The 116,356-nt window shown below is 41.3% G+C and overlaps 3 protein-coding genes and 1 long non-coding RNA gene across 5 annotated transcripts; 1 reads left to right on the top strand and 3 right to left on the bottom strand.

The window, feature by feature from the left end:
• The first annotated feature begins 8,299 nt into the window (after positions 1 to 8,299).
• LOC121141370 lies at positions 8,300 to 14,397 on the top strand. The gene is made up of 3 exons (XR_005878266.1): positions 8,300 to 8,377; positions 11,737 to 11,899; positions 13,747 to 14,397. It is a non-coding gene; the product is annotated as an uncharacterized LOC121141370 (long non-coding RNA).
• Myh4 (myosin heavy chain 4) lies at positions 14,147 to 38,815 on the bottom strand. Its single transcript, XM_040748896.1, has 40 exons — positions 38,796 to 38,815; positions 38,546 to 38,594; positions 35,387 to 35,629; positions 35,151 to 35,294; positions 34,690 to 34,846; positions 34,038 to 34,065; positions 33,829 to 33,943; positions 33,331 to 33,423; positions 33,121 to 33,184; positions 32,868 to 32,966; positions 32,650 to 32,753; positions 30,959 to 31,097; positions 30,098 to 30,216; positions 29,847 to 29,996; positions 29,131 to 29,301; positions 26,761 to 27,070; positions 25,664 to 25,737; positions 25,061 to 25,148; positions 24,861 to 24,978; positions 24,568 to 24,691; positions 24,341 to 24,477; positions 23,970 to 24,225; positions 22,481 to 22,723; positions 22,029 to 22,205; positions 21,708 to 21,853; positions 21,354 to 21,444; positions 20,877 to 21,266; positions 20,287 to 20,413; positions 19,838 to 19,956; positions 19,517 to 19,713; positions 18,872 to 19,055; positions 18,619 to 18,784; positions 18,307 to 18,431; positions 17,758 to 18,066; positions 16,961 to 17,164; positions 15,828 to 15,953; positions 15,565 to 15,735; positions 15,375 to 15,479; positions 15,179 to 15,274; positions 14,147 to 14,401 (listed from the first exon to the last, which is right to left on the bottom strand). Exons 3-40 carry the CDS (start codon positions 35,588 to 35,590, stop codon positions 14,249 to 14,251), a joined length of 5,823 nt encoding a protein of 1,940 aa, XP_040604830.1. The 5' UTR covers positions 35,591 to 35,629; positions 38,546 to 38,594; positions 38,796 to 38,815; the 3' UTR covers positions 14,147 to 14,248.
• A 13,286-nt stretch (positions 38,816 to 52,101) lies between these two features.
• Myh1 (myosin heavy chain 1) lies at positions 52,102 to 76,649 on the bottom strand. Of its 2 annotated transcripts, XM_040748893.1 has the most exons (39): positions 76,631 to 76,649; positions 76,345 to 76,377; positions 74,686 to 74,929; positions 74,449 to 74,592; positions 74,183 to 74,339; positions 72,982 to 73,009; positions 72,089 to 72,203; positions 71,897 to 71,989; positions 71,721 to 71,784; positions 70,968 to 71,066; positions 70,775 to 70,878; positions 70,525 to 70,663; positions 70,187 to 70,305; positions 69,949 to 70,098; positions 68,990 to 69,160; positions 67,496 to 67,808; positions 67,324 to 67,400; positions 66,150 to 66,237; positions 65,946 to 66,063; positions 65,474 to 65,734; positions 65,121 to 65,376; positions 63,416 to 63,658; positions 63,129 to 63,305; positions 62,059 to 62,204; positions 61,885 to 61,975; positions 61,411 to 61,800; positions 60,726 to 60,852; positions 58,981 to 59,099; positions 58,600 to 58,796; positions 57,284 to 57,467; positions 56,857 to 57,022; positions 56,645 to 56,769; positions 55,928 to 56,236; positions 55,641 to 55,844; positions 55,192 to 55,317; positions 54,933 to 55,103; positions 54,358 to 54,462; positions 54,143 to 54,238; positions 52,102 to 52,363 (listed from the first exon to the last, which is right to left on the bottom strand). In XM_040748893.1, the coding sequence occupies exons 3-39, from the start codon at positions 74,887 to 74,889 to the stop codon at positions 52,211 to 52,213; spliced, it is 5,829 nt and encodes a 1,942-aa protein (XP_040604827.1). In that variant the 5' UTR covers positions 74,890 to 74,929; positions 76,345 to 76,377; positions 76,631 to 76,649; the 3' UTR covers positions 52,102 to 52,210. The 2 variants fall into 2 exon arrangements, with proteins under 2 accessions (XP_040604827.1, XP_040604828.1); XM_040748894.1 differs by lacking the exon at positions 76,631 to 76,649 and having other exon boundaries at positions 74,686 to 74,925; positions 76,345 to 76,360.
• Positions 76,650 to 79,124: 2,475 nt separating this feature from the next.
• Positions 79,125 to 103,804, bottom strand: Myh2 (myosin heavy chain 2). Its single transcript, XM_040748895.1, has 38 exons — positions 103,653 to 103,804; positions 102,009 to 102,232; positions 101,768 to 101,911; positions 100,337 to 100,493; positions 99,247 to 99,274; positions 99,051 to 99,165; positions 98,859 to 98,951; positions 98,300 to 98,363; positions 98,085 to 98,183; positions 97,170 to 97,273; positions 96,592 to 96,730; positions 96,177 to 96,295; positions 95,939 to 96,088; positions 94,710 to 94,880; positions 94,311 to 94,620; positions 93,634 to 93,713; positions 92,310 to 92,397; positions 92,106 to 92,223; positions 90,346 to 90,606; positions 89,743 to 89,998; positions 88,021 to 88,263; positions 87,734 to 87,910; positions 87,507 to 87,652; positions 87,335 to 87,425; positions 86,858 to 87,247; positions 86,202 to 86,328; positions 85,116 to 85,234; positions 84,788 to 84,984; positions 84,014 to 84,197; positions 83,768 to 83,933; positions 83,541 to 83,665; positions 83,101 to 83,409; positions 82,814 to 83,017; positions 82,143 to 82,268; positions 81,881 to 82,051; positions 81,695 to 81,799; positions 81,494 to 81,589; positions 79,125 to 79,405 (listed from the first exon to the last, which is right to left on the bottom strand). Exons 2-38 carry the CDS (start codon positions 102,210 to 102,212, stop codon positions 79,253 to 79,255), a joined length of 5,829 nt encoding a protein of 1,942 aa, XP_040604829.1. The 5' UTR covers positions 102,213 to 102,232; positions 103,653 to 103,804; the 3' UTR covers positions 79,125 to 79,252.
• Positions 103,805 to 116,356: the final 12,552 nt, after the last annotated feature.

Genomic DNA, 116,356 nt, shown 5'->3' with positions numbered 1-116,356 from the left:
AATTCTGTAGCCTTATGTATTTTAATGCTGTAAAAATCAACATCTTAGCGACTAGGCTAAATTTCCCTTTTGGTAATTCCCTTCTCTCAATTCTAGTTTGGTTTGTAATAGCCAGACTTTTGGGGGGTACATTTTCTTACATATTTCCTGGGAATAAATTAATTAATAAAATTGATCTAAGAAAATAGGTTCATAGAAAATGGACACTATAATTGTTTAAAATGAACTTTAGTTAACATCATAGCTTATATATTTGCCAACTTACTTTTTTCTGATCTTGGTTCATTTCTCTCACTAGTACATAAATAATACAGAAACATTTCCTAATATAAAAAGTATGTTAGTCTAATGAACCCATTGTATTTCTGGTTAGTAGTTCATGGTCCACCCTATTTCATTTGTAGCATCATCCAACCCCTGATTACTAGATTATTTTGATGCTACTTACTATAAAATCTAGGTAGGATTCCATATGCTTAAGATACAGTTTGCTTTTTCAAGGTATGGACAACTTATTTTTGTCTAATACTGGTCTTAACTCTGCTCTAGCAGCTCCTACTTCTTGAACTTTGATCTTCTAGAAGACATAATTTTTTAGGCAAAGTCATGAAAAGATTTCCTTTATGCCTTTGCTTTTCTGTGTGTATTGTAAAAGAATTTTTAAAACTCAGGGACTCAGGGTAATATGTATTTTATATTTCAAACTAATGATATTAAGAAATCTTAATTATGTAGCTTGTGTGTGTGTGTGTGTGTGTGAGAGAGAGAGAGAGAGAGAGAGAGAGAGAGAGAGAGAGAGAGAAGGAGAGAGAGATTCCATACTTTCTCCTATATTCCCATGCAAGTAGCACAGTTTTTAATGTCTATTGAGACAATTTTTTCTTCTTATTTATTTCAATGTCATTTTGGTGACTTTTAAATTCTATATATGAGCTTTAAAATAAGTTTTTCAGATATGAAAAAAATTCTGTTGGATTTTGATTTGGATTAAGTTGTTTTAGTAGGTTCATTGAGCAAGTACTGATAGAGTAGTGAGCTGTTCCTTCCCCAAGTGTGATATATTTTCTGTTGACTCCAAGTCTATATATCTGTCCTCTAGTTCTTTTCCAGGTCCTAGACATTTTTGCTGATTTTTGTTGCTGTTGAATAGGTCTACTTTTCTGAGTATACTTTTTGCTTGTTGATTACTAACATGTGTCAGATATGTTTGCATACTCAGAACTAGAGTTTCATTTGTGGCAGCAGTTTGCCCAACTAAAGTATGTGTTTCAGACTCCTTTGCACACATGGTAAGAAGGTGACACTGTTTGGGGTAACAAGATGTCAACACAAGTTGCGTGTTGGGCTTCTGGAATGGCTTTTTATAAAAAGAGCGCAGACTCCATGCAGTACTGTTTCCTTACCTGTCCTCCATTTCCTGCATAAAGCACAGGTGAACGACTGGAGATAGTACTAAAAGAAGAATCAAGAGAATCTCAGAAGCGTGCCTTTGATGTTCCTGAGCTGGAGCATTCCAGAACGTCATTAATTTCTTCTGTTATCCTTTCCTATCTTTTACACCCCTTGCCCAATTCTCTTATGGCTTCTTTGATTGGTTGGTTTATGATAGGATCTCTTGTAGATCAGGCTGTCCTCAGACATGATTGTAGCCAAGGCGGTTCTTGAACTCCTAATCCTCCTTCCTCCACCTCCCGAGTGCTGGGATTATGGGCACATACTTTGCTTTGCTCCTTAATCAGTTACAATATTTTTTAAACTATTCTTTTGTACTTTCAATGCATCCTATACAAATAGCACAATCTTGTGTTTTCTTCCCCTCTTAATTTATGTTATTTCCCCCTTCTCTTATTGCATTCATTGTGTCATTAAGAAAAATCTTGAGTAGTATTAATGCATATTGTTATAGTAATATGATACTGCTGTGTTGTCTATTCTTCAAACTTGTGCCATATACTATAAAAGAATATCTTTACCTTGGTCTTGTCTTCACTTTTTTTTGTTTGTTTTTTGAGACAGGGTTTCTCTGTGGCTTTGGAGGCTGTTCTGGAACTAGCTCTTGTAGATCAGGCTGGCCTTGAAATCACAGGGATTTGCCTGCCGCTAACTCCTAAATGCTGGGATTAAAGGTGTGTGCCACCAATGCCCGGCTTGTTTTCACATTTATAAAATACTTCATCTTACAAGTTTTATTTTGATTGACATAATAACAATAGTTGTAAATTTTCATGTGAAATAATATATCTTGATACATATATATTTTATTTATTGCATTTTGATCTTATTTGTTGTATCTTTTATATTTAGTTTGATAACAATTTTAATAACAAAATGAATGAAAAACTCAACTTCCAGGTATTCACCCAAGAAAATTGATGTATGTTTTTAAATATGTATTTTATTTTGAAGTGTGTGTGTGTGTATCTGTGTCTGTATCTCTGTATGTGCATGTGAGTACAGGGTTCCCAAGGAAGTCAGAACCAAACCCAGGTTTTCTTCAAGAGAAGCACACACTCTTAACTTCTGATCCACCTCTCCTGCCCTTGAATACAAGCTTATATAAAAGTTTGAGATTGAAGATCACAGAAACACTATCCATCTTGGCCCACAGTGGAATTGATCAAATGCCCATCACCTAGCAGGTGCATAAGCAAACTCTGGTATGTGTGTTTGATGGGATATGAGTTTTGTAGAAAGGGATGGAGTAATGGTAAGTGCTGCAATGCTGCAATGAACCTCAAGGATCTACAATAAGTGAACAGAGTTAGGCACAGAGGTCTCATACTTAATGGTTCTATTCACACAAAATGTAGCACAGGAATACTACTGTCTTTATATTTTAGAAGGTATTTTTATTTATATGTATCATCAATGTGTGTCCGTGTGGATGTGCACCATGGGAGTGCAATGCCTGTGGAGACTAGAAGGTGTTGACCACCTGGATTCAGGGTTACAGGCAGTGGTGAGCCTGCCAGTGTGAATTCTAAGAACAAAACCTGGATCCTCTGGAAAGGCATGAAGTGCTCTTAGCTGCTGAGCCATCTCTCCATCCCCTCTTTATTATTTTGCCTCAAATAATTATTGTAACACATACACACACAATTCAAAATAAAATAAATATTTAAAAACATACATCTAATTTTCTTGGGTGAATACCTAGAAGTTGAGGTTTTTCATTCATTTTGTTATTAAAATTGTTATCAAACTAAATATAAAAGATACAACAAATAAGATAAAAATGCAATAAATAATATTTTATTTCCCATAAAGTTAAATGTAATTATATTTTGTTTTCATTATTATAGGATAAGTATGATTATTTATTCATTCAACTGTGGATAGATTTTTGGCTATTCAGACTTTTTTGCTAGAACTTCAATTTTATTTAATTTATTTCCATTTATTTTTATGTGACAAATAGTTATTGCTATTTGTGTGGTGTTTAGAACTAGTTGAGATCTACCCCCTTAATATCCTTAATAAACTTTTGTAAGCATTTAACGCGATCCATTGTAAGAATACACAGAATTTGTTATACTTACACAACTGTATACCCTCTCCAATCGTAAAGCACTGTCCTTTAGAATTTCTTATTGCTAATTTGAGATCTTCAACACTTAGTTAATTCTTTGTACAGATCTGCCTTTTCTGGAAATTTCACGTAAATGGGATCCTGCAACGAAGCTGTTTGTGCCTGCCTCTTCTGTCCATAGCATCTCTCTCTGTTGCCACTGTGCAGAAGAGCCACTGGCCCTGTGCGTATTCTTCACCGCTATGAATACACTACAGGTTGCTGGATAGATACTTGTTTACATTTCTCTCGGGTAGCTACCTAGGAGCTGAATTTTTGTGTGTTTAACATTTTAGGAAACTGCCAAATTCTTTCCCATAGTGGCAGCACAGTTGTCATTTCCACCAGTAGTAACGAGCGTTCTGATTTCATTCTCTGTCGCTTGTCCTTGTGCTTCCTTTGATTGTGTTCAATTTAGTGGGCGTAAAGTAGTCTCTCACTGTGGATCAGGTCTGCATTTCTTTAGTGGACAGTGATGTGAATGTTTTTATTGTGTGCCTATTTACCTGTTATACATATATATTTGCAATCTCTAAATGCTTAGCCTGCCTGTCATTTTCTTATTATATCAGTTGCTAGTTCTTTATATGTGCTTTATCTATGAGTCATTTATCAGGCATATGATTAATGGATATCCTCTTCTTATATATGGAAATCTTTTAATTGTTAAATTGATGATCACAGTTTTTCAATGAAGCTCAACTTGTCAATATTTTGTTTTGTATACCATATTTTTGGAGTGAGATCTTCCAAATTCATGTAATGCAAAGTCATAAGGGTCTTTCTTCCATTTTCTTTCCTTCTAGCTATTTTATACTTAAGTTCTTTCATTTGTGACTGCATCCTCTTTCAAGTTAATTTCTGCTTGTGGGCTAACACTTAGTTTATTTCACCAGTGATGTCTAAGGGTTGGTGCTGTCTGTTGAAATGGCCATCCTCCCTCAGCGCTGATGTGCCTTGGTAACTGCTGAAGTGTTTGGATGTTTTATTAGTTCAAGATAGAAATGATCTGCTTCTTTAATTTTTTTAGATTTATTTATTTTATTTTGTGCATTTGATTTGCCTGATGTATGTCTGTGCAACATGTGCCTGGTACCCTGGAACTGGAGTTTCTGGTGGTTCTTAGCTACTCCCATCGGTGCTAGGAATTGAACAAGGCCCTCCAATAGAGCAGTCAGTCCTTATGATCTGCTTAAGTGAGCACATGCATATGTTTTAAAATTCGAGAAGCACAAAATACAGAGTGGACATTAGACTTGTGCTTTCCTGGCATACGGTCCTCAGAAGCATGGGATAGGTATCAGATTCTGTGTCTTTCAAGAAGTGTTGTAGGTAAATAAACAACACATATCCTCCCCCCACACTGCATGCGTATGAATAATATTTTTGTGGGAGCTTTAGATGGTACTTTACTTTTTAATTATTATGCACTGAGGAGGAAAAAGACCTAATTAAATTAACAAAAAATAATTAAAATCTAATTAGCTTTAATTAAGTTTAATTTCTGTCTCCAAAAAGAAATGAAATACTAAGGGTTAAGACTTAATTATATTCATTTAAATTTAAATTATCTTTGTAGAGAGAAATTAAATGCTAACTAATAAAAATTTCCAGATAGTTGAGGGTTGGGTGTAGGGCAGAAAATCAACTGTTTTAATATGTGAGATTATTTTTATTCTTGCAAGAACTAATTTTCACATCCTTTCATAGGGTCAACATCATTCCCAGTGAAATTATGTATATGTGGAGAACATTTAATTTCCCTTATTAGTGCTATGAAGCATTATATGTACCTTTTGAAAGAGTTAATATATGTGTGTGAGTTTCTGCACAAGTGTGTGGGGTTACCTCTGGGGTTCAGCAGAGGGCTTTGGTGCCCCTAAAGCTGCAGTCACAGGCTGACGAGAGCCAGCTGCCTGACATGAGTTCTGGGGAACTGAACTCTAGCCCTCTGGAAGAGCAAAAAGTACACGGAACAGCTGAACCACCTCCCCAAGCCCCAGAATTTACTTTTAAAATCGTTTGTTACCGCATTATACATGTTTTAATTTGGAGGTAACGGGTCTGTTATTTTCTAGTAGGTTTTAAATCCTCTATTTGTTACTGATAGCTGTGTTAGATTAGTTTGTTTATCTCCAAGATAATGTTAACATTATAGAAATTTCTGCTTGTTATCTCTTCCTGGTGGTAGATGGATCATTTAAAATTCAAGTATGGGACTGTGCTTGATTTGTACTGTTTTGCCTTGAATTCTATTTCCTCTGATGTCAATAGTGCTTTCTTTGCCTTTACACTTTGGTAGCACATGTACAAACTGTTTTTTCTCCTACCCGTATTTTCAACCTTCCTGGGTTACTTTATCTTGCATCTAACTTTGAAGAATCCAACTAGCTGGTATGTTTGGATCATAATAACATGCCTAACTTTGTATAATTAATATATGCTGATAAAATTAAAACTGCTAGTGTGGTGACACTCCTCTTCAATCCCAGAACTTGGGAGGCAGAGTCAGGTGTATGTCAGTGAGTTTGAGGGCAGCCTGGTCTGCATGGGGAGTTCCAAGTCACTCAGGGCTACAAAATGAGACCTTGTCTCAAAATAAATAAATGAGATAACCAAGTAGTGACTTGGAAAGTCCATTGGTAAGTTTTAGAAATCGAGCTGGCTTATGTGCGTTTTACAATGTGTCCAGTGGTTGCTTAAAATCAGTGTAACGGAACAGTTGTCATTTCCTATGATTTTATTCAGGCCACCAAACTTCTCTAAACCTGAGCCTGTTTATCCTTTAAAGAAAGAATTGTTTTGCTCTTCCATCCCGTTTCAATATTAATTTATTTAGAAACAACATGTAAAGTATTTTGAATAGTACTTGGCAGTGTTGAATGTACTTAACTGTAGAGCGTGTTTAGAATCATGCAAAGGAGGGGTTGTAACCTGTGGGCGATGGATTATTGCTGCCATGGTTTAAATAAGGAACTGACTTAAGATTTGTTTTAGGCACGGTCATGCTAGTAGCACGGAAGATGGATCAGTGGACTGAAACAGAGATGGAGGACCCACTTAAGCAGCTGTGCTATTTCAGGAAGGGTTGAGGACTCAAACTGAGCCATCAGACTTTTTGGGTAAGAAGAGAGAGATGCAAAATTTAGGTTGTAGACTTGACTGGCCTCTCTGCTGGAGAAATAAAAATATTTCTAGATGTTCAGGAACCATTTGAATTGCATCTGCTTGAAGATAAGTAGAAATAAATGGGATTTCCTTGGGCCAAAAGAAATACTTCCCTTAGAAAGAGAACAGACATGGAAGTAATAGACAAACGTAGAGAATTTTCTGGATGGAAAATTGCAATAATGAACAAAAAAGGGCATGTTTTCAGGAATAAGATTTTGGCATGTCAAAATGGATTTTTTTAAAAAAAATATGGGATTTAAACAGTATGAAGTTACTGTGAAGACAGGTTGATCATTAGAACACGGTTTCTTGTATATATGATAAGTTAGTATGCGACAAAAGCAGCAATTTGTGTCCCCTGGGGAAAGAAAGGACAATTTAGTAAGTGGGCTTGAGATTTACCACTTAAAGGAGAATAGTTTCTTCCTTGCTGGTTATAAAGGGTTTGACCTTTTAGACCTGAAAAACAAAGAGAAAAGTGATCTTTTCACATGGTAGGCAAGCTGTCACCACTACACTACATACTCACCTCAGGAAGGTCTTTATTAGGGCAAATGAACCTTCTATTTAAGAAATTGACACTCTCAGAAGCTAAAACTTTTCATTGAGTAAAACAAGATTCATCAACAAATTGAAAGATAAATGGCAGCCAATTGGGGAAACTATTGGCAATGTTTATCAAACAGAAGTTGTGTGCACTCATATTCAGAAACAAATCAAGGAGAAATGGAGACCCATATAAACAGGAAACAGAGTTGTAGGATAGAAAAGATGGTTCTCTGAACAGGAAACACTAATGACTGGTAAATTAAAAACACACTTAACCTCAAGAGATGAAAATACAATGAATGCTAGAGCAGAAGTGTATTTTACCAATCAGAGTGACAAAAAAGCAATCCAAAGGAGCAAATGGTGGCATGTTGAGGGGTGGAAGGTCTCCTCTATTGGAAATAAAGGTGGAATAAGACTTCCAGGGTACTTGGTTGCATGTTTGAAATCTAAAGTTCCTTCATTTTTCTTCGCATTCTCTCCCGTGAGAGGACATAGTGACTAAGGCTGTGCACTTAGCATTTCTTCTAAACAGCAAACTTTGGGAAACAAATATCTAAATATCTCTTCAGTGACTTTGTAAGTTTAATTAGGTGACCACCTGTTAAGTGATGGCGCTGATGATGTGGTCAGTGGTTGGAACTTGACACTCATTTTAATCTGAGATTTGGACTGCCACAGCACATTTTCCACTTGTTCTCTGAGCTACAATACTGAAAACTAAAAGCCTTGTAAATAGTCATAAACCATGAAGGAGTTCTAATGGACCTCTACAAGAAAACTACATCCTGAGATATGTTTTGTTACTGAATAATTGTTGTGTATTTCCAGCCCTTCTCCAACACACAAATAACTTCTACATGGGTCTTGTGTGGCAGCTCTTTTATTTTAAGTTAGAAACTCTTCCAAGGTCTGGCACACATCCCTGTCCTTGCTATTCTTGCTCATGTCCACTTACAATTAAGCCCAGGGTAAGCGTCAAGTTACTGTCTCTAATGATCCTGATGTTCTGCGAGGCAATACCAGACATCAGCTTGCAATTCCTAAGATTCCCTCTGCCCCAAGGGTTCCTCTGTTTTTCTCCATCCAGTGAGTAAAAGTGGAGGGATTACAACAATTTCAGACAACTGTACGTGTTCTGAGGTGGAAAAGGAAAGTTAGCTTGTCTTTCACTAAAGGAAACAACTCGCTTCTCAAATGCCCTGTTGGCACAGACATGTTGCTTAGATTCATTTGTGTTCTTGAAGGTAGCATTAGTTTGTGTTTTGGTTGGTGAGTAGCATTCCATTGTGAGGGTATATGATATCTTGTCATCTCTTCTGTTTGTTGTTTGTTTTGTTTTAGCTATAGATAGTCTTACTGTGTTGCCCAGGATAGACATGAATTTAAAACTTGTGGACTTAAGTGATCTTAACCTTCCCAGTAATTGGGACTATACGCATGTATACCATGGTCAGCTTGTTCATGTATCCCTTTGCTGATGAATATTTTTATAACCTCTCTGTGAACATATCTTTCATTTCTGTTGCTTAAATATCTAGAAGTGGAATTTCCAGATAAAAAGTTAGGGGTGTATTTGTCCTTTTTTTCATTTTTTAATTTAAATTAGAAATGAGCTTGCTTCACCTGTCAACCCCAGCTCCCTCTCCCTCCCTTCCTCCCCTGCCCCCTGAGCAAGCCCCCCAGCCCCCCTCCCAATCCCCACTCTGATCCCCAGGGAGGGTGAGGCCCTCTAAGGGTGTGTTTTAAGAAATAAGCAAACATTCTTTTTTTGTTTTGTTTTTAAATAAAGTTTTCCGCTCTCCTAGCAAGCAGTGTCAGTAGGGTATAAAAGCTCAGAAATCAGTTCAGCATCTGCCAGGGTTAGTCCTTGCAAATTAGTCATTCCTGCAGGTTTGTGATATAGTCTCCTAAGGATTTTGTTTCCTTGAACCAATGATGCTGAATGCCTTTTAATACAGTTATTAGACCTTACAATATCTTCTTCAAGAATTGTCTCTTTTGCCCAGTTTTATTGAATGGTCTGCAAGTCATTTGTTGAATACATGTAAAGCACATATTTTTCTCCCAGCCTGTGGCCTGCCATTTTTGTTTTCCCAAGATGGCCTGAATGACCCATGAAGTGGGCTTTTGAACGCATTGGGAAAGTGCTCCACGCCTTAGCTCCATCCCAGTGATAACTTTAATTAGTCATATTTTATCTTTTCTGTTTTTGTGTGGTGTGGTACTTTTGAAGCTTTTGCCTGTTATCACAGAGATGTGCATCTGTGTTTTTCTGGGAGGTTTGCCTTTTTAAGATTTGTGCTAAATCTATTATCTGTCTTGAAACAGTTAACTATATTTATTTTCCCATATACATATATAATTGATTCAGCATTGTTTTTCACCAAGACTTTTCCTTCTAGAGTGAATTGAATTGACAACTTAGTAAAATGTCATTTCACTATATTGATATGAGATGTATTTCTAGGCTTTCTATTGTGTTGCATCTTAATTTTAGTGTTTATTTCTGCCAGTATGTGCCATGATGTGGAATGACACATAATCATGTCGTTATTGAAAAATGTTCATCTTTATTTCTTATTGTAGATAATGTTTAAAAGCTATTCTGTCATCTATACACAGAGCTATTTTTCATTTATCTTGTCATTGTTTATAATATGTGTATTTCCCCATTCTTTCATGTTCAACTTATTTGTATTTTGGCTACTACAAATGACCTTTATTTGGATTATGTTTTATAAATCCAGCCACACAATCTCAACCTTTTAATTGATTGTTTGATCCATTCACATTTAATGTGTTATTTAAATGTAATTTTCTTGAGAGCTTCATGACATTTGCTCCATTTTTTTCCTTTGCTTTCTCTTGTACTATTTTCTTATATAATTTTTGTGGATATTGTGGATTAAATGGGGGATCCTGTGCATGGAGGGAAGTACTCTGTCACTCTGTCACTAATATATTATATTAGTTTATAATATAATATTTAACTTATTTAATGACTTTTTATTCTTTGATTTATATGTTAATGATTGCTTTATGGTTTATCATATGTGCCTTAACTTATTGGCATTAGATTTTTATTGGTTCAATTCTTATAATAATATTTAAGAGTCTAACTTATACTGCTTTATTCCTTTCTCCCTATTTTGTCATTTTATTGTTATATGTGATATATCTCTTAATGTTAGAAACTAAAAAACGCATTAGTGGAATTATTATTTTACTATCTGCCTAAAACAGCTTTGTTTCATAAGCCTCTTTTGTGCTATATTGCCAAGTGCATTCTATTTATTTACGTTGCAGTGTTTATTATATGCATTTATGATTGCAAGCCTAATAATACATTATATAGATATTCTATTAGTTTTTTTTAATTAGGTAAGAAAGAGGAAGTAAGCATCAACATAGTCTTTTGGCATGTATATAAGAGGGAATGTTGGGGTGAGATATTCACGTTTGTGGAGGCGCCAAGAAAATGGCCGATGTCCTGCTTTGTCAATCTCTGCCGTATTCTTTAGAAACTAAATATCTCACTGAATCTGGAGCTAGGTTGGAGGCCAGGAAGTCCCAGTGATCTTCCAGTCTCTGACCAGGGACACACAACCATGCTTTATACATGGGTTCTGGGGATTTGAACTTGGCTCCCCATGCTTACACAGCAAGTGGTCTTTCCCTCTGAGCCATCCCCCTTAGTCCTTATACAGTCTTTATTTTGCAGTGTGAGCTACCTTTCCTCCATTCAGTGTGAGATTTTCCTAGTGTGGTGGGTGACTCCTGCTGGAACTGGAGGTTTTCCTATGTTCTTGAGCTCTGGATCTTACTTAAATCTTAAGCTAAATCTTTGCAACATTGCTGTAGTGAGGGAAGGAGGGTGGTGCCAAGGGTTGTACACGTCCTCATTCCCTTCTGTGAACATTGAGGGGGGCAGTCACTTCCTTTTGGACATGGGTAGTTTTCTTACTGCTGGGAAGAGACTACAGTAGTCATACTCTTCCTCTAGGTGTCTTCTAAAGGAGGGTTAGAAGCCTCTTGCTCTTAGGAAGTGGGTAAGAAGGGTTACAGTGTTATTGCTACTAATATCAAGCGCCATGTTATTAACCAGCTGAGATGAATCCCATCTTCCAGGCTGGCCTCCTTTGATAGCACTCCATTGGTTTAGATGCACTTTATTCCAGGCTCATAAAAGTGAAATACAGGCTTTGCATTGAACTTTTGCTGGGAATGGGTAAGGGCCGTGCTTTGGTTTCATTTGGTTTGCATAGAACATTATTGACTCAAAAGGTTTTTGTTTTGTTTTGTTTTGGCTTTGCTTGGGTACCCATTTCTTTGGCCTCTACCCAGAGAATATGGTTTCTATTGGGGCTTTATTCCCCCACCCCTTTTCTTCATTTATCCCCCTGCTTTTTTAGTACTCAATTGTTGTTTGCTCCTTTAACACCCAGTCTAGGCATGCGATGAAACCAGAAAGCCACAGACATCACCACTGTGCCAATCCTGGAGCCTAAGGACCTTCATCTTCCATCTTGACTCCATCTTCCAGAGTGTCCTATGTTAGTGTGAAGTGGAATATCTGGGAGTGTTAGTTGTCCTTACTGGGAAAAACAGGTAAAGAAGCAAACTATTCCATCTCCTCAGACAAGAAGGGCTTCCTTACTAAGTGTATGAGACAGAGTTAAAAGATCCTCTGCGTTTAGGTTCATTTTTAGGTGATGCATGTATAATATAGTACTGCATGTGGTGCAGAGAAAATTCTTACTAAACTTTCTCATTCATTCTACAAATGTTTCTTAAACATATGTTATGTGCCAGGCAATGCCTGACGTACCACATATTCAACAGTAAGCTAAATGCATTGTCTGTTGTGGTAGAGCTTCTATTTTAGCAGGAGACAAATCAGCAATTAATCTTGCAGCAGGACAGAAAAAAAATCAAATCAATGAGATAAACATGAAAGTCAAAGTAAGACACCAGATTCTCCTGGGGTTGCAGGCCATTGTGAGCTGCCCAACAGGAGTGTGGGAAACTGAACTCAGATCTTCTGCAAGAGCAATGTAGGCTCTTAGCATCTCTCCAGCCCCAGGACCTTCTTAGTTGGATAGGCAGCCACTCCAGATGAAGTGTTCATTGTAATGAGAACAACTGTATGTACTGAAACTTCATACAGCCTGCTCTTTGCACGCACCCTGTCTTGGTTCAGGAAGGTGTGGATATTTCACAATGCCTCAGAGCAATGAACGAAAAGGTAGAGTATCATGTGAGCAGTCAGAGATGATAGGGTGTGGCTTTATTCTAGTAGATACAGAATGGAGGCTGAAACCCACCTAATCTGTGAGGAAGATGAGGAAGAATGTTAACCAGAATAACTGTAATCTCTATGCTTCCTGCTTTAATGTGGAGGCAGAAAAATTGAGCTACATATAACAGAACCTACTCTTAACTCTACTTAAGTAATCATTTACATAGTCAGAAGACAGAATAATATGGCGGTTGCCTAGGCTTTGGGGTCAATAGGTTAACTCTACAGAGCTTAATTAAAATTTGGTAATAAATGCCTACTCTGTACAGGGTATTTCATTAGTCTTCATCATGACTGAGGTGAGATATTCTTCATAATTATTTTCTAGGCTTTTGAAATTCTCTTCTGCTGAAGCAAGCTCCTCATTACTAATTAGGTTTCCCAGGCAAGGGAAGACAATTTCTCAGAGTGGCCTCCTCATTAGAAAGGGATGTCTGCCACGGGAAAAAAGAGAGAAACTGGCCCTTTACTGCCTTATTTTTTCAATATACACTCAATAAAATCAAATTTTAAAGATTCAAGAAAGTATTAAAGGAAAAATCACTCAAACAATGTCTATGATAAAATGATCTCTCTTTTTTGACATTATGAAATGAAGTCTCTTTCTCTTTCCTACTTAGGGTAAGCTATTAAGGAAAGTCAAGTTCTGTAGAAAGGTCAACTTGAGACTTCATCTAACCACTCTATCCATTTGTCCCAGAAAGGGAAATGATTTCATGGAAAAGTGTTTCTCCTGAAATGAAATCAAATGGATAACCACAGAGTAACCTGATGTTTGAACATCATGAAACTGACTTGTTTCCTGCTTCCCCAATTCATCTATGTCAGCATGAGAACCCTGCATTCCCTCTGCTTTCTTGCTCATTCTACCACCATTGCCTAGTATCAGGACAATGCCTTCCAAACTGCCTCCACAGGCTCTGGTCTTTCTAGTCTACTCATTCCTCCTACTGCATCCTTACCAGAGTTGGCCAACTGTCTTCCTTGTGAAATCAGAGTAGATGGATGCATGCCCTAATTCTTCAGTACTATTATGAGGGACCATACCCCTCACTGCCAGGCCCTCCCCTCCTATGTGTGGTCTCATCTGATGCCCTTTGCTCATGAAGTCTATGCTAAAATGACTGTGGAACCTCATACTTGTTTTCTCTTACAGTGACTATCTCTGTTTCTCTATTACCTAATAACTGACTGCTCACCTCTGAGGAAAGAGCTCACAGTCTCCTTTGAGAGGTCTCTCTGGACTCCTAGGAAACACCTTATATCCTTGCCATACATTTTCTTTCGTCTTCTGTCTAAGTATGTTTCCCTTCTACATCTGTCTGAAGTAGTTGTCTCCTACCCTCTCAACTGAGTTTCTCAAGGACAGGGATAACTCATTTCCTTGGTGATCACTTGTGTACCAGACATTCACTCCATTTACTCAATGCTCAGTAAAGTCAGTTGAGTGGTTTTCATGTCTCTGCACAAAGTTGATACTCAACAAATGTTTAAGAAATAAATTGGTCCCCAAAGAATCATGGAGTTTATAATTGAAAGACAAATGAAATCCTAGATTGCAAAATTATCTGCAGATTTTATTTCGTTGATATACAGGATAGTGCCAAAGAACGTCACATTTTGTGATGTTTTTCTGCCACCTTTCAACAGAAGATGCATTATTCTTCACTTATAACTTTGGTGTGAACTTCCCGGCTCTTGACCCGCAGCTTGTTGACCTGGGACTCGGCAATGTCAGCCCGCTCCTCGGCCTCCTCCAGCTCATGCTGGATCTTGCGGAACTTGGCCAGGTTGACATTGGACTGTTCCTCCTGTGAATGGGAATGCATTGAAGAGAACAAGATTTGACATTTTCTGCTTGCTAATTGCCTTTGTTGCTAAAAGAAGCTACCAGATTTGCTCCATGAATGAGAAAGTAAAAGGTCCTGTCATTTGGTGGCATTCTTATTTGGGGGTTAGAACATCCATGGATTTGACTACATGAATGAGTATGCTCATAAACCCCCTCTTTAGTCCCTTTCACTTGGCTCTTTTCCTAAAAAACTAAGGATGCTATAGTGACTACACAGAGGCCAAAGAAGCAGGGATCTGATTGATTCGTCCTTCTGCAAAACAAGCTTTAAAGAGGAGACTCAATAGAGATATTGTGTACAGAGAGAGCCCCAAGGAAGAGTGAAGAACTTACAGAATGAGAAAGATTAGATTTTTTTTAAAAGTTCAGAACCAGATTTAATCATATGTTAAGTAAGGCTTAGACTAATTCAGGTTCTTATTTGCATAGTCCCTATGAATGCTGGGAATTTGGAATGTTCTAGATAGTAAGCATAGTGCAGTGGAGAAGCATTTCTGGGTCAACTCATTTGAAACGTTACTTGATGCAATCTCAGAGAAATGAACTAGAATGTCTAAAGCTCTAATAATTTCTGGCAAACTTTTGGTTTTCCAAATAAATATTCTTTTTTCCACCTAATTTGGGGCTCTTGGCTTGTTCATTGCCTCAGAAAAAAGCCCCTTGAATGTGAGGGACTTCAGTGCTTCTCAGAACCAGGTGCAGTCCTGGAGCATTCTGTTACTGTGGAGATACTCACAGCCTCCTCAGCTTGTCTCTTGTAGGCTTTCACTTTCGTCTGCAGTTTGTCCACAAGGTCCTGCAGCCTGAGCACGTTCTTGCGGTCCTCCTCAGTCTGAAAGATTCAGCAAACAGAGGGTGTCATTAGCTGACACTGCCCTATTGTCGTTATTTTCTCAGTGTAGGCCTGGCAGAGAAGGGAGGACCAGAATCACCTGGTAAGTGAGTTCCTTCACTCTTCTCTCATGTTTGCGAAGACCCTTGACAGCTTCAATGTTGCGCTTCTGTTCATTGTCAACCTCATTTTCAAGCTCCCTCACCTGGAAGAGAAAAGCAAGGTTAACTGTTTGCCTGTGATTCTTCACACACACAGGCTGGGAGCTGGAAGAACTCGCAGACACCCACCCTGGCCTCCAGTTTCTGGATCTGCTTCTTGCCGCCCTTCAGCGCCAGCTGCTCAGCCTCATCTAGACGGTGCTGCAGGTCCTTCACCGTCTGCTCCATGTTCTTCTTCATCCGCTCCAGGTGGGCACTGGTGTCCTGCTCCTTCTTCAGCTCCTCCGCCATCATGGCGGCCTGGTGAGTGATAAAAACAGAGTTGGTTAATGACTGACTGACAAGGCCCAGCGGGATTCAGATTTGCCACCTCCATCTTGCCCTCGGCTCACATCAGTGATGGCTTTCTTGGCCTTCTCTTCTGCATTGCGGGCTTCCTGGACGATGTCCTCCATCTCTCCCTGGATTTGGGAGATGTCTGTCTCCAGCTTCTTCTTGGTATTGATGAGGCTGGTGTTCTGTGTTGCAAATTTTAAAAAAAGTAAGAAAACTACATTTAATTACAAAGTCCTAAATTGTTGATAATTAGAAATGTTTAGAATAAGGTTAACAGTATTTGAAACAGTTAATCAATTCTAGATACTTATAATTAGTAAAAGTGTTACATATTAATTAATTTGACTAAAAAATTTACAGTGTTGCTTTAAACATTTCCATAATTGCTGATTTTAGGTATTACAATGTTCAAAATATTCTGCTATATAGGTTTATTATTTTAAAAAGTAGAGGGCAAGAAAATTAGCATAAGGCACAAATAGTACATGGTCAATAACCAGAGACTACCATTAGTAACACTTTTGCTTATTCTTGTGTATATTTGCTTTTTTACAAAAAAAGCTAGGTGATCCCTCACCTTAATTTGCTTTATTCATTCACAGTTTTGTGACTGTCTCTCTGAGACAATGAAGATTTCATGAGATCATTGAAGGATATCCCACCATTTACCTAACAAATGTACTGTAGGACGCAAGTGCTAACTAGCACGAATGATGGCTCCATGGATTTGAACACAATAGCTCTTTACATATCATACACACACACACACACACACACACACACACACACACACACACGCACGCACGCACACATATATATCTGTGAGGCTAATATTAGGTACACACATGATAATAAATATCATGATGACTTATTATTTATTGTCTGTGTAGAGTATGAAAGACAAGATGGCTGCCAGTGTTGGATGCGTATCTCCTCATGGGTGGTATTTTGTACTTCTTTATGTAAATTTTAAACTTCAGATCCTTTCAAGTCCACAACTACACCGTCCTTTAAGTGAACTTGTGAACTGTCTATGTATCAGTCCATACTTACAACAGATCGTTCTGTGCATTTCCCAAAACCCTAGGAAGGTGTCCCTGCCAAGATTATTTGTATAGCTTGTGAACATCCCGGCAGACTGCCTTTAGCTTCAAGGAGTACATTTGATATGACTGTTCTTGGACCTCACCTGAGTGTGCAGGAGCTGCACACGCTCACTGGCATCCAGAAGCTCTTGCTCCGCCACTCTTCTGCTCCTCTCTGTCTGTTCCAGGGATGCTCGCAGCTCCTCGATCTCAGCCTGCATCAGATTTGCTCTGCGCTCAACCATGGCCAGCTGCTCCTTAAGGTCATCCTGGCCCCGGAGAGCATCATCCAGGTGCAGCTGGGTGTCCTGTGCGGAAATAAGAGAGACTCTTACTTGTGTTCCAGTTAAAGTGGATTGAGATTTAACATCAGGCTCACACCTGGATCTCACCAACTCAGTCTGATTGAGTAGGAACATCTACAAGTACCGTTAATGACTTAGTCCTGGAATCCTAGTGCAATACTTCAATCCAAAAGTACATAAAATTCTATTTCAGATTCCAAACCATAAAAACAATCATGCATAAGTCTATGAAATTTTCTGTCAGGAAAGTAGCCTTAAAACTCAGCTAACCCGATGACGTTAATTTACATATTTAAGAAGGGAAGTCCAGCAGCCGGATCCAGTGAGTTATGTCTATAGTCCTCCAAATTGGAAGGCTGAATGCTTCATCACTCTGTCTCCACATATTTACTTCTCATTTTGTCTCAGATGACAAGGCAAATTATCTGTTGGACCTTTCAGACAGAACTTAGCTCCTTTCCAAAGTACAATTTTTTTTTATCTTGCTACCACATTGCTTTGATGATTTATGGCCTGTAATTTTCCAAAAATTTTAAGACTTGAGATCTACAGTAACACCTAGCCTGCAGACACAGTGTGGGTTCACCCCAAGGTACCTTCAGCATTCCTTGTGTGTTCCGGAGGTTCCTGATGGCCTCTGCAGCCTGGCGGTTGGCGTGGTTCAATTGGATTTCCATCTCGTTCAGATCTCCCTCCATCTTCTTCTTAATCCTCAGGGCATCATTTCTGCTCCTGATCTCCGCATCCAGCGTGCTCTGCATGGACTCCACAATTCTGAGGTGGTTTCTCTTTAGCTGATCTATTTCCTCATCTTTTTCAGCAATTTTACGGTCAATCTCAGATTTCACCTGATTCAACTCAAGTTGGATGCGTAGAATTTTGCCCTCTTCATGTTCAAGAGATGCCTTAATAGAAGAGACATTTTGGTGACCTCACTATGATGATTTCTCAAGGAGGCATGTAGTCTTCCTCCCAAACGTTCACACGTCTCAGCTTAGGTCACTGATTCTACATTTGCAAGGTGTATATGTCAGGTTTTTCTTTGACGGTGTGCATCACCCCCTAAAGCTTACCAAATGGTAGACCCTGTTGCCCTTCTCCTTTCAGTCTGTTTATAACGGATAGCTGAGCAAACAAAAACATACCTCTGCTTCCTCTAAAGAAGACTGTAATTCACTCTTTTCCTGATCAATTTGCTTTTTTATTTTCTCCAGCTCATGAATGTGCTTCCCTCCCTCTGCGATCTGCTCGGTCAGGTCAGAAATCTCCTCTGTGAAAGAACCGATAAGAGGAGGTAGTTGGAATGATGGAAATATGGGATGGTCTAGCCAGGGCTAAGTAGGATCGGGAAGTTTGTCAACATGGGAGGGTCTATCCAGGGTTAAGTGGATTGGAAAGGCAGGCCACATGTGAGGGTCTAGCCAGGGCTAAGGAGGATCAGGAAGGTTGAGACTCACGCTGCAGATTCTTGTTTTCTCTCTTCAGAGTCTCGAGTTGGTCCAGAGACTCTTCGTAGGCATTCTTCACCTTGAACAGCTCCGTGCTGAGAGAACGGGACTCCTTCTGGGAGGCTTCTAGCTCAGCTTGAGTCTCCTCATACTTCTGTTTCCATTCTGCTAGGACCTAAAAGCACATCATTAGTTAAACTCTGAACCCAGGCATAATGCCCCTTTCCCCCAGAAGGGACACTTTACTGATCCCGTGGATCACCTTGTCAAAGTTCCTTTGCTTCTTATCGAGTGCAGCGCAAGCAGCATTAGACCTCTCCACGTCAATCATGAGGTCCTCCACTTCATTCTGGAGCCGCTGCTTCGTCTTTTCAAGAGAAGCACATTTGGAATTCACAGCTTCTACGTGTTCCTCTGCATCCTGCAGACGCTGAGCCAGCTTCTTCCTGGGGAGGTGGTCGGTGTGAGTGATCAAGAGAAGAGTCGGTTACCACAATGAACTCTGCCTAGCTGATGATTAGGAAAGTGTATTTCTCCCACGATCTTTTATTTCTGTGTGTCAACAGCTTTTCCTAGAATTACTCTTAGAGCCCATTTTATCTCTTTGAGAATTCTGATTTCCCAGGTGAGTTCTTCTCCATTTCAAGTGTTATCAAACATTACAAAACCAGAGAGAAGGAGGAAGCGGGAGGGCTCTGAAGCTGAATTAACTCTGACAACTCAGTAGAAGATATATTTCCTCAATAATGTTACAGTTGAATGTGATCCTAGACATTATGCAGATGGTCCTCTTAACTGTACAGATATGGAAAATGTGAAATTATTTGATAATTCTCCATGGCATGAATATTCTTTCCTATTTTGCCTTTATTTTGCTTGTTTCTGTCTAACTCTTTGAAACCCATACTTGGCCTCCTCCAGCTCCTCTGTGCGCTGGATGGCATCCGTCTCATATTTGGTCCTCCACTGGGCCACCTCACTGTTGGCCTTGGACATGGCCCTCTGCAGCTCAGCCTTGGCTTCCTGCTCCTCCTCATACTGTTCCCGCAGCAGGTCACAGTCATGGCGGGCTGACTGCAGAGCGTGGGCCAGCGCGTTCTTGGCCTAAATAACCCAAAATTGTACAATGTGAGTTTGTATTCTGATCACTGATGGCCTCCTTGTAAAGTTCAGTAGTATGTCAGGTTGCCCAGTTCCACGAATGAAAGTGTCAACTGAGGGTTCTCACCTTTGTCTCCTCTTCTAGCTGCCTCTTTAGCTCCTCAATCTGTTGTGTAAATGCTTGTTTGCCTCGGGAGAGCTGAGAAACCATAGCATCTTTCTCATCCAGCTGTCGAGAAAACTCACCTGATAGAGAAAACATGAATGATTGAATCCTTTTGTCTCAGCAAAGAGTGAGGTGGAACAGCATTGGACCTTCCTTATTTCATATAACGTAAACAATGTCTCTGGAGTGTTAGCACACTGCTTTCTTTGGTATTTGGGGATGGAGATGACAAAATTCTTCTAAGCCCAAGAGACTAATTTTCCCCCTCGGGTTGTAGCTTAGAGTCATTGGTTTGTAACCATGTTATACCCAAAGGTGAAGGAGTAAGAAATCATAAATGTGCATACACTATACAAGGCCTGACCTTCCATGCTTTGTTGTTCCAAAGGTCTTACTGCTCACTGACTGACCTGACTCTGTGTGTAAGCGTGCCTTCTGGGTCGACAGCTCGTTGATCAAGCGCTGCTGTTCCTCTTCCTTCGTCTTCACTTCACTCAGCTGGTCCTCCAGGGTGCGGCACATCTTCTCAAGGTTCCCCTGTGGTGGGAAGTAGAAAACAGGACAAGATGACACATTTCTACTCAGAAGGCTGAGGTTTAGAGAACTGGAGCTATTTATGACAGGCACAGAATATTATTTATGTTACTGTCAAAGCCTCACACGGTGTTTGGGAAGCAATGGAGGAACATAGGTGACTGACTGACTGACTGAATGCGTGCTCATCAAATCTGGGCTCCTCTCTTTGGGGAAACATGACCATCATTTATGACCCACATCATGTAGAGGGGACTTTCCCTTGTCATGACATTACTACTGTTGTGGCCATGGCAACCAAGTTTAAGGTGATTTTGAATGTGTAAACTTGAGGGATACCATTCAATACCATGATGTCAATCAGAAGATCTCATATGACAGGCTGTGTGACTAGCTAGAGTAACATACAGTATACAGTCACTGTCAAGTATTTCAGATAAAGAAAAATCAAGAAGCTAGGAAAGACCTTGGCTTTGGAGACAGTCTCCATGTTACTGGCGAGGTCGTCGATCTCCATCTTCAGTTCGCTCTTCTCCTTCTCCAGCTTCTGCTTGACCCTCTGCAGGTTGTCGATCTGCTCCCCAAGCTCAGCCACGCTGTCCGCGTGCTTCTTTCGAAGAGCAGCTGCTGTGGCTTCATGCTGCAGGGTTGCCTCCTCCAGGTCCCTGCGCATCTTCTGGAACTCAGCCTCTCTCTTCTTGTTCATCTCGATCTGGGCTGAAGTGGCCCCACCGGCTTCTTCCAGCCTCTCGCTGATCTCCTCCAGTTCCCGGGAGAGGTCAGAGCGCTGCTTCTCTGCTTTGGCCCTGGAGGCCCTCTCTGCCTCGATTTCCTCCTCCAGTTCCTCAATGCGGGCCTGGGAGTGGCAGAAAGTACAGGGTCAGCTTCTTGGGTCAGTCATTCATTTCCTGATGAGTTAGAGTGATGGAAGCCATTTACTTACTTGCAACTCCTTGATCTTCTTCTGCAGCTGCATGCCAAGGGCCTGCTCATCTTCAATCTTGCTCTGCAGATTGCTCATCTCAAACTCTTTCCTAGTTTAACAGCAACACATTAGCTATGGTCAGTTCTTCCTATAGCACTATCTGTGTATAAGTGAACTTTTTCGTATTGTTGGACTTAATAGAGAGGGGGTACATGTTTTATAAGTCCATAAAGTTCCATTTTAATTAAATGAAAAATCAAAGTTATCATTTTTTACCCCATGTGCCATGAAGCAAAATTGGGAAACATTCAAACATATGTTTCATCTGTGCTGACACAGTGAAAAATCAGAGCTGAATTCTATCACACTTACTTTTTGAGTTTCTCATCAAGTTGCTGTTTATCATTTTCTATATCCATTGTGGATTCTTGGGCCAATTTGAGGTCCCCCTCTAGTTTCCTCTTAGCTCTTTCTAGGTCCATCCGAAGCTTCTTTTCCTGTTCCAGTGATCCTTCAAGCTAAATGATAACAGATTCTGTTTAGGCCCTCAAGCATTGAACTCCATGTTGTTAGCCAGATGCTCAAGAAAAAAACTTAAAGGAGCATGGAGACTCAAAGCCTGAATTTCAAGGCTCGTGGACACCATCGTTTATTTCATTCTTTCTAAGGAAAAAGATTATTTTCCATACTCACGTCATCCACTTGCTGTTCAAGCTTGGTTTTGGCCTTGGTCAGGGTGTTGACTTTGTCCTCCTCTGCCTGCAGGTCATCCAGGGTCTGCTGGTGGGCCTCTTGGAGGGCCTTCTTCTCCTTGGTCAGCTTGGCGATATTTTCATCCAGGCCTGCCATCTCTTCCGTGAGGTTTTTCACCTTTAGATTTAAACACATGGTAGGAATACTGACGACAACAGGCAATCTTGACAAAATGCATGATAATATAACTTCTTAGGACGACATTAGCCTGACATGGAAAAGAACAGCCAGAAACCAATGTAGGCCATGTGGCTGAATATAATGAGAGATAAAGGTGATTGCAAAAAGATGGCACGGTTGTAGCTTTTTCTCTCATGTTCAGTAATTTTAAGATTTAAGGTTCAGTGCTAAATGAATACTTGTAAATGCTTTAAAGTCAGTAGTAATTGTACCTTGTTCTCTGTGGCATGCTTCTCCTTCTCAACCTTGGCCAGTGTCAGCTCAAGGTCGTCAATGTCTTTCTTCAGCTCCGAGCACTCATCCTCCAGCTTCCTCTTCTTGGCCGTCAGCTCAGCATTGATCTCCTCCTCATCCTCAGCTCTCTCTGTCACCTCCTTGATTTTGGCCTCCAGCTGGATTTTGGTTTTGATCAGCTGGTCGCATCGTTCCTCTGCATCAGCCAAGGCGTCTGCTTCCTAAGGGGAGAAATTGTGTGTTTTCGTTTGTAAGGGCTCTAACTATATGTACTCATGTGTTAAAAGTTTGGAATGGATGACTACCAGTTGTTGGGGAAGTCCTGCTATTTGCCTGTGCATTTGTCAATAAAGTACTGTCTGGCCAATAGGGAATCTAGATAGGAGGGACTAGGAGTCCAGGTGGACTCTGGGTAGGAGAAACACGAGGAGTTCGAGATGTAATGCCATCGGGTAGGAGGCCTGGAATTTTCTCCGGTAAGAAACATACTTAGATTAACAATTATGGGGTAATTACTTAAGTCAGAGCTAGCCAGTAAGAAACAAACAAGGCCAACAGCTTCATAATTATTATAGCCTCCTGTGTGTTTATTTGGGACTGATGCAGCTCTGGAACCAGGCTGGCGGAAAGGCTTCTCTCAAGGAAAAAGCTTCTCTTAACAACCAGTTGATCAATGGCTAGGCCATTGAATTGCCAGTTTTTAAAAAATTAAATAGACAAAATATAACTGTCTTCATCTGTTGATCAATGGCAGTAACAAATTCCCTCTAGATATCCATGTGTAGAAGGTAAAATCAGGAAAAGGTAGCTTTGCTATAAAATTATATGATCTACTGGCCCTCAGTCCTTTTGGAAAAGTAATTTATTATTCCTTGGATTCAGTTTTATCCCATTTAATTAAGGGCTTAAATTACCCTCTTTTCCTTCTCTGATAAAAATAATGTACTTTCTAGTTAGTATTCAACAATATTTATGAAAGAGAATATTCTAATATAAGAGGATGCTCCATACAGAAAGGAAAATGCCTAGGAATTATTTTCATGACGTTATTCACTAGTGACTAGACTGTGTAGGATGCACGTATGAATATAAGCATTGTGAATGTGTGTGTAGGATACACATATGAACTTAAGCATCATAGGTGTAAGGGGGATGCACACATGAACTTAAGCATTGTGAATGTGTGTGTAGGATGCACATATGAACATAAACATCATGGGTATGTGCATGTAGGATGCACATATGCATCATGGATGTGTGTGTGTGTGTGTGTGTAGTATACACAAATGAACATAAGCATCATGGGTGTGGCTTTACAGCTGTTGTTTCTTTGGGTCTGAATCTTAGTGTTTTTGAAAGGCAGATTCCTGGATAGAAATCATTTACTCTGAAGCCTGGAATTGCTTATATCCAATCACATCCCGATTAGGTAATATGAAAGAACTGTGTGCAGTGTGTGTCACTCACAGCTTGAACCTGGAGCTGCAGGTCATTTTTTTCTTGCATCAGAGCTACCATCTTTTCTTCCAGCTCTTTCCTTTTTGCCTCTGACTTAGCCAGCTCCTCTTTGGCCTTCTCAAAATCTTCCTTCATGTTGGCCATCTCCTTCTCAGTCTCTGCGCTCTTCAGCAGGGGCTTGATCTTGAAGTACAGCTTCATCCAGGGCCAGTGCTTGACGTTCATGAAGGCGCGGACGTTGTACTGGATGCAGAAGATGGACTCTCTGTGGAAGGAGAAAAATAGATACAAATGGGCAAAAATGTATAAAGTGACCATCACGTTTGCACTGAGCTCAGTGATGAAAGTAGTGGAAAAAGCAAGCATGCTTTGTTCCTCACCTCCTCTCCATCATCTTTCTGAACTCCACCCTCATCAAATACCCTCTGCATATGGCTTGAGTGCGGGTGATGAGCTGAGCCAATTTATCATCTCGCATCTCCTCTAGAGTTCCCAACAGGCCAGCTTTAAAGAAAACCTTGGCAGAGAACAGTTAGATTTGTTATTTCCACTCAAGCAAAAACTCTAAAAGTGCTAAATTTATGTCAGCAATTTGGACTGGTGGTACCTTGGTGTGACCAAATTTGTACTGGGTGTGGTCAATGTCAATGGAACCCAGAAGCTTCTCCGAGGCCTTCTTGCTGTCAATAAATTGACCTTCTGGGATAGCACTTGCATTTAGAACTTTGTATCTGTTGGAATGAAAAGCATATTTAAAGCATGATTCTCCTTCACTGAGAAATAAAGATAGAACAATAGTAGCTATTAATGAAAAAATGGACCAATCAAACAATGGCAAACCAAATGGCATTTAAATTTTAACACTGCTCTATATAAAACATTTGAAGATGTGAGACAAACCTCTGTTTGAAGTCTGCATAGAGGATCCTGCTGGGGAACCCCTTCCTACAGATGCGGATGCCTTCCAGCACACCGTTACACCGCAGCTGGTGCAGGACCAGTTCGTGCTCCATGGCACCTGGAAAGGGGAACATGATGTCTCTACAGCCATCTAAAGAGAAACCACACTGAGCTTGCTCTGTGCATGAGAAATGTCTTACCAGGAGTCTTAGTTTCATTGGGAATGAGGCAGCGGACAAAGTGGGGGTGGGTGCTCTTCAAGTTGGTCATCAGCTTATTTAAATTTTCCTATAAAACCGTATGGAGAGCTTTAGGATAACTTGTAGCTGTATATTTCCTCTATCACATTCTAATGAGTTGTCTCAAGCAAATCATGATAACCAAGAGGAATCCTATGTCTGGAAGGTGGATTTCTAGAACATTCCTGAACATACAAGGTTAGTCCATTTCAGTCCGTTTTTCTCAAATTCTGCCAATCAGGAAAGTTTTGTATTGAGACTTTGATCATATGGAGTAGATGTAATCGAACACAGCAGGTGCTTTTTAAAGAGGGCTTGATTTCATCAAAAATCACATTACTACCATATCTTTTATATTGAGGCTTGGTAGAACACCTCATTTGTAATAATAAGCTTTGCGGTGAAACAGATGTGGTGTACCTTCTTTTTATTAAAAATTTCCTGAAATATTTTTCAGATTTAAAAAATACAATACTACTTTTTTTCACCTTTACCATAACAACCCTCTGAAATCTCTCATTAAAGACAGTTTAATTATCTTCTAAGTGTAAGACTATACTGTACCCTGAAAAGAGCTGACACCGTCTGGAAAGATGAACCCTTCTTCTTGCCACCTTTCTTTCCACCACCACCACCCTCTGAAAAACAGAAAGGAAATATAGAGATTATTTGCTGCAGCCTGAGTCCTTTGTGTGCATAAGCATTTGGATGGTGGGGTCTCCTCAAATGTCTCTGGCATTTATTCCTTTTCTTCCTTCCATAGCTCATCTACCTCAATTCTAAATGAGGATACAGTAATCACTGGCATGGCTACAAAAACCCAGGGAAGAACAAAGAATTGTACAGGAATTGAAAGATATGGGTAGGTGATGGGACTCCATGACTCTATCCAGATCAGTAGTGTCTGCTTCCTGTAGGATCCACCCAGAAGACAGATGACTAAGGTCCTGCCAGTGTTCATATCCCCTAGAACAGGTAGAGTTGCATGCTTGCTTCTAGGTAGTTGAGTTTGGCTCATCAACATGAAATCATAATTTCTATTTTCTTAGGTTCCCATGTTGTTACTTGCATATCTGGACTTTGGATACTTACAGAAGTAAATACAAACTCACTCAGTTACACTAGTGCTGTGGGACTGAAGAAGGGTTTCTTTATCTTCAACTTAGCTAGAACCTTGATGAAAGCAGTATTTTTGATGTGGAAAAGTGACTGGTACAATCATCAGCAAATCACTGAACCTTCTAAATCTCCTTTTTCACTGATAAGCAGGCTGTGGACTGTATGGTTCTTGATGCCTATGTACCACACTTTTTAATACACTATCATTTCATTCACTTTGGCTTGAACTTTCATAGTAGATTTTTGCAACACTTATAGCAATGGTTCTCAACCTTCCTAATGCTGTGATCCTTTAATATAGTTCCTCATGCTTTGATAACTTCAGTTATTTTCATTGCTACTTCATAACTGAAATATTGAATTTTAATGCAAATTTCAGTGTTCTGTGGTGGTCTTAGGTCTTCACCCCTGTCAAATTTTCATTTGAACTCCCCAAAGGGGGTCACAACCCACAGAGTGAGAACCAGTGACCTATTTTGTCTTTGACAGACATGTATTTTTGTGATGTGATTCTTAGAACAAATTGATACTATAAAATTTACCTGCTTCAGCAGCTTGTCCCCCAGAAAATAGGAAAGCCAGAGTCTTCAAGCCAGATTTCTGGTACAGCCCCACCACGGTCTCATTCAGGGGGTCCTTGTTCTTGTCCAGCCATCCAATAATGTTGTAGTCCACAGTGCCAGCATAGTGCACCAGCGAGAAGTGGGCTTCTGCCTTGCCCTTCGCAGGCTTGGGCTTCTGGAAGTTGTTGGACTTTCCAAGATGTTGTTCATATAGCTTGTTCTTGAAGGAGGTGTCTGTCGCCTTGGGGAACATGCACTCCTCTTCCAGGATGGAGAAGATGCCCATCGGCTAAGTATTAAAAAGGGAAAAGATAGTGATGAGTCCTTGAGAAAACTGTGCCCCCGTTGTTTGTGTGATTGGTACAAACCTGAAAAGAAGGCATTCCAAAAGAAAAACTTGGGATTATATATTAAACAGATGAGATTCTATCTTATTACCCCCCTCCTCTAACAAAATATCATCTGAAGAAGGCATAGTATATATATTTTTGAAAGACAGTTTAAAAGTTCATCCATACCATCTGGCAAATGTTGTGTTCAGTTAGTAAAATTAAATTCTAAAAGTACAATCTCGAAGCTCAGTTTTTATCCTATGACTATATATACTCTTATATGTTCTGAATACTTCTTTCAGTGTAACATCCTTCATCACAACTCTAGACATGGAAAAGATGTAGAAAGGAGAGACTATGTTCTGATGACCCAAAATGAAACTTCACTAAGAGGAAGGTGCATCTCCTGTTGTCTCATGAAAACTCTTGGTACTTTCAGCTCCCCACCCCATCCCTATGGAGTTAAGCATTGGTAGTCCATCGGTTTTGTTCACAAAGCAGTTTGACATTTCTGAGACAAATATGACATGAAAGACTGAAAGCAAATTCAACATTGATGATGATATGAATTAAAAAATTCAATCTCAAAATCATTTTGATAATCCACAAGTCGAAATACTAGTGAAGGAAATAAATAATTTTCTAGGGACTGCATATTTTTGATAAGCAGTGGAACTATTACATCACCAAATTAACATATTTTCTTAAGTTGTGAATCCTAGGTTTTTTTCTATTCTTGTGAATTTTGATCTGACTATCTGCAATTTTCCTGAGAGAGAGAGAGAGAGAAAGAAAGAAAGAAAGAAAGAAAGAAAGAAAGAAAGAAAGAAAGAAAGAGAGACTATGCACATGCTTGGAGGCCAGAAAAGGATGTAGGATCCCTTATTGCTGGAGTTACAGGTGTTTGTGAGTCACTTGATGTGGGTGCTGGAATCAAAACCCCAGACTTCATGATAAAGTAACAAGCACTCTCAACCCCTGAGCCATCTCTCTAGTCCCAAGATCCCAACAATTTTGAACGTTGATGTTGCTTAATGATTTCTATCTAGATATGATACATTAGTTGTTCTAACCTAATTGGATTGATTGCCTTAATTACTAATTCCCTTGATTACTAATGAGGAATTCAGAGCTCATTCCCAGGATAAGGTCAAATAGAAGTTCAGTGTATTTACTTGGTAGTAATCACTAGTAAGGAGTGAATTGATGAATTCAACAATTAACTGTCCAGCCTTAAGCATCTTAATATACACTGCCTTGTTATACAGTACACAAGGGAGGATACATATGCAATGTACAACCATAGCCACACCAGGATTAATTGACTATTCCAAGGACTAGCTGAACTTTCATCTCTTTCTTCCATATCAATGAAATCACATAGAAATGAAAATGAGGAAGAATCCCATGGTACTTTCCTTTAATCCCAGCATTCAGAAGAGAGATGGAGGAGGAGAAATCTCTGTGAGTTCAAGGCTAGCCCAATTTTGCATAGTGAGTTCCATTGTTAGCAAGGGTTATATGATGACACCCTACGTCATTAAAAAAAAACAGAGGGAGCATGAAATTATAAGAGTTAAAAATGTGAATCCGCTGGGCAGTGGTAGTGTACACCTTTAATCCCAGTATTTGGGAGGCAGAGGCAGGTGGATCTCTGTGAGTTGGAAGCCAGCCTGGTCAACAGACCAAGTTCTAGGGCAACCATAGCTGTTACACAGAGAAACCCTGTCTTGAAAAATGAGAGAGAGAGAGAGAGAGAGAGAGAGAGAGAGAGAGAGAGAGAGAGAGAATGTGAATCTATATGGTTTGTATGTGTACACATTATAGTTTTTTCTAGAAACTACTTTCCTTTACTCATTAATAACAGATCACCTATGACATTCCTGAGAACTGATCAGAGCACACAGGCATGCCATGAGATATCACTGATTACTCTTTGAGAATTGGGATTGTAAGTAAACATAGGAAGAGGGACAGTTTGTTGTGCTTGTTCTAAAGTTTGAAAAGTCACACGAACCTTCTCGATGAGCTCGATGCAGGCGGCCAGGTCCATCCCAAAGTCAATGAACTCCCAATCAATGCCCTCCTTCTTGTACTCCTCCTGCTCCAGCACGAACATGTGGTGGTTGAAAAACTGCTGCAGTTTCTCATTGGTGAAGTTGATGCACAGCTGCTCCAAGGTGTTGAACTATGGAAAGAGATAGACTTAGGACATTGATCATAAATTCCCTATTTGTATCTATAAGGCAGCTAATACATTTTCTTCAAGTTTTGAGATATTTGGGGTTATTATATTGAAGGATTAGACCTTCAGATCAACTCTTAAAGGATGCTATAATTTTAAATCAAGAGTTAAATCCTCAAATGTTTTCCAAGGAACAATATGAAATCTTGCTTATTGGGCAAAATGCTGTTAAATAGGAGATCTTTGAAATATTCATCGAGGGCAACCTAAGCGAGCATTTCTACACTCATGTGCTTGAATCCAAGATCAGTTTTGATCAAGCGTTCATGGCAGTCCTTTGAGATACTAGTCCTGAAAACATAGCATTTTCTCTTTTTCTTATTCACACTCATTTAACTTGTCATCAGATCCCACCACTAACCTATGTCAGCCAGAATCTGTGTTTTTTGTAGATCATGTTTTGTATTTTGTGAAGAGTATTTCCAGTGCCCCAGCAAGATCCGTCAAGTGACTGACAATGTGCATTTACTAATCATTTCATTACTCACATCGAAGATCTCAAAGCCAGCAATGTCCAAGACCCCGATGAAGTACTGCCTGGGCTGCTTGGTGTCCAGCTGCTGGTTGATGCGGGTGACCATCCACAGGAACATCTTCTCATAGATGGCCTTGGCCAGGGCACCCACAGAGTTGTACACCTTCACGGAAAGTGTCGTTTTAGTTTTTTGAGTCAGATACAGTGATGACCTTTCAAGTCTCCAGTGGTTTAAGTGAATCATGGAGCTTAAATCACACTTACCTGCTGCACTGTCTGGCCTTTGGTGACGTACTCATTGCCGACCTTGACCCTGGGGTAGCAGAGGGCTTTGAGCAGGTCGGCCGAGTTCAGACTCGTCAGATAGGCGGCCTTGTCAGCAACTGCAGTAAGAGAAGCAAGAACGGTGGAACTGACACAATGTCATTGCAAGTGATGACACTGGTGACAACGGTTTTACACAACAGTAAGGTGCAAAGGTTGTGAATTCTGTCCAGTTGTTTATGTTTGAAAAGCACTGCCACTCTTCATACTAACTTTAGTTGTTCTTACGATCAGTTGGAGCGTGGGGGGACCCATGCTCTGTGTAATATTTAAAATACAGCCAAAGTATGCCACTGATAATAATTTGAGAAATCTTAATCCATTGATAGGAAGGGAATTCTGAAATTTTCACTGGAATAGAATGCGCTTTCATCAAGAAGCAAGTATTTTCTTATAAAAAGTGAATGAAGGATGATGAGGGGGTGAAGATGTAGTCAGGACAAGGCTCTGGGATCAGTCCCCAGTACAAGGGGGTGAAGATGTAGTTCAGGAGTTCAGGACAAGGCCCTGGGTTCAGTCCCAGCACCATAGCACACACACACACGCACACACACACACACACACACACACACACACACACACACACACACACACACATACCAGGAAAAGCAGAACAGTGGGCAGAAATAATAAAACTCCTATAAATTTGATCAATTATGTAAAACATCAGTATATCAGTGTGTTATCTCCTCTCCCTAAAACTTCTACCTTTCGTTAGAAAGACAATACAAACAGGTCCATACCTCTGAAAAGGCTCATGTCAACAGTTTTATCAGATGAAAGATAACAATAGACTGTTACCTTCTGTGCCGTCTGGCTCAGCTTGCTCTTCCCTTTGCTTTTGCTTGAATTTCATGTTCCCATAGTGCATCACAGCACCTGTGAGCTTGTAAATGGCCACCTTTTCATCTGCAGTGAATCCCAGGATGTCCACAGCAGTCTGTTGAAAGAATCGAGTTAGTAACAATGGCCAGCTTGCTCAGGACACTAGGGGTGTGGCTTCCTGCTTCCCAACCACACTCTGCCTTTTATCTGACTAATACTGGATGACTTAGACATCAGTTTCTTCCCCTCTGGTCCACATAGAAATATCATTTGAGTGGTGTGGGTGTTAAGGACAGCATGTGAGTTGTCCACACGCTTTCTTGTCTCTAGTCTCCCAGATGATTTCTTCTTTTCCTATGTTGTCCTAACTTAATGCACAGCCCCAGCCTACCCTCCACCTCAGTTGATATGGACAGTCCAGTGGAAAGAGTTATAAGAACAGCAATGGCTCCTACTGTTTCTCCACATGTTTCCCAGATATCATGTCATAACATAGGTGACCTAGGGGTGCCTGGGCATGAAGTTTACTGATCATTCAGGGAAGAGACATTTATGAAGATAAATTTCTTATTTGCTGAAATGCTTACTCTCCCTTCCACTGGATTTTGGTTACTTTATTAATTAGCCATGTTAAACATTGATGGCTTATAGAAGGGAGCAAGCATCAGTGTAGGTACATGAAAGTGTGTCTCTCCTAAGACTTCCTCCTTTCTTCTGGTTCTAGCTCGCTGGGGCTACTCAATCCTGGAACTACATATAACTAACAAGGTCCTTGAGTGAGGTTGCTAAACTTCTTAAAACCTTCCAGACTAGACAATGGGATGGGTCTCAATTCCATGTCGTTTTGGAAATATGAGCATAACAATATGTTACAGTGAATAAAATCTATAAGATAAAGGCATACACATCGGTTATTAACTTTTTTTTAAAGAAAAAATTTTAAGCACCCTTCAACTCTATCTCAGTGGGATTGGGTTATCAGTATTGAAAATATTAAATTGAGAATAATTAAAGATTATGCAGAAATTCAAAAGAAAGTATAACATATATCAAGTTTATGTACAAAGAAAATAAGCTCAAATCATGATAATATTTAAAGAAAAGAGCAGAGAAGGAAAGAGTCCATAATTTCAGAAACAAACATAAAAGTTTGTGGAATACCCAAAAGAGTGATTTTTGAGGTAGACAACTCACTTTTTCCTAACGATTAATAAAGGGAGGGCCATCCTGTTAGTCTGTAGGCATTTATTCAAAACAAAGTCTGCCTTTACATCTAACTATAAAGAACTTAAGAATTCCATTACCTGTTATAAAAACTGGGAAAATATTATAGCTTTTCCAAGATTCTTGGGTAAGGGGCTGACATAAAGTAAAAAAAAAAAAAAAAGAAATCACAATATTATAGGGGTATAAGTATTAAGCAAAAAGTGACCAACACCATAAAAAGGGATGCCGGGTACCTAACATTCATTGCAGATATTCGAAATGTAAACATTCGTGTTGGATGACATTTAAATATTCTGTGTTTTTTCCCCCAAGTGTAAGAAAGCCTGAACGATAGCACTGTCTGGCCCACTCTCTGTGCTGCTCCATTTCACTCTGTTGGGAGAAGAGTGCTGTGTGCTGAAAGGGGCCTTGCTCTCTGGTGCCTCTCCCCTGTCACTTACATCTGTGGCCATCAGCTCTTCCTGGTCATTGATGCTGGGCACTGTGATTTCACCTTGGCTGACATAAGTGAAGTCGTACGGATTGGTGGTGATCAGGAGCATCTCTGGACACATGAAAAAGAGCATGCAGAGTTACTTTGGTTATCGCCACGTTGCAGAGAGACGTCATAGGCAGGATGTCGGCTTTCTCCATGGAAATAAATCAAGATGCTCCTTACCAATCAGCTCTGGCTTCTTATTGGACATGATCTGATAGAAAATGTGGTAGCTTCTTTCAGCCTTGAGCTGGAAGGTAACTCGGGACTTCTCTAGCAGGTCTGGAAAGGCATAGCAAGCACATTATTTAAATGAAAAAAAGCTGAAAGTAGAAAATTAAGCCTTAAAATTCACATAACAGAAGCAAGAACAAAGTGTTTCCCATTGGTGTGCCTCCCCCAAAATATTCTTGGTCACCAGTGTTTATTAACTCACAGGTTTCAATATCTGCAGAAGCCAGTTTGCCTGTGGCACCGAAATGGATCCTGATGAATTTACCCTTAAAAAGGCAAAGGGGGGTTGATTAAAAGCTGGGAAGGAACCATTTCATTAACTATGTACCAAATAAGTAGGAAATACATTAACACGGTGTGTAGAGAAGTGTGGAGGGGATTCTCACAAGCACAGGGTGACCAAGAGACTTACGAAGCGAGAGGAGTTGTCATTCCTCACGGTCTTGGCGTTGCCAAAGGCCTCCAGCAGGGGGTTGGCGCTGATGATTTGATCTTCCAGGGTCCCCTTAAGACAAATGGCAAAGGGAGATAAAGCTTGGATTACCTGAGTTATATATACTAAAACACTAATTTCCCATTTGTCTTCCACCTTCCCTTGGTCACATCCTGTAGCTAGGCCAGGCTCGAGAGAAGCATGGGAACCCACATTGATGAGTGGGATATGCCTGTGACATGGTTTGATTTCAGTGTCACTCAGACCCCACTTTGGCTTCTGAGAAATAGCTGTGGAAACTCAGGCCTATAACTTGCTAACATATCGCCGTGTTCATCTCCCCCTCACAAAGCCCTTCCAAGATTTATTTTCTGAACCCTGGCATCGTGGGCATCTGGTTGCTATGGTTTTGACACAGCACAGTCACACTTTGAAAAGCCTGGTTTCCTCTGTCCTCCCTCAGATGGCCACGCCCACCTGCATTTTGCCAGAAGGTGCCTCCTCCTTCTTCTTGTCCCCAGTGACTGCAATTGTTGCGAAGTACTGAATGACACGCTTCGTGTTCACAGTCTTCCCGGCTCCAGATTCTCCACTGTGAGGACCAAATGAGAAGTCAGAATATAAGGCTGGAGGCACTGCCCTAGCAATCAAAATTCAGCAGAAAGAAAGACATGGTGTCTACATACGTAATCAGGATGGACTGGTTCTCACGATCTGCAGAGGGAAATCACAGACAATGTCAAATGAACGAAAGCACAGACACTACTAAATTTGTGCTCTTCTTTTCACAAGTCTTAAGAACTGAGTGTAAAGATATGCTAATTATCATACTGGTGTTACCATTGATTAATGTGAAGGACTATGGATTATGGAATGCACTAATTTACTCTTTTACCAATGAGAATCAGCCACATAGCAGCCGGCTTCATGGTTTCATGTCTCCTTCATTCACATGGTTCATAGTCTAAAATCCTATCATGTTTTAGATGTCCAGGCTGCAGTTCCAATAGTGCTTATAAAATTTCAAAGCTTACTTTTAAAATGAGATGATTCAGTAGGTATAATTAGGATGAGGTGTTGATACCTAGTTTTAATTAACTTTGAACTGGAATTAGCATCAACAAATTTAGAATTCTAGCATAGATGTATAAGCAAATTTCCCTATGCTTTTGCAATTGATGTATCATATTCTAAATCAAATTTTCCACTTTGATCATTGCTATCATCGCACGTATGCAAAACATTTCATTCTCAAGGTGCTGGCTGTATGCTGCCTCTGCTATGATTCTGTAGATGCTTTCTAGTGCTCATAGAGACTGTGATTATGGATGCACTCACCCGTCAGCATGAACTGATAGGCGTTGTCAGAGATGGAGAAGATGTGGGGCGGGGCCTCCTGACGCTTTTTGCCTCGGTAGGCCGCCACCACCTCGGGGTTGTACACCGGCAGCCACTTGTAGGGGTTGACGGTGACGCAGAAGAGGCCTGAGTAAGTCTGTGAACAAAGACAAAGTTGCTCAATTACCAGTCACCTTGTCACTCCAGCTTGGAAATAGTGCTGTGTGAGCAAGGAGAGAGGAACTAAGGAAGTGCCGGTCTTGATGAGGTTTCACTCATTGGCTGCTTCCCTCTGCTGTCCAATGCTGCACCAACGCTCAGATAGCCAACTAATGAAGTTAGCCAGAGAGCTCTCTGCACGAGTGTATTCAAAGACACCACAATTTACAGCACTGACACAATGAGGCATTTCAACAACAGAAGGTACATGGATTTGATGAAATATGACAGGGAACACTCACGTAGATCATCCAGGCTGCATAACGCTCTTTGAGGTTGTACAGCACAGCGGGCTCATGCAGGTGGGTCATCATGGCCATGTCCTCGATCTTGTCGTACTTGGGAGGGTTCATGGAGAAGACTTGGTCTTCCTTGACCGTGACAGTCTGTTAAGAGCAGAAGGATCTAGTTAATACCAACTGAGCAGGAGAAAAAGACCCTTCGTTCTTCCCTACCTTCGCCCTCTTGGTTTACTCACAGCTCCACCTTCGGTCTTGGCTGTCACCTTCCCCCCTTCCCTGCTCTGCACCATTGCTTTCACATAGGACTCCTTAGGGTCCACGACAAACACGGATGACTTGGCATCAAATGGTTTGTTCTGAGCCTCGATTCGCTCCTTTTCAGACTTTCGGAGGTAAGGAGCAGCCTCCCCGAAAACGGCCATCTCGGCGTCGGAACTCATGGCTGCGGGCTATTGGTGGCAGCTCAGGGCCAGGTGCACCTGGGGAAAGAAATGGACATGAATGACAACCTTGGCCTGTGGGTTTCACTTAACAGGTTTTGTTTACTCACTCTGTTCTTCCTCCTGGGGACTGTGCCAAGGAGCTAAGAGAAGGCAAGAGTGCCTAATAGCCCTGTGTTGGCAGTTTAATTTTCATGACATCTTAAGCCTTCGTTCTTCCTTCTCTATTGTAAACCACAGTTGAGACATGTGAAGGGATGCATACCCATCCAACCGCATTTGTCAAGCTACAAGTGTGTCCAGAATCTTTGTTTCTGTGGCTTGTGTTTGTTTGTTTGTTTTTACCCCATTTCCTTTCCCTACCCCTCTGTTCCGTTTTTGCATTGTGGTGGTACAAAGAAATGGGAAAAAAGTAATCTTATTGTCTAAATGAATCTATTTTTAAAAACCAAAACATTGCTGAATGTAGTGACACACACCTTTAACCCCAGCACTTGGGAGGCAGAGCCAGGCAGATCTTTTTGATGCTAGTCTGGTCTACATAGTTCTACATAATAGAGAGATTCTGTTTCAAAAAAAATAGCCATTTTCCTGTATCACAAACTATTAAAACCGAGTGTGAAGTTTACTGTTTATGTGTAAGAAGAAACTTCTAAATTCAGGTTGAATTTTTAATAAACACAAACTTCTAGTTAACTCGCAACTATTAGTTAAGTAAAGGAAAAAATAAACATGAAGAATATTAATAAAATATTACCACAAGGAAAGCTGTAAATAACAACAAATTATCTTGCTTCAGATCAAAATCAAGTCCCTTCTGTCAGTTTTTAAACTCTGCACAAGTTGTCACCATTATACGAGCAAAAATAACTCCAAAGGATCACTTGAAAAAAAACAGGCACCCGAATTTTAATAAGACTCCCTGGTGGTCACATATTAGTCTGCATTCCCCTGAGTTTTCACTGGTTTCAGCGTAACATTTGTTTCTGCCTGGTCCTTACTGTATTAGGATTAGAGCATTCCTCTCTTTCTCCTGCCTTCTCTTGAAAGCATCACATTTCTAATTTCTCTCCTGAGACTAATAGCCAGTATGAAGTTTCAAGGCAAAACCAAATCACTTTTTTGTCAATTGACAGTTGTTCCTGGTCAAACAAAACAACTCCCTCTCTGGCCAGAATGAAAGCCTCTGTGGAGTGGAGGAAGACATGGTATAGAGAGCCACATGTTGGTTGATAGGGTCAATGATGACAACCTCAACCTTTTGTAGACTTTCCAGAAAGAGTCTTGATCTTTTGTTATACATAGTGAATGTTCTCTCAATTTGGTGTTACATATGAAATTTCCCAATCCTGTATCTTAGAATCAGTAAAAGGCCTATGGTGAGATGTGGAAGCTGAGATGTGTTTTCAAGGGACAGATACTGAAACATTGTATGCTAGTTTACATTTGTCTCTTCAAAAGCTATTCTATGACATTGTTTTTGTGTTTTTACATGAAGCACTTTTGAATCAGCTACACACTGCACCCTGATGATAGCTGTACAGAAGTAGATCCTGCAACACAGAAAGGGCAATATCCCTCTACTTATGTCTGTGGTGATATATTGTTTATGATCTAATAAAGATACTGAAGATCAGAGAAACAAAGCAGCCAGCCAATGCTACCAATACTCAGACCCAAGAAGTGATCCACTGAACCTCAGACTGCATCTCCAGACTGCACTGCTGTCCATCAAGCCTCAGAATCCTAGACTGCTCTCTGAGACTGCGCTGAGCTCTTTATATACTCTCTAGTACTGGGATTAAAGGCATGAGCTCTGTTTCTCTTTTAGACTGATTCACTTTTTTGTAGCCCTTGAACTCACAGAGATCCACCTGCCTCTGTTTCCTGAGTCCTGAGATCGAAAGTGTGTGCCACCACCACCCAGCCTCTATGGCTATGGCTAGCTTTGCATTCTGATTTTTCTGTGTCTTTATTAGATCATGAACAATGTATCACCACACATATCTCAGCAGTCCTTTGTCGCTTTTGCATCACAAGTCTTCAAGGAGCCTCTGAATTTGTGTGTGGTGTCGGGGTCTGTCCACACAGTAGCAATTGCCTCCAGTGTCAACAAGTAACATTGATTTCCTTGGAAGCAATACATTTTCTAAATTGTTATTACCTATTGTGTTCAATATAAACTCACTTAAATCAATTATCTAATACATACTAGGTTTTCTTTATTCTATATGTTCTTCACATGAGTCTAATTATATATCTGCATTTGCATATGAGGGGAGACCCATTGAGTGTTTTGATTTGGTGGGAAAGTCCTTGGCAAACATTGGCTTAGATTCTAGACAGCAAGAGCCAGAGGGACCTTAGCAGCTGACTTGACTCTGCCCTTCAGATTTCACTGATGAGGAAACTAAGGTCCAGTAAGGTAAAGGGTCATCCAGGATCACTGAGGTGGTAAGTGGCAGTGAAGAGCTTTGAGCCTGGCCATCTAAATCCAGGTCTAGTGTTAATTCCCTTGCAACACATGTGTGAAGAAGACACGTAAAAGCCAGCATGTTTGACCCAGGGAGCTGGAATCAGGGAAAGCCTAGATTGGCAACCAGAAATTTTGCCTTCTGGAACAATACTTTTTATTTTACTATGTAGCCTCTTTTCTTGGCTAAATTGTATAGCAGTTCACATTAAATATTCATGAGGGTTGCATTAAGAAGGCAATGTAAAAGAAAAATGGCATCAAATTATGCTTGATTAAAGGCTTGAAAAGCCTAAGTTTTATGAGAAGCTGTTTTTTTAAAGACAAGATGCTCTTATACCCAATAATAAACAAGAAAATAAGATAGTCACTCATTAAAATATAACGAGAGAGAGAGAGAGAGAGAGAGAGAGAGAGAGAGAGAGAGAGAGAGAGAGAGAGAGCCCTTTTTTCTTTGGAGGGTAATAATAACTTTCTCTTACCTTTTGTGTTACCAGATGAAGAAGGAGGCAAGCTTGAGGCAGACAAGTACTGTTGAAAGAAAAAAACAGAGATGCTGGGTGTTTTCTTTCTTTTCATCCATTTAATCACAAAGCACTAGAACTATATTGCAATGTCTTTGTCAGGGGTGTCGACAATAAAGCTTGGGGAGGAATAGCAATCTACCTTAAATGTAAACTCACTCACATTAGGAGTGTACAGCTAGCCATGCGTTCTGCCACGCATACATACCTTTAAGGATTTGAGGAAGGACGGGACAGAGGCACCCTGGCTTCACTTTTATAGAGACCCGTTCTGCAAACACAGCAGCCACCTCAGCTGTCCTAGTTGGGGACCTACTTGGCAAAACCATTTTTGGCAATCTCTTTGCACAATATTCACTGACTGTGGCTGTGAATGGATATAATTAGAAATATTTCTTGTCACCTATAAATAATTTGACAGAAGATGATTTAGGGTTCTTTATAGGCATTTGATAGGGGATGGGGATCCAAGGCTTCAGAGGCTGTTTCTCCGGGCTTGGATGTTGTATCATTCATCACAAAATTCAAAGCCAGGTTCCTACTTACTCTCGTGCCTATAAAGCTGTCTTGACAGGATGAGCCTGACGTGAAGAGAGTAGGACTAATTGATCTGTTGGTGCTTAGAGCCATGAAGGAGTCTGGATGGAGCTTTAGATCTGACACTGTGACTGGAAGCACTGAGTGATGGATATTAAAAGAAAATTCCTAGGCAAGGCTCGGGTTTTAGAAAGATTCTTTTGAAGTCTGCAAGCCTAAACATGAAGGAGAAAGTGAAGTCTAAGGTTAGGCAGTGGCGTTGGGACAGTGATGTGACAAGGCGGGATTGCGTAAAAGCTCTGCTCCCTTTCTGCAGGGCTTGCCACAGGTGTCCCCCACTCGTGCTTCCAGAGCAGGGCCAGCAGGCTGCCATGTGATGCCCCACGCATATTTCTACTGCATCACGGAAGGAGACACAAACGCGAGTTCCTAGGGCACGGGGAAATGCTCAAGGCTAGCTGTAGCTCCAATGAGGTGGGTACTACATCCTTTTACTTAAGGTGGGAGGAAAGGCATGCTGTCCACAAAAGTCTCCCCGTGGACAGAGAAGGTGGGTGGGTGGCCCCCACACGTGCCCTTGAAAGGTAGAAATTGGATTTGGCTAACTTGACACAGGCACAGCTGCTGCCAAATATGACAGGAAATCTACTCACTCTGACTGTCCCTGTGATCTGGCGTGGTATTTTCCACTGCTGTCTCCTGACTTAAACTGCTAATTCAGGAGGTGGCCTTTTTTATAATCCTATTAGATTATAAATGTGTAGGACTTGTCTTTCACATACCAGCAGGTTAAATCTTCTATAATTTTAAATTGCCTTTGGATATAAAACTATGAAATAGGTGATCGGGTTTTTTTTTCTTCTTTTTTAACCTTCATGACAGCAACCCACACAAGTGAGTGGCTTGCCCAAATTATTAGGCTCTATGCCACAGAGATAATTGTTCTGATCCTCTAAGATTTTTCACAACTCATTTTTTCCCACCTCTTTTGGAAGTTTTCATCACTGCTATAGACATAGTAACTATTTATTAAATTTGTTTGGAGCTGGAAGGTGAAAAAAGAATATTTGAACGAGACTGAGGCAGAGAGTTCATCAGTAGCGAAAAGAGACTGCTGTGTGCCTAAGCCTCAGACCTTTAATCAGCTACCGTCCTGAAAGCCCCGAAACAGGACAGTGATGCAGTAGTGGCAGGCATCAGGGACCACAATAGCAGATATCAGAGAACACCATGGAGCACAGGCGGGCGGGGGGGGGGGGGGAAGAGAAGAAACGCTGAAGGAGAATGCAGACAACTCCTCTGGGCTTGCTTGTCTAAGGGGCGTCTAAACAGAGAACTCAGGAAATGAAGCTGAGCTCCCTTGTACTCGTTTGGTTCTTTATGACTACATACGTGTGGGAAGGACCACCTTATTTCAAAGCAGAGTATATATTTTGGATGTGCTGTTCAACAGCCCAATAAACACTTTTTTACTGGTAATGCTTCTTCTCTTATCCTCACAAACGAGGAAATGCAGGTTTTTGAGGCTTTGTCCTTTTATATCTATTGCAAACAAACCTGGGAAAATGTTAACACTATTTTAACCTTATGGTCATAAACATTAATTACGTATTGTACATTATTATGTTAAATTATATCATTAGGTGTGAATTGGTTACAGTCTCAATCCTGCACATTTCTCTGTATCAAATGCTCAGGACAGTGTCAGTAGGGGGTGTTGAGGCACACATTCCTCCATGAGGAAGTCGGGTCACAGTTAACCCGGACTCCTGACTCTCTAAAGGGGTTAAGGTGGTTGTAAAGGACTTTAGGTGCTTAAGGAATGTCCAGTAAGCAGGTTATTTTCTGGTTTAGATATACATTTTTGTGGCAGTTGAATCTTGGACCGGAGATATTCATAGTCTAGTTTCTGTGGTGTCCAGCCATGTCAGCACATTAATAAAACTTCTTAAAATCCAGCAAATCCAATAGGTATCTGTTTTCTTTTGAATTACTCTGTGGCCTCCACCACCATCCCTACTGGGGAAAGTTACAGATCTTCTCTTCTGTCAGTCATTCATTGCAGTCTATGTACTTCTTCCAACACCTGGGTATCTTGCCTTCACTTTCAGTTTGCTTCCCCGCTCCCTGTTCTGTCATGCTAGGTATGTTCTACTATCCTGTTATGTTTTTTAATCTGAGTTGCAAATCATAGACCCTCATAATTCGTCTTCATACACACTTCATTTTGATGAACCTTTCCTCATCCCTTCCACCTCCTCCCCCATCACTCGACTCGATATATTGTGACAGTGTCCTATTGCACAAACCAGAAGTTGATATTTCCAAAACCAGGAAGCATTAAATAAACTAAAACCACGACACACAGAACTATGGAAAAATACTTGGAGTGTGAAAGACAGATATATGTCAAGACTTGTGTCCTTGTGTTGCTGGATACAAATGGGAAAGTTCTATCTTGGTGGAATAGCATTATTTGTCCCCAACGCATGCAGTAGTTTTACTCACTCACCGCTTTCTTTCCTTGCTTCTGGGCACCTTTCTTCTTTTTCCACCACATGAAGCAGGAACAGCACCTGCTAGTTGTTAGAACTAACTCCAAGGCACAGAGCTAGGGAAAACGAGTCTCAGAAGGGAGAGAACGGAACACTTCAACTTTCTCTAACAACTCTGGTCTGTTTCGCTCTTTAGGGTTCCACTGATTCCCGGGGCTGTGGAATTTAATAGATGTATCTTATTTTCTTTCTCACTGTCTGTTGTTTCAGACTTGGGTAGTCATATGCTGTCCCCACTGCTCAGGTAACATTAGTAATTAGTGTTTGAGAATCTAATTTCCCTTGTATTGATGGACTATAATGAAAATAAATCAGCAGATAATTTTAATTATGGCTGATAGCCCCTTAAATCCTCAGCTGCTTAATTCCAGTTAGACAACAAGACTCTGAGGCCTTGGAGATTAAACGCCACAGACACTTTTAGGATTTATTTTACTTTTTGAGTTTCGGGTATGGCACTAGGATACCTTTAATGCAAAAAAAAGTGTCAGGGTGTCACTGCCACAACTGTTGGCAGCTGGTTTCCACCACAGAATTGAAAGAAGAGTACACTGTATCCACAGTGGCAGGATATCCATGAGAAATGACTGTAAAGAGATAGGATGCAATGTGAGGAGAAATGGGGTCAATATTTTAGTTTCATGAACCAGCTATGTGCGGGTATGTTGGGATTCTATAATTCTACTGTGTAAATGGTTGCCAATTGGTTAAAAGTGTTGAAACCAAGAAAACATCAAAGAAGAATGCATTTTTAAAAAAATATGTTACAGTTGGACTTGTTTGTAGTAACAGGATGGAGACAATGGATATAACAATTGAAGAGGAGAGATGAATTAGGATAGAACAGGAGAGAAAAGACTAGAGGTTATACCAGAATTAGAGAGAAGATGTGGTAGTCTAGGGAGGGAGAGAGGGAGAGCGAGAGAGAAGATGGAGTAATAAATGGAGGTTAGAGATGAAACAGTGCAGAAAGTGAATAAGAGAGGCCAGATAGAATGACCAGACTAGAGAAGTGAACCAATACAGTAACTGAGCAGATGAGACAAGACAAAAGTGAATAGGAAGGTGAGATGGGGAGGAATAGCTGAAGCAAGGTAGAAGATAGCAAGCTTAGACGAGGAAGAGAGATAAGGCAGCAAGAAGTCACTGCTCTGGGGCAGCCAGCTAGGGTGTGTAAGAAGATGTGCGGAAGCCATAGGACAGAACAAAATAGAGGAAAGAGGATATGGCCCAGAATAACTTGACAGTAGAGATAAGACTAGATACAATGCATCAAACCAAGAGATGAAATAGGATCCAAAAATGCAACAGGAGAGACAAGAAAGGATCTGTGGTTTGGATGGGAAAATAAAAACAGGATAGAGGACATGATTTATGTAGTAACTCAGCTGGATGAGACTGGGATCAAGAGCTGAACAGGAAAAAGCATCCAAGTATCACACAGTTGCTTTAAATGCTAAGGATAGAATAAGGAAGATCCCAAGCATGCACACATAGGGCTTAATTTTAATGTGGCAGAAATATGTCATCTATACTTACAGTGAGTAATAGACAAAGATACACATTGCTGGGAGGTATGGACTCTTCTTTAAATTGTTTATTTTAATTGTGTGGGCATTTTGTTTGCATGTGTATCTATGTACCATGTGTGTTATTAGTGCCCACAGAAACCATAAGATTACATCAGATCTCCTGAAATTGGAGTGAGAGATGGTTGTAGGTTGCCATGTGGGTGCTTGGAATTGAAATCAGGTCCTCTGGAAGAGCAGTAAGCCAAGACATCATCTCTATAGTCTGAGTTATAAATTATTCTTCAGGGTGTATTAAGATTTACTTAAAGAAACATAATTCTAGCTGAGACTTTGAAGATTATTAAGTCTTGTGTCTTAGTTACTTTTTATTTGCTGTAATAAAACCCTGATGGCCACAGTAATTTATAAAATAAAGGATTTAATTCAGTAAGTGGTTTTTGAGAGTTAGAATCCATGATGGTGGAGTGAAGGAATAGCTAAGAGCTCACAGCTTGATCCACAGCCATTGGGCAAAGAGAGCTAACTGGGAATGGCATTGACTTTTGAAACCTCAAAGCCTATCTCCTGTGACACACCTCCTCCAAAAGGCCACACCTCCTAATCCTTCCCAAACAGTTCCATCAGCTTGTGGCCAAGCATTAAATATAAGAGCCTATTCCATCCATTCTTATTCAAGCAATCACAGTTTGTCAAAGACAAGGAGGTAAGAGGTGATGAAGGGTTCTTGAAGCTGAAGAACCATATTGTACTGATTTATAAGCTTCACTGGTGATACCCTCCTCTTCCCACTTTATGACTCAGCTAGTATCACCAGTGAAGCTTGTAAATCAGTCAAGGACTGCTTTTGGGATTCTGGCCTTTTTGTGAAAAGCAAAGGGATGCTTTTAAACTAGAAAGCGATGTCATCAGATCTCTGGCCTGCAACTGTGAATGTCTGAAACTTGGGATGGAAGCACAGGTATGTGACAGAGTAGATAGTAAGGGGTGGTAGTTTGAAGAAGATGGCAGCCAAGATATAAGTTGATGGTCTTCTAAATTGTTTAGGAAAGACCTGTGACTTGAATAAGAAACCTTCCCCACAGGCTCATGTCTGTGAAGATTTAGTGTCCAGGGAGTGGCACTATTTGAGAAGTTATGGATGTGGAGGCCTGCTGAGGAGGTACAGCCCTGGAGATGGGCTTTGAGAGCTTATGGTCCAGCCCCACTTCCAATTCACTCTGCTCCCTTATGTACTGACAAAATGTGCTCAGCCAGTTTCCTACTCTAGCTGCCCACTATTATGCGGTCCCCACCATTATGCACTCTTAACTCTCTGAAGAAAGTCAAAATAGACTTTCTCTTTAAGGTGATTCTGGTCATGGTATTTTGTCATGGCAATAGAAAACTAACTAACATAGAACTTGATTTATTGGGTATGAGAAAAAGTGAAAACTATAAGTATGTCGGGCTGATCCCCAGATTTTGAGCATGAGCAACTGTTGTCATCCACTGCGATAGGAAATGGTATCAGATATAATCATGTTTTGAGGTAAATGGAGGAAGGGCATGAATTCATTTTGTCTATTTCAGTTTTGGAGTGACTATTAGCAGAGATTGACCTGGATCTCAGAGAAGGAAAGAATTAGGCTTGGAATATAAATTCAGAGTTCATAAGGTATGGATGGTACTAGAAGCCAAGAAAATGTATGAAGTCATATAGGGAGAAAATGAAAGTGAAAATGGAGGGACCTTTGCAGCATCAATTCTGTCCTGAGACACAAAGTGTGATGCCCACTAAAACACACTGAAAGAATTTGGTTGTGTATGGGGTTGTCATGTATCACTGTCTATGGAGATGATGTCACAAATTGCTTTAAAATATAAAGATGGGCAGAAGCTTTCTTGAAGCATACTTTTATAATTACTACTTAAAAGATACATTTTACCTTATGAAAGTAACAGCACTTAGCTGATAAGCATACTGAAAAAATGAAGGCTAATTTTTACTCATATAGGTTTAAAAACAATATGCAGGGCAAGGGGAGTATTGTCCAGGACACATCCTATATATCCTTTTCCAAGTTAATCTCACTCTATTGATTCTTCTAAATGGCAATAGAGTGGATGTGGACCCTAGAATCAGGACCTGGTTCAAACAGCTCAAATTATTCACTTGTAAAAAGGAAAAAAATACCATTTCACTGAGTTATTGTAAGAAGTGAACCTTTGATAAAGCATGCAAAAGAGTACCTATTGTATAGTAAGACTATAGCAGCATTAACTCCCATACTAATTAGTCACTCACCCCATAGTAACCCATTAATCCATTAAATTATGTCATATTTGTGATTACTTTTTTAAAAGGGAAGGGCCTAAAATGTGACTTGAGTCCATCGGGCTGAGTTCCCAGAAGCATCTGAAGATTTGACAGTAACAGCATTCAGCTGATAAGCATACTGAAAAAATGAAGAAAAAGACTAAACTGACAAGGGATGTCTAGAGACACAAAGATAACCAGCGAAAACTCGAGTCTTAGAAATCAGAGGAAGAGAACATTCCGAAAGGAAAATCTAGTCAGAGGCATTCTGTCTTGGTGAGGAAAGCCAAGTTAATTAAGGACACACTGTTTGGTTTGGAATAAGAAATCACTAAGGATCATAGAGACATCACTGAAAGAGAGCAGAGGGAGCAAAAGCTAGGAAAGCAGGAGTCGAAGAGTAGGGGACGGTAAGGAAATGAATATGCTATATTGTTCATAGATACCCAGAAAGGAAAGTTGAGCAAATAGACAACAGCTGGAGGAAAGTATAGACAAGGGAGAATTTAAAAGAATTCAGTAAATTTGAAGAGATCCAGGAAGAGAACGGAAAAGAAAAATACTCCATTGCATAAAATTCCCAGGAAGGTTGGAGGGGTGTGTTTAGTGCCAAGGAGAGGAGGTGACTTTAATTTGGAGGAGATAACTCCTTATATGAAAGAAGAACATGGCTGTAGAAATGTGGGATAATTCCCACTTCCTTGCATTCATTTTCATCTTTCTTATTTTAAAATATTTTATGGATAAGTTACTGACATTCAAGGTTTACAGTGTGATGATTTTATATATAAAATGCACTATATGTAATTCATGTCCCCAGTGATTACCACAACCTAATCCGCATGTTTATCATCACACATGTGAGAACATAGTCATCTCCTGAGAACTTATGCCCTCTCACTAACATTTGCCCATTTCCTTACCTCTCAGCCCCTGGAAATCACCACTATATTCTCTGCTTCTATTAATTCACCTTTTAGATTCCAACATAGAAGTGAGATCATGCAATGTGTGTCTGGCCTATTTGACTTAGCATAATGTTCTGTGTTGAATCATTGTAGTTACAAGTGGCAAGATCTACTTTTTAGTGATTTAGTATGTTTCATTGTGTGTACTAGAGCAGTGTTTCTTGAATTTTTCCCCTTTTCACCAGTGATTGTTTACACAACACAAGATATCCACATATATATAACAGGTATACGATTCAAATATATAGTTAAAACCTATTATGCTATTAGTACCACATTGTACATACATTTTACACTGTATGTCTATTAACAAGTTACTTCAACTGTAGCTATTTTTAATACTTTTATATTTTAGCTTATTCTAGAATTAAAAGTTATTTAATCATTACACTATTGGTGCATTCAAGTGAGGAGTAGCTGCTCACACCTCTAATCCCATCACTAAGAAGCTGACACAGGATAGCTGCAAGCTTGGAAGGGCCAATCTGGGGTGCAGTGTGAGACCCTGTCTCAAGAAACAAACACAAACGCAAGCAAGCAATATTACAGTGTTCTGGATCGACTGTGCTTTTACCTTAAGCAGTGAGTTTATGTCACCATGTTTTGGCTTAGAGTTCTTTAATTTTAATGTGAAGGACTTGCTTCATTATTTCTCATAAGATAACCTTTACAGCGATGAATTCTTTCAACACTTGTTTGCCTGCAAAAGTCTTTTTGAAAAAAAAGAAGAAAGGAAAGTCTTTCTTTCCACTCAACTCCGATGGATGGCGTTTCTGTGCACAGCACTCTTGCCTGTAGTTCTTTTAGAACCCTGAGTGTGTGATTCCCCTTGCTTCTAGTTTGAGGAGAAGTTCTCTGTCAGTCTCCTACAGATTTCCTCTAACAGGTCCCCAAGAGATAAGTCACTTTTCTCCCGCTGCTTTTAAAATGGCTGGCAATCTGATCATGATGTGTCTTGCAGTCTCCTTTGGGTTACCCTTTCTTGGGATCCTTCAACTTTCATGGTTCTGGATCTACATCTCTCCAAAGGTTGGGGGAAATTTACCCAGTATTTCTTTAAATTAGCTTTTTGTTCCCCTTTCTCATTCTTCTCTTTCTGGCACTCCCATAGCTCACATATTTATATGTTTGATGCTGTTCTATGATCCCCTATGATTTCTTCATTGTTTCTTTATTTTTCTCTTATAACTGGATATTTTCAAGTGCTGTGTCTTGGAGTTCACTGGTTTTTCTTTCGTGTGACTGACTTTGATGTTGGGATTGGGTCTTTCAGTTCTATCCTTGTGTTTTGAGGTAAGTCCACCAGAGAGTACACACTAACAGTCCTCCTGGGTTTAGGCTCTATCAGGAATTCACTTCTTACCAGCATCCCACATTAATTGCTGTGTGGAGATAAGACTGGGGCACTTCTATTTTCTAGTATCCTGATTTATTTTTTTCCCTTTTACATGAACTATGAAGTCATTTGTTGAGGTCAAAGAGGAAAACAGGATTTTAAGGAGAATGGAGATTTTAAATAAGGATCAATTTTTAAAAGGGATCTAAGAAACTTACTATATAACCCTAGCACTGAGGGACTAGTATGAATGAATTTATAATGGTACCATTTTCTCTTGAATGTGGAGAAGGCAACCACAGGAGTTGTCACAATAACTGTCTTTCTACTTGGGTATAATGGAGAGAGGATAGAAAATGACAAAGAGTTTAGAGACAGGCCAACAAAGTGATCAGAGACTGGGTTATGAATCTTTACTTACTTTGGAAGAGAAATAAAGATAAAATGGCATTTTATGGATATGAGGGATGTGGGAAAGCATAAATGCCAGAGAGGCCAATGAACAGGCAAGCTATGAAGTCAAGGGGAAGATGCTTGATTTAGTGGCTTTGCAGACTGAGAAGTCTTGAAGGTATGGTCTAGAGTGCGACTGTGAAAGGGGGAAGATTAGAAGAGAAGGTAACAGAGGTAGGAGTCAGACACTGGAGTCTCATGGGGATGTTCTAAGAATTGAGTGGAAGGGAAAGCAGGTGCCAAATTCTTTTTTAAATGTTTTTATTATTTTAATTTTAAATAGCTTGTTTTACATGTCAATCCCAGTTCCCTCTCCCTCCCCTCCTCCCGCACCCTCCCACCATCCCCCCATCCTCCCACCCTATTGCCAATTCCTTCCACATAGGGGATATCTAGAGTCTGTCATTTCACTCAGGGTAGAGTCCAGGCACTCCCCTAAGATTCCAGGCTGAGAGAACATCCCTCTTTGTGTTATAGACACACGATGTCTGTTAGTATTCGAGGGATAAACACTGATCCACTGCTCAGGACCCCATAGGTTGCCCAGGCCTCCTCATTAACTCTCACATTCAGGGAGTCTGGATCAGTCCCATGCTGGCCTCCTAGCTGTCGGTCTGGGGTCCAAGAGCTCTCCCCTGTTCAGATCAGCTGTCTCTGATGGTTTTGCCAGCCCATTCTTTGCCAATTTGCTCATCGCTCCTCTCTCTCTGTCGCTGGGTTCCTTGGGTTCAGTTCAGTGTTTAACCATGGGTGTTTGCCTCTGCTTCCATCAGTCACTGGATGAAGGCTCCAGGATGGTTATAGACATCAAGTTCATTATCAGGAATGGGCATTCGAGGTGGTCTCTACACTATTGCTTAGCTTGCCAATTGGTGTCATCCCTTTAGATCACTAGAGGTCACAATGGTGCCTGATCTGTCTTCTAACCTATGATTCCCTCTTCCCCCATCCTAACCCCCAGTCAACCTTCCTGTTCCTCCATGACCTACTCTCTCTTCCTCTTCTCCCCCTCTCTATTTCCCAGCTCCCCCTCTCCCCCCACCCCTAGCCATGTTCCCCATCTGTTCAGAGGATCTTGCCTCATTTCTCTTTTCTTTTAGGTTCTTTCCTGTTTCCCAGACTCTCTGTTAGTGGAAGTGCAGACTGGCACTCTCCTGATCCATGTCTAAAATCCATATATGAGTAAGTACATACCATGCTTGTATTTTTGTGGCTGGGTTACCTCACTCAGGATGGTTTCTTCCAGGGCTATCCATTTACCTGCGATTTTCAAGATTCCATTGTTTTTTTCTGCTGAGTAATACTCCATTGTGTAAATGTACCACATTTTCTCTATCCACTGTTCAGTTGAGGGGCATCTAGGTTGCTTCCAGGTTCTGGCTATTACAAATAATGCTGCTATGAACATGCAAATCAAAACAACTTTGAGATACCATCTTACTCCTGTCAGAATGGCTAAAATCAAAAACAGAGAAGACAATTTATGCTGGAGAGGATGTGGAAAGAGGGGAACACTCCTTCACTGCTGGTGGGAGTGCCAACTCGTACAGCCACTTTGGAAATCAGTATGGAGATTCCTCAGGAAAATGGGAATCAATCTACCACAAGACCCAGCAATTCCACTCTTAGGCATATATCCAAAAGAGGCACATTCATACAACGAAAGCATCTGCTCCACTATGTTCATAGGTGCCAAATTCTTTACTGAAGGAAAAGCCAGTGAGTGCATGGCAGCAATGGGTTTCTGGAACAGGTGAACAGCATGAGCATCGAGGAAAAGCTAGAGGAGGAGCAGCTCAGGGAAGTTGTTTTTATATGTTTATGTGGCAATACCAATTTTAAAAACAGAGGCAATGAATTAGATTTTTAAAAATAATACAGATTTCATGTCATAGGACAGTAGTCCTCAAACACTAAATGTAGCATTAGCAATTGACAGAGGTATTACTTCTAGTTAAAGATAATGACTGGGAGAGAGGGAGAGAAGGAGAGGGAAGTGAGAGAGGGAAGGAGAAAAGGAGAGAGAAATGTGGAGAGAAACAGAGAGAAGGGGAGAGAGCACGTGCAGATTTTAACTTAAGCTAATGGGTGGGGTAGTGTCAACAACATATAGACATCTTCTATTTTCCAGCACTGTCAAGATTAAGTGAAGGTTCAGCCAATATTTTCCAGCACAGCCAGGTCCTTTGTTTCCCTTCCTGCCTCTTTGCTAACATCTGTCCATTTATCTACCCATTTCCTCCCAGCAAGTTAAGAGATAGGTGGCATGGCAATGTGAGTATGGCATGAAGTATCAATTTTTGGCAGAGAATTGGATGGTAAGGGCTGTTAAAACGGCTTTGTAAATTATTTTAAAGCCTAGCTTAAGATTTAGCATTATTACCCATTGGCTCCAAATTGAGATTCATATCAACCTAGAGAGAATCTAGGAGCTGAGGTCCAGAGGTGTTGCACAATTTAACCTACTGGGTAACAGGGTTAAAATGCTTAATTGTGCATTGTTCTTTTTTTAACTGGTTATATTTTGTTCTCAAAAGACCTTAGTTAAACTTCTGATAAAGACATTACTATTTTATTTATTTACTAACTGCTGAAATTGACCTAAATAGAAGACCTGCACTCATCTTAGCACAGGTAGAGTTAAGGTGTTTCCAATAATGACAATAGCAACTGTCACTATAGGAAAAATTTCTTTTATCTGAAATAGTTAGGCATTTGACATTGTCAACCAAAATTTCAGTTATATACTGTGATTTTTTCATTTGTTGTAATACATAAATTTCAGAGGTACTTTGGGCCTCAAAAGCTAGGATTTCTAAGTCACTGTGTGCATCTCACACAATGTGCTGTTCGTGGTGAGTGAAGTGCTCTGTGTTGACTAGATGTCCCACATCTGTACCGTATACTATATCTATTTTGTGATATTAAGGTTCCAGAAAGTCTAGAGTATCCAACATACATTAAGGTGTATTTTTAAACTGATGTATGGCAATTAAAATATTTATAGCTGAAGGTATCGTATTTCAATTTGTACAGCTTTTTCAACCATGCTAGCATTAAGATATTCTGTATAGTGCCAGACCATTCCTGGAGAAACTAATAAAAATTATTTTCCATTAAAGAAGTGTGTGTGTGTGTATTAGTAACATCAGAGAAATGTCATGCAGTATATATGTAACTGATGTAAAAATACCACATATATATGCTAATTGACTTAGTGCTATCAAAGACCAGAGGAGGCCGAAGATATGGATGTTCCCAAAGATGGAATAAAATGAGAAATATTCATTCTTAATTCCTCCTTGCCATCCATAAGTGTCAAGTGGGAGCAGGTGCAATAAAGAAGTGTCTAAGCATCTGTAGATAACAAAGGCTGCACATCTCTACATGAAGATGACCGTGAAATGGAGATCCTGTTTCAAGGAATCCTAACCTTGTCTGATTCATGTCATTATAGTGAAAGATTTGCCTTTTAAATATTTTTGACAGTAAAGACAATTTTTTAGTTTTGCTTCGATTGCATGCATGTAATTACCATTTTAATTTCTTTTCACTCCATCTTTCATGAAGGAGACCAATGATCTCTTTAGGAGAAGCCAGTTGATGGGCCAAACAGGGCTCCTTATGCATGCCATGGCACACCTGTAGGTTTCACCCTCTTCCCACAGGCATGTGCTGCACCTACAGGGCTTGGCCTGGCTGCCCTCTATCATATGCAACCTTGGTGACTAAGCACTTAGACTTAAATGTAAGCAAAATGTTCCTCTCTCTTTTTCTCTTCTTCATGTACCAAAAAGATCAACTGACATGCAGACAGGGAACAGACAGACTCACGAGTTCTTGGCAGATAAATTTTTTATCTCCAAAAGTCATAAATACAAAACAGAGTGACAAAGATCTTCACATTTTGCTCATCTCTTTGGTCACTTTCCTGCATTTGGATGAATTACTCTTCACTTATAACTTTGGTGTGAACTTCCCGGCTCTTGACCCGCAGCTTGTTGACCTGGGACTCGGCAATGTCAGCCCGCTCCTCGGCCTCCTCCAGCTCATGCTGGATCTTGCGGAACTTGGCCAGGTTGACATTGGACTGTTCCTCCTGTGAATGGGAATGTATTTGCAAGAAAAAGGGTTCACATTTCTAGACTCTTGTGTCCATGTGTCTTGGATGTCTTTTTGCTTAAAACCAACTCACTCCAATAAATTTTCAAAAAACTCTAGAGTAGTGTGTAAATTTTTTTCTTCTATTAACTCCCCTTATGATTCTTGAACTCATTGATAAACACAGGTAACACTGTCTTTGAACTTTTGGAAAAACTGGAGCTGCTGTAACGGTGCCAGGTTCCCAGGCTTAGTTGTCATGGCTGTTAAGGCACCTGAGGATGGGCCAGACTCAAACAAGCAATTTCTACGACACCAAACTGAATATAAATTATTGCCACTTGGGTCTTAAATTATCCCCCACTTAATAAAGTTCAGAAATTAAGCATGTTTATTATTCTCTAAAATAATCTGAGTGGTCTCTGATTATTCTTGTAGCTACAGTGATGAATTTGGAAAGGCCAGTTTTAATTTAGTCTCCAGTAATCATTCTTTTTTAAACATCTCATTAAGAAGCCTCGCAAACTGTGACATTCAGATTTAGAACATTTAGGGCGCATAGAATCACTTTAAATAGGGTAACTCAGAAAAGCCTGTGCATTTCCCTCTCCTGGAAGAAAGTAAGAGCTGGAGTAAAGCAAAGCCGAGTGGTTTGCCAGGATGTTGGTACGAGATGCACATGTGGGCATATGCCTTCTCTCTTCTTCCTTTGCTGGCCTCTCCCCTTTCCCTTCCTCTCATAGCTAAGAGGTCGGGGGTAAACAAAAGCCACCAATGAGAGCAGAGGACCTCATGTACAATGTGTGGATACATGTATCCACAGAGAAGCAAGTGACACTTGACTCCTTCCGCCTAGATGAGAAAGGTAAATGTAATAACATAGAGCTGTTGTCACCTACTGGATCTCTTCATTGTGTAAACAACAACGCCTTGCTATTAATGTAACTAGAGTTCCTATTTCCTCCTCACCCTGGTCATTTGGTCCCTTTATGTTTCCTTTCCATTTCAATAATGCTTACATCACCCACCTGGTCACTCAAACCACAACTTGATGATTGATTATTTCTGCTTTGCTTCCTTTTATTTCCAAGGGCAGCCTACTGATAAATCCTACTCTTCTCCAGGACAAGTCCTGAATCTCATCAATTCTCTGTTTCATTCCTGCTGTAATGCAAGCCACAGACCCACCTGAAAATTTCCCAACATGTCTTCCTACACTTATTTGGGTTATCCAATAATCTTTTCTCTACATTGTAGCAAGGACACTCTTTTAAACATATAAAGCAGACCACCTCTGGCTGGGATGGGAACACCCTCTTGCTCGTGTGACCTGATTGTATTTATCTTAAGATACATGCTTCTTCCCCCTGGCTCTCCAGCCCTGGTACACTGTTCTCTTCCTCGATCTTTCTGTTTCTTGGACCAGACTCCTTACATTGTTCCTACTCCTCTCTGCAATACTATGGGGACTATGTTTTGATCCGTTGAGTTTGATGCTTACAACTGACCTCAGGGTCTCAGAACAACTGACCTCAGGGCCTCAGAAATGTCAAGTGAACGTTCTACCGCTGAGAATCCCATCCTCACTGTCCCTGGGACGTTCTTCTCTGGCTCATGAAGTGGCCAGTTGCATCACATTCTTAGACCCTCGCTAGGTCGTTTCCCCTTGATCCTTCTTTGTTTTTCTCATCTTTTCTTTTCAGTCCTTCCACTACTTTGGCCTACTGGTATCTGTGACCTGGAGGTTACCCAGTCGTCTCAGGGGTTCAAAACTCACCGCTTCCTCAGCTTGCCTCTTGTAGGCTTTCACCTTTGATTGCAGTTTGTCCACCAGGTCCTGGAGCCTGAGAACGTTCTTGCGGTCCTCCTCAGTCTGAAAGATTGTAAAGTGTGAGTTTCTTCAAAGTTTCACCTCGCTTTCTTCTGTACACACAGTTTTTAGTGTCTGGAAGAGAGGGGTAGGAACCCAGAGAGGCCCTGCCCTTTCCTTACTTGGTAAGTGAGTTCCTTCACTCTTCTCTCATGTTTTCGCAGACCCTTGATTGCCTCAACATTGCGCTTCTGTTCGTTTTCAACTTCTCCTTCAAGTTCACGGACCTGCACGAAAAGGTGGATTTAAAAAAAATATTTTTAGCTTTGCTATTTTATTTTGTATATGAGTGTTTGCCTGTTTGCATGCATGTACACTACAGAGGTCAGAAGTGAGCATCAGCTGCCCTGGAATTGGAGTTACAGACAGTTGTAGTCATCATGTGGGTGCTGGAAGCTGAACCTGGGCCCTGTCAGTGAGCAGCAAGTGCTCTTGACCACTGAGCCATCTCTCCAGCCACCAAAGGCACATATTAAAAAATGTTTCCTATCATCTAATCAGTCAATGAATTTCTACTTCTTTAAGGGGCCCACTGTTTTATCTGTACTTCCTGATGTCTTAGTCAAAGTGCTTTAACCTACACTGTCAGGCAATAGGGGTTATCTGTCTTCACCCCAGGATGCACTACAATGTCTAGCAGTCTTAGATATTGAAAGTTGCATGCTGGAGCAGAATGCACGTTGGTCAGGAAACTCACCCTGGCCTCCAGTTTCTGGATCTGCTTCTTGCCGCCCTTCAGTGCCAGCTGCTCAGCCTCGTCTAGACGGTGCTGCAGGTCCTTCACCGTCTGCTCCAGGTTCTTCTTCATCCGCTCCAGGTGGGCGCTGGTGTCCTGCTCCTTCTTCAGCTCCTCTGCCATCATGGCGGCCTGGTGAGTGATTAAAACAGAGTTGCTTAATGGCTGAAAAGACCAAGAGGGATTCAGATTTGCCACCTCCATCTTGCTCTCGGCTCACATCAGTGATGGCTTTCTTGGCCTTCTCTTCTGCATTGCGGGCTTCCTGGACGATGTCTTCCATCTCTCCCTGGATTTGGGAGATGTCTGTCTCCAGCTTCTTCTTGGTGTTGATGAGGCTGGTGTTCTGGTTAAAATACCAAACATTGAAATATTAAGTATTGAAGGATGGAGTTAGAACATGGGGTATCCAAATACAAAATATAATTATTTCATATCCAAATAAAGTAATTATTGACTAGCATCCCTCAAAGTTTCCATAAATTAACTGAGTTAACAACATGTTTGTAAAAGACAGTCAACTCTGGATATTGTAGGTCACATAAATGGAAATGTTACTCCTTCCCAGTCAAACATATTAAACCTAGTTCTTCATAACACAATATGGATAAGTCTCTGACTAGTGCTAAGATATGAGCAAGAATTCCCCCTTCATACTTGTATACCCACCTGGGTGTGGAGGAGCTGCACACGCTCACTGGCATCCAGCAGCTCCTGCTCTGCAATCTTCCTGCTCCTCTCCGTCTGCTCCAGCGTGGCCCGCAGCTCCTCAATCTCAGCCTGCAGCAGGTTGGCTCTGCGCTCAACCATGGCCAGTTGCTCCTTCAGGTCCTCCTGGCCCCGGAGAGCATCATCCAGGTGCAGTTGGGTGTCCTGTGCAATAAACACTCAATGAGACCCCGTGTCCTCAGACCCAGTTACCCCCACTTCTAGGGCCAGCTCTTGGTGCCACCTGCCTTGAGGATGCCTTGTGTGTTCCTGTAGTTTCTCAGGGCCTCAGCAGCCATGCGGTTGGAGTGGTTCAGCTGGATTTCCATCTCATTGAGGTCTCCCTCCATCTTCTTCTTGATCCTGATGGCGTCGTTCCTGCTCCTGATCTCTGCGTCCAGCGTGCTCTGCATGGACTCCACGACTCTGATGTGGTTTCTCTTCAGCTGGTCGATCTCCTCATCCTTCTCGGCAATCTTCCTGTCGATCTCAGACTTGACTTGGTTCAGCTCTAGCTGGATGCGCAGGATCTTTCCCTCTTCATGCTCCAGAGATGCCTTAAGGACAGCAATAGTGGACATCAGCAGGGGAATGGAGGTATGCAGTGTCCTGGGTCAGTTAAACTAACCTCCCTCACTAGTTCCTGTCTGTGTGCTACCATCATAACCCTTACATGCATCTTACTCCATTGCTATGGAAACATCTGATGTGTGTAGTTGTTATTTTTATAGACTTCTATCTCCCCAGCAGATGACTTCCCTTAAGGGAGAACCCTCATCTTATTCATCTTTGTTTGTTTTCAATTTCTACTACAGTTCTTAATATGTACTTATGGTGCTTGTATTCATTTTCATTCTTTATCTTCATACTCAGTGGAGAGAACAAAGAATAATTTTTCATTTCTTGCACCCCGTAGAGCCTAATTCCTCTTGTAATTGTTGTAAAATGTACAATAGAAAGTCTACCTCTGCTTCCTCTAAAGCAGCCTGGAGCTCAGATTTTTCCTGCTCAATTTGCTTCTTAATTTTTTCCAGTTCATGGATACGTTTCCCTCCTTCTGCAATCTGTTCAGTGAGATCAGAAATCTCCTCTGTTAAGGAAAAAATATAGAAATGTGTATAGAGACAGGAAGCATTCTTTCAAATCTCTTGTTAAAGAAAATGTGAAATGCACTCACGTTGCAAATTCTTATTTTCCCGTTTCAGGGTTTCGAGATGGTCTAAAGATTCCTCATAAGCGTTCTTAATCTTAAACAGCTCTGTGCTGAGAGAGCGGGACTCCTTCTGAGAGGCTTCCAGCTCGGCATGGGTTTCCTCATACTTCTGTTTCCATTCTGCCAGGATCTGAATAGCAAGAGAAGAGAAAAATGCAGCAGATTAAGTTTGATGGGGTAGAAGGTAGAAACCATGTGCTCTAGAAACTCTGAGTTTGAGTCAAGTGACCCTGGATTGAAAAATAATTATGAAAGAAAGAGCTAACAAAGCTCAGAATTATTCCCTCACACAATCCCTGCCAAAAGACTAGGGCAGGCAAGCTGAAGACAGTGATCAGGTGGTTTGGAAATCTGATTTCATTAAACACTGTAGAAAGATCTGGAAGCAGACCTTGTCGAAGTTTCTCTGCTTCTTGTCCAGGGCAGCACAGGCCGCATTGGTCCTCTCTACATCAATCATGAGGTCCTCCACCTCATTCTGCAGCCTCTGCTTCGTCTTCTCCAGGGAAGCACACTTGGCGTTCACGGCTTCCACGTGCTCCTCAGCATCCTGCAGACGCTGAGCCAGCTTCTTCCTGAGGAGTGAAAATGGATAATAGATGGAAACGGTTATCAGTAAAACGTCTATTTCAGCTGCAAGTGAGCATTTCCACGGCCAGATTTCCTCAATCAGTGAAGCTTGTTTTGTCCAGCAGCTTCTCCGGGAACTCACTGTTGCTCTCCTACCACCAGCTGCTAACAGCAGCCAAATTTCATCGTCATTATGAAACCTGAGCCAAGACTCCACATGTCTTCCTTCCTGTGTAGAACTTGGAATCTACCTGGAATTACTATCAGTTATGTCTGTGTCTCCACTCAGTTTTAATGCTCAGAGGGTAGAGTTTGCATCCTGCTAGTCTTTGTGTTGTCACAAATTGGCACATGTATTAAGTCCTCGAAGGTTGACTATGTTGAATTCAAATGAAACATCCTTAATTTGATCTGCATACTTGTATTCCTTTTTTGCCAGCTTTTTGTTAATCCAACAATTAAAAATCTTTCCCACAGTCAATATAAATGTATGTGTGAGAGTTTATATCAAAATCACCTATAAGCATCTATCAAAACATTAATTTCATCAGTATATAGTTTGTTCATTATTCACAGAATGGATGCCGGACTGAGACTCAAGTTGACTGTTGAGTAAGGTCCTTTCCTACCTAGGTTTATCTCACAAAAATTCAGCATTACCTTCTGAATTGCATTGACTGTTTATTCCTCTATAAAACAGTGTGTTTTCTCTCTTACTGCAGCATCTCTGTACCCATATTTGGTCTTAACCACATATTTCAATTTCTACCTGTGTCATATTTTTGCATGTAAAAAGTAAGAGCTACTATCAATCCAGATTATTTTTCTCTTTGCACCCATACCCCTAGGCCAATTATTTCATTAGTGCTTGAGAGAGAGGAGAAGCACACCTAAGTACATAATGACCTGAATAAGTTACTATAATAGTTCTGTCTGCTCCAGTGTAGACAGAATTAGGTCAAAGGTTCCCCCCTTGAAAAATTACTGTTCAGCTTCCTCTTGCCTTGTATCTTTTCTCCTTTTGCCATTCTTCCCATGGACTACCTTCCCATGGACACAAAAACAGGCATTTGTGTTTCCTGTTTGGATTGATGGTCATAGGTATATATTGCCATTTTAACCAAGCCAGGCACATACTTCGCCTCCTCCAGCTCCTCTGTGCGCTGGATGGCATCCGTCTCGTATTTTGTCCTCCACTGGGCCACCTCGCTGTTGGCCTTGGACATGGCCCTCTGCAGCTCAGCCTTGGCTTCCTGCTCCTCCTCATACTGTTCCCGCAGCAGGTCACAGTCATGGCGGGAGGACTGAAGAGCATGAGCTAGGGCACTCTTGGCCTGAGAAGTAAGAGTTCAGTGATTTAAGAGTTTATGTTTAAACTGGTATTTATTCTCCAAGCTTTTAGAAGCCACCAGGAAAAAGGAAAACACATGCAGACACACACTGTAAAACTACACAGGAAAACACAAACAACTACAGGAATAATAGTAACCATGACAACAAGAATCCATCTGACGTCACCTTTATCTCTTCTTCAAGCTGCCTCTTCAGCTCCTCAATCTGTTGTGTGAACGCCTGTTTGCCCCTGGAGAGCTGGGACACTAGCGAGTCCTTTTCATCTAGCTGACGTGAATATTCACCTAGAAAAACCAAGGTCCAGAGAACTCAGCCAGACTTTAGACAGGAAAACTCTAAAATAAAAACTGGAGCAGAGAAAGGGGCTTAGGTTCCATGAAACCTTCAACATCCATGTCACTGTTGATGAGCAAATCTGTGTCAAATGAAAATACAAGGAATTTTGAGCCAAACTCTCTGTTTATGAATCAACCAAGAAGGTTTTGGGAAATGTGTAAGATGATCCAATCGCAGTTGAAAAATGTGATGTATAGCAAACTGATGCTTTCTGACTAAAGAGATACGGTGTTATAAAGTTGCCTGTGTGTGTGTGTGTGTGTGTGTGTGTGTGTGTGTGTGTGTGTGTGTGTGTGTGTGTGTAAGGGGAGATGAGGAATGGGAATCTTCAAATAAGTGACCCTGTAAACAGAACTGACACTCAGAAGAAACTCTGGGACGCATGTTCATGTTGGGAAACAAGCAAATGTCTTTCTGTCCCCAGAACAAGTTGGTTTTGAAAAACGAACAGTTCCCAAACTGAATGGTATTTAAGTTTGCCTTCCATTCTTTAAGCTACATATTCAGAAAGTACAAGGTGAGGGAAACCTTTCAGTGTGAAAACTGGTTACTTGCAAGTCTTACCTGTTTTGAAATTATTAAGAAACATTGACTTTTTAAGATCATAACACTGGTAGGAATAAGACGTGTGCTGAGGAGGGGAAATTGCAGGGAACATCCAAACCTGAGAGTATCTTTTATTTTACACTGAATGTCCTGCCCATCTTAATAACATCTTAATAACAGTAGTACAGTCTCTCTGGAACTGTACAAGAGGAGCAACATCAGAATGATGCTGCAAGAGTGGTTCCCTGACACTGTCGGCTGTTTGTTTCTTTGATGGCCCATGTGATCCATGAAACAACTTCCATCTTGTCAGATCTTATTGAGGGAGACAAAACTTCAGTAGGAAGTTGGTCAAGTCAGTAAGCTGCCGGTATTCACACAGAGATTTCCCGATCTAGCTGGTCAAGGATAACTTCACTTTTGCTCCTATTTCCTTACTAAAGTGTGTTCATCCCCAGTAATTCATGCTTTGGACAAAGTACTCCATCATTTCCATGATATGTCATCTTCAAACTGGGGATAACACTATACAGACTAATGAGAAAAATTAATGACAGTTGGCTTGTGACAATACTTTTGAAAAATGGAGAGTTACTATGGGAATTCACTTTGTATTTGATTAACTGTTTATTTTAAGATCAGGTCTTGATATGTAGCCTAGTCTGGCTGAGCTCACAGTGTATGTCAGGTTGACCTTAAACTTAGAATCCTTCTGCTTCAGTTATCCAGGAGCTTCAACTATAGGTATGTACCTAAATGTTCAACCCATATTTGATAACTTTTTGATTACAGCCAAATATTCTATATGATTTCCAGAAGCAAAATGACTGTATCAACCAATCTACCTAATATCCAGATACTGAATTACCTATCTTCTGTAAAAGAGCAACCTTATGCCATGCCATTGATCCTCATTGAGCCCATTAGGGATGCCTCCAAGGAAAGTATTATATGATCTCAAGTAATTCAGTAGTTTTCAGCAAGTTGAAAATACAAGGTAAGTCTGTGGTTCCAGGGAAACAGCCTACCTGACTCGGTCTGCAGACGACCTCTCTGAGCCGTCAATTCATTGATCAGCCGCTGCTGTTCCTCCTCCTTGGTTTTCAGCTCACTCACTTGGTCTTCCAGGGTGCGGCACATCTTTTCAAGGTTTCCCTGCATTCAAAGGGTTGGGGAAGGCATTCAAGCAAGTCTTTGCACCAAAAGAAAGTTTGAGTGATCCAGACATCACTGTTGGTTTGAGAATACACTGTTTTACAGACAGTAATAATGAGCCTCGGGTGTCGTGGGAAGGATAACAAGACACATGGTCTGAGCATGCTGCTACTATGTTGTTCTGTGAATCCAGTGCCTTCTCTAGACTTTCTTAGCTGCAGTGTAAGATAATGATGCCTGATTGAGCTCATTGCATGTTTATGAGATGCAAATTTTGCTTGCACCTAAAGGAAAAATGAAAAGCCTCACAATTGACGTAAAACATTTTAAAACTTCAAACTGTCTAGCTGGATAGTATTCTTTTGTTTTCTGAAAGAGCTCAGATTTCACTTTATCATTTGGGTATGGCTATTCTCACTTAGGATAAGCACACCAGGCTTATTCCCCATTTCCCTTGTCCTGATATGCAATTTCCCTCCTTCTCTCAGTTCCTAACGATTGGTCAAGTTTCACACCTATCCTACAGAAGTCTCCTGGACATATGTAGCATGTTTGTACCTTGGATTTGGAAATAACTTCCATGTTACTGGCGAGATCATCGATCTCCATTTTCATCTCACTCTTCTCCTTCTCCAGCTTCTGCTTGACCCTCTGCAGGTTGTCGATCTGCTCCCCAAGCTCAGCCACGCTGTCTGCGTGCTTCTTCCTCAGGGTGGCTGCTGTGGCTTCATGCTGCAGGGTGGCCTCCTCCAGGTCCCTGCGCATCTTCTGGAACTCAGCCTCTCTCTTCTTGTTCATCTCGATCTGGGCTGAAGTGGCCCCACCGGCTTCTTCCAGCCTCTCGCTGATCTCCTCCAGTTCCCGGGCTAGGTCTGACCGCTGCTTCTCTGCTTTGGCCCTGGAGGCCCTCTCTGCCTCGATTTCCTCCTCCAGCTCCTCAATGCGGGCCTGGGGGTGGCAGAAAGTACAGGGTCAGCTTCTTGGGTCAGTCATTTATTTCTTGATGACTTAGAGTGGGAGCCATTTACTTACTTGCAACTCCTTGATCTTCTTCTGCAGCTGCATGCCAAGGGCCTGTTCATCTTCAATCTTGCTCTGCAGATTGCTCATCTCAAACTCTTTCCTATACGGAAATCCCTTGTATCAGTCACAGAGCTGTTAGTAGTTATCTCCACCCCTCCCCAGACATGTATCTTCATTGCTTACTTTTTAAGCTTTTCATCAAGCTGCTGTTTGTCGTTTTCTACATCCATTGTGGATTCTTGGGCCAATTTCAGGTCTCCCTCTAGCTTCCTCTTTGCCCTTTCAAGATCCATCCGGATTTTCTTTTCTTGTTCCAGAGAGCCTTCAAGCTAAAAGTTAACAATTCATGAACATAGTCCCTAGAATAGCGCAATGTTTGTCACAGGTTAAAATTGATGACATTAATTCATAGCGCATCAGATGGTCTCTGGCAGTTTTGTGAGTTAGGAAGATCTTCCTCATCTGTACTGTCTTTGTACTGTTTGCTTAGACTAAAGAGTCTGTGTTTAAACTGTGAAATGTACTAAAGTGTGCCATGACGTCGTGGCTCCTATATCTCCCACTGACTCTATTGTGAGCAGTATTTTCCACACAGGATGGGTAGCACAGGAGTGTTTCCACAACGTGACCTTGGCTAATGTGCCCTGTACTTATACATTTCCAACAGGTTCCCTGTTAGATATCAGATCAGTATACACAGCCAGCTTATGGTAATACCCTTATCCAATGTTTTCTTGCCCCTCTGAGCATAAGGCGTATTGACATGTTGCTGTATTTTCTGCCTAGATATGTGCCTTCTCCCTTGTGCTCTTGAAGCCACCATTGTTTCTCATTCAGCTAAAGACTGTTCTGTTCATTGATGTCTTGGTGAACAAACTCTCATTGCCTTTAATTCTTTCCACTCAAATCATCTGTTATTCACAGACACTTGTCTTTATTATCTTATGTGTACATCTTGGTCTTCATACCAGCAATTTTGTTCTAAAGTTCTTGTGTGGGTTAAGAGCTTTGTTAATGCTCAGTGTGTCATGAAGACACAAGCTCAAGCTTGCTTAATTATAAAAATTTTTTAAATGTTTCTATGGTGCCGGGCGGTGGTGGTGCATGCCTTTAATCCCAGCACTCGGGAGGCAGAGGCAGGAGGATCTCTGTGAGTTCGAGGCTGGACTGGACCGACAGCCTCTAAAACAATACAGAGAAACCCTGTCTCGTGAAAACCAAAAAAAAAAATGTTTCTATGGTATTAGACTCACATCATCCACTTGCTGTTCAAGCTTGATTTTGGCCTTGGTCAGGGTGTTGACTTTGTCCTCCTCTGCCTGAAGGTCATCCAGGGTCTGCTGGTGGGCCTCTTGGAGGGCCTTCTTCTCCTTGGTCAGCTTGGCGATGGTTTCGTCCAGGCCTGCCATCTCCTCTGTGAGATTTTTCACCTTAGGAAGCAAACATGCTTTGCATTACATGTTATGTTTTAATAGATTTGCTCTTATGTTTTACTTCATAATTTAAAAGAGTCATAAACTTTCCGTGTACACTCTCATACCTTGTTCTCTGTGGCATGCTTCTCCTTCTCAACCTTGGCCAGTGTCAGCTCAAGGTCGTCAATGTCTTTCTTCAGCTCCGAGCACTCATCCTCCAGCTTCCTCTTCTTGGCAGTCAGCTCAGCATTGATCTCCTCCTCATCCTCAGCTCTCTCTGTCACCTCCTTGATTTTGGCCTCCAGCTGGATTTTGGTTTTGATCAGCTGGTCACATCTTTCCTCTGCATCAGCCAAGGCGTCTGCTTCCTGTGGAGAGATAGTAGATATTTTTAGGTTTTAGTTCCCTGGACCTTTTAGATTTTATTAATATTTTGAAAGCCAGCAAATTATGTTAGAAGGCATCAGGTTTCTTTTAATTAGTTTTTTACCACTGAGCAAAATTGACAAAGCACTGAGTATGAGCTTGAATATTAACAAAGAAATGTAACACATGGTTCCTGGCCCCTGTGAAACTATAATACCATTGTTTTGCTATAAAATATGTCTAAGTCATCAACATATAGTTTCAAATTGGCTTTCTTTGTTTAATGTTTATTTTTATTAAGGTTTATTATACAAAAGAAGACATTAAAATAAAGAACTGAGTATCAAGATCTTGTTAAGAGGACAGTGGACATCAAAAATGGTGTAAAAGGAAAGTGTGTCCTCCAATGACAATGTAGCTTGAATTTTTAAAAATGGATGGAAGAACCAAGGAGACTGGGTCATAGGGTCAAGTGGTACTTGAAGAAGTATTAACCTTGTTTCTCAGAAAAGGAAATAGGATTTGAAATACAAACTCTGTGACAGAATGGATGTCTCTAATCTCTGGAACTCATGAAATAGTTACTAAGTGGGTAATAAATAGAATGCTGCTACTATAAAGTCATGCATATACATACATACATACATACATATATATACATATATTTAAAAGTTGGATCAAACTTAAGCACCCTCTTCAATAATCTCCTTATTCTCCTCATTTTGGAAAACCTCAGCCTATACAAATTACAATTCATTTTGTTGTATATCTAGAATACATAGACCTAGTGGGACTGATTGTTTCCTCTTCTGAATTCAGAAAACTAAAAAGTAAACTTTTCATGTTTCTGTGCTTGATTGTAACAGGAGTCTGGGGGAAACAAAAATAGATTAAATGGTAGCCCCTAATCACATATTATTCTCCAAGTCTTGGGATATTTATTGGATCATCAGAATAAGACTGTCAACCCAATAGCTCATAATGTGCATAAAAATGAATACCATCTATAGAAAGCCTTGCATGTTCCAATTCTTTCAGGTAGTCTAAACTTTCTAAAAGAAAATTGCATGAAAAGTTTTTAGAAGACTATAGGTTAAAATTTCGGAATATTAGTTTGAGATTGATACATTACTACAAGGTCTTCTCCCTATTTACTAATAATATTGTCCTTTTGGTATTTGTCAATAGGTAGAATTGTGGGAAAGCAAATACTCCCGTTTCCCATCCTCAGTCTGTCAGGAAAAGCAATTACAAGAAAGGGGGAAATGTTTTCTTTTCCTTCTGGGCAACTGAGAATCCTACTGCACTGATTTACAGTAATGTGTGTCTAATGTTACAGAACACTCAAAAGGGTTGTCAATTTAAAAGCTCAGTAGCCAGTCATTTCATTTTGAGGAATTCTGGGCTTTTTCTTGGTCATCACTGAGCAGAGACTTTAGCGTTAGAGTGGCCTTTGAGACTCACAGACTGAACTTGGAGCTGCAGATCATTTTTCTCTTGCATCAGAGCTACCATCTTTTCTTCCAGTTCTTTCCTTTTGGCCTCAGCCTTTGCAAGGTTTTCTTTAGTTTTTTCAAACTCCTCCTTCATGTTGGCCATCTCCTTCTCGGTCTCTGCGCTCTTCAGCAGGGGCTTGATCTTGAAGTACAGCTTCATCCAGGGCCAGTGCTTGACGTTCATGAAGGCGCGGACGTTGTACTGGATGCAGAAGATGGACTCTCTGTGATAGGACCAGAAATGTTCAAAGTTGGCTTCTAATGAGAATCAGGAAGATAGGGACTAGAACAATGAACAAAATGTGTTGTTCTTATTCATACCTTCTCTCCACCATCTTCTGGTACTCCACTCTTGCCAAGAACCCTCTGCACATGGCCTGGGTTCGGGTAATCAGCTGGGCCAACTTGTCATCTCTCATCTCCTCTAGGAGCCCCAGAAGACCAGCTTTGAAGAAGACCTTGGTGTGACCAAACTTGTACTGAGTGTGATCAATGTCGATGGAGCCAAGGAGCTTCTCAGAAGCCTTCTTGCTGTCGATGAACTGTCCCTCAGGGATGGCACTTGCATTTAACACCTTGTATCTGTTTAAACCAACCAAATAAATTACATAGCTGTTGTTACCAAACAAATCTCCCTACCTTAGAAATGCCATTGCTGTTGGGTAGTCTAACAGGAAAAAAGAAAGCATATTACCCTTTATCTAGTCTTTGTGTAGTCAACAGACATCACAGTGTGTCCACAAGTCACCTGAATATGTTACTTTCCTATTTGTTAAAAGGAAAAATATCCAACCTCTGCTTGAAGTCTGCATAGAGGATCCTGCTGGGGAATCCCTTCCGGCAGATGCGGATGCCTTCCAGCACACCATTACACCTCAGCTGGTGCAGGACCAGTTCGTGCTCCATGGCACCTGAAAAAACACACATGTGTTTGATGGTCTAGGCTCTAAAGCAAACACACAGGGACTTGTCTGAGTAGATACCAGAAGTGTCTTACCAGGAGTCTTAGTCTCATTGGGGATGATGCACCGCACAAAGTGGGGGTGGGTGCTCCTCAGATTGGTCATTAGCTTATTCAGATTCTCCTATAGAGTCATAGAATGTCTTGTTTAATATGTGTTGTTTCAAACACGTGTATTTACAGATATAATGACCATGGGTCACCACTTTGGTTCAATTCTACTGAATTGTATCAAGGTTTGAATTTCCCAGTCATGTCTGTGATCTCTAAGTTCTTTGACATATCCTCCTGATTTATATTTTGTACACCAGAAGCATGTTCCCCTGTTAGCTGTTGAGGTGGCTGCTCACTGCTGATGAATTTCCTGGCATATGTTATATATTTATCATGGCACTGTAAACATACAAAGATGCTATGTTCCTACATGGAACATGTACTGAGATATCTGGTCTGGTTTTGCTCCTGATCCAGTGTTGCCTCCAAACCTTCCATTTCTTACTTTACTGTCACAAGCTCTTTGCTTATTCCATCACACAGCTGTGTCATCCCACTTGCTCCCTAGAAAGTGTCCATTTAATGTCTCCTTGGAATTGACAAAAACTAACAGTCATAGTACCAAGTATCAAAAGTTTACTGCCTTTCAGAGAGAGTCTTTCAAGATAACAATAAAGTCCATTTTTCAAGATGTTGAGGTTGCCAAGAAAAAAGTAAATTTTCCTTGAAGACTTCTTTTTTAATATCATACCTGGTTTCTTCTTCTGACTCACTCTCCAATTCCTGCCACTGTTCACCTGTCCTCCACTTTCAAATCTACTCATTTGAGGCCTCTCCTAATATATACTTAGAAACCTAAATTACTTGAAAGCTCCCAGAAGTTCAAGAAAACTCATGATATATATAGTTCTCTAATTGGAGATTTTTAAATGCCAAATGGCCTCATTGCCAGCTTCCCAAATTTGGTTTTTCCATCTGATGCTTCTGTAATTCACTCCTGACCCTTGTCTTATTTATTGAGGTATTTCTTCATAGCAATTCTGACCCTCCCTAAAATTCATATATACCACTGTCAGCTGACCCACCCCACCCCACCCCACCTACGTCACATCCAGTTCCAGAGCTTTTGAAACAATATCCACTCCCCTACTCCCTACATTCAGCAACATAAAATCTAACATCCTAAGCCCATTTAGAGAGAAAATGTAGTCTGTACCCTGAAGAGAGCTGACACGGTCTGGAAAGAAGACCCCTTCTTCTTAGCACCTTTCTTGCCACCACCGCCACCAGACTCTGAGGGGGCAAGGAAGGCACAAGTGGTCAGTCAGAAGCCAGGCTTCTCTGCTTAGAATTTCCACATTAAATAAAGATTGCAGGTTGACAATCACCTGCTTCAGCCGCTGCTGCTGCCCCAGAGAAGAGGTAAGCCAGAGTTTTCATTGAAGACTTCTGGTACAGCCCCACCACGGTCTCATTCAGGGGGTCCTTGTTCTTGTCCAGCCAGCCGGCGATGTTGTAGTCCACAGTGCCAGCATAGTGCACCAGCGAGAAGTGGGCTTCCGCCTTGCCCTTCGCAGGCTTGGGCTTCTGGAAGTTGTTGGACTTTCCAAGATGTTGTTCATATAGCTTGTTCTTGAAGGAGGTGTCTGTCGCCTTGGGGAACATGCACTCCTCTTCCAGGATGGAGAAGATGCCCATCGGCTAGAAGAATAAGTAAGAAACAAAGGCCACATGAAATCTGTCACAGATGACATGAATGGCTAAATTCAGTCTTCAGTTCCACAGAGCTAACGAAAACTCATTTGTTTGGTCAGAAGTCGCTGGCCTGATGATACTCTTAGCTATGACAAAAATAGACAAGGGCTTTGCTTTTCTGGAGTTTGCATCTTTACCCCAAAAGTCTTAGAGAATAACTTCTCAAAGTGTGGCTTCGTAACTAGCTGCACTAGAGTCACTTGCTAACAGTGCAGACTCCATGGCTTAGTCAACAATTGCTGTAAAGTACTTGTGGGGGTGAGAGCAGGGGACACTGTGTTAAGTGCTTGGGGTGAGTTTGGCCCAGCTGGAGTTTGGCCACCTCTGTCTACAGCACTAGAAATTTGTATTTCAGAGGTCAATAGCAGTGAATCTAAAAATATCAGAGAAGTAAATAAAAATATTCTAATTGCTAAATTTTTATATGGAAGGTTAGCTTTCAACGTTAAGACTTTGACTGTAAACTCTGGGTAGGCATAGAATTGTGAACTCTGTAGAACATACTCTGTCTCAAAGAGGGTGGACAGAAAGAATGGAGGAGCTGGAAGATGGGGGAATGGGTGCTGCAAAACATTGCCTTCTGGATGAGACATAGCTGATCACTATGCTCATGAACTCAGTAGCTGTGGTTACCTGCCCAACACCTGCACGAGATGGGTACTGTTAACCTTGGATGGCAGGTATCATAGGCCCCACCCTTCCCTGAGGAACTATAAGTAGTCAGTGTCACTCATAAGTTGCCCTTGGTGTGGTAAGAAATCAAGAAATCTCCCCCTCTATGATCAGTGGATCAAAAAAAGAAAAAAAAAACGAAAGAAAGAAATAGGAGGAAAAGAGACCTGTTGAGGAGGAGTCCAGAGTTGGTGTGTGGCGGATGGGAGCAGAGGGGGTGCAAAATGGTAATGTGGGTTGGAAATAACCAAAATATATACAATACATATTATGTGTGTCTGTAAAATTGTCTGAGAATGAGCATTTTTTTAAAGAAAACATTTTTTTCTCATTTTACCTGCATACTTCCCTCATTTTGTTTATAGGTAGCAATCTTTTGCCATCACATATGCCAAGGTTTGATTGTTTTTCCGTTTTCACACCATACAACTGTGATCCGAAAAGGGAAGACTAACCTTCTCAATGAGCTCGATGCAGGCGGCCAGGTCCATCCCGAAGTCGATGAACTCCCACTCGATGCCCTCCTTCTTGTACTCCTCCTGCTCCAGCACGAACATGTGGTGGTTGAAAAACTGTTGCAGTTTCTCGTTGGTGAAGTTGATGCACAGCTGCTCCAGGCTGTTGAACTAAATAAGTAGAGAAGCAAATCAGCATTCGATTTCTAGAAGCCTTTCTGGGCTCTCCTCAGCTGGGCAGGCTAACTTATCTCTTAGGATGGTGGGTTTTGTCCCACTTGTAGCAAATCCCCTTACTCAAATTTCATCTAGGTATCAATATGCTCATAGAAAAAAAGTTCTCAAACATGAGTTCAGAATGAGACAAGTAATACAACTGGTAGGTAGCCAGTCACTTTTACTGACAAGATTGTATAGCACTCTTCCTCAGGCAGACATACTTGAGTTTATTCAGCTGCTGTTTCTATCCACTGTACCTGGTCATTGCATAAGTTATCTTAGTGTCAAAACGTACTTCATCTCCCTAAATAAGCGGACAGGAATCTCAAAGTCTGTGTTCATTTGTTATCATCTTTCCCGGCACCATTGTAATCCTATTGTTGATTAATCATCTTCTCTATCATTTTCTGATTGCTGATTGTGAATTGGGGGTTATACTAAGGGCTGTAAGTGCAGCAATCTTACAACTGACAAAAACAAATCCACAACAAGGTGTTACAAAAATTGATAGGTCCTCATTGAAACTATACAATGGCCAGACACATGCCATTCCCACTATCATACAGTGAGGAAATGACAGAAGCTGCAGTTAAATCGAAAGTTCACACCCTTTCCCAGATTTTCAGGCCTCTTGCATGAATCGGTTTATAATGCAGTTATTTTTCATAGGCATTCTCTGAGTGACTACAGGAACAAGACTTGCAAACTTTTCTGCTACTACAAAGTTTTTGCCAACTCACATCAAAGATCTCAAAGCCAGCGATATCCAAGACCCCGATGAAGTACTGCCTGGGCTGCTTGGTGTCCAGCTGCTGGTTGATGCGGGTGACCATCCACAGGAACATCTTCTCATAGACGGCTTTGGCCAGGGCACCCACTGCATTGTACACCTTTAGAGACAGAGTAGTTCTCGTTGGCATCGTTAAAGATGTCAAGCAGGTCTCGGGTGCATGTGCTTCACAGAAGGCATGCATTTACCTGCTGCACAGTCTGGCCTTTGGTGACGTACTCATTACCGACCTTGACCCTGGGGTAACACAGTGCTTTGAGCAGGTCAGCAGAGTTCAGATTCTGGAGATAGGCAGCCTTGTCAGCAACTGCAGATACAGAATTCAAGATCCCAACATTAGCTTCTCTGGGCCCCATAACACATAGTGGCAGAGTGTTGAGTAGATTGCTTTGTGAACTCAATGTAGGGACAAATTTGTGTGTGCCCACTAGAAGTCTGTTACAAAGGAGACATTAGTTCGGACCCTATTTTCTCTGTAAACCCATATAGAGAGTTTAGTTTGGCTTTGACTGTTTGGGTTTAGTACCTTCGGTGCCATCTGGCTCAGCTTGCTCCTCACGCTGTTTCTGCTTGAACTTCATGTTCCCATAATGCATCACAGCTCCAGTGAGCTTATAGATGGAGACTCTTTCATCAGAAGTGAAGCCCAGAATATCAATGGCACTCTATGAGGAGCCAAGAGAGGATAAATTTAAGGACAGAAGACACTACTTAGAATGTATAGTTTACCCTAACTAAGCTACTGCTGTCATGCTCATACATAATATGTGACTTACATCTGTGGCTATCAACTCTTCTTGGTCATCAATGCTGGGCACTGTGATCTCCCCCTGGCTGACAAAGGCGTAGTCATATGGGTTGGTGGTGATCAGGAGCATTTCTGGGTGCATAGGATTCAGGGTATATGTTTAGTATTAAAAAAATGTTAATAAAAACACTAACTTCCATTTGCAAATTTAAGGCTCTTACCAATTAGATCTGGCTTCTTGTTAGACATGATCTGATAAAAAATGTGATAGCTTCTTTCAGCTTTTAGCTGGAAAGTGACTCTAGACTTCTCCAGAAGATCTGTAATGGAGAATGAACATCAAATGGGGGAAGGAGGTTATCAAGTGTCTTAGAGCGGTTCTTGAACTTGAGGTCATCAGCTAGGTCTTATGACCCCTCATGATCGTAGCTCAATGACCATGAGGTGCCACATGCTGCATCTCTACAAATGCTGAGTTCCCTCTTACCACCTCTAGAATGAAGGTGAAATGTACGTGCCTAAAGGAATGCTCGCTTCTCATAGAGAAGAACCTTGACATTTGGATTATAATCTAGCCCTGAAACTGCTGCTTCCAGAAGTCTCCTGGCATTCTAATAGAAGAGCTGCTGAGGGAAATAGTTACCAAGGCTCAGAAATGGAAGAGTCACATACATTAAACCCACAGGCAATTCAAACACCCCTGTGTTAGTTTGTTCTTTGAATATTTTGAAAGTGTTCTGAGCCAGGATATTTCAAACAAGTCCAAGAATGTCTGGCAGTTCCTACAGAATCATTAGCTCATGCCTGGGTGGGTAAAAGCATACTGTGGGCTTTGCCTAAGGCTGGCACTTGCTGCAAGCCTGTTTGGCAGCAGAGGTGTTTTCTGGGCTTCATGCTGAGCAGGAGCTGCAGAGTGTTCCTCCAAACCCTCATTTGTTATTCTTGGATTCTGGTTAGAAGGTCCAGTTACTCACATGTTTCAATATCAGCAGAAGCCAGCTTCCCTGTGGTACCGAAGTGGATCCTGATGAATTTACCCTTCGAAGGGAAAAAGATGCTCTTAGCTCCAAAGTCTGATGTACAAGAGGGGAGTTAATGCAGTGCTTCCAATATGGTTTCATATGAAGTCAGAGAAGACTAAGAGACTCACAAAGCGAGAGGAGTTGTCATTCCTCACGGTCTTGGCGTTGCCAAAGGCCTCTAGCAGGGGGTTGGCACTGATGATTTGATCTTCCAGGGTCCCCTACAAGGGAAAGATCAGTCCTCACATCTCAGGCTCGGGACTTTCTTGCCTGTGAGCACCCAACAGAGCCTAGACTCTGACTGTGACAATCAGACCCACCTGCATTTTGCCAGAAGTAGCCTCCTCCTTTTTCTTCTCCCCAGTAACTGCAATTGTCGCAAAGTACTGGATGACACGCTTCGTGTTCACAGTCTTCCCGGCCCCGGATTCTCCACTGTCCAATAAAGACCAATATGTGGAAAATTAAGCTTTTGTGGCCGATGACACTATGTCTGCCAAAAGTATTTGCTCTTTCATGCATCTGTTTTTATATCTGTCATACTTGTCTAGGTTAAGTTATTTCACCCCACAAATAACTCATATTGTTTCCCTTAGCTTGCACTGACAAGTAGGGAAATTCATTTATTATTCATTCCTTTACTCATTCATTTACATAGTTTGGATGCTTAAAATGTTCCAGGTTCTTTTTGAGATGCTGAAACCTGTTCTTGAAGAGTCCACCAAGCAGCCGTTCAACAGCTGTGTAGTGAATGGAAGGATGAGTAAGAAGCCCCGAGTGATGTGTGTATACCTTGGCTGCCTTAGACTAGCTAGAGATAAGGCTGCAGTTAGATCTCACAGGGGTTGGAAGTTCCTTAGGCAGGCCTCAGATAACACGACTGGTGCTAACCCCCAAAAGCTTTATCTTCATTAGGCTGTGTGTTACTCCCGGCACTGGATTGAGCTCTGACCAAGCTCCAAGAGGGAATTTTACATTCCCTATTTCTAGGAATGCCACATGACACTCTTAAGGCTACACTGATCATCAAGGTAAATTTCAGCACTGTTATTTTACATCTGGACTCAATCTACTTTCTACAATGAATCTGAAACAGCGCCCAGTTCCTCACTGATTGTGTCAAGTCTTTTAGCATTAGCTAATTTTCTCTTTGGGTTTCTCATTTTCCCAGTGAGAGTAAAACACCAGAAAGTTTCAGAATAGAAATACATACGTGATCAAAATAGACTGATTCTCCCGATCTGGAAGAAAAACAGTGTGTAGTCAGCACATATGTTAGTCACATAAATCTTTCTTGAGTCTCTAAGTGTCACATTTTTCATGGAAGTTATTTTTTTGTACTGTATTATTATAAAGTTATAGATGGGATTTATTATCTGGTCTTGCAAGTCAAGAAAGAAAACCATAAAATGCTGTTATAATTCTATCACCACAGGAGGGGCATCTTAGTGGTTTCATATAATGGGTAGTCAGATAGATTTCAGGGCCACTCTTCCCACTGATAAATAGCTACTACTAGAAATACATAATGCACTCTGGTTTTACAAGTTAGAATGGTGATGCTTAAGCCAAGGTTAAGGTTACATTTCTAAATGGGCCAATTAACCTCTCGAAGAAATTTTCTTATCCTGTGGGTCCAGACTACAACCCTATTATTGACCTTTCTCGAACTGTTAAAAAATTATCATGTAGACATTTCAAAGTGATTCTCCAAGAGAAATCCTTTGTGGGATGAAAGCTTCTAGTTATAAAACTTCTAGGGACCCCAAACACCATCTTTACTAAGAAAAAACCAGCACCAAGACAGCACTCTGATGACTTTAAAAATGATAGCACTTCCAAAAGTATCCAGCACAAGAAACTGAGGCAGTGAGTGACTTGATGACATGATTTGTACTTCTATTCAATCAATGTGTCCCTCAGTTATCTTTTTCTGATAATTCAAACACACAAAGTAAAGCACACTTTTCCGATTAAGGAGACTATAAAGCATCCAGTGGCATGAAGAAGCTGCAAGCTCTGCAGAGACAGTGGAGGAAGTCAGAAGCTACAGAGTTTAGCTTCTGGCCTGATAGTGTCTACCACTCTCGGCTCTTGAGAACACCTTTTATGAACATTAGAACATTATGAACAATTGATTCTTTCTTTTTCTTTTTTTTTTTTTTTTTTTTTTGGTTTTTCAAGACAGGGTTTCTCTGTATTGTTTTGGAGGCTGTCCTGGAACTCACTATGTAGACGAGGCTGGCCTCGAACTCTCAGAGATCTGCCTGTGTCTGCCTCCCGAGTGCTGGGATTAAAGGCGTGCGCCATCAACGCCCGGCCAATTGATTCTTTCTAAAGGTATTTTTGTACTCTAGCACTGTTGGATGATAGGTGATAGAACAATTCATATGGAAACCATTTGAGTCACTCACCTGTCAGCATGAACTGGTAGGCATTGTCAGAGATGGAGAAGATGTGGGGCGGGGCCTCCTGGCGCTTTTTGCCTCTGTAGGCTGCCACCACCTCTGCATTGTATACTGGCAGCCACTTATAGGGGTTGACAGTGACGCAGAACAGGCCCGAGTAAGTCTGCATAAAAAGGGGGGACATAATTATTGAATGGGACATTCATTATCTACTACTTAAAAAAACATTTTTAATTACTCTCTGGAGCAAAAGACCATGAGAAAGAACTCACATAGATCATCCAGGCTGCATAACGCTCTTTGAGGTTGTACAGCACAGCGGGCTCGTGCAGATGAGTCATCATGGCCATGTCCTCGATCTTGTCGTACTTGGGAGGGTTCATGGGAAAGACTTGATCATCTTTTACTGTTACAGTCTGTCCATAAACAAGAGATTTCAGGTTAGAAATTAAGTGTCAATCAAACGAGCCCAGTGATATAGTGCCACCAGCTCCAGATGGTTTACTCACAGCTCCACCTTCGGTCTTGGCTGTCACCTTCCCCCCTTCCCTGCTCTGCACCGTTGCTTTCACAAAAGACTCCTTTGCATCCACCACAAACACGGATGACTTGGCATCAAAAGGCTTGTTCTGAGCCTCGATTCGCTCCTTTTCAGACTTTCGGAGGAAAGGAGCAGCCTCCCCGAAAACGGCCATCTCGGCGTCAGAACTCATGGCTGCGGGCTATTGGTGGCAGCCCAGTGGGAGAGCCTGCCTGGCAGAGGGGGAAAAGATAGAAATTTAAAAACTGGGCTATGAGAATCACATGCATTTTTTTTTTCATTTTCTGACAGTTGGGTGAATGCATTGCACCAGATCTAACCACCTCCCTGGCTGTGGCATAGTTGAAATGTCAGCATCCCTGTTCCTTGCCAGTGCTGACAAGTACTTCATCATGCCTTTGGAAGTAGTTGTTTGTGGTTCGCCTACTGTGAGAGATGTCAAGGCAGCTGCCTGAGCCTCATTTGTTATGTATATTAACCTTTAGAAGCTGCCTACCCTACCCTAGGCTCGTACAAAACACAAAGTGAAGAAGAAGCTAAAACAGTCTCTGGCTCCTGGTACTTTTTTCTTTCCCACTGGAATTTCAGCACCTTGCAGCAGGGAGTCCCCCTTTTTCGGGCCTCCTTCACACCTCTGAGAACACATGCTGAATGTTGAGAAGGGCTCTGAGCTGGCTGCCTTGGTAAAAGACTAACCAGGATGTGTGGCTGAGGTTCTAGGAACTCCCTTGCGTATGGGGAGTTTTGGGTTTTATTTCCCTTCTAGACTCAGCAATTACAAAGATTACACACTAGAAGAGAAAGCAGAAATATGAAGAACTTGGTTTGTTGTTGTTTTGTTAAAACAACATTTTATTGCAGGTCATTAATCCTTTCCCTGTATCAGAATGTTGACAAACTTTGTTATGTTTTCTTGATCTTTTATTCATATTCTTTTAAGTGTTTCCCCCAAAATTTTTCCTATAGTCTTCATATATAACCTGAATTGTAATTTTAAAAGATACTTTTCCCGGGAAAGTTCCATTGGATAAACTTTTTCCCATTTCTCCATTCAAACTGCAATAACTGGTGTTAAAGTGCTTTGTCTTGCTGAAACCACTTTCTCACCATTTAAATGTTTCCTTGCTATATTATGAGGCAATGTGCAGATTTGAATTTTGGTAATGTAAAGGTGTCTATCCATCTAGACACCATCCCACAGTTCCTATTAATTTAGTGCTAAAAGCTGCAGCATAGGATGCTCATGTTTTTTTTCTTTTTAAATGAGCAAACTATATTGCATTGCATGCTGTAATCACTTAAAGACAAACTACAAAACAAGATATAGGAAAACCTCATGCACAAAGCTCCCAAGACTGAGACAGCATCACATATACTGAAAAGCATCTGGGTTAGTGAGACCTAGATCCCAAGCCCCCCTTGGAGTTTTTCAAGAGAAACATGGTCAGCCATGATGTTGAAATGCGTTTTGTTTTTTAACCCCAACAGATACTTTCCAAATGCTAAAGAAGAAAGAAGATGCTTGCACTCAGAACGGAAGAGAGAGAGAGAGAGAGAGAGAGAGAGAGAGAGAGAGAGAGAGAGAGAGAGAGAGAGAGAGAGAGAGAGAGAGAGAGAGAGACCTTACCTGGAGTGATGCAACCTCAACGGTGGGTCAGAACTGTAATTTAAAAAAAGCAAATACCTTCTGATTAAATGCTAGTGACTCCCAATCGGAGCACAGTTCCTATCTGAGGAAACCAGGAAATGACTGGGAAGACCACAACATCTAATTACAATTGCTACAGACTAAACTGGTGCTTCACTAGAAGGCCTGCCAGGGGCAGCAGGAGCCAGGATGTGTGGTATGCACACCAGCAGCCAGGCATCCCTTCCCAGCCACACAGAGCCCTGTCCTCACACACTCTTCTTACCTTGAAGCTTTATGAGGAAAGACAAGTCATTCTCATTCCAAGGGTGCTTTTATAGGATCAAATATGGAAAACACGTAACCCTCCTCCTCTTTCTTAAAACATATTTGGCAAAACGTGTTTTTGGCAATGAAGGTCTCCAAGCCTAATTCTCCTCATATTAAAGATGTTTGGATATAATTAGCAATATTTCCTCTCACATTGGGTTAAGTATATGAACCAATCTCCTATAAATAATTTGACTTGTTGGTGATAGGAAAACGATCCGCCCTTGGAATAATGTAAGGTGTTGTTTTAAAGACTGCTGAGTTCTGGAATCCCTGGACTTTGTTGCCCAGAGCTCTTGTGTTTCACTGAGTGCTGTGTGTGAAGGCTCTTCAGCTGCCCGCACAATTGCAATATTACACGGCGGAGGAAACTTTCTATTGCCTACCAACTGTCACTAAAACACTGCTGCTTCTTCCCAAGATGACAGGATTTTTTTCCAATTCATTGTGTCTTGTGAAGGATGCTTCAAAGCTTAATTTTAAAATATGGTTGATGGAGAACAGCCAAAGATAGACAGCTGCCTTTGTTTCCCGCAGTCACCTCTGACTCACTGTCCAATCATCCCCTTCCCACTTGAGACCTATCTCCAAACTGTTGCCAACCACACACACACATTCTCTCATTAAGAAAAAAAATCAAGTTGCCCGTGAAACACTATTTCCTCTATGAAGTGGATGTGAGGAAATATTAAAACCCGGGGATTTTTTGTCTGTATATGCCAGCAACTTCTCCAGCAGACGCCTCGGTATATATTTAAATTTTCTCTTACAAATGACACCTGAACATTGTTTCCTATTTTAATGTGTGTTTGCTTTGCTGTCCAAATAGCCTTGCATCTCTGTCCATAGCTATGGTTGCATGACTGAGACTGAGCCCCCAGGCTCTTGTTTTACACCAGCTCTGTTCCACTAATGAGGTGAAACAAGTTGCCGCGTGAAAGTAGATATTTAGAGATGCAGGTTGTGATGGTCATATGATTTTATTACTTCAAGGGACTATGTCATCCACCTTTCTCATTTTCTAACAAAGCAACCAAGCTCAAAGAATAGAGGAGAGTTCCACAGGTCACACAGCAGTTTAGACCTTGGGCAACTGATCTGAGCTGGTGACACTCTTCTGTCTAGAGTGGATTAAAGGCACCAGGGAGAGTTCCGAAGGGCTGTGCACCCCCCAGGAGCTTTCATAGCCAACTCTTAGCTGCTTTGCTCTACCAGGTACAGCACTTTGCTTCTTATCTACCTGTTTGGTTATTGGGTACCTGGAAAATGTGGCTAAGAGTTCTCAGAGCGAACCTTGTCATAATTCTCTGACTAGGATTTGACGGAAATTTTAAGATGAACTTTGGTTCTACTCTGAGGGAACATTCCAAGAAGGAGAAAGTAAGGCCTGGTTTGTTTTTGTTGTTGTTACTACCAAGTTATAAGATACTTAAGTGTTGATGGATGAAGTGGGGGGGGTTGTCAGGGATGAAAGATGTGCCAACAGAGAGAGAAGAGCAATCCTGAGCTCTTCGTAAGACCACTGCAAACTGGCTTACCTGCTGAGTTGCCTCCATGTGTCTGATTGAAACCAGTCTCAGACTTGCCACCTAAGCCAATACACTTTTGCTTTTGGCTCACATGGGAAGTTAGCATTTAGGTTTTTACTGGGTGCTGTCTAGGAAGGCTGTGTTTCTGGCAGTGGATCAAAGCTGTCTCCAGTTCTAAAATGTTAATCTTCTAGGAAAATGTCTCAATAACCTAGATAGCTACTATTTCTGTTTCTATGTACATTTTAGTAAACTGCTTTTTTGGTCTGGTCTCATAGTCATTGACTTTAAGCTCTTCATATGATTATAGAGGAGGCTATAAAGAATGTGAAAAATAGGCACACAGCCTATGAATAGCAAATTATAGCATATAGAATAGTGCTTTCTATGTGTTCATATCTGATAGGCATCCTACAACTTTCATAAGGAAGAGTTATTTCCAACTGATGCATATACTGTGATATTAATTATATATTCACAGTATTGATGTTAGTGTTTTCATGAACTAGTGAAGAATATTTGGTGTTTGTTTTCTTTATGTAGTTATTAAACAAGGAGATTCAATGACATGGTTAGTGTTAATTATCTCAGTAGAAATATACTTAGCACCCATCTTTGTCTAGATCTGGAATGTCAGGTTTGTGTTATGGGACATAGAAGATACCTGGGATTTGACAAGACCAAGATACCAGGGACAACTAAGAAGAAATAGAAATGACTTCCAGAGTTCTGTTCACTGGAACAGACTTTCTTGTTAAGTGACACCTTTACCAACTTAAAGTGTCTCGATGAACCAAAGGTACACGAGAATAAGTGAGCCTCTCTTAGTAGCAGATTGGATGTGACTGTTAAACAGCCTGAGATTCTTCAAACTTAGACACTGCTTTAGGAAGGTGACAAAAGACAGGGCCAGCCTAAGGATATTTCTTGCAAAAGAACTTGGGTTCTTTATTTCCTTGCAATAGGATGGAATAGAATCCTACAGGGACATGACCAAAGGCTTCACATTCTGTGCCTCCCTTCGGTCACTCCACAACATGAGGACGTGTTCACTCTTCACTTATGATTTTTGTGTGAACTTCTCGGCTCTTCACCCGCAGCTTGTTGACCTGAGACTCTGCGATATCAGCCCTTTCCTCAGCTTCCTCCAGTTCATGCTGGATCTTCCGGAATTTGGATAGATTTGTGTTGGACTGCTCCTCCTGAGAACAAAAACAGAATTATGATAAACCCATGTTGTAATTGTTCTAAGATCTGTAGACCAGCAGAAACAGGACTTGGCATAGACTGAGAAGTAAAATAGTACCCTTTCTGATATCTTGTTTACCATTGAAATTAATTTTATGATTTGAGATTGGTGTCCCAAAATTATCTCATTCCAATTTTTTGACAAAAATATATTTTTGTAAGGATCGTGTGTGTGTGTGTGTGTGTGTGTGTCTGTCTGTCTGTCTGTTTTCATGTGTGTATGCAGACACTCTTGATGACCAAAAGAGGGCGCTGGATCTCCTGGAGCTGGAGTTACAGGTTGTTGTGAGCTGCCTGGCATGGGTGCTGGGAACCAAACTCAGATCATCTGGGAGAGCAACAAGTTCTCTTGATAACTGAACCACTTCTCCTGTCCCAACAACTAAATTATCTGAGTGGATGCCATGAATAAAGCAAGGGGAAAAAAGAAGGTCAGGGAAGTCAAAAACATAAAAAAGGCCAGTTGGTTAATGCTAGCTGTTAGGTGATAGTTGTTAACTGAAATTAGTTACTCCTTATTATGTTAAGGATGATTTAACAGCCATTTTAAGCATTTAAATGTCCATTAAATTTTATTATAGATTATTTTGACACAAAGTGATTGTTTCCTCCTGATTTTGGTGTAACTGTTGCATTGCCAGATTCCTGAATAAGACATCATTACATTGTAAGACTTAAGCCCATTTATTCACTGATAGACAATTCCTTCAGTTAAGTATGGGCTTTAGTGTAGAGTGGGTTTTAGGATTTATTAATGTGTCCATGCTGTGCCTGCAGCCAGGAGTAAGGCTGCCTTCATTTCTTCCCCTGGCCTCCCTTGGACGGGTTTTGGTATGAAGGTTATGTGCGCTTTGTAATGTGAATTGGAAAGCTTTGCATCTTTTTTTTCATTGCTCTTGAGCAGCTTACATAGCTGGGGATTATCTGTCCCTTGAAATTTTGAAAGACCTATCCAGACCTGGGTCCTTTTCAACAATGATCCTGAAGTAACTTCTTCATCTGACTTGGTAACTAATGTTCTCCAGAAAAAAAAAATGACCAGTTTCTTTGTGATCTGAGCTCTTTGAATGGGTTTATATAATACACTAAAAAACACTCCTCTGTACAAGGCATGTCTCCCTTTTTAGTAGTTATGTGCTATTTGCATTTCCTCTACTTTTCTTCATTAAGTTAGCTATAAATGTATTTGTTTTATTAATTTTCCAGAATTTATAAGGTATTATTAAAATGTCAAATTAGAAAATAGCATCCTAGAATCAGTTAATTTCTATCTTTATTTTAACAGAATTTCTTGCTTCCATTGGATATTAATTTATTCATTTGTTTTTATTTTTGATTAATGCTAAAAGCTCAGAAAGCAATGAATTAGCCCTCTAAGCAACGTTAGCTGTATTCCATATATTTGTAAAAGTCACATCTTCCTTGTAATTTCATTTACAACGAATAATTATCTGGTAATTGTGCTTTTTCTAATGTCTATTTTAGCTCAAGTTATTTTTAATTTTATTTTATATTTTATCTGTGCAGATATTTTGCCAAGCATGAATGTCTGTGAACCATTTGATGTCTATGGAGGCCATGAGAGAGTGCCAGATCCCCTGGAACTGGAGTTACAGATCATTATGGGTACTGGGAATTGAACACAGGACCCCTGGAAGAGGAACCAGTTCTCTTAACTGTTGAACCATCTCTCCAGTTCCCAAGAATTATTTTTAAGTTTGTTAATGGCTCAAGGTCTGGGGATTTCTTCTTATCTTTCTTATCTCTGTATTGCTTTGTCCCCACGACAGCCACAGAAAACAGCTTGTATTATTTCTACTTTTAGTTTTTGGGGGATTCCTTTGGAACCTAGGGTTTCCCCTTAAAATCAAGCTGTTGATACTAGCAGCAATAAGCAAAAGGTAAAAAAATGTACAAAGCCCTAAAATACACAGTCTGTATACAGCAAATGGCTTATTTACTAAATGAGGTAGTAAATCAAGTTATTCACTAGCTTTTCTCAACTCAAGGACTTCACATATTCCCTCTCTAAGGATACTCACAGCCTCCTCGGCTTGTCTCTTGTAAGATTTCACTTTTGCCTGGAGTTTGTCCACCAAATCCTGAAGCCTGAGAATATTTTTTCGGTCTTCTTCTGTCTGCAAGATTGTTCAGAACCACAGGGCATTAGTCCCCAGGCACTTGCTATTGCTGTGTCTCTCACACATCTGGAGGGGGAACGGTTGCTAAGGGCCACTGCCTACCTGGTAAGTGAGCTCCTTCACTCGCCTCTCGTGTTTGCGAAGACCCTTGACAGCCTCCACGTTCCGCTTCTGTTCACTTTCAACCTCGCCCTCCAGTTCACGCACCTACAAAAGGGAAAGCTCGGAAAAATCTTGCTCCAGTGAGGCACTGGAAACACTCGGAAATAGACAAACGCAGACACCCACCCTGGCCTCCAGTTTCTGGATCTGCTTCTTGCCGCCCTTCAGCGCCAGCTGCTCAGCCTCGTCTAGACGCAGCTGCAGGTCCTTCACCGTCTGCTCCATGTTCTTCTTCATCCGCTCCAGGTGGGCGCTGGTGTCCTGCTCCTTCTTCAGCTCCTCCGCCATCATAGCGGCCTGGTGAGTGATAAAACAGAGTTGGTTAATGACTGACTGACAAGGCCCAGCGGGATTCAGATTTGCCACCTCCATCTTGCCCTCGGCTCACATCAGTGATGGCTTTCTTGGCCTTCTCTTCTGCATTGCGGGCTTCCTGGACGATGTCCTCCATCTCTCCCTGGATTTGGGAGATGTCTGTCTCCAGCTTCTTCTTGGTGTTGATGAGGCTGGTGTTCTGGTTAAAAATAAGTGTTACAATTTCTTGCGGTTGTCAAAGTACTTAGAGGTAGTTATTTCTTGAAAAACATCAGATAAAAATTTGTAAGTAAAAGAAATGCCCTTCAACATTAAAGAAATATGTTACATAGTGGTTATAAATAGAAAAAGATATAAATGTTGCAGAATAGTCAGCATCTTCATGTGCATTAGAAGTAGATGAAACAGCTTTATGATTTTATAATTATCATTTACCAGTCAGACTATCCAAGAACATAAGTAACATTGCAACAGATGTTTGTATCAAGCCATTTCTTCACAATAAAATGTCAACGTTGATAGTAAGGGTGAATAGATATGAGGATACCGTAGAGCATAGGCACACTTAAAATGCTCTAGGGAAAGAATCAATAACGATTGGGAACATAAAATAGTGAGAGATTTCTCAGTAACACAGTGAAATTTGGCAGAAGTTAAAACCTGGCTGTTACATAAAAGGCCTAGGAGGCTTTTATGTTTGATGCTTAAGCATTTACTGCAGGGAGGTCTTTGTACAAACCCCACCTGGGTGTGGAGGAGCTGCACACGCTCACTGGCATCCAGCAGCTCCTGCTCTGCAATCTTCCTGCTCCTCTCTGTCTGCTCCAACGTGGCCCGCAGCTCCTCGATCTCAGCCTGCAGCAAGTTGGCTCTGCGCTCAACCATGGCCAGTTGCTCCTTCAGGTCCTCCTGGCCCCGGAGAGCATCATCCAGGTGCAGCTGGGTATCCTGTGCAATAAACACTCAATGAGACCCCGTGTCCTCAGACCCAGTTACCCCCACTTCTAGGGCCAGCTCTTGGTGCCACCTACCTTGAGGATGCCTTGTGTGTTCCTGTAGTTTCTCAGGGCCTCAGCAGCCATGCGGTTGGAGTGGTTCAGCTGGATTTCCATCTCATTAAGGTCTCCCTCCATCTTCTTCTTGATCCTGATGGCGTCATTTCTGCTCCTGATCTCTGCGTCCAGCGTGCTTTGCATGGACTCCACGACTCTGATGTGGTTTCTCTTCAGCTGGTCGATCTCCTCATCCTTCTCGGCAATCTTCCTGTCGATCTCAGACTTGACTTGGTTCAGCTCCAGCTGGATGCGCAGGATCTTTCCCTCTTCATGCTCCAGAGATGCCTTAAGGACAGCAAGAGGAGACATCAGCAAACATCAACGAAGCATGCTGGAGTGTTACATCTGTTTACATGCCCCGTAGAGGGATTCAATTCTTCCCGAATATATTGTTTAACCAAGCATGTAGCCCGTACCTCTGCTTCTTCTAGAGCAGCCTGAAGTTCGCATTTCTCTTGTTCTACTTGTTTCTTTATTTTCTCCAGTTCGTGGATACGCTTCCCTCCTTCTGCAATCTGCTCCGTGAGGTCGGAAATCTCCTCTGTTAATGGGGTGGAAAACAGGTAAGGATGTGGTCAAAGCATGCCATAGAGGAGAGATTGCCTCCAAGCCATGGGTATTGGGGAGAGAGAAAGGGCCTCACGCTGTAAGTTCTTATTCTCTCGCTTCAGAGTTTCCAGCTGATCCAAAGACTCCTCATAGGCATTCTTCATCTTGAAGAGCTCAGTGCCAAGAGAACGGGCCTCCTTCTGGGATGCCTCCAGCTCGGCATGTGTTTCCTCGTATTTCTGCTTCCACTCTGCCAGGATCTGAAAGACCAAGAGCAGTGAGCTGCTAGGAAGGACAGGGAAAGGTATGCAGAGCAGAGAGAGGATGCTGTGGGAACCACCTTGTCGAAGTTTCTCTGCTTCTTGTCCAGGGCGGCACAGGCCGCGTTGGTCCTCTCCACATCCAGCATGAGGTCCTCCACCTCATTCTGCAGCCTCTGCTTCGTCTTCTCCAGGGAAGCACACTTGGCGTTCACAGCTTCCACGTGCTCCTCAGCAGCCTGCAGACGCTGAGCCAGCTTCTTCCTTGAAGATTACATGAAGGTTTAGGGAGGAGAAACCATATTAACAATATGAAATATCACCACACTGAAGAATACCGAAAACTTCATACTAATGCTATTCATTAATTCAAGAAACGTCACTGGGGTCCTCTTAGTGGACAAAACAAATGCCACCCACTTTGTGAAGTTCACAAACAAGTGAAAGAAATCAACAGCAGTCAAGTTGTTGATTTATACCTTTAAGATGTAAGTGCAGTGAAGCAAAATAAAACACGGTGATCTCTGGGCAAGACCCCTAGCTATTAGGGAAGGTCTTGCTAAGAACCCAGAGTGAGCTAGTGGGAGACCTACTAGGACTGTTGCATACAGAGGGACCGGTTAGTACAGAAGCAGCAATGAGTTTAGGGCACTTGGCAAAGAGCAGCAAGCTCTATAGTTAGCAATTGCCTGTTATCCTTTGTTACCTTAACTGGATTTTAAGTCAGTGGGGCAGGGATGTGTTTATTCTATTCAGGGATTATTATGACAATCTGGCAAACAGAAGCTACTCTGCAATGTTGTGGCACGAACACATACAGTTTCCTATACATTTTCTCCTAAATGTTCACATACTTGGCCTCCTCCAGCTCCTCCGTGCGCTGGATGGCGTCCGTCTCATATTTGGTCCTCCACTGGGCCACCTCACTGTTGGCCTTGGACAGCGCCCTCTGCAGCTCAGCCTTGGATTCCTGCTCCTCCTCATACTGTTCCCTCAGTAGATCACAGTCATGGCGGGAGGACTGCAGGGCGTGGGCCAGCGCGTTCTTGGCCTGTGGAGACAGTTACACCTTCATTGTACTAGATATTTAAGTAGTCAGTTCCCTTAAAGCTGATGGAACTGGGCCTTTTAGGGTCAACGTTTGGAACAAACTGCAGCCACCAGCCTTAGAACAAGAATCACCTTTACTTCCTCTTCAAGCTGCCTTTTCAACTCCTCAATCTGTTGGGTAAATGCTTGCTTCCCCCTTGATAACTGAGACACCAGTGCTTCCTTCTCATCAAGCTGCCGTGAAAATTCACCTGGGAAACAGAAACAACAGCCCTGCTGTTCTCTAAGTGGAGAACAAATTCTGAGGGCCATTTGAGATGAAAATTTAACTCTCAGCACCCCAGGTTGAGAGCTCGGGTGATTAAATTATCTCCTAAAACTTTCAGGCTCTGTGCAAAAATCTCTGGATTTTCTAGTGAAACTTGTGTAGCAATCCAGATGGATAAATATAGTACAAATTCCTTTTCCCTCTCCATAGTTAAATCTTACTTATACAATATTATGTAAAATTTGGTTCTGACTATCCAAACAAGCATCTAAAATATCTACTTGTGGAGACTCACACATGCTCATGTGTGTGTGTGTGTGTGAGAGAGAGAGAGAGAGAGAAAGAGAGAGAGAGAGAGAGAGAGAGAGAGAGAGAGAGAAATCTGCAGTATACATGTGAAAGTCAGGTGACAACGTGGTAGCAGCGTCAACTCTTTCCCCCCTTTGTGTGGGTTCAGGAGATGGGCATCAATACTCCAGGCTTGTGAAGCACCACCCACTGAGCCATCCTGAGGATGCTCAGAGATGATTGAGAGATGGGCATGTGCATTGCCCCATTCAGAGATTCAATTCATGCTGACACAAACAAAAGGACATGTAGGGCTGGGGACATAATTTCATGGCAGACTACTTGTTTAGCATGTGTGAGGCCCTGGGTTTGATCCCCTGAACTGCAAAATAGGAATAACAATGAAAATCACAGAATGAGACAGAAGCCCTGGGCTCCTAACCGAGAGGCTCCTGATCCCAGCAGCTACTCTGTAGATAAATCCTCATGACCTCTCTGGATCAGAACTTAAACTAGTCATGACCTTGATGCAGGCTGATCCTGAGTCTTCCGGTGGATCACCCACGTTCTCAGTTGCTTATATTAGGTGCTCATATCACCAAGTCATGTATTCTTAACTACCTTGTCTCTATGATCAGACACCATCAAAGATGGAGAATTACCAGATTCTGTCTGCAAGCGTCCCCTCTGGGTCGTCAGGTCGTTGATCAGCCGCTGCTGTTCCTCCTCCTTTGATTTGAGTTCACTCACCTGGTCCTCCAGGGTGCGGCACATCTTCTCTAGGTTTCCCTAAAAGAGAGAGAGAGAAGGGGATCATGATGCTCTGGGAGAATGACCAGTGTTTGAATAACTAATCAAATTGTCCTATAAATTATGTCACTTAGACATTGTCTTTCCGTTTATTGAAGTAAAATTATAAAGCTATGTGCAATAGCAATATAAATTTTCAAGATTAGATTCTGATTTTATGATTCTATAAGAATTATATGGCCTGTTCTAGAAGAGGGTATTAAGAATACTTCGCTGCTTTTACATATACTAGATCATTGTCATATAATAAAAAATATGAGAGACCTGTTCTATACAGCTGGAAACCTGGAAAACACAGGTCACTTGTGCTCAAGTGACCTATTAACACTGTGATAGTCTGGTGTGCCTCCCTTCTTTAAGTCTCATGTCTTGATAAGTAAAAATTGTATCATTTCTCACATTCCTGTATTACTGCAAATAACAAGTGACTTAAATATATGAAGTGTCCTATGCAAACTGATGTATCCATATGGATTATCATCATTAATATCAATTTCCAACCATTTACCTTGGCCTTAGACACTGTCTCTACATTACTGGCGAGGTCATCGATTTCCATCTTCATCTCGCTCTTCTCCTTCTCCAGCTTCTGCTTGACCCTCTGCAGGTTGTCGATCTGCTCCCCAAGCTCAGCCACGCTGTCTGCATGCTTCTTCCTCAGGGTGGCTGCTGTGGCTTCATGCTGCAGGGTGGCTTCCTCCAGGTCCCTGCGCATCTTCTGGAACTCAGCCTCTCTCTTCTTGTTCATCTCGATCTGGGCTGAAGTGGCCCCACCGGCTTCTTCCAGCCTCTCGCTGATCTCCTCCAGTTCCCGGGAGAGGTCAGAGCGCTGCTTCTCTGCTTTGGCTCTGGAGGCCCGCTCTGCCTCGATTTCCTCCTCCAACTCCTCAATGCGGGCCTGGGAGTGGCAGAAAGTACAGGGTCAGCTTCTTGGGTCAGTCATTCATTTCCTGATGAGTTAGAGTGATGGAAGCCATTTACGTACTTGCAATTCCTTGATCTTCTTCTGCAGTTGAATGCCGACTGCCTGCTCATCTTCAATCTTGCTCTGCAGATTGCTCATCTCAAACTCTTTCCTTAAAGAAGAAATGCAAAATAGAAATCCCATTCATCGCCAACACTGGAAGCAAAGCTCCAAGCAATTCTTTTATGCTTACTTTTTGAGTCTTTCATCAAGCTGCTGTTTCTCATTTTCAATATCCATGATGGACTCCTGGGCTAGCTTCAAGTCACCCTCAAGTTTCCTCTTGGCTCTTTCCAGGTCCATGCGAAGTTTCTTTTCTTGCTCCAAGGAACCCTCAAGCTAAATGAATATAGTGTTGTGTCAGAAGGAATGCTTAGTTTCCTTAGAAAGGAATCATTCCCTTGATAAGACATGACTTACATCATCCACTTGCTGTTCAAGCTTGATTTTGGCCTTGGTCAGGGTGTTGACTTTGTCCTCCTCTGCCTGCAGGTCATCCAGGGTCTGCTGGTGGGCCTCTTGGAGGGCCTTCTTCTCCTTGGTCAGCTTGGCGATGGTTTCGTCCAGGCCTGCCATCTCCTCTGTGAGGTTTTTCACCTTAGGAAGCAAACATGCTTTGCATTACATGGTATGTTTTAATAGATTTGCTCTTATGTTTTACTTCATAATTTAAAAGAGGTATAAACTTTCCGTGTACACTCTCATACCTTGTTCTCTGTGGCATGCTTCTCCTTCTCAACCTTGGCCAGTGTCAGCTCAAGGTCGTCGATGTCTTTCTTCAGCTCTGAGCACTCGTCCTCCAGTTTCCTCTTCTTGGCCGTCAGCTCAGCATTGATCTCCTCCTCATCCTCAGCTCTCTCTGTCACCTCCTTGATTTTGGCCTCCAGCTGGATTTTGGTTTTGATCAGCTGGTCACATCTTTCCTCTGCATCAGCCAAGCCTTCAGCTTCCTGGAATTGGCAATATGATCAAAATTAGGAAGAAAGAATCAAATCTATTTCTATGATAACACTTAAACTTTCTTGAGTTGGTCATTGGGTTTCTTATGTTCATTTATTTATGTTTTCAAGGACTTCTGTTTCATAAACCACCTACTGTGTGCAACACATTTTGCATTTTGGGAACAACAAACTATGTTGTTTTCCTTTCCTTTATGACAGTATGTTTTATAATAGATGAGAACACCCATCTCTCAAAGTTGACATTAATTTTAAACATAATTCATAATATTAGACATCAAACACATTGGCTCTTTGATGCTTTTATGGAATTAGTTCTTGGCCATTGAGAGATCAGTAGATGTGGAGTGTGCAGAAATCAGCTTATAGCAGAAATAGTAGGAGGCAGGTTGGGAAACATTTGTGCAGGGAAAGTGCAAGATGTTACAGATGCTGATTTTTTTCTTTGTAGTACTGGAGAATGGTCCTACTGAAGATGCCCTGAATCAAAGCTGAAGCATAAAATATTAAATAAAATTTCTTCCAAGGAAATTAAGGAGAATTGGAATTAATGAGAATATGGAATACACACACATATATATGCATATATATGTTAATGATCCTCTGCTATCATCCTTTGACTTCCTAAGTAACTGTGATATGCTCCATGTCATAAACTCAGCTATGTGGATAGGATCTGAGTAACTATCTGGGAAGAATAGGAAGAGTTGGATACAGATTTGAAGGAAGCAGAAAGAAGGCTCCTTCTGTAAGCCTGCAGGAGTTATTACACTGCCCAAACTTGGCAGAAGAGACCAATCTTAACAGAAAACACATATGCCTTGTGATGAGCATAGTTTAACCCAAATAGTTTTATGCATTACATTTTCAACTCAATGATAGTATTTCTAAATAGCTGACCCATAAGCAAGCACTTAGTAAATTTGATGGAATAAAGGTTGGAAGAAGACACATCATATTAGATGCTAAGATAGAATTGTAGGTATAGTGTAATAGACCTCTGCCCATGGAGATGGGAGAAATAACAGCCATGAGTTTTGAGATCAATAACAAACAATAATTCAGCATAGTCTGGTATAGAACACTGTAACCCATCAGTTGCCCATAATGTGAGGCCAATGGATGTCAAGATGTTGTTCAAGGAAGATTTAAAGGAAAATTATTTCTCCATGTTGTCTTCCCATTAATATGTTATTAGTCACTTCTGAGGACTGTCTTCAAGCTGAAAATAAGCCACAGTTCCTGTAGATTTATGAAATGGTGTAGACTGGAAAAAGACAGTTCTGCCTCATTGTCACAGCGCTGGTTTGAGTGTGTTTATTGGATGGTAAGAGAAATGTGGCCATTTGGACTCTTTAACAATCTCCCTACAATGAGTCTCTCCCTGTAAATTATACATCTCACTTATCATGACCAGAGCACCAACGCTTCATCCTGATTAATGATACCCAGGATAGAGCCCTAACTTACAGCCTGAACTTGGAGTTGCAAGTCATTTTTTTCTTTCAACAGTGACACCATCTTTTCTTCCAGTTCTTTTCTCTTTGCCTCCGACTTGGCGAGCTCATCTTTGGTTTTCTGGAACTCCTCCTTCATGGTGGCCATCTCCTTCTCGGTCTCTGCGCTCTTCAGCAGGGGCTTGATCTTGAAGAACAGCTTCATCCAGGGCCAGTGCTTGACGTTCATGAAGGCACGGATGTTGTACTGGATGCAGAAGATGGACTCCCTGAAATGCAGTGGTTACTAATCAGATACTGTGTGGATGATGAAGTAAGTGAGAGTAAATCTCAGGAGTAAGGGTTGAAGGTTCTGTCCTCCTCCATCCCACCTCATTCCTCACTTGCATCCAGCCTTGCAGATTAGAAAACTTATATATATTTCATGGTGATGGTCAAGAACTTATAGCTATCTATTTCTCTACATGATTGCATTTTAAACTTGGAAATGGCTAAGAATCACCTGAAGAGATTATTAAAAATACTGACTCTTGAACTTGACTTCTAGAAATTCAGACAGCCACCGTGAGTGTATTTTTGAAGACACAACATGTGAATCAACTATGCATTTTTATACCTTCTCTCCACCATCTTCTGGTACTCCACCCTTGCCAAGAACCCTCTGCACATGGCCTGGGTTCGGGTAATCAGCTGGGCCAACTTGTCATCTCTCATCTCCTCTAGGAGCCCCAGAAGACCAGCTTTGAAGAAGACCTTGGTGTGACCAAACTTGTACTGAGTGTGATCAATGTCGATGGAGGCAAGGAGCTTCTCAGAAGCCTTCTTGCTGTCGATGAACTGTCCCTCGGGGATGGCACTTGCATTTAACACCTTGTATCTGTTAAAATATGTGTAGTTTGTAAAGATTTGTTTTGCAAACAGCGGTCAAATTCTAAATGATTTATTTAAAAATCAAAGTTTTAAAAATTATTGTTCTGTGTCTACAAACAGATGTTATTTGCATGGTTTTTCAACCTATTGACTATGTATTTTTCAATCCATTTTCCCCCACCTCTCTATTTTAGCCAAAGTTTCTTTGCATATAGCCATGGCTGTCCTAGAACTCACTCTGTAGACTCGACTGGTTTCAAAGTCAAAGAGACGCACCCGCCTCTGTCTCCTGGGTGCTGAAATTAAAGGTGTGCACTGCCATACCTATCCAGTTCCCTTTTTTTTTTTTACAGACTGTCCTCAAGGATCATATAATTTTGTTTACATTTAAGTGTAGATGACCTATGCAATATAATGTGTTATCTTTGTTTGATAGATTTGCTTTAATGGGAAATCATATGTCCAAGAAATCTGTTTTTTTAATTAATGAATATAGCAACAATATTAAATAAAGAAAAAGAATCCATGAATTTGAAAAGCAAAAGGGGAGGGGGAATATGGAAGGAGTTGGAGGGAGGAAAGGGAAGGGGTAAATGTAACTGTATTTTAATAATAAAAATAATAAGGAATATAGCAGATGATGTTTTAGGTTTGAGAAGTGATCCTATTGGACTAAGATCAAACCTTTGATGCCCTTTGGTCTTGAGCACTGCTATTGATTCTCAAGCAGCTCTAGATTTAGAGGAGGCCAGTGCCCTGCAGCTGCTACGCAGAACTCAGTCTTGATTCCCAAGATCAGCTTATCAGGGAGGAGAAAAGAGATCTAACTAAGGAGTTGTCACCATGACATGCTCCTTACTCTGGGGGATACTGGGGAAGCTCATCTGTGAGAGAACTGAAATCAAACAAATCAAGAAGGTGACCTATTTGTAGCTAGCTCTCGATGTGACATCCCAACCCAGTGACTTGTAGCTTTGACTTTAAGCAAGTAATTTGATTGCTGTCAACCCTACTTCATTTGGCCAGAAAATGAGATCATAGTAGTTCTTATTTCAACTGTGTGATGGTGAGGACTAAATGGGATTAAGTAATGAAAAGGGTAACTCTCCTAATTACTGAAGCCAGGGTACATATCTATGAGCCTTAGTAAATCTAGTGAACATTTTGCACAGTGCTTAACAATAGTATCTTTTTTATTCTTTTGGTTTTTTAAGATAGACTTTCCTTGAGTAGCTCTGGCTGTCCTGGAACTAGCTTTGTAGAGCTGGCCTCAAACTCAGAAATCCATCTGTCTCTGCCTCCCAAGTGCAGATTAAAGAGGTGTGTGCCAGCACTGCTGGGCTCACATAGTAGCTTTTTAAAGTGCTGTAAGACTCAGAATCTTTAGTTCTTTTGTGGCAAATCAAAAACATTAAATAGAGGCATACTTTTCACTAAATTGCCTTGCTTACATCCAGCTTGTTTATACTAAACATCAAAAACGCATCATAGTTAGGAGAGCCTGACCTCTGCTTGAAGTCTGCATAGAGGATCCTGCTGGGGAACCCCTTCCGGCAGATGCGGATGCCTTCCAGCACACCGTTACACCTCAGCTGGTGCAGGACCAGTTCATGCTCCATGGCACCTGAAAATGGATGTTTATTTCACAGCAGAGCACAACAAAGGAGACGTGGCAGCCATGCTTTGTGCTTTCACTCTGGAGTTTCTTACCAGGAGTCTTGGTTTCATTGGGGATGATACACCTCACGAAATGGGGGTGGGTGCTCCTGAGGTTGGTCATCAGCTTATTCAGATTCTCCTGTAAGATCAGGAAACCATTGTCAGACTATTAGCAAAAGGATGAACAGTCGGTGATGTCTGTAAAAATCAACCTATGCCTTGGGATGGCTGACTGCATAACTAGTTTTCTTTCTTTCTTCTATTTAATATGTGTATGTATACCACCCTTATGGAGGTTTAAGCCAACCTTGGATGTGACTTCATAGGTGCCTTCTACCTAGTGACTGAGACAGGGTCTCTCATTGGACTAGAGCTTTGCCATATTGGCCAGAGCTTGCTGGTCTGACATCTTCTAAGGATCCATCATGCCTCTCATATTGCTAGAATTGTAGGTGCACACCATCATGCTGGGTTTTTTTTTCTTTTAATGTGAGTTTTGGGAATCTGAACTCAGACCACTACACCTGCAAGACAAGTACTTCACTGACTAAGCTTCCTGCGGTTGGCAAAGACTTTTATTGTTTCTGTTGAGATGTAGTCTCTCCCTCAGTCTGCTTTCCTGCATTCTTGCTAACAGAAGCATGGCATGTGCTCCTTTCTATTCTCTATCAGTACTGTCCTGCTTTCCTCCCTGATCTTTGGCCACTCAAGCATATATGTACCTATATGGTACCTCTATCTTTTACTAAACTCTATGGTTCTTCAATAAAGAAATGCAATCCTGCACAATATTTTGACCTTGGACATTTTTTTGTTGTTCCATAGATAAGGCAATAACTTTATAACTTGGTGTTGGCAACTGATTGGATCAATAGCAACAGTATCATATTAGCTTCTTTGTAAGTTAGCTGTTAAGTTGCATTAATCTTATTTGTTTTGATGTTGGTTTGGTTTGGTTTACTTTTGGGCTTGCTGTCATTCTTCTCACAATGTATCCTAGACTGTTTTCAGTCATCCTGATTCTGCCTCTTAAGTCCAGGATTACAGGATTACAACACCACAATGGACAGTTTCCTTAGTCTTACTGATGTTTCGTTACTCTTTCTGTACATGGCTTTGGTCCTTTTTATCCAACTAGATTATGAATGATGGACCATTAAGTTCTGTAAGACTTCATAAGAGGCACTCTTCATTCTGTGGTGGCTTGGCACAAAAGGGGAGATAAGATAATGTCTGAATGACTTAAATCTCTCCCATTTCATATTAGCAGAAGCTGTAAATGTTGGCCCTTTTCTAGTGTCTCCTGAAAAATGTGATCTTATACTTCTGAAGCTAAATTCCTAAGGTATTTGGAAGTGTTACATTTTGTTCTTACTCTGAACAGGGCAGACACAGTCTGGAAAGAAGACCCCTTCTTCTTAGAACCTTTCTTGGCAGCCCCACCGCCACTGGCCTCTGAAGAAGCAAAAGATAGCATTATTCAAATACAGGGGGCTCCATTCTGCAGATTTCTGTGCTTTCAGTGCTCAAGCAAACTTCCCCCAACCCAAGAGCTTCCTCCCACCACATAGACCCTCTGGGAACCTTGTTTTTTCAACTTAGTTCACATCTACTTTTCTGTGATTCATTATCTATATGGAGGTGATGTGAACAGCAGCCACCTAACCATGAAGAAGTGGACCTTCTGGTATTGATACTGGATACATAATGACTTCAAAAATCATCAGTAGAAGCTAGCACTGGAAGACAGAATTCGTCACTATGTTGTCCTAAGTATCTCCAGATGCTTCACAATCAACAGAGTGGGAGATGAGGAAAGAATTATAGAAGCCCAGGATTTTCATTGGTTAAGAGCCTGATAGTTCCTTTCTGGCCGTTGTGATAAGGTCTCTGTCAGTATGGAGGGAAGCCACAAATGTATAAACACCAGTGTAGTCTACTACTCAAGGAACAAGGGGTTTGGCATGCCACCCTTCTGCTGAGGCTCTCACCAGACTCAAGCTAATAGCTCAGCTGTAATCTTTACAGAAAGCTAAAACTTGGATTCCTCACCTGCTTCAGCAGTTTGAGCTCCAGAGAAGAGGTAAGCCAGAGTTTTCATTGAAGACTTCTGGTACAGCCCCACCACAGTCTCATTCAGTGGGTCCTTGTTCTTGTCCAGCCAGCCAGTGATGTTGTAGTCCACGGTACCGGCATAGTGGATGAGGGAGAAGTGGGCTTCAGCCTTGCCTTTGACCACCTTAGGTTTCTGGAAGTTGGCTGACTTCCCAAGATGCTGTTCATACAGCTTGTTCTTGAAGGAGGTGTCTGTTGCCTTAGGGAACATGCACTCCTCTTCCAGGATGGAGAAGATGCCCATCGGCTGGATTGAAGGTGAGGCAAAGGGCATCTGAGTAAATAGGAGCAGCAGAGCACATGGGGCGGGGACTCAGAGCAGACGGAGTAGGATACCTTCTCAATGAGCTCGATGCAGGCAGCCAGGTCCATCCCGAAGTCGATGAAGGTCCACTCGATGCCCTCCTTCTTGTACTCCTCCTGCTCCAGCACGAACATGTGGTGGTTGAAAAACTGTTGCAGTTTCTCGTTGGTGAAGTTGATGCACAGCTGCTCCAGGCTGTTGAACTAAATAAATAGATATGATTATTTCTCTCTAAAATTAGCTGGGCATTTTTTGCAATGATTTTTAGATGATAGTGTCAACGTCATTAGTCAGGAGAGTCTCTTTTGCAATACAAAATAAAAAGCATGGACGGTTTGAGGCATTTGGAAGTCACTATTTGTTGCTGTTGTATAAAAAGTCTTAAGTCAGCATTAGTACTCTTTTCTTGAACTTGCTTAAATTTACACATTTTCCTGAGTTTCTACTTAATCTCCCTATGTTACCCCCTATGTCTTCCAGAGACCTCATCTAGGAGCAGATTCTCAGACCATTAGAAGCTGGTTCAGAACCTGCATTGCAGGAGCACCACTAGTCATAATTTCAAGTGACTAGCAATTATTATCTAGTGTGAAATGAAAACAATAAACAAGATGCAAAAGATCACGTATAATGTAACAGCACACTTTTATATCTTTAAAAATCCTACCAGATGTCAGATGAACTAGAAATACTTAGTAGAATCATGTACTTTATCTTGCTTTTCTAGAGTTTCTGTTAAACCCAAGTTTTATTGTAATAATCAGAAAAAAGATAAACTTTTAAAAAAGCTATGTGCTGGAAAACGTATTTCACGATCAAATAGAAATTTTTATTTCATGATATTATATTAACAAGCATTAAATTTTCATTGTGCTTAATTAATGATGATTCTAAATTATTAAGCCTTTCTCAGCCTTTATTATCTCCCTGAGTATTTTTCAGTGATTTCTACGCTGTATACTCAGAGCATATTATGGGTTACGAAGTTTCACTGTGTTGTTTAATGTCAGCTTCCTTTATATCTAGGGATTCTAGAGGCCCTCTCCATCCACATTCAAACTCCTTCCATCCTGCAGTGAATCAAAGGATCCTCATTAAATGTGTTGTTTGTCGTTTGCTACAGAAAATGACTAGTGGATGATAAGCAGCATCTCCTTTAAGTTTTCACATAACAGACAATGGCAAGAAATGATCTTAATACCCAGAATTTCTTAGTAATATAGTCATTGCTATAAGGTTCTCCCTCAATCAAGCAACTCACATCAAAGATCTCAAAGCCAGCGATGTCCAAGACACCAATGAAGTACTGCCTGGGCTGCTTGGTGTCCAGCTGTTGGTTTATGCGGGTGACCATCCACAGGAACATCTTCTCGTATATGGCCTTGGCCAGGGCACCCACTGCGTTGGTCACCTTGAGAGATGAAGATAAAACTCTTGAAGTTACATGAAGAATGTACAATGCTTTCATCCCTTGTGGTGGTTTTTCATTATACGCTTACCTGCTCTACAGTCTGGCCCTTGGTGACGTACTCATTGCCGACCTTGACCCTGGGGTAGCAGAGGGCTTTGAGCAGGTCAGCAGAGTTCAGACCCTGAAGATAGGCGGCCTTGTCAGCAACTAAAAGGAAGGGTGGTACAATGGTAGTAGGGCCAAAAGAAGCCCATTTTCTTTAAAACAAATTTAATCTTCATGCATGTTGTTCAGTGATTTCAGTACATTTTTAATAGTCTTGCCTATGTTCTCACTGAGTTCAAGACTTTGACTACCAAAAATCATGTTCATGCATTACACGGTATATTATGTAAATCTCAGATCTAAAATGCGAGTTTGCCTTCCCAGGAAAACTCAGAATAACACCTTAAGGACACGAATTTCAGATGAAGCATGAACTCAGGTGGAAGACGCAGCTGTACCTTCGGTGCCATCTGGCTCAGCTTGCTCCTCACGTTGCTTCTGCTTGAACTTCATGTTCCCATAATGCATCACGGCTCCCGTGAGCTTATAGATGGAGACCTTTTCATCATTAGTAAAGCCCAAAATGTCAATAGCACTCTGCCAACAAAATCAAGATGGTAACTGTTAGGTTATGGTCTGGTTATGATATGTTTGTGTTCCCATTCCTCACTAGCTGGTCACACTGAGGAAACCACACCAGCACTTCGGGAGGGAAAGGTGTGGGAAGGATGCTCACTGGAGCAGCTAAGTTACAGGTGTGGGTCAGCTCACAAGTCAAAAGGAAGCTTACAAGAATACATGGTAAACCTCAGACACTTATTATTTTTAGAAGTTACACCTCTAAGTCATCGAGGACTTTGGTAAAGTCTGAGGTGATAAGTTATAAAAGCCTCTTGTGGGACAGCATCAAACCCCAGGGATCCAGGGTTTGCTTAGCACCCTTAACCCTTTCTCCTGGAGGCTGCATAGTTATTGGAGTGAACCGTATCTCTGGCCCGGCGCAGTAAGCCCATGCATTGCTCTGGGCTCTACTTACATCTGTGGCCATCAGTTCTTCCTGGTCATCAATGCTGGCCACACTGATCTCCCCTTGGCTGACAAATGGGTAATCGTATGGGTTTGTGGTAATCAGTAGCATTTCTAAGTACATGGAAGAGAGCAAAGATGAGCACAGTCACTGTCTTCGTCAAAGCAAGAGATTTCCAGACAGACTCTGAGAATGCTACATGATAAGAGGGTGAAAGATGACTGATGTATACTAAAGACTTTGAAAATGATGCCATGGCATTCTCTGACTCTGCCTAATTTTTAAACATTGCTACAATATAACAAATGGTATACACGTATGAAATTTTCAAAAAATAAAGATTACCTCTATATTAGTGCAGTCTTTCTGGTGGTGAGCATTTAAAAATCAGAAATGAACACAAACTAAATCCTTAAAGGGGGAATGATATTAAGTAAGTTTTTCCTATCACTAGTATAGAGCACTATGCAACCATCCACAATACTGTGGATCAATATTAACATTATGTGAAGAAAACCATAACACTTGGTAAATATATATAAATTACAAAGGTATAACCATAACTTCAACTGTGTAAATTGCATGTATTTATCTATACATAATTATAAATATAGAAGGTGAATAGGATGATGTTTATCTAAGTGTTTATACGGTTATTTCATAGTAGAAATTGAAGATCCTTTTTTCACTTTTCTTTTGCTTTTTAAAGAATTTTTATGATAAGCAAACACAAACTTTAGCAAACTTACAAAGCTCCCCTTTTTTGATAATGGGACAAGCTCAGCTCTGAACTATATAATCCTGTAAAGCTATTCTTTTGATGAAATTCTTAAAAATTTAACAAAATTCAGGCGTGGTGTATCAGGTGGGCGCTGACAGGTGTGCTGTGGTGACTTCAGAGAGGAATTGGCTGACATCCCTTACCAATCAGCTCTGGCTTCTTGTTGGATGTGATCTGATAGAAAATGTGGTAGCTTCTTTCCGCCTTGAGCTGGAAAGTGACCCGGGACTTCTCTAGCAGGTCTAGAAGAAAGCAGACCATAAGCAGGAGAGCTGTAAAAGCTGACATGGCGTACAGGTTTGATTTCCAGCAACGTTAGCAGTCCTGAGACACAATGGCAGGGCAGATGAGCACTCACATGTCTCGATGTCAGCGGATGCCAGTTTCCCCGTGGTGCCAAAATGGATTCTGATGAATTTACCCTTGGAAGGAAAACCAACATGTCTGCTTGGTTTTCAACAATATCAAATTGTTGAAAAGTGTCCAAGCACTTGTGACAATAGTGCTTTAATTTTAAACCTTGCCGGAGACTATTGACCACAGGAACAAAATGCCTACCTTCTATCTTACAAGTAGAAGGATTTTTATCTTTGATTTAAGAATTGATGAATGTTAATTAGCTTGTATTAATCAGCCCACAGTGTATAAATATGTTAAAACATCCCATTGTTTCCCCCAAATGTATGCCATTATTGTCAATTAAAATTAAAAATAAAACATTTTACAGTGTAAATAATATGAAAAAATTTCAGAAAAGAGTCACTTGCCCTTTAAGCCACAGTTTTTTGATCTGTGAAAATGGCCCAAGAAAACCACGGTATAATATATTGTGAATGAAAGATTCAAGGATGACATTGCAGACATCCCACAGATTTCGGTCAATGGACAGTGCCCATCACAGTGTACAAGAGGCTTACAAAGCGAGAGGAGTTGTCATTTCTCACGGTCTTGGCATTGCCAAAGGCCTCCAGCAGTGGGTTGGCGCTGATGATTTGATCTTCCAGGGTCCCCTGCAAGGGAAAGATCAGTCCTCACATCTCAGGCTCAAGGCTTTTTTGCCTCCGAGCCCCCAACAGAGCCTGGACTCTGTCTTTGACAATCAGACCCACCTGCATTTTGCCAGAAGTAGCCTCCTCCTTCTTCTTGTCCCCAGTGACTGCAATTGTTGCAAAGTACTGGATGACACGCTTCGTGTTCACAGTCTTCCCAGCCCCGGATTCTCCACTGTCAAATGGAAACAATCAGAGGAGGCTGCGTGTCTAGCCTCTTCCACAGCCACGGAAAGGAACATGAAAGCCCACTTACGTGATCAGGATCGACTGATTCTCCCGGTCTACAAGAGAAATTGCAGGCACTTAATGTCGTTCTGAACCCCATTGTAAATGGCTAGAACAGTCTAAGGGCGTGAAATTTCTGTGTCTCAGTTCAGCAGCCTTAGGGCCTGGTGCACACGGGCCTAACATCTTTCCAGTTTGCATCTCTTCTGCTCCTCTGCTTAGCACACATGCACCCATTTATACCAAACACCACCACTCTTACATCTTCCTAGAACATTTCACTCAAGGGGGTGGGGCATCCTATGATGACAAAAATGCTTAGAAACCTTGGTACAGAGGTAACTACATGGCAGCATTTTCCTGAGGCACAAGGCTTTCTTTCCAATACTCAACCTCTAAATCAGTATCTAAACTAGACCTGGCTTTTCCCTTTTGATGACAATTGAAGTTAGCAACATGTTCATGATGGGCAAAAAGACTAATGAGACTCGGACATTAGAGATGTTTTGGTGTGAGAGGAGTAATAAGGGGTGAAGGTAGAGCTTTGACAGTATCATGGTTTCACCATATTTTAAGGGGAAGCCAGAGTTTGTTTTGATGCTTTACTTTGCCTAATGAATTCTCCAGGCTATTCCCCAAGGGACCACAAGTACGTAAGATCAACTTAGCTGAGCAAACCACGGGAAAGGTAGAGTCATGGCATTAAGTCCTAACACCAGATACTCCTTGAGATCTGACTGATTGTTTCTGGCAAACACAGTAACATGTGTATTGTTGGTCACAATCTACGATATTGAGGAGAAAACTGCAGAAGCAGTTTGTTCTCCTGCTTCTTGTTCTATTGGTAGCAGAGAATCAGTCTGTATGCAGGACTATGTCTATGTGTGCATGTGTGTGTGTCTACACACAGATGCTTGCATTTTTGTGCTCATAAGTCTCACCACAGGTAACCTCTGTTGACATTTAAACATTAGAGAGCTCATACGCCACTCTATACTATCTCACACGAGCCTCTGAGAGAAGGGATCACCCCAAGGGGTGTGATATAATTTTCTAGACTCTCTTTAGGGGTCTTCAGGGAAAGGGTTAGGCACATACAAAATATTCAAGCCACTCACCTGTCAACATGAACTGGTAGGCGTTGTCAGAGATGGAGAAGATGTGGGGCGGGGCCTCCTGACGCTTTTTGCCTCGGTAGGCCGTTACCACCTCAGGGTTGTACACTGGCAGCCACTTGTAGGGGTTGACAGTGACACAGAAGAGGCCCGAGTAGGTCTGTGTAAGGAAAGAGAGAATGACTAGCCAAGGGCCCTTCTTGTCTGTGCAACTTGCTTAGTTAGGTTTTAAGAAAAAGAAGTGCTTTCTATGAGTACATTTCTTCCTGGAACCAGCATGGAAACTGATGATTGACAAAGCAACATCTTTGAGGGGGACGACTAATTCAGAGTTCCTACTGCTTCCCTTGGGACTTACCATGGTTTTCACCAAAGTCATGTCTGTCCATTTGTTTCAAAGCATGGACTTTTAAAAGTGAGACATTTTTGTTGTTTGAAATAAATGGGGATACATTTCCTGTGCAGAATTGAGACAATTTGAATGTATAAGAATGTAAATTTGAACATAAATGAAGTCAACAATAAGGGGTGATTGGGGACTTTGAAACATTCTAAGACAGCATGATAAAAGCCCTTCAAAAAAATAAATGGGACAGTATGTAGATGTAGCAGCCTTGGGAAGCTCTGTGAAATATTTCTGAGTTATAGAGTGACAGAGAACAAGTAAATGCATCATGATTACAATGCAGGGATTTAAAAGATGACTGTCAACTGGTTAAGAACTGGCACCAGCCAATTAAAGTGGCTGTGGATGCTGCCCCAGATGAATATCAGTACCAGCTAAACTGTGTAAAAATAAGAATATATATGATGTGACATTCAAATGTTTGTTGGATATATATTATACTATATTATATGTCAGGACCTTCAAGGCAGTCAGACTAAAGCATAAGTAAGATGATGTCCATTGAGAAATTCCCAGGAATTGAGGAAGTTAATGAATGACCAGAAAAAAAAAACACAGTCAATGTGAATGCAAGGATAGGAACAGCAGAGTACTCAAGCCTGCCTGGAGACACTGGAAGGACTTCAAGGATGAAAGGACCAGAACCAAATTATTGTTACATGGGGAGAGTGAAAGATGAATGAAATTGGATGCCTAAAAGTTCCATTTTTAAATGTTATAATATGCTTATCTTTTCCTTCACTGAAATGATCTGGCAACGGCAATAGAGAGGGAAGGGGAGGTGTGAGCATGTTTGATCAATAGGTCTGTGGTCAAGTCAGACAGCAAAGACTGTGGCCTTCCCTTGGGAAAGAAGATCAAGTGTTGCATTTAGCAAGCGCCTTACAGTTGCAACAACAACTAATAATTCTACTAGTAACTTCAAGTGACTAGTAGATAGTTGTGACACATTTGTGCATCAGGGAGAGTGATAGGCTTTTAGGACACATGGTGATGACAGTAAAGACCCCTGGTGGAGGGTCACTCACATAGATCATCCAGGCTGCATAACGCTCTTTGAGGTTGTACAGCACAGCGGGCTCGTGCAGGTGGGTCATCATGGCCATGTCCTCGATCTTGTCGTACTTGGGTGGGTTCATGGGGAAAACCTGGTCTTCCTTCACCGTCAGGGTCTGGTAAATAGGAAATATAACTATTGGTGTCAAGTGAGTGACCAAACCTTCGAATGCAGTGGAATGTGACAGGTATAACATGGCAGGCTCTACTTACCGCTCCCGCTTCTGTTTTCACGGTCACTTTCCCTGGCTCTTTGCTCTGAATGGTTCCTTTGACAAAGGATTCCTTGGGCTCCGCCACAAAGACAGATGTTTTAGCATCAAAAGGCCTATTCTGGGCCTCGATTCGCTCCTTTTCAGACTTTCGGAGGTAAGGAGCAGCCTCCCCGAAAACAGCCATCTCGGCGTCGGAACTCATGGCTGCTGAACTCACAGACCCTAAAGGAGATTTTTAAAAAGGTCATTCGGTCTTTAATGCCTGGTATACCAGCAGATGTTTAAAAATTATTATTATTTGATCCCTATGAGTAGCTTCTCTGTATGTAAGTAGGTAGGTTGGTAGGTAGGTAGGTAGGTAGGTACATATGCATGCACACATGTAATTGTAATGTGCACTCTGTGTGTGCCTGGTACCTGTAAAAGCCAGAAGAGCATGTCAGATCCCCTGGAACTAGAGTTACTGATGGCTGTGAGACACCATGTGGGTGCTGGGAACTGAACTCGGTCTTCAACAAGAGTACCAAACACTCTTAACCACTGAGCCTTTCTCCAGTCCTACCAGGAGATCTTCATAATGTCTATTTCAGGGGCCCAGTTGCAAATTACACTAGGCACTTTTACTACTACCAGGCTGCAGTTACTGAAGCAAACATCACAGGAACAAAAATGCATGTGGGTGCAGCGATGTGTGCTTGGGGCTATTATTTGCATATAAAATGTCATTTACTTTAATGCCACACATCTTTCTGGCCACATAAGGTAAACAATTTTATTTCCTCTTATATGTTCTCAGTCAAATTTATCCAAAGTAGTTCTGGAAGAATTTTAATTTTGTTTCCTTGCCCACTCCCCCTTTTTGTGTTGATGCTGGATAGAGCTATTCAAGCATGATGTCTTTGCACACTAAAGCAAGTTAAACTGCATGAAGGAGACAACCCACAATTCCCCCTCATCCTTGTGCTTCCATGGGGCCGGGTGCCCAGTACTCTAAGTTCCCTTTTACAGAACATGAGACCTGGCAGCTTGTCCTTTGCTACCTCTAGGCGCAGGTAGCAGAGCAATGCCAGGTGAGAAGGGAATTCTACTACAGTCACTGCAGGACCAAATGCTTGCTGCTCGTTTAAATCTACCCCCCCAGCCCCCATCCCGTCTCTCTCTTCAGAGATGCAGGACACTGAATACCTTGTTTCCATATTCAAAAATTACACTATGTTTTGGTTTCATAGGGTAACTTTTTATAAGCCTAAAAAAGTTTAAAAGAACCATTGCTCTAAGTACTTCCTTTCTTATTTATTAGAGATCATGTTTACTAAATGAATTCTAATAGCAAGATATATATTTACAAAAACCTGAGCTCTTCCACCAAGAGGATTTTAGTAGTTTTTCTTGTTTTTCTTTGTTTGTTACTTTTTCTTGCAGATAAAAAAAACCCTATTAGAATTGAGTTTGCTCACATGTAACCCTACAAGTGCTCGAGTCACCAGTGCAGGGGTGAAAGTCCTCCCTCCCTCTCCATCCCCTTTCCGTAAATGCAGTTGTTAGTTTTTCCTGAGACAAGCACTTTCTCAAAGGATGCTAAGTGACATGAAGCCAGAGGCTCTCCATCACTCCTTCAGGGACTGGTTAGTCCAAACCTTACCTTATTGGTTAATGAGAAGATGTGGCTGGGAAATGAGAGGGTCCTGTATGAGGAAAAAGAAAGGAAGGCACTTGATAAGTTGAGAAATAAAATCCCACTGGCTGTGGAAAGCCAAAGGTACCAGAATTCACAGATGTGAGAACCACGGAGCTGCAGCCCAGGCAGTGGCCAGTGTCCTGCTCCCACCTACCTTGGAGCTTTTTAAAGCAGGACGAGTCAGCCTTGTGCGGGACTCTTTTATATGGATAGCTATGGAAACAATGCAGCTGCCTCTTCTTTCTTAAGTCAAAAGGAATTGTCTGGCAAAAACCCTCCTGGCAATCTAGCGTCTCTGCATAATTCTCATTCATCTTAAGAATGGTTGGATATAATTAGAAATATTTTTCTTATTGAGTATGTGGATAAATCTCCTATGGATAATTTGAGAAGATTCAGGCTGGTGGATAAAGACAGTGGCCAGCAGGGTACCTGGCTGCCCTCCCTGCTTCTTTTCGGCCCTGCCAGGCATGCCATTCATAGCCTTGCATCACTTTTGTATATTTCACATGTTAAGTGATATAAATAAAATATATTTATTTTAAATTTACAAGGCTTAATTTTTCACCTGTTAATCCTCTCTCTCCAGACCAGCAAAATTAAGTTGCATGCCTTCAACAATTGAAACAGAGAGGAAAATCTCTTTGTTTTCCCAACATTCTGAGAATTTCCTGGCTCTTGTTAAAAATAATAATAATAAACATAACAATTGTTTCGGCCAAGCTGTTGCTCTGTATAGCAGCATGTCATTCCCTGCCCCCTCCTCATTGGCATATATTCAAGAAAGAAAGTTGAGTGTTTCCTAGTAGGAAAGGGTGGTTTTTTTGAGAGAACTTCTCAATTTTTTTTTTCTATCATAGCACATCAAGGGAAAATGGCAATGTAAGTACAATACCCTAGAGAAGTGTGGGAGAGATTTGGCTGTATCTCTATAAATGACTTGGAAAGGCTATTTCTTCATATCTTCTTTTTTTCGGTAATGAAATAAAGTAAATATACTATCTATCATATTAAGGAAAATATTAAATACCGAGTGTGTCTTAAATTTCCAAATCATATCTTTTTAAAACTGTTAAAGTAAATGTGAGTTAGATCTCTCTCTCTCTCTCTCTCTCTCTCTCTCTCTCTCTCTCTCTCTCTCTCTCTCATATACACACATACGCATGCATGCAAATGTCCATACCTTTCTATATGCTCAAAATATGGCATTTTTCTAATCTAAAGTTTTAACTGGGGCAATAGTGGCACACACCTTTAATCCCAGCACTCAGGAGTGGGGCAGAGGCAGGCAAACCTCTGAATCTGAGGCCAGCCTGGTCTACAGAGTGAGTTCATGATAGCCAGGGCTACACAGAGAAACTCTGTTTTGAAAAAAATAAAAAATAAAAACAAAAAAGGGGGGAAATCTTTTTTAAGTGATACAGGTAGTTTCTGCATTCTTGATAATTAACATCATGGAGATCTTTGCACAAGAAAGGAAGGCCTGACCCCATTTTTTTGTGTCTGTTAAAATGGCAGCTTTGCCCAGGCTTTTTTTCTTCCTGCACTAACAAAATTCAATGTTGAATTTTCTGGGATAATGGAAGTAGAAGGTTAACCCATTTGAACTCGTTTACACATCATATGCTTCAAAAGTTGATGAAGCCATAATCTTTAAAATATCTGCATGCTAAAATGGTCCTAAGCTGCTAAGTTGGTCAAAGGGCACATTAGTCACAGACACAGAGAAGGGCCTGATGCAGTCAAAGTGCAAGCTTTGAAGCCGTCACTCTGAGCTATCACCCAGGATCACAATTCTCCCTTCCAGCACCTTGCCTTTGGCTGGCTGCCTTCTGGGCATGGTTCCCTGCCCCAGGCATCCTGGGACATCAGCTTTCCAGCAATTACAGGGGTCTCTTGACAATGGCAGGGCCCATTACACTTTCAGCTGGCTGCTGAATCCTGGTTCCACTGAACACAAGGGCAAAGACACCATTGTGTTTGCCTCCTGTGGGAACAGAGGGAACACAGCCGAACTCTAGCACAGCCCAGGCTACTCTCAAGGGACCCTTGTCTAGTCATCTCACAGCTAAAGGCGGTCCCAAGGTCACGTCCCAACTGCTACTCTAACACCTAGTGGATCAACATTCCATGGCGCATCTGTTGCTTTTTTGAGGCTGGGACACACTGGCTGGGCAGTCCTGCTTTGGTGAACCTGGTGAACCACGCTGCCGGTTTCCATTAAACAGACATCATTAGTGTCCAATTTGGTGTTTTGATATTCTTATTCCATTTCTGATCCCATGAGCATCTTCCTTAAGCATTAAGTGTTTCTCATTCGGTGTTGTTTCTGAACTGATTTTCATTTTTAAATCATTTTTTCATAGTGAGTTGGTCATCTCAGAATGTATATATTGTTTCCTCCGTTTGTGAGCTCTTCTCTCAAATGCTCTGCAATGCTGTGCTACACAGCTAGAAACTACCTGGTGTAGCACTTTTTAGTGTAAAGAAAATGCAAAGTCTTGTTTCTCAGTGTTTGAGAGACAAGCCTTAGTTGGTCCTTAAGTCTTTTGGTCCATGACTTATGACTGGTAAAAATTCTCTGACCAGAATGTTAGATATAGGTCAGTCAGTTGAGTTAGTGTACTTCCCATTCTGAAAACAAGTCAAGATAAACACCCTTTCTGTGCCTCCTGGATTTCAGCACTTCTCAAATGAGTCTTATGCTTTCCATGGGTCACCACCCTAGGCCATGTGTCACATTCAAGTCTCATGGCTACTTCAGAAATAGGGGATATTCAAGAGTGAACCTTGGTCTATGCTGCTCAGGGAGGTTCCAAAGGGACAATAGCCACTGGCCTTGTCTACAGGAGGGCTGGCTTTAAAGAATCAAAAAGACACCGATAAACTGGCTCAAGTCACCTCAAAACAACATGACAACAATTTTTAAAAAAGGTGGAGCTGACATTTAGAAAGCACCCCAACCCCTAGTGTATACATTCAAGATGCTCCATGTGTCCTTGTCTTAACATCCTTGTCCTTCACAGCTGACCTGGAGTTAATTCTCCTTAGAAATTTAGGATGCCTTCCCAAGACTCCATTTCCTGCTATATAAAAAGATAAGGAAGTACTGCCACATATCAGTATTTGGGAATATAAAATGTCTGGAAACTTTGAACAGTGTGTGGCACCCCTTGCTCACTCAGTTGATACCAACACTTATGATTACAATGGCCCCGGTATTTTTGTTAGTGCTTATGTTGACCTTTCTGCTACAGTAAGACTTGCTTCCTTGTGATCTCAGTTACCCAGGATGTACCAGGCTCCATATAAGCCCCCACTGCATTCGTGAAATGTGCTCCTCCCTTCCTTATCACTCCGTCACAGTCTTATCATCACAGTCCAGATCAGATCTCACCCACATCTTCTTCTTGGGTATTCCACCTAATAAAGGCTCAAAAAGAGACACAAAGCTGTCATATTATGATAAATGTGAAGAAATTGTGGGAGTGGGTGGGGAAATGAACTAACTGCTGGCCTCTAGGGAGGAACCGGATGGTTTGTAACAGTGAAAGACTATACTTTTTTGTACTTTCTGAGTTTTGTGCTTGGTGGAACCAGAAAGAATAAAAGAGGAAGAAAGGCTTCAAGTTTCCATAGGAAGAACCAGCTTCCACTATTGCTTTTAAAATGAAAGCTGATTAATTCTCAAAAGACTGTCTTACCTATGAACAGAAAAGAATGAATTGAAATGGAAAGAAGAACACAGAATTAGAGACAGCAGACAAGCGCCTGGAGGGGTCAGGACTGGAGATGGGAGTTTTCAGAAGGTCAGTTCTTTCTCTGTGTCTCTGTCTCTCTCTTTCTCTCTCTGTCTCTCTGTCTCCGTGTCTCTGTCTCTGTCTCTGTCTCTGTCTCTGTCTCTCTCTCTCTCTCTCTCTCTCTCTCTCTCTCTCTCTCTCTCTCTCTCTCTCTCTCTCTTTCCTGTAGATCAAACTTCTGGTCCATTTTTCTTTCTAGCAATGGATGTTGGTACTGTGTTCTTCAAATTTGCTGATTGGCTTATTCAAACTTGATAACTCTGCGCCAGCAATCCACCTGAACAAAATATGTCTGAATATCCAGATGTAGCATTTTCTAGGGAATTACTTTATAAAGAAAACAACGAGGCCTTTGAGATGGTTCAGCAGGTAAAGGCCTTGTCTTGCCTCCAGGCCTAATGATGTGAATTCAGTCCCCAAGACCCACACGATGAAAGAGAGAACCAACCTCCACAAGTGTCCGAGACAGACAGACAGAAAGAGGGAGACAGAGTATAAACAACTATAAAAACAACAGCAAAAAAGGCAAAATGACAGCCAGCAAAAAGGTTGAGAACACTCATGACTTAAAATTTTTGAGACAGATGATGTTATCATCCAAAACCATTTAAATTTGATTTTCTGTGTATGAAGCGACTTTGTAGTTTTCCCAGATTTATCCTTAAAAGATTGTGAGAATTTAGTCCTATATTGAAATGGGTAAAGAAGATGGAAGTTTGTATCTGTGTTTGCTAACAGATGAAATTGTCCAGGAAATTACTGAAAGTGTGCTATATTCAAATCCAACAAAATCCAGGTTTGTATGTAAAGAATTCTATGTGGCGCTTAGGACAGAACAAGAGGGGCCACACCCCACTTCCCTCACCTGGAAGTCCCGCAGCAGAAAGCACATCTGAAGATGCGAGAGCTATGACCGTGGAAGACTCCAGGGGAAGAGACCAGCTCCCCTGAGACTAAAACATTATTTTGTTTCTTCCAATTAAAAAAGTATGTAGGTATATGAACATGCCAGAAATTTGAGGAAAAAACAACAAAAGAATGAAAAGGAGACATTATTTTTGTTTTCTTGTTTTGAGATAGGATCTCAATATATATCTCCCAGGCAAGCCCCAAGCTCAATTGTCCTTCTCAAGTGCTGGAACGATAGGTATGTGTCACTACATCCATCTTGAGAAAGGATTTGGTGAAAACTGCATTCACATGTACATATTTCAACATCCAGGTATTAGCTTGTGTCAAGTTAATATCATTATGCAACTGAGACGTATGATCAGTGTGCATACAAGGCTTCTATTGTCCCCACCCCTATAATGACAGAGACCAATGCATGCTGCTTGGATGGCTAAGGAACATGCACCCACTATTTCAGCAATTCCACACATTACATGTTGTCCTGGGCCTGTAAATACCTTCTGAGAGATGCTTTTTTTCTTTAACAGCTCCAAGGTGTGAACCAGACAGATAATCAATCTCCCTTTACTTTTTCTCTGAGAAACCATGATCCAGAAAAGAATGAAGTGTCTTGTGTGATCACACTGGAATTCAAATAAAAATGTCCTGCCCTGCTCTACTCCTTCTGATGCCTAATGCATACACCTCTGAGTGTTGTTCCCTCCAGGCTGTTCTAACTCCCTTGGGCTGTTGATTGGCATGTAAGCTACTAAACTACTAGCCTTATTTGGGCACCATACAGCATTGTGAGGGAGATGGCATATAAGTTAGTAAACTGGTAGCCTCATCCAGATACCATATAATATTGTGAGGAAACTATAGTAATATATACAGCAATACTTATTTGGGAATGCAGAAAATTCAAATAAAGAGCCCAGAGAAAATGGGGTAAAAGAGTCACACACCCAGTCTTTGCCCTCCTGCTCCTTCAATTTCTTCAAACTCAAGATGCTGACAGTACAAACAGAATTCTGTTATTATGGTTTTATGCAAGCTTGTTAGCATTTACTATTATTATTATTATTATCATTAATAGTAGTAATAGTGGTTTAAAATGGGCTTCATTATAGCACTTCTATACATGTATGTAATGCATTTTGATCATATCCCTCTGAGGGTCCATGAAGGAATGTATAGGATTTGACAGGTGCAAGTCCAAGTAAAAAGAAATTCTTGAGGCCAAAATGGACTCAGAAAGAATGAAGTTAGGAAGAGGGAAAATTTGAAGTCTATCTGGGGAAGTCTTGTGTGAGGGCATAGTCTGGGGAAGCAGACTGGGATGGGATGAGTCAGGAGCCAATGCTCTGACTGACTCATTAAAAAACGACTGTCCTGTTCCAGAATTCCACAAGGCTGACCAGAGTGTTTCCTTTTTGCCTTTGTCCTCAGACCATTGGCCTCCCTTCATTCCCCACAAACCTGCTTGTTTCATGGTTGTTTTTTCCCTTACTATTTTGAGACTGAGTCTTGCTAGAGGCCTGATGTTGAGCTCACAGTCCTTCCCTCAAACTCCATTGCACCTGCCTCCTTCTACCACATTTTTGTTTTCCTCATTTTTTGCACAATTCTGTACTCTCACTTGGTTTTCCATCATCTACAAGTGTACCAGCTGCCCTGACCTCCCCCTATCCGACTCTTCCCCTGTTCTCTCCCCAACCCCAGAACACATTCAGGGATTCTGTCATGGCCCCTAATCTTTCACCTTTCTCCCTTAACCAGTGTCTTCACCCATGTGGATGCTTCTTGAAATTGGAAACAGCTATACTTTACTTCTACCTGGTTCCTGGGTGAGCCCATCAGCCCTACTTACAGCCCGTGACAACAAAAGATGCAGTTAATAGATAGAGGCGCGCGCGCGTATGCACACACACACACACATACACACACACACACACACACACACACACACACACACACACAGGCAACATTGGCAAGAATCTAGAATAGTCCACCAATGAGCTCTTCAATGGTCTCATTCAGGACTTAAAGTCTACCCACCATTTCTTTGAGAAGTTTTATTTTGTTTGACTACAATGAGATTTCTAATGTTAACTTTTAGGGTTGGAAAAAAATCATTGAGTAACCTACTTCTGTTTTCTTTATTTCACTTGCAAGAAGGAAAAGTTGAGATACTTTTGATCTTACTAAATCATCTCCCACAAATAAAAAAAATCAAGCTAAAAACATATTACATCCATGCCCTCCCCCAAAAAAAGAAAATAAAGAGCATGGGCTGGGCTGGGTTGGAATCTCATGGTGGAGGAAGGAAAAACTTTTGTTCTTTCTGTGAATTGAACATTTCAAGGAGACCCACATGTGGGCCAGCTTCCACCAAATGGCTTCTTTCTCTTCCTGGTCTTGGCTTGCTCCAGGTCAAGCAACTGTTCTGATGAGGAGCTGCTGAAAAGAGGGCTGTGTTCCAAGGCCGACGGGTATTTTTAGGGCTTGAGGAGGAAGGGTTTTTTATGTGAAGGGAAGGATGAGCATGTCATCCAAAGCTCTGGTCCTGTGAAGAAGCTGAAACTTGGCACAGTCCAAGAAGCTGACCGCGAGAGGACCAAAGCCAGAGAGAGAGGCCTCGCTTCCAGAAGCCAAATGCTGGAGACCCGCTTGTTCTGATCTAGCTGGAAAATTGAACACAGAAGTTTTCATGGATTTTCTCTTTTTTGGCCTTTTTATTAGAAATCACCCACAAAAGCACATATTTGTTTGTTTTGATTGATTTGTTGGAAGGTACAACTTTATATCCTGCATTCTTTTTCCCTTGAACAAATAAGAAAAGCAAACTAAAAACCACTGAAATACCCATGATATGGCATGGCCTGCGGGAAAACATTGGTAAGCTAATTCTGAAGACTCCTCTAAATAAACAGCCTAAAAAGAGCTGATGAACTGAACTCCAACTGCCTGTGTGCATGTGGTTGAGGAGTATGCTTCTTAGCTATGCTACTGTAGCTTGAATATGAAATATCCCCCAACCACCCATGGACTACATCCCAGATTTGTGGTGAGATCTCTACTTAGAAGTCTTTGAGGCACTGTGAATTTGTTCTTGGCCTTTGGAGCTAGTAATACCCTGACCTTTCCTATTCTTTCTTTTGTTATCTCTCCCCATGAGAATTGTTTGATGTACTTTCACTCTATAGGCCCAAGCCAATCAGTCACAGAACATCCAAAACTGAACCCAAGTAAGCCTTTCTCTTTACAAGTTGACTGTCTCCGGTGTTTGTTACAGTAATAGGGAGCCAACTCACAAATGTGCTGAATACTCATGCACATGCTTAACAAAAAGTAGATTGCTGCTTGGAAGAGAAGGTGGGAACAGCAGAGTTTCTTCCTTCGTGGATGATTGAGACTCAGTATGGGGTGCCAGGCTGTTATATAGGCACTCCCTACTGGACAAATGATTCCAAGCTGGCATTAAGAAAAAGCCATAGGATGGATGTGGTGCTACACACCTTGAGTCTCAGCATCTAGGCGGCAGAGACAGGCAAGGTGTCTATGAGTTCAAGACTAGCCTGGTCTACATAGATTCATATCATCCAGGGATACACAGTGAGATGTTGTCTCCAAAAAGAGGTGTGGGGTCAATAATTAACAATTTAGGGGAAATCCATGACTACTGTGAGTTCATGAGAGTCACTATATTTGTCAGCCCTCTTTCCTATAGTGTGGCTCTTAACATTCACCCCGACTTCTTCAAAGCTCATCCTATTCAATCACTTGTTCTCAGTATCTTGACAAGCTCTGAGTCCCTGCCTTAACCACTTTCTGCTACAAAAGAAAAGTTTTTTGACAGCTTCTGTTCTCTCCTCATTGTAATAGTGTGGTGATCAGAAGATATGGTGGACAGGAAACACTTGACACTGTGTGCTAGTATTAGCTGTTGTGGGGCTAGAACATTTTAACTTCATCTTCTTCCTTCCCCCCAACTCACTCCCGTTCAAAATAATCATTCAAAATGGAAACTCAGGCTGTCCTTTAAGTAAGTCATAAAGGACTCAAGGTACTTTGGGTAGATGTTAGATTTCCTCGGATAATTTTGAGACAGTGAGGGGTCTTAATCTGTCCCTCATATCTTCTTGGAAGATAAGAGAAAGTTTAACGATATTGACATAAGCTAGAATAATCAGTTTTCCTGCACTGTCTTAGCAGAAATTCTCAGCCTTCCTAATGCTGAGATCCTTTAATATAATTCCTCATGTTGTGGTGACCCCAACCATAAAATTATTTTGTTGTGTAAGACCCGAAAGTTAATACATAAGCCCCACCTGCCCAAGGATGAGGAAACTTCCTAGAATGCTGGGAGTTGTAGTTCTTGGAAAATAACAGCCAAGCCACATGGGAAAATATGGTGACTGTATGAATTTGTCCATAAAAGTCTCTACAACGTGTGCCTCATTGCCACTCAGCTGGGAATTCCAGGGAGTGGTCCTGCCCAAAGTCCATCTTGGTCAGTATTTCATTAAAATTTACTTCAAATTTGACTCAAGATTGTGGAACTCGTATTTCTTTCATAAATCTCAGTATTAACAACTGCTACTTCCCAACTGTAATTTTGCTACTGATATTAATAGTAATATAAATATCTTATATGCAGGATATCTAGTATGCAACCCCTAAAAGGATTGCAACCCATAGATTGAGAACTACTGTCTTCTGAGCAAATCAATTTCCTGCAATGTTGAAAAGTAGCTTTTAATAGTTTCAAGAACCATTAACTCATAACCTTGAAGCTATAAATGTCTTTATGAACAATGCTGTATATATATTTTACATTTTAAAACACTGTTCTTGCTGTTTGTGAGAAGCTGTGTCTACCTAAAGTAGTAAGGCCATGTTTGTCCTAAGGACAATTTTAGAAGCAACCTTGTGGTAATTAACTCAGCAGGACTCACCCATACAGCTCCAATTAACCCAAGAAGTATTAAAGGACTTTAAAATTAGGAGCACAACTAGAAGAAGTTCTTCCCTGTGGCAGTATATTTCACAAATAAAATTATAAACACAGAAAATAACTTTAAAACATGACGCAGGACTTGATTTATCCTGACAGAATTGTCGTTATTTCTGTTAAAGTCATTTTAAATTCCATTCTTATTACTAGAGGCATCAGTAATTTTAACAAAAGGAGTTTTATGTGAGGAAATAAATATACCTGGTATATTCTAAGAATCACTAAACGTTTTTCAGAACTGTGTTTCAAACTCTTCCCCTGCCAAGATGAGATGGACTTTTCTATGTATCTTGTTTTTTGTGTCTTCCAAGAGGAGCACCTTCTGATGGGGAGGAACCTGGGCAATGGACACCTGTAGTGAGATCAGGTGACTACACCAGCCTCTAGCATCCTAAGGCCAGGAGGTAATTACTTGTCCCTGGTTTCTGTGTATAGATGACTTCTCCAATGGAAACATTCTCCATTTCCCTGCCTCTCCCCCTTGTTCCTCCTCTTCCCCATCTCTCTCCCTCCCTTATCCCCTCTCTTTCTTATCCAACACCATCTTGCTTCTATAAACCCCACGGGAATGGTTGCCAAGGTGTCTCAATAAACCCAAGCATTAGATTTTTACTTTCCAAACTCTACTAGTACAGACTGGTCATCAGAGTTTAAGGTCACAGGACAGAATGTTCATTGTTTAAGATTTATTTACTTTATGTGTATAAGTGCTTTGCCTACATGTGTGCATGCGCACCACATGCATGTCTGGTACCCATGGTGGTCAGAAGAGGGCAGCTGATCCTCTGGAACAGAAGTTGTGGGTGGTTGTGAACCACCATGTGGGTGCTGGGAACTGAACCCAGATTCATTGCAAGAGCAGGCTGTGCTGTTAACCACTGAGCAATTTCTCCAACCCCAGGGTAGTGTTCTTCTCAAACTTTAACTCTTGCTTGGGTTTGTTTTTCTCCCTTATACAAAAAATAAAATAAAAAATACTGCAAATGCAAATGGGTGAACACAAACTAGACCTGGAGCACAGTGTGAAGGTCTCTCTTTTCCTAAACTACTTCTTGTTGGTGAACTGAGTTTAGGGTGGCAAAACAATAGGCCTGGCCTGAATGAAAAGCCTTTCTAGGCAAGGGGGATCTGCATGGCCTAGCACTGATCCCTTCTCTGTGACAGGTTCTACCAGACTTCCTTGAAGACATGTTTCTCCAGTCCCTAGAGGTTCTTCTTTAAAATCTCTTTCCTCAGGCTGTTTGAGTGGTGGTGAAGGTAGTTCATGTTTTACAGTCAACAATACAGTATTGTACACATCAGTGATCTCTTAAACATTAAGTGGGTAGAGTTACACTTGAGAGTTCTCCATTCCCCCTATCCCTTCCATCTCACTGTAAGCAGTGGTGTAGCACGCGGCCCTCCTAGACTGTTTGTGTGCACTTTTAATAGGCACATGTGAAATTTTTGCAGTTAAAAAACTATTGGCCTGGCATGGTGGAATATGTTTGTCATCCCAGTTCTCAGGAGGCAGAAGCAGAAGGATCAGGAATTCAAGGTCACCCTCACTTAAATAGTACGTTTAAGGCCAGTCTGAGCTACATTAGATCCTGTCCTAAAACAAAGAAAGGAAGAAGCACAAATATAAAAAAGACAAATTGTGTTCTACATTTAAAAAATCTTTTCATGTGGGCAAATATATTAATATAATTACAGTGTAGGGTGAACATGCTTTATTTCATTGCCGATGGGCTGCCATATCTTTCTCTCTCTCCATTAGAAACTGTACTGCCAAGAACTTTTTCATCCTTTCTGAAGGATGCTTTTATTATCTTGTTTTATACAATTAGTTCTTTTTATTGCAGCTATAATTTAATTTTGCGTAACATGAAAATTTAAAGTTTACTTTAAAAATTATTGTATGTATTTATGTAGCAGTAGGGAGGGCAGCAGGTGCATCACATATGTGTGTAGCAATCAGAGAACAACTTACAGGAAACAGTTACCCTGCTCTACAGTGTATGGCTTGGGGATCGAATTTGGGTGGCCAGGTTAGGCAGAAAATGCCTTTACCTGCTGAGCCATCTCTCCTTAGACTTAACTTTTAAAATATAGCTATATATTAATTTCCAATTATTTAATGAATCCAGTTGTCTCTTGGCATCCAGGGTAGACGGAGTCTAGGATCCCAACTGGGTGTTACAACCCACCAATGGTCAAGTCCTGTTAAGAGAAGATTTTCCTTGCTAGCCGCTTTGGTTTATCCCCCGCCAGCCGCCTGGGCTCTGCCGCATTGTAGTCCCCAAATAAACACACAAGACGCTGTATTAATTATGAAGCTGTTGGCCTTTGCTTGTTTCTTACTGACTAGCTCTGACTTAAGTAATTACCCCATAATTGTTAATCTAAGTATTTCTCTTACCGGAGAATAGTTCCGGGCTTCCTACCCCATGGCGGTTACATCTCGAATCTCCTTGTGTTTCTCCTTCCCAGAATCCTCCTGGACTCCTAGTCCCACCTATCTAGATTCCTATTGGCTCAACAGTATTTTATTGACAAAGGACTTCCCAAACAAAGTCCGCTATATAAGATGACATGGTGTTTTTCTGATTCCTTCTCACATTCTTTAATGTATTTTAAATCACCTCTAGTCTGTTTATAATACTTAATGCAGTATAAAAACCATAAAATGCCTTCTATACTCTATTTGGGAAATAGCAATATGCAGCATCTGCACATAGCCAGTATAGACACAATACAAATGTTTTCCCCCTAAGATTGGCTGAATCTGCCTCTAAGGAACATTTTAGATAGGATGGGTTGACTGCAGCCCACCTGTGTATGGTTGAAAGTACTAAATTCATCATAAACTAAGTTTATCAAGGCTGTCTACGCTGGCTTCAACTTCTCCCATCCATTTGTATTCTCTGCCCAAAGCTCTGGGTTTGTACCAGTCCCATGCTCCAACCAGGATAATCTCA

Source organism: Mesocricetus auratus, unplaced genomic scaffold (genome assembly GCF_017639785.1).
Source record: "Mesocricetus auratus isolate SY011 unplaced genomic scaffold, BCM_Maur_2.0 Super-Scaffold_100007, whole genome shotgun sequence".
Lineage (NCBI taxonomy): Eukaryota > Metazoa > Chordata > Mammalia > Rodentia > Cricetidae > Mesocricetus > Mesocricetus auratus.
This window is presented reverse-complemented; position numbering and strand designations above follow the sequence as displayed.

What these genes read in the sequence shown, in the direction of transcription:
- Myh4 (XM_040748896.1), bottom strand. Translation starts at nt 35,590, where the DNA reads ATGAGTTCCGACGCCGAGATGGCCGTTTTCGGGGAGGCTGCTCCTTAC. An exon ending in CTTGATGAGAAACTCAAAAA is followed by an intron (nt 21,445 to 21,707) that starts GTAAGTGTGATA and finishes CTGTTAAACTAG; the next exon opens with GAAAGAGTTTGAGATGAGCA. An exon ending in TGAAGGAACTCACTTACCAG is followed by an intron (nt 15,275 to 15,374) that starts GTGATTCTGGTC and finishes TGAATCTTTCAG; the next exon opens with ACTGAGGAGGACCGCAAGAA.
- Myh1 (XM_040748893.1), bottom strand. Translation starts at nt 74,889, where the DNA reads ATGAGTTCTGACGCCGAGATGGCCGTTTTCGGGGAGGCTGCTCCTTTC. An exon ending in CTGCTTTAGAGGAAGCAGAG is followed by an intron (nt 56,237 to 56,644) that starts GTAGACTTTCTA and finishes GCTGTCCTTAAG; the next exon opens with GCATCTCTGGAGCATGAAGA. An exon ending in TGCAGCTCCTCCACACCCAG is followed by an intron (nt 55,318 to 55,640) that starts GTGGGTATACAA and finishes TATTTTAACCAG; the next exon opens with AACACCAGCCTCATCAACAC.
- Myh2 (XM_040748895.1), bottom strand. Translation starts at nt 102,212, where the DNA reads ATGAGTTCCGACGCCGAGATGGCTGTTTTCGGGGAGGCTGCTCCTTAC. An exon ending in CTGGCTTTGAGATCTTTGAT is followed by an intron (nt 94,881 to 95,938) that starts GTGAGTTGCTTG and finishes CTATTTATTTAG; the next exon opens with TTCAACAGCCTGGAGCAGCT. An exon ending in CTGTGTCTGCCCTGTTCAGA is followed by an intron (nt 92,398 to 93,633) that starts GTAAGAACAAAA and finishes CTGATCTTACAG; the next exon opens with GAGAATCTGAATAAGCTGAT.